The following is a 144,179-nucleotide window of genomic DNA, read 5'->3' on the forward strand; positions in this document are numbered from 1 at the left end:
AAATTGCAAGTGTCGACTTTTAGGGTGGACGGAAGAATTCGCTTGTTTATTCAACTTTTACTATACTTTAACCACTTAAGGCAAAAATTCCGGATCGTTATTTTCTCAGCACAAATTTCCATTGTTATATTTCCTGTGAATATCAAAGCTCCATGTGCCCGCGGCTTACAGACATGTGAGATGTGGAAACACTCCGATATAAAATTAATGACTTGATTCTGATCGATCTATCTATCTATCTATCTATCTATCTATCTATCTATCTACTATCTATCTATCTATCTACTATCTATCTATCTATCTATCTATCTATCACCTATCTATTATCTATCTATCTATCTATCTATCTATCTACTATCTATCTATCACCTATCTATTATCTATCTATCTATCTATCTATCTATCTATCTATCTATCTATCTATCTCCTATCTATCTATCTATCTATCTATCTATCTATCTATCTATCTATCACCTATCTATTATCTATCTATCTATCTATCTATCTATCTACTATCTATCTATCACCTATCTATTATCTATCTATCTATCTATCTATCTATCTATCTATCTATCTATCTATCTCCTATCTATCTATCTATCTATCTATCTATCTATCTATCACCTATTATCTATCTATCTACTATCTATCTATCTATCTATCTATTATCTATCTATCTATCATCTATCTATCTATCTATCTATCTATCTATCTATCTATCAATCAACTATCTATTATCTATCTATCTATCTATCTATCTATCACCTATCTATCTATCTATCTATCTATCTATCATCTATCTATCTATCTATCTATCTATCTATCTATCACCTATCTATCTATCTATCTATCTATCTATCAACTATATATTATCTATCTATCTATCTATCTATCTATCTATCTATCTATCTATCTATGTAGCTATCTCCTATCTATCTATCTATCTATCTATCTATCTATCACCTATCTATTATCTATCTATCTATCTATCTATCTATCTATCTATCTATCTACTATCTATCACCTATCTATTATCTATCTATCTATCTATCTATCTACTATCTATCTATCTATCTATCTATCACCTATCTATTATCTATCTATCTATCTATCTATCTATCTATCTATCTATCTACTATCTATCTATCACCTATCTATTATCTATCTATCTATCTATCTATCTATCTATCTATCTATCTATCTATCTCCTATCTATCTATCTATCTATCTATCTATCTATCTATCTATCACCTATCTATTATCTATCTATCTATCTACTATCTACTATCTATCTATCTATCTATCTATCTATCTATCTATCTATCTATTATCTATCTATCTATCTATCTATCTATCACCTATCTATCTATCTATCTATCTATCTATCTATCAACTATCTATTATCTATCTATCTATCTATCTATCATCTATCTATCTATCTATCTATCTATCTATCTATCTATCATCTATCTATCTATCTATCTATCTATCTATCTATCTATCACCTATCTATCTATCTATCTATCTATCTATTATCTATCTATCTATCTATCAACTATCTATTATCTATCTATCTATCTATCTATCTATCTATCTATGTAGCTATCTCCTATCTATCTATCTATCTATCTATCTATCTATCTATCTATCTATCTATCTCCTATCTATCTGTCTATCTATCTATCTATTATCTATCTATCTATTTATCTATTATCTATCTGTCTATCTATGTATCTATCATAAATTTTATTGTTCCATATGAGGGGTTATTTTCTGTAGGACAAGTTTTAGTTCATAATGACGTCATTTAAAGGGATTTTATCATATGAAAATCACGTTTTTAAGTAATGCCACGTTGGAGTAGTGTTTATAAAGGCCATTCTACTCATACCTTCCTTCCTCTTGAGCCCCCCGCCATTTCTGTGAAAAAACACTTACTTTCATATGCAAATTCTGCTCAGAGAGCACAGGTGTTCCCCTTGTGCTCCGAGCACATCTGCGATATTGCCGCTCACCGCCCCTTTTTGGATGTTCACTTCCCCTGTATCTTCTCCTTTGCATAGCATCCGCTGTTCTGTTTGGTATTGAAACCCGAGCATGCTCAGTCGGCTCTGCAACATCGGGGTTGGGCAGAGCTGACTGCACATGCTCCGTTGGCCATTTTGCGGTGGTCTCACCTTTATTGAGGCATGTGATTATTAGTAAATTTAGCATATCTTTTGATATTGTAGATGATAAAGGAGATCTACTCTTCTATTCTTCCCAATAAGACCAAAATATAAGTATTTGTGGTCAGAATATTTTATACATTTTCTATTACACATTTAATGTTTTTTTTTTTTTTTTTTGATAACTCGAACACATTCATTAATGTGATACAGGAGATAATATCCCATGTCTAGATAGATATTATGACTATAAGTCCCAGTGTGCCTGGCCAACCATCTGTATGGAAAGCCATGGGTTGCCAAAATCTTCTTTAATGATCTGACTGTAAACATACTCTGTGTGAACTTTCCAATCCTTCTTGATAATTTACATAAGTCCGCTGTGATCTGGATCTATGAAACAGATATGCCACTTACTCAAGAAAAACTGAATAAGAAGCTTAAATGGAACATCGAAACATCAAACAAAATACATTAAAGTTTTAGGTATCAAAAAATAAATATTTTAGTGGAGTCAATAAATTGTTCTTTTAAGTCTGAACATATGTGTATAAATAGCAGCTGTCTCTTTGTAAGAAAAGGGTTTTAAAGGGGCATGGAAAAACTTGGGTTTCCATCAATGATAATAGCTCAAATATTTAAATTTGTAGAAAATTAAAAAATGAACATTTTCTTTTTAAATATCAACAACTAAAAATTTTGCAGAACCTTAAAGATTTTCTCCAACCATCTTAGTGGTGACAGTCATTTGTCTCGATCAGTTGTCAATGGTCTGCCAATTGTGAGAAACCCACTTATGGTTTCCTCATTGTGACCATTTTATGTATGAGAAGATAAACTGACCACAATAAGGAAATCATGGCTAGATATCAGGCAGGGAAGCTACATGTATGAGAAGATAACCCGACCACTATAAGGACATCATGGCTGGTTATCAGGAGGACACTACATGTATGAGAAGATAACCTGACCACAATAAGGACATCATGGCCGGTTATCAGGAGGGGACACTACATGTATGAGAAGATAACCTGACTACAATAAGGACATCATGGCTGGTTATCAGGAGGACACTACATGTATGAGAAGGTAACCTGACCATAATAAGGACATCATGGCTGGAGAACAGGAGAACACTACATGTATGAGATGATAACCTGACCACAATAAGGACATCATGGCCGGTTATCAGGAGGACACTACATGCATGAGAAGATAACCTGACCATAATAAGGACATCATGGCTGGAGAACAGGAGAACACTACATGTATGAGATGATAACCTGACCACAATAAGGACATCATGGCCGGTTATCAGGAGGACACTACATGCATGAGAAGATAACCTGACCACAATAAGGACATCATGGCCGGTTATCAGGAGGGGACACTACATGTATGAGAAGATAACCTGACCACAATAAGGACATCATGGCTGGTTATCAGGAGGACACTACATGTATGAGAATATAACCTGACCACAATAAGGACATCATGGCTGGTTATCAGGAGGACACTACATGTATGAGATGATAACCTGACCACAATAAGGACATCATGGCTGGAGAACAGGAGAACACTACATGTATGAGATGATAACCTGACCACAATAAGGACATCATGGCCGGTTATCAGGAGGACACTACATGCATGAGAAGATAACCTGACCACAATAAGGACATCATGGCCGGTTATCAGGAGGGGACACTACATGTATGAGAAGATAACCTGACCACAATAAGGACATCATGGCTGGTTATCAGGAGGACACTACATGTATGAGAAGATAACCTGACCACAATAAGGACATCATGGCTGGTTATCAGGAGGACACTACATGTATGAGATGATAACCTGACCACAATAAGGACATTATGGCTGGAGAACAGGAGAACACTACATGTATGAGAAGATAACCTGACCACAATAAATAAATCATGGCTGGTTATCAGGAGGACACTACATGCATGAGAAGATAACCTGACCACAATAAGGACATCATGGCTGGTTATCAGGAGGGGACACTACATGTATGAGAAGATAACCTGACTACAATAAGGACATCATGGCTGGTTATCAGGAGGACACTACATGTATGAGATGATAACCTGACCACAATAAGGACATCATGGCTGGAGAACAGGAGAACACTACATGTATGAGAAGATAACCTGACCACAATAAATAAATCATGGCTGGTTATCAGGAGGACACTACATGTATGAGATGATAACCTGACCACAATAAGGACATCATGGCTGGAGAACAGGAGAACACTACATGTATGAGAAGATAACCTGACCACAATAAATAAATCATGGCTGGTTATCAGGAGGACACTACATGTATGAGAAGATAACTGATCACAATAAGAAAATTAAGGTGGTATTTATGACTTTAGAATTGCATTTATGGTTGTATCTATTGCCAACTGATCCAGACAATAGATTGCCCCTGCTAAGATGGTTAGAGAAAAATCTGTAAAACTCTACAAATTTAAACAAAAGTACATTCAAGGGAAACCCCATTAAGAACACAAGAGCCATGACTGGATTGAATATAGAACCCATCAGTGAATAAAGAACGCAGAATGTTTTCTTTGTAGCCACAAGATTCACCATTGATAATGGCGCTGACCCGACAAGATATCTTAGCACAATTTAGCTCAAAATTTTTAAATGGCCTCAAGAGGCCGAATATTTTGGGTGCACTCATACCTTTAAAGTGGGTGACTGGTGGAAAACATTTGCTATCATGTGCAGTGTATCTACAGGATAGGTGATAAATATATCATATTTAGGAGTCTCACCATTGGAAACCATAATATAATAAGGGTTGTGTATCGCCAATGTGAATGGGGCACGGTCAAGCAGGCATACTACCTTTATATTCAATATCTAAGGGGCTGATGTATCTCAGTTCCATGCACCTTTAAAGGAGGAAAAGGTTCCCCATTCTCATGATTAGTCAGGGAGCCAGAGGTCAGACTCCCACGCGCAATACATGTATCACCTAACCTGTGTATAAGTGACACATGTTGTTGAGGGGTGAACACTTATGTATAGCATGGTGTTTCAGAATATAAAGCAGAATTAAAAATCCTTATAAAAAAGCTTCTTGTACTCCGGAGAAAGAAAAATGGGAAGTCCAGGAGCAAAGTATTTCTGCCAGATGGAGGGTCACACTGGAGGACAGAACACCTCAGTCATGATCTCCTTTGTTTGAAGTCAGTTTTCTGTAGCAGCTGCAGGAGTAAAATTACCAAGAAGATTGTTTCTGTACCACAGACAGCTCTGACTGATAGAGACCTTTAGTGCATGCTAATGAGCAGGTGGAAGAACTCCGCAAGTCAACAGTCTCTGAAGTTTTAACCATGTAAGGAACAGGTGCAGAAAAGCCTTAGGAAAGATGGAGTCTCCTGCTGAATTTATTCATTAGGGTTTCCTTAAAGGGGTTGTCCAGCAAGAAAAATGTCTAAAACAGCTTAGAACCTAGTGTACAAAAATGTAATAGAACCTTCTGCACACGACCATAGAGGATTACAGGCTGCAAATACTGATCCATAATCTGCAAAAAAAAAACACGCAGTAAATTTGAGTCTTCAAAATTTTTTTCAAAAAATAAAAAGTTGCAATTTTGGGCCCCAAACCCAATTACCCAATGCAATTTTTCCCCATTTTGCCATGCTTATGTGTATAATCCTATGCTAGAAAGACAAGTAAGTGGTGGGATGAGCTGGAAAACAGTATTATGTTAATGGAATCCCAGAATCTGATTATCAAATGTTAAAACCAAACAAAAGATATATTAGAAAATCTCCCAACTCCTCGTAGGATTCTTCTTCATTGACTTTACTTCTTAAAGGATAGACATTAATCTGGTATTAAGAGCACAAACTTTGAGCCTGTGTATTCAGCCTGTGTGGGATGAACAGTCGGGGAGGTAAACAATGAATCAATTACCGTCCTTTGTATTAATGTTGTTAATGTGTGAAATCCAAAGCGTCTTTATAATGAAGTCAGAGCTTCCTTATGGGTTGGAGCCATGTGCTTTGAAGACTCCCGAAGGAAGTTGTTGCATTTAGCAGCATTAATGGATTATTATTTGCTTCTGAATAGAGCGCACACCGTATAACAAGCACTTGATGAGTTCCAAATCTCTTATACAATATGTTCGCAAAAGGGTAACTTTCTCTGTGACTCACAAAACAATAACTACGTGGAGAAATGTGCAATGAAAAGACGTAAATATCAAGACATATGGTAAAGCAGGAGACGAACAAACATGACAAGAGAGATGGTCAATGGGTTTCAACATTGGCCCATGGCCAACATTAGGATAATGCATAAAATCTGTTCTTAGTTTTAGAAGACGGGCTGTAAATGTTTGTGATGTGGGTGTCATTTTTAAGGTATATCATAAGGACTAATTCATTTAGAACAATAGTAATAGAACTTTGCTGTTCAGATGGATACAAAGTCTCCACACATGCTCTATTGGTGGCAACCTTCTTCCTCTACCCCAAGTTCCTCCACATATTGGTTGCTCTGAGAGGACGAATCTAGGCCCCAAACTGCCAGCACTCTCTATAGTTGACATAAAACCATCTAGAAACCATATAACAAACTCACAACCCAACTCCATCCAACCTGTATACAATACAGTGCCAAATATTATTTGGCCGCTTTCACCTTCAAAGCAACATCAGTTTTTCTTGGTACTTGCAGATAGTTTTTGAAGGAAGTCAGCAGGGAGATTGATCCAGACATCTTGGAGAACTAAGCTCAGATCTTCTGTGGATGTAGGTTACTCCAAACCTTCAACCTCTTCATGTTATCCCAGACAGACTGGACATTGTTGAGTCAGGGCTCTGCGATAGCCATATTATCATGTCCAGGACTCTCCTCCAAAGTCCAGTGGACAGGGAAAAAGGAGGCTGGTCCAAACGTATATCCTTTATTCAATACACAACGCATTTCAGGCTAAACACTCTTTCTCATAGGACAAAGGACAAGTTCCTCCATCTCTATATATTAAAACTTCTATTTTTGGAGGCTTTCTTACTTACAGTTCCAATGTAGCTCCTTTTGGTGGCTCACTGTCTATTCTGTAGCTCATCCCCTGCACTTGTCTTGGAACCACTAAGGGCATTGCAACCTGCTGTCTGGACAACATGCAAAAAGAAATGCAAAAATAACATATACTATATACACTATATACAGTTACAGCCATGCACAATGCAAACTAAACTACTGAGTAGTAGAATCAATCAGCCTAAATAAGGAAACAGGTAGCTATAAGGAAAGATATGTTTCGTGTCCATATGCTACAAAATCATGATTGCATAGTTCTCCCCGACCCCACCTTACTCAAAGCTAATGTCACAAATCTATTACCAGATCCATTTCCTAAGTCAACTGTTTAATGCACTTAGCCCGATATGGTCATATCTACCTACAAGTAAATGAATGTGATTGTTTGACTATAACTTCTATAGACATACTGAAACAAAGGTTGGCTTTCTGCACCTCTCTAAGTACGCCTTGACCTTATCGCTTGCTATTTATCGTATTTATGGCGGTACTTTGCAGCCTCACTAACCATCTCCCTTATCGCTGTGCATTTAAAACAAGTAACAATAGGAAGTGCTGAGATTGCAATCGTACTGTATTACATGGCAAAGTGTAAGAACGAGAGTACATTATCTCTCAAATTGCCAGTGTATGCAAATAACGTGGTGAGACCTTCATTTACATATCAGTGTGACTTCCTGCTCCTTAGATGGGGTATATGTATATATACAGAGGTGCTTGAAAGTTTGGGAATACTTCAGAATTTTCTATATTTCGGCACAATTTATTCCTAAAGTTGCATAGGATTTTCACCGAAGACCTAAAAATGGATAAACAAAAGCAAATCAAACAAATGAGTCAAAAATATAAGATTTATGTATAGAAAAAAAATGATCCAACATCAAATATCTGGGATAGGAAAAAGTATGTGAACCTTTGCTTTCAGTACCTGGTTGGTTATTTAGTCCTGCACGTTGGAGTATAGGAACATTAGTCCATTCCTCCATATAAAACAGCTTCTACTCTGTTATATTGGTGGGTTTCCTCCCATGAACAATTCACTGCAGGTTCCTTCACAACATTTCTTTTACATTAAGATCTGGACTTTGACTCGGCCATTGCAAAACTTTAACTTTATTTTTCTTCGATCATTCATCGTTGGAATGGCTTGTGTGCTTGGGGTCATTGTGTTGCTTCATGACCCACAGGCTCTTGAGATTCAGCTCACTGATAGATGCCTTGACATTTTCCTTTGCTGCGACTATTCAGTATTCATAGTTCCATCAATGGCAAGCCGTCCTGACCCAGGTGCAGCAAAGCATGTCCATACCTTGATACTACCCCCACCATGTTTCAAAGATAGTATGAGGTTTTTCCAGTAGTTCGTTCTCAAAACATAATGCTTCTCACTTAAACCAAAAGTCATCCATCCCCAAAACATGGTTCCAATGTAACTCTGGCTTTTCCAGGTGATCTTTAACATATCGCAGGCAGGTAGCAATGTTATTTTTTGAAGGCATCATGCACTAAGCATGATCTTTGTTGGTTGACCACTCCTCTGGAGGATAATAATGGTCTCCAATTTCTACCGATTGTACAAAATCTGTCGGACTGTGGTTTGGTGGCGTCAGAGATTGTTTTGTTACCTTTCTGAGCCTGATGAGCATCAACAACTCTTCTTCTGAGGTCCTCAGACATCTCCTTTTTTTCTGCCATGAGACACATTCACAAACATATGTTGGGAAGATCAAACCTAAATAGATTTCTCAAAAACTGGTCACCCACTCACACCTGATGATCATCTCATTGATTGAAAACACCCAACTCTATTTTTGCCTACAAATGATATGCAAATCCTAAAGCTTCACATACAGTCCTATGAAAAAGTTTGGGCACCCCTATTAATCTTAATCATTTTTAGTTCTAAATATTTTGGTGTTTGCAACAGCCATTTCAGTTTGATATATCTAATAACTGATGGACACAGTAATATTTCAGGATTGAAATGAGGTTTATTGTACTAACAGAAAATGCGCAATATGCATTAAACCAAAATTTGACCGGTGCAAAAATATGGGCACCTCAACAGAAAAGTGCCAGTAATATTTAGTACATCCTCCTTTTGCAAAGATAACAGCCTCTAGTCGCTTCCTGTAGCTTTTAATCAGTTCCTGGATCCTGGATGAAGGTATTTTGGACCATTTCTTTCTACAAAACAATTCAAGTTCAGTTAAGTTTGATGGTCGCCAAACATGGACAGCCCGCTCTCAAATGATCTGAAAACAAAGATTGTTCAACATAGTTGTTCAGGGGAAGGATACAAAACGTTGTCTCAGAGATTTAACCTGTCAGTTTCCACTGTGAGGAACATAGTAAGGAAATGGAAGACCACAGGGACAGTTCTTGTTAAGCCCAGAAGTGGCAGGCCAAGAAAAATATCAGAAAGGCAGAGAAGAAGAATGGTGAGAACAGTCAAGGACAATCCACAGACCACCTCCAAAGAGCTGCAGCATCATCTTGCTGCAGATGGTGTCACAGTGCATCGGTCAACTATACAGCGCACTTTGCACAAATAGAAGCTGTATGGGAGAGTGATGAGAAAGAAGCCGTTTCTGCACGTACGCCACAAATAGAGTTGCCTGAGGTATGAAAAAGCACATTTGGACAAGGCAGCTTCATTTTGGAAACAAAAATTGAGTTGTTTGGTTATAAAAAAAGGCGTTATGCATGGCGTCCAAAAAGAAACAGCATTCCAAGAAAAACACATGCTACCCACTGTAAAATTTGGTGGAGGTTCCATCATGCTTTGGGGCTGTGTGGCCAATGCCGGCATCGGGAATCTTGTTAAAGTTGAGGGTCGCATGGATTCCACTCAGTATCAGCAGATTCTTGAGAATAATGTTCAAGAATCAGTGACGAAGTTGAAGTTACGCCGGGGATGGATATTTCAGCAAGACAATGATCCAAAACACCGCTCCAAATCCTCAGGCATTCATGCAGAGGAACAATGACAATGTTCTGGAATGGCCATCCCAGTCCCCAGACCTGAATATCATTGAACATCTGTGGGATGATTTGAAGCGGGCTGTCCATGCTCGGTGACCATCAGACTTAACTGAACTTGAATTGTTTGTCCAAAATACCTTTATCCAGAATCCAGGAACTGATTAAAAGCTACAGGAAGCGACTAGAGGCTGTTATCTTTGCAAAAGGAGGATGTACTAAATATTAATGTCACTTTTCTGTTGAGGTGCCCATACTTTTGCACCGGTCAAATTTTGGTTTAATGCATATTGCGCATTTTCTGTTAGTACAATAAACCTCATTTCAATCCTGAAATATTACTGTGTCCATCAGTTATTAGATATATCAAACTGAAATGGCTGTTGCAAATACCAAAATATTTAGAACTAAAAATGATTAAGATTAATAGGGGTGCCCAAACTTTTTCATAGGACTGTACTTTAGTCACTCCTAGATATGTGATAATTAGAGATGAGCAAACAGTGAAATATTCGAGATTCGAGATTCGTTTTGAGTAGAGCCTCAATATTCGACTACTCAATCGAATATTGAATCCCATTATAGTCTATGGGAAAAAATGCTCGTTTCAGGGGAAACCACTATTCGACTAAAGGAGAGTCACCAAGTCCATGAGTAGCAGGAGCAGAGTGTTTAGGAGGAGCGCTGTGCAGTTAAAGCACATGGACCCCATTATAGTTTATGGGGACCGTGCGCGTTAACTGCACAGCGCTTGCAGTTGCGCTGATAAAAAGTCATCTCCCTCATAACAGCAAGCTGACAGCTCTCCTGACTAGCAAGGACGAACCTGCTGCAGAACCAGTGTTGATTTGACGCAGGCTCGTCCTTGCTAGTCAGGAGAGCTGGCAGCTTGCTGTTATGAGGGAGCTTACTTTTTTGTCATAGGAGTGAATAGACCAGCGTTGACTGGCCAGTGTACAGCATTCGGCCAATAAACGGAGTCTAAAATCAGGCCACAATGGAGACTGTTGTGGTCCGATCTTAGACCCTGCCTCCTCACAGACGAGCCTCCAACAGAACCAGCGTTGATTGGCTGAATGCTGTACACTGGCCAATCAACGCTGGTCTATTCATTCCTATGAGAAAAGGTAAGCTCCCTCATAACAGCAAGCTGCCAGCTCTCCTGACTAGCAAGGACGAGCCTGCTGCAGAACCAGCGTTGATTTACCAAATGCTATACACTGTATAGCATTCGGCCAATCAACGCAGGCTCTGAATTGAATATTTACTGCGAATAGCTAGTAGTATTCGATCGAGTGCGAATATTTCGAATACCATCAGAGACAGCCTCACCCTACTCCCCCGACAACCCCTCTACCAAACTACTTGCTGCTCCCCATCCCTGACCTGTTTCTCCTCCATCACTGATGAAAAACTCTCCTCCCTAATCTCCAAATCCCACCTCACCTCCTGCGTGCTCAACCCGATTCAGTCACATCTCATCCCCAAGCTCACTGAAGTTATTACTCCAGCCCTAATCCATCTCTTCAATCTATCCCTAACCAGTGGATCCTTCCCCTCTGCCTTCAAACACGCCACTGTCACTCCTATACTTAAGAAACCGTCCCTCGACCCATCCTCTCCTGCCAGCTATCGTCCCATCTCACTTCTCCCGTACGCCTCAAAACTTCTTGAGCAACACGTCCACTCAGAACTCTCTTCCTATCTCTCGTCCAACCTGCTCTCTGACAGACTACAGTCAGGCTTCAGACCCCGGCACTCCACTGAAACTGCCTGTATCTCAGACTTGGCCCTTTCTTGGATCTCCTCATACCTCACCGACCGCACATTCAGCGTCTCCCACTTGCACACCACCTCCTCTCCTCGCCCTCTCGCTGTAGGTGTCCCCCAAGGCTCCGTCCTAGGACCCCTCCTGTTCTCCATCTACACCCTTGGCCTGGGCCAACTAATAGGATCTCATGGTTTCCAGTACCACTGCTATGCCGACGACACCCAAATATACATCTCTGGACCTGACATTACCTCCCTGCTGGCCAGAGTTCCAGATTGCTTAGCGGCTGTAACCTCCTTCCTCTCCTCCCGCTTTCTCAAACTCAACATGAAAAAAACAGAGTTTATCATCTTCAGCCCTTCCTGTATGGCCCCTCCACCCGACCCATCTATCAAAGTTAATGGAACCCCTCTTACCCCTGTCCCACAGGCCCGATGCCTTGGGGTAACCCTGGACTCTGACTTATCCTTCAAGCCATATATTCAAACCCTCAACACCTCCTGCCGCCTCCAGCTCAAGAACATCCACCGAATCCGCTCCTTCCTCACCCCGGAAACTACCAAGATGCTCGTCCAGGCCCTCATAATCTCCCGCCTAGACTACTGCAACACCCTTCTGCATGGACTCCCAGCTAACACCCTCGCCCCCCTCCAGTCCACCTTAAACTGCGCTGCTCGCTTAATCTACCTCACCCCCGATCCTCATCGGCTGCTCCCCTCTGCCAGTCCCTCCACTGGCTACCTATAGCCCATAGAATCGAGTTCAAGCTACTAACGCTAACATACAAAGCCATCCACAACCTGTCCCCTCCATATATCTCTGACCTAATCTCACGCTACCCGCCCACACGTAACCTCAGATCCTCCAATGACCTCCTACTCCGCTCTGCCCACATCCGCTCCTCACACAATCGTCTCCAAGATTTCTCCCGTGCATCCCCCATACTCTGGAACTCCTTACCACGACACATAAGACTGACCCCCACAATCAGAGGCTTCAAGAAGGCCCTGAAGACTCACCTATTCAGGAAGGCCTACAACCTCCAATAACACTATCACCGCACTGCCATCTGTACAGTCTCCCCCTCTCCTTCTGTCTCTACCCCCCTTCCCTCATAGATTGTAAGCCCTCGTGGGCAGGGCCCTCTACCCCACTGTGCCAGCCGATCACTGTCAGTATTATATCTACCTGTATATTCTGTGTATTGTATGTATCCCCCAAATGTAAAGCACCATGGAATTAATGGTGCTATATAAATAAATAAATAAATAAATAAATAATAATAATAATAATAATAATAATAATAATAATACCTACTCGATCGAATACTACTCGCTCATCTCTAGTGATAATGGATCAGTTTCTTCTATAAATTACCTTTCCAAGATAACCATCTATAGAGGAATTCTATTGTTAGCAAATGAAAGGCAGGAAATATGGTTATGGGAAGGTAATGAGAACTGTAATGCTGATGGCACATGGACACTAGCATCCTGCTGCTCCTGGCAGTCATGGCCTCCAGCTAATTACTAACCTCAGTGTTCAGCTCCTTCTCCTTCCCACTGCCACAAGTATCTCTTTGCTTCCTTTTTCTGCACTGCTGTGTCAGACCAGAGGGTAGTGTGCAGCTCCTTCAACCATTTTTATAAGGTCTAGAGAAAACACTTGTCAACTGTCCCTGTCCAATCCCCTAAAATCAGTAGTTATAAAATTCAACTTTGCCCACAGGAACCTGCCTGAGCAATGTAGGTTCCTAGCTCGTTAGTTCCTGCAAAAGTGTGCTTTTTAGACTGTTTTGTTTCAGAGCATTGGGGGTCCCTCCACATGAGTTAGTTAAAAATGTTGTTTGGGGTTAAGCTGTTTACGGCCTATCCATTCTTCTATGGGGGTTCTTAGGCTGTAATCTCTGACAGCGCCTGCAGCCCCCTAGGAGACACTGGAGTGTCAGTGTGCTTGTGTCATAAGAAGGCTCTAGGGGACTTTTGGCCTTGAGTCTTTCTGATCACTGGGGACCCAGAAATCAGGTCCCCAGCCATCGGACACTTATCCTCTGTCTTGTCAATAGATGATAAGTGTCCATAATGGCACAACCCCTTTAACTGCTCCCACTGAATTGGCAGTTTTGGCTGACTTAGTGTGTTTAGAGGCCATTAAAGGAGTTTACCAGGTTCAGTATATTGCTAATATATCCTTGGGTATCACCTCAGCATCCCCACCATTCATCTGTTTGAGGGCTCTGTAATACTTGTGCGAGCATTTTGTTCTCTTCATTGTTTATATGCACACCTTATATATGTGGGGAGTTACATTTTTTTCCCATTAACTTCAGTGGTACAAAAGTTATAATTCTCCTCAGTCACTACTATGTAAATGCCACGGCTGTAAATCATAAAGAGGACATAGTATTTGTGGCTAGCTGATCAGCGGGGGTGCCGAGAGTCAGAGCTCCACAAATTGCCATTGATGACCTATGTTGAGGATAGTTCATCAATATTCTGAACCTGGAAATATCTGTTGTTATAAACAAGCTTAAGCAGCTTCCAGACACCGCAGACACCAAGGTCACCTCTTATCTCAGAATATAAGAATAGACTTGAACTGATTGAAATCTAAACTGCTGAATTCTTATTTCCTGTAAAACAAAATATAGTCGAGATATTGTGATGCTGCCATTAACATTAACTGTTCAGTAGATTTTAGCCAATGTGGAAAGATCCACAAAAAATAAATGCATTGTCTATGGCCAACTAAAGAAGTAGATGGTCATAGACTAAGATGACCACAGAGTAACATGATAAATATAAACAAGCATACTGTGGGGGAGGTAGCAGCAGTGGTGTAGACCCAACCAGTCAAAGACAGAGACACGAAATATGCAGGAAACAGGTTTATTTAGAAAAATACAGAACAATGAATAAACCTTGACTTCAGGCACAAAATGGGAAAAATAAAATACAGCCTTAACTTCAGGCAAGACAAAATAAAATCCTGCTCATCTGAGCAACTAACTAAAGAGTAATCCTAACTAACTATACGTGTGACTTACTAACAGACACAAAAACAAACCAATAAGCACAATACAGTCTCACCAGACTCAGGGTAACAGGACAGAACCAAACACCTCCTTTCACTCGCAGGATCTGCAGCCTTTTATGGGCCATTTATGACCCACACCTGGGCTGAAGCCTACTCCAGATCCGCCCTGGACCATGCCTAAGTCAGAAACCTGGGGTTCATATAGTAGGACTCCAGCACTTTGCCTGTCACCTTTTCACAATACATATGTCTGTAACATACACATGGAGTTTGTACGTCCTGTCCATCTTTGTACGGGGTTCTTCCTACACGGCAATAATATGCTAATAGGTTAAAGGCATTTCCCATCGAAGCAAGGTATCCTCTATCCATAGAATAGGTCACTATTTGCAGATAGATGAGGGTCAATCACTCAGGCCCTCACTGGTTAGGAAAACAGGAGACTTTTGTCTGAACGGACCAGTGGTTAAGTAGTGCATGCACTCGTCTATTCATTTCAGTCGGAACGCCAGAGATAGTCTAATTGGTGGGGTCTAAATCCCCACCGATCTGCAACGTCATATTACCTGACATGATGGGAAAACCCCTACAAAATTGGACCCAATCCATGACCATACAATCCATATGGTATGGTGTATTGTTTTGCAGACAGTGTTCCTTAGCCATATGGTAGACAGCTGTCATGAAGGGATACTCTTGGTTGACTACAATGTTTAGCTAAGTCCTACTGTCCATCCATATGTATCAGAGGGCTTAGGATGTGCCAAGAAAATATTCTCCCTATCAGTATGCCACCTCAACCAGCATTAACCTTATGTCTGGTACATGCACCAAACTCTTGCTCTCCTTTTGGCAACAGAAATCTGAATTCGCCTGACCAGGCAATGTTTGTGCTTTTTTACTCACTAGAGCCTTGCCTTTATGTTTCCCTTAGACAGTATCTGTCTGCTGATATAGCCCATCCACGCTACGTAATGACAAGTTTTGCATTAAGTTGGCTCACCAGTATTGTATATGGCTGAAACTTGCTATACTGTGTAACAATTCTTGACATCCTCCTCTGACCCTTTATGGAGTCCCCTTCACTGGATGTTTTTTCTTGTTCCCTCATTCTTTGCATACTCTTGACTCCATTGCATGAAAAACCCCACAAGGTTGACCATTTTTGAAATAGTGCCCCAGCTAGTCTTCCACTGAGGACCAGATTGTTCAATTTTCCCATTCTAAGGATGAGTCACACTGAAAGGGATCTACATGTCTACTCATTCACTTGTTTCTATGCTGCACTCCGGGGTCACATGTCATTTCCGTTCAGGAAAGCTCCGATTGCTAAAAGGCCGTGAAAGTGGCCATTTTTTATCAGTCAAAATTAAAAAAAAATATATATATCTTTGGAACGAATATTGAAAGAAAATTCTAGTAGCACACCAGTCAGGCAATGGTTAACAATGAGATTATCTTTTAGATATCAGGATATCGCTTCATGATGGATTAGTACTAAATATACCTTCGTTAATTTAACACAGATTTTCTGATTTATTTTTTTTTGCTTTGTTCAATCCTTTTCATCAGCTATAAGTGTAAATTAATAAATATGACTTACTGGAGTCTTTATTTATACGGCTTTGCAGATCTCTCCCGTCTGCATAGAGTCTTTCGAGGCAAATAACTAAGACTGGGAGAATAATGAGAATTTACCTACTGAAGAAATGAAGGAGCTAGAAGTTTTATTGACTGACTAACATACAGCAGATCACATAGGAATTGGATCTGTTCATCAAATAAGACTATTATATATTCTCTAGAATCTATAATATTCATTAATCGACAAATCTGATTTTGCTGAATAGGGCATGGGCAAGGTTATTTTAGTTTATTATCCAGGTATGGAAATTATTCTTCCTCGTTGCTCCTTAAACCATGAAATTAACAAAAATTTTTTTTATTATTGTTAGAAATGAGTGGATCAGTTTGTACCATTCCAAAAATTTTCTTCTTTGGCCAAACTCTAAATTTTTGGGGTTCACCACTTACAGTGCAAGTCACTATTATATTCCGGGGTGTGACGAGATATAACAAGCAGCGGCTCAGTTGAAGCATCTAAATCATACTTATTGTCCCTCACCTATTCTGGGCTCCGTTATGCTCCTTTTTGGTAGTCTTCCAGTCTCTTTTGGCCTCCTAACTGACATCATTGGCCCTAGTGGACCGCTGAAGCCTGTGGTGACATTAGGTTTTGAGTGGTGAGAGTGGTGACAGGTTCCAATATTCCCCAAAGAGGTGTGATAAATATTGTCCAAATTTGTTTAACCTATGCCCACCATTTACATGGCAGAGATTACCATAGTTCATTACTCAACCATATATCCTTTCGTACACTCAGCAATGAGAAGACCTCAGAAAAACTCCTAAATAAACAGACTTAGACCATTCCCAAAAATAAACAGACACTGCTGTACTGTGGAACTTTATAACTTCAACGACTGTCTTGAGGACCTACACAGAGATGGTCTTGGGTAGGTCCTTCATTGGTAACAGGTCCTTCATACATCTAAGATAGTTATATGGGACACTTATTCCATATCCTGTTTATAGGGCATAAGTGTTTCTGCACACAACAGAATATGGAGAGGGATTTGAGTGGGTCAGCTTCATGTTCCTCTCCAAATTCTGGTCAGCGCATCACATGGCAGAGCTTTGACTTTCTTCCATGACTTTGTTCATGGGAAAATGAAGCAGGATGCTTGAATAAAAAAAAAAATCATCTCTCACTACCTCCCATAGAAAACAATTACAGCTGAAATTTGTAGTTGATTTTGGGGCAAATTTAGTTCTGTGAACATAGCTGAGGGAGGCATACCCTAACGTACAGCATCTAATAGAGCACCATGTAGCAGTACATGGATCCCAACAGCTTTAGTTTACTGTCCTATTTAAGAGGCCAAAGCAGAGCCCCTTTAAGACCAAGGCCCCACGCGGCGTAAACAGTCACTTTGTAGTGAATGAGATTATGGCAAATTCCATCCCCATGGTGTGGAAAACTACAGAAACACTGCAATCTCCAAAACCGCCACGGTTTTGGAAATCACAGCATTTCAATTATACCTATGGAGACGTTGGTGGCTTCCCTAAAGGTATAAAGGAAGCAGAAAGTCTGCAGAGTGGGAAAAATCGGGATGTGTTGCCGCCACTGTTTTCCTGCAGCGATTTTTTGCTGCGTGAGGCCTTAGTCTAAATGTAAGCTGGATAAATATAGTAAACTATTAAGCTAGTCTATAACCAGAATGAAAGTCGAGCGATGTTCTCTGAGTATAATAATAATAATTCCTCTCATTAATCACATTAACATTACTTTGTCTTATTACTCAGTAAAAAGCTATTATATCCATCAATAGATACATAAAAATGAATTATATATCATAAAACTGCAATTCAAAGACACAGAAATAAAAGCTCCCAGAAAATGGTGATAAAAATGATATGCTGAAAATTGTGCATTATTACACATGGCTATATTGTTTGCCATGCAAATGGGCCATAAAGGTCGGCGATCGTCTTACCAATGACCGGCCTTCGAACGCTTCCAGGATTACAATGCTTGAGCCTCGTCCTATGTGTCCAATGACTCTGTAATATAAGTTTCGCCGCCACATTTAGCATTTCAATGTTATTCTTATGAATGAAGATAGTTATTATCCCCGTGAATTGAGTTTAAAATGCTACAGCTTTTTACTTGCCTGACACAAGTAACTGAAATGGCGATCTCAGGGGACGGCAGCGCACTGTATTTCCTTCTCGATAAATAAATAATTCATGAAATTGCTATTACATTCCAAAGCGTTTCATGTTTTCTAGTAACGATTATTTGTGGAAGAGATACAAGCTCTGAACAAAAACCTGCCGCACAAAAGACTTGAATAAACCCATTCATTTTTCCCTCTGCTTTCATTTCAGCATTTCAAAAGTTTTCTAAAGAATTTGTTTTATTTTCGATTCACTGTTTTCTGAATAGAAGTCAAATTTTACATTCACCGAAAGAGACGGAGCACCTTGTTTGCTCACGTTTACCTGGGCAGTCGGATTATGTTAATGTAACCTTGCAGACAGGATAGGGTAGACAGTAAATGTAAATTAAACTCTATATAAGACCCTGTCTATAGAGTGAACAGTGTGAAAAGATTTGGGTATAAAAGGGTCTCTAAAGCCAGGCCCCTCTTTGTAAAAATGGAGCGTTCTGGTTGTCGAATTTTCGTGGTGGCAAAAAATTCTGCAAAGTGGATAGCACTCTGGATAATCCCATCCACCCATTGCAGAAAAATATCCACAGCGGGAAAGTTGCGTTTTCAAAAACATCCATGTTTTTGTAAATCGTAGCATGTCAATTATACCTGCGGGAATGCGGGTTTTCGCTGTAGGTAAAATAGTCGAATAGGTTTGTACCAAGCAGGATTTGATGCAAATATTCCAAATTGTTTTTTCTTATACGGAATCAAACAAATGGAGATGTGTCCAGGCTAACTAAAATGACCAAAACATTATACTCCTCATGGCGTCCAGTGCTCTCCTGGTGACACCTGGTGCTCTTCTGTGACATCATTGGCCTGGGCTCAGCGCTGAGGGCTGTGATTGGGTCTTAGTGGTGATCTGGGCACATTGAGCATCAATAATACTGTTCACAGTTGTGGATTCGCACAGTATTAAGGTTAAATTACCATGTTGGCACTTTGTGGTAAATTTGTGGGTTTTGGGTTGCAAATTGGGTACTTGGTCTCTAAAATGTTTGTCATCACTTGTCTAGAGTATGTTCACTTCTCATTCTATCTTAACTTATTGGACCGAAAACGAATCAAGAACCCGAGCCATCTGAACCCGAACCCAAATGAATCTTGGAGGTTTGCTTATCTTTACTCATACACTGTCTACCGATAAGTATTTGGACACCTGTGGTCCAAGTGCCATAAGCGGCAATTACAGCCTCAACTTGCCTTCGTGGCATGCTTTCCACAAGTCCTTGTATGACGGCTAGTGGTATTTTATTCCATTCGGCTTGGAGAAGACAGGTAAGTTCTTTCACCGATTTTGGTTGGCTGCTACACCCCTTAGTTTGGTGATCCAACTCATCACAGAGGTGCTCGAAAGGGTTCAAGCCAGTCCTGTCAGTTAACCTGATTGTCACTGTACCAAGCCATGGTAGACCACGCTGCATGACAGCTGGCATTGTCATCCTGGAAGTAACATTGGTCCGACCCATAGAACCGCCATAATGTAGGAAGCACATTGCAATCTAAAATAGTGCAATAGGCGTCAGCGTTGAGGTTACCATGCACTGAAACCAAGGGTCCTAGTCCATACCGGGAGAAACACCCCCAGACCATAACTCCACCTCCACAGAACTTTACTGCGGGTCCAAATACCTATTGGTAGACAGTGCATGTAATTTTGTTCCTGTCCTTGGAATCTCGCTGAGGTCTCTTCATGTGAATGTGCCTGTGCAAAGAGTTGATATTAAACTGGCACATGTGGGAGAGACCAAGGTAACGCTTGTATGGTGGCCATCTATCAAAAATCAAGAACACAAAAACAAGCTAATAGAGAGAGTTTAGGCTTAATGGACACTTTCAATATTGGCTTTTTGTTTTAAATATATGAGGTCCAAATGTACGAAAAAAAAAGAATTAACCATAAATACACGAGAATGCTAAAAAAGAGGCATTTTATGGTTGTCAAACTGAGAGCAGTGACAATGGTGACATCTTATGTTTGCATTTTCAACATTGCCTCCCAGTTTATATTGAACATGATCATGAAATATATTACTACTGTATTAAGAAAAAAGCAAAAACTGAATCACAGATCTGGATATTTGTATTGAATCCATGTAGCCCGAGAACCGCAGGTCAGATTTGTATTTTCCTGGTTTTAGTTAATTCCGAAAATAGTTTCTTCATCCCGGGGCTTTTATCAGTGCTGTATCCCCCAGCGATAAATCTTGTGTTGGTATCATCAGCTGTCTTCAAAAATCTGCAAAATGCCTAGAGAGTATACATTGCTTCTCATAGCAGGGAACAGAAAAATTAGTGTTTACAGAATGGTGTCGCTTATCGGAGCCAGGGGTTAGAATAGCGCTGCCCATCCATTGTGTTCACAGCTCAACAGCTCAGATGGTCTGTCGAAATTTGCAAGAAATTCATGTTATATTTTATACAAAAATATCTCAATTTTAATTGATTTCACCTAAACAGTAGGAAGAAACAACTGCCAGGGATAAGACAAGGCATAAATAAAGAATCACCTGCTTACGGCCATTTTACGGAGTGGTAATAGTAGATCTGATTTCCGAAAGGAAAATGAGAGAAAAGCATTAAACCCTCTAAGCCTTTGCAGCTTTGGAGTTGGAGCGTGGGTAGTCTTCCCTTCAAGCAAACCAAAAAACTAACAAATATATTCATGGTAATGCAGCGGAAAAATGCAAAGTGTCATACAAGATCCAATTTCTAGAGAACTCGAAAAATATTGCACATAACACATACTTGCTCGCTCTTCCGGAATGTCTAGGAGGCTCTTTGAAGAATTGGTGACTTCCCAGTGCCCAGACGGAGCAGGAAAATCTCCCAGGTTTAGTAGAATATACTTGTCATTTTATAGCATGTAACTAGACGTGCCAACACATTTTATGTCCATGTCACAAAAAGAGGGTGTGTAGGGAGCTCAAAGGTAGTTTTGGACCACCTAATGAGGCCATGGTCCTTCTGGAAGACTGTCGCAGTACAGCCAAGAAGGTATCACAGCAGTCTGTAGGGTCACCATTCTCTGGTTTAGCCACATAACTGATTCTTTTTCTCCTGAATTCAGCGCACTGTCGGCTTTCCCGATCTGTGCCCTGGGTGAAGAGCTATTGGTACCGGTACCATAGCGCTTCATCGTCAGAAGGGCGTTTCTGACACTCTGTCAGGAACGTCCTTCTTAACAGCAGCGCCTATAGCGCTGTACAGTGTGAGCGGGGAGCAATGCCCCCTTCCCCTCCTGATAATACTTGCCTATGGATGAGTACAGTGAAGTCCGGCAGGACCCCCCTCGACTGTGTCCGGCCCTGGAGTGGGATTGGGGTGCATGTGGAGTGTGCTCGGCCTAGCAGGTGGCACAGCCAGTGTCACTACTACTCCCATCCTCCGGTCTCCTCCACTAGCATGGTACTGTCAGGGGGGCGTTCAACGATGATATTAGGCTGAAAGGTCCGCCCTTTGGAAAATGGATGGATATGTCTGCAACTGGGTCACATCCCTGCAGCTTTGAAGTGATATATAGTACCGCCAATGTCAGAGGACATGGCAGGTCCATTTTAAGCCTCTTAATGAATTACAAATAGAAGTTTGGACACAATTTAATAGGATTTTAAAGATTTCACAGCTTAAGACCTCATGTTTAGAGATGATTTTGATGAGAGAACTATCCGTGTGTGTTACCTGCCATCTTTGCTTAGTGCATTTATAATCTTCACTGCAGATCTTATTGAGGTCTGTGCTTAAAATTGAAGGCAGAGAGTAGTCAAGGAGGCTTCAATCCAAGAGTCTGCATTTCATTAACTGAAAGACAGAACGGAGAGAACCTACAGGACGTGAACCTGAAACTTTTATGCTCTGTGACTTGTCGCTTCTGATGTATTTTTCCAGACACGGCTCCTGTGAAGTCGTATAAGTGTGGTATACTTTACGGCAAATATCTAAACAGTAATACCGCCTCTAATAGATGGGATAAGCCATGTCATCTCACAATGTGAGCGGATGAAAATGTGATTTAGACAGGCACAAATGCACGGTAAACGATACAAACCTTCTTAAGCAAGTGAATTAGGGAAATTCTTAACCTGCTTACTATTGACCCATTGCACTTACACTGGAAGCAATTTCAAAAATTACATTTCAGAATTCAACCTCTGATATTTTAAGTGACTGATCTAATTGTCGCTCCTGTAAAACTCAACAAGATCAGACAGTAGAAGCTGATCCACCGGGGGAAGTCAGGATGGCCGGATTGGTATAACAAACTACATAAACCAAATCCAAAAATTCTCCCGAGATGAGAATATCTACTGTAATGTTCTACAGGTCTCAACTCAGCTCATATTCCTATCTAACACTTTAAAGGGATTCGATCATTAGAATTCCCTTTTTAAACTAAATACACGTAGGAATGGCCTTAAGAAATTCTTCTCTTACCTTTATTATTCTGATCTGCGACACCAAATTTCTTCTTTCTTCCTTATGTAACTACGTTTTCTCACAATATTGGGGGCATCCCCAATGCTGTTTCACCACCTCCGCCTCTTCTCTTGTGCTCCTCCTCTCTTGTTCCAAAACACCCTTCTAAAGGGTAAAAAGTCCGTTATGGTGCAGTGGAATGACCAGGCCGAAAGTGTTTTTCAGGCGCTAAAGGTGGCCTTGTGTGGATCTCCTGTCATATTTATGCCCAACTTCAGGAGGGAGTTTGTGGTCCAGACGGATGCATCAGATGTAGGGCTGGGAGCTGTCCTGTCTCAGGAGGTGAATGGAGAAGAACATCCAGTCACCTACCTGAGCAGGAAACTCACGACAGCAGAAAAGAACTACAGCATAGTGGAGAAGGAGTGTCTGGCCATAAAATGGGAATTAGAGGCCCTGAGGTACTATCTGCTTGGGAGTCAGTTCCACCTTGTGACTGACCACTCACCCCTTACTTGGATGAGCAGGACCAAGAACAAGAATGCCAGGGTGACTAGGTGGTTCTTGTCACTTCAGAACTTTATATTCACAGTGGAGCACAGAGCCGGGAAACTGCAAGGCAATGTGGATGCCTTGTCCCGGGCTTGTTGTTTGGTGTCTGGAGTTTGCCCCAAGGGGTCAGAACTGAGGGTATGTGAGAGAATGAAGGGTGTGGTCTGGGAAGACAGGTATGTCCCAGCCAGGCAGCTAAAGGGTGTTTGGTAAAAACCCACACCAGGGAGGTCAGCTGACTAATCAGGCCCTAATAACAGTCTGAGTGTGAAGACTAGCAGGGTGGCACCACACTGACAGAGTTGAACTGGCCAGACCGGACCTCCACAGCAGGTGCTGTGCCACCCGTAGTTATTGCCAAGTTGGGAGACTGGTAGCCAGTCTCCTGTATAGTCAGGGAGAAGTTTCCTTACGTTTAAGTTAGTTTCTCAGCCAAGAAGGGTTTTGTTTTGTTTATCCTGTGGCTTTGCAAAAGCAGTGTATGCGCTACATGTGAATAAAGCCTGAACTTGTGTGCAATCCAGTGTCTGTGTCCCTGTTTCCTGCACTGCTATAAGCATCTACCTGAGCAATTCCCCACACTATCTATCTATCTATCTATCTATCTATCTATCTATCTATCTATCTATCTATCTATCTCCTATCTATCTATCTATCTATCTATCTATCTATCTATCTATCTCCTATCTATCTACATATCTATCTATTATCTATCTATCTATCTACCTATCTATCTATTATCTATCTATCTATTATCTATCTATCTATCTATCTATCTATCTATCAATCAATCAATCATTAATTCTGATGAAACAACCCCCTTAATCTTTATAGACGTCTTCTATACTTTAGAACCATATTGCGCCTGTTTCAGGTGATACTTGTGGCCAATGCAATGACTTGACTCCTCTTGTACTTTGTACCTATGGGCCACAACTTCTTTCAGATACAGTCTCAGTAATAATGAAGGAATATGAGATTGAAGTATATGGATTTCATGGCCTCATACACTTCTATTAATCCCATGATTAAACAATTGAAGAAACTTGTGTCTTCTACTGATTGATCGTTGCTTCGGAACAGCCAAACGAGATAAAAGCCAAGGAATGCAATCATGTGGTATTGTCTCCTTACTCAAACACCGAGATAAAAGCACAAAGGAAAGTGAAAAGGTGGCTGAAGCCTATTAGAATAATGTAATGTACTACCGAAGTTCAATGTCATCGGGAGCATAGAAAGTTCTCAAATTAAAACTGCTATGTGACAAAAATATTTTGTGACATTGTACTTTACTTCCTGAGATGAGAATGCCGCAGCTTTGTGTGAAGTGCAATAGATAGTTACTTAATACTTGCGGGATAGAAGTTGCTAATGAAGACAATATTCGGGTAATTTACTGACTTATGGGACTTTTCTTTCCGCATTTTTCAGGCGGATTCTGGGACGGAAACTAAGCGCTAATGTGAACCCACTAACAAAGTGAGGCCAATTCTTAACTACTTAAGTGCTAAGCTATTTCCCCGGTATCTCCCCCAGTATTGCACCTTAAAGACAACAACACGCTACTGTCCTATCCTATAAGTAAGATGTTATTGAGTCACATACAAACTTTATATTATCTGCAATTCTCTGCAGATTTTACATTACATAAAGTAATACTCTTGGCTGGAATTTCTAATGAAAAAGTGAAGCGATTAGTTCTTAATTTACTTCTATTTTTAGCAAATTGAAATCTAAACGTATAGATTTCTATCTGGTGCACACTACCCGCTTCATACTAATTATTATGCAATGTTATTAAAAAGTAGTTTATTAACTGGAAAGTTATAGCCCTGGAGAAGAAGATGTTTTTAGTTAGGAGATATTACATCGGCCAATCCATTAGAGGGTTATTCTTCTAGAGGACGGACGTGCGGTATTCTGGCAGAGCGAGGAATCTGGATCTGACATAGGGAGCTTATATCTGTATTAGGACGCTGAAATAGAAATGCAACATTAAAATGCACCAAAATTCCATAATAAATAAATGTATAAATGCCTAATTTTCACCCCAAACCATCCTGAATGCTGTATACCACATTATTATGTGCCCAACGCACATTTTGGCGAATGTACCTTTTTCTGGGGGTGGTGCGGGACCCCATTTCTTTGTCTGTTGGTAACAATTAGAGATGAGCGAGTAGTACTTGATCGAGTAGGTATACAATCGAATACTATGGTATTCAAAATACTCGTACTCGATCAAGTACCACTCGCTGTTCGAATGGAAAAGTTCGATGCAGAACCAGCATTGATTGGCCGAATGCTATACAGTCGGCCAATCAACGCTGGTTCTTCTCCTACCTTTAGAAGTCTTCTCCGTGCAGCTTCCCCCGCGGCGTCTTCCGGCTCTTCATTCACTCTGCCAGGCATCGGGCCTGGGCAGAGCCGACTGAGCATGTCCGCTTGTAGTGCGGGCATGCGCAGTCGGCTCTGCCCAGGCCTGATGCCCTGCAGAGTGAATGAAGAGCCGGAAGATGCCGCGGGGACGCTGCACGTAGAAGACTTCTCGGAGGATCCAGCCCGACCCTCACTCGTGGACTTGGTAAGTATAATTTGATCGAACGTTGCCTACCCCTGAAATGAGCATTTTCCCCCCATAGACTATAATATGGTTCGATATTCGATTTGAGTAGTCGAATATTGAGGGGCTACTCGAAACAAATATGGAATCTCGAACATTTTACTAATGTTTAAGGCGTATGTCTGCGCCACCTTACAGATTTACCATTCAGCATCTGTCCTTTTGATCTGGCACATCGTCAACTGTCAAGATAAATATTAGACAGGATTAGAAACCTTCCCCAGTGTATTCCTCAAAGTGAATAGCTAGTCAAACTTGTAATAAACTTGGGACTTGACACTGTATAACCTCATCATTTACCTATTAATATGAAGAAATTGTTATTTCCATTCATGGAGTACTTAAGACACGATGAAGCACTTGTAACACGGCAAAGTACTTGCGGCAGAACTGAATTAGTCCTCTCTTGAGTTAGGATAAATCAGTAGACTTGCTGACAATTCTGTAAAAGTTGCAGATTAATAATGATACCTTGTCTCATTGCTCCTAATGACACTCTCTAGTCTACTACGCCGACATACGCAGCACCGCGGCGCTATTTCTGTCTACAATCTCTCAGTTATTCTCTTTGGACTATGAAAGTCTTTTTGTTCCTAAAAACTAGGTCACTGGTGCTCGGGATACAAATTATATTTCCTTGTTGGTACTTTGATGTGAACTAAACTAAATACAATGGTAAATGGAATATAATGGCGTCCAAAACCAAACACTTTCTACTTTTCGATGCTTTCCCTCACACATATAGATTCATACACCCTATATCTACTACTGTCAGACTGAACTATACTGTGTATACACTACTAGAGATGAGCGATTAGTATTTGATCGAGTAGGTATTCGATCGAATACTACGGTATTCGAAATATTCGTACTCGATCGAGTACCACTCGCTATTCGAATGTAAAAGTTCGATGCAGAACCAGCATTGATTGGCCGAATGCTATACAGTCGGCCAATCAACGCTGGTTCTTCTCCTACCTTTAGAAGTCTTCTCCGTGCAGCGTCCCCGTGGCGTCTTCCAGCTCTGAATTCACTCTGCCAGGCATCGGACCTGGGCAGAGCCGACTGTTTACCGAACACCCCCTAACACAATAGCCAAAAAAAGGAGTATTAATAGTAAGTGTGGTGTGATGTAGAAGAGTAACGTCTTCTTTCTGCTCGAAATTTTGTAATATATGAAGAGAAGTGATGGTAACAATGTCCCATTAGGCCAACTTCAGCATAAAATAGAAAGTTTAAAACAGTTGGAGATGTTGCGCCATATGCTAGTGGTAGAAATCATGCTTCCTATGTCTGGGAGAGCGAGCTCTGACACAATCATTACCCAGTTTAGTCTCTGTTAAGCTTTATTATGAAACCATCTGTGTTTTGAGAAATGTACAAGTCAGTTCTGAACATATGTTATCATAAAAAGTCAACAGAAAGACATTTTCGAGTAACTATTTTCTGGGATCGGAGTCTGTTACTGAACAATTCAGTTTGGAGTCACAGCTGTAACCCATTGCTTCTGTGTAGTCCACTCTGATGTCCACGTTTATAATATGTAGTGATTAGAGATGAGCGAGTAGTATTCGATTGAGTAAGTATTCGAACGAATATTATGGTATTCGAAATACTCATACTTGTTCGAATACTACTCCGATTCGCAGTAAAGATTTGATTCAGAACCAGCATTGATTGGCCGAATGCTATACAGTATATAGCATTTGGCAAATCAACGCTGGTTCTGCAGCAGGCTTGTCTTTGCTAGTTGGGAGAGCTGGCAGCTTGCGGTTACAGGGGAGCTGACTTTTTTTTCATAGGAATGCATTGACCAGCGTTGATTAGCCGAATGATATACAGTGTACAGCATTCGGCCAATCAATGCTGCTTCTGCTGGAGGCTCGTCTGTCAGAAGGCGGAATCTAAGATCGGACCACAATGGAGACTGCTGTGGTCCGATCTTAGACTCCGCCTCCTCACAGACGAGCCTCCGGTAGAACCAGCGTTGATTGGCCAAATGCTGTACACTGGCCAATCAATGCTGGTCAATGCATTCCTATGAGAAAAAGTCAGCTCCTGCATAAACACAAGCTGCCAGCTCTCCCGACTTGCAAAGATGAGCCTGCTGCAGAACCAGCATTGATTTGCTGAATGCTATACACTGTATAGCATTCGGCCAATCAATACTGGTTCTGCAGGACGTGTAAGGGCCTGTTCACATTAGCTCTTGCCTCCCATCTGGTAGGAGTCCACAGGAGGACCCCCCGGAACGGAATATCAGCGCTGTGCAGTTAAAGCGCACGAATCCCATAGACTATAATGGGGTCCGTGCACTTTAACTGCACAGCGCTTCTCCTAAACACTCTCCTCCTGCTACTTGTGGACTTGGTAACTCTCCTTTAGTTGAACAGTGGTTTCCCCTGAAATGAGCATTTTTTCCCATAGACTATAATGGGATTCGATATTTGATCGCTCATCTCTAGTAGTGATGAGGGATGGTCGAACCTCGTGATATTGTCCACCAAGATTGACAAGGTTTGTCTGGCTTTTTTGTTACCTCCACTCTCCTGGGGTGTTACATAAATATACACACAAACCAGTGAAAACTTTTTTGAGATGACCACCGAAATTCCATGAAAAAATGCTCTTCTAGAGAGGAGGTCTTCTCAAAAAAAATAACCAAAGTGCTTTAGTTGGAAAGTCTTCATCGTTGGCCTGGCTGTGAGGCAGGTGGTCACTTCATGTAAGAGTCTTCATGTCATAGGTTGTTTTGTTTCAGGCAAAACCAAAAATTTTATTATTAAACTTAAAATAAAAATGCTAACTATTACAAAATTAGAAAAGCCTGACTACCATCTTTCAAACAGTGCTCCACCTCTATACAGGTTATATAAAGTATTGCAGATTCACTTTATGGGGTTGGCCTGCAATACCAAACACCACCAATAGACAGCAGTGGCGCTGTTCCTGGAAGAAAGTCGTTCTATTTCTCTAATCCTGTATATATAAATAAATGACATAATAGATCATCGTATCTTAGACTTTTTTCCCCCAGTAACGTAATTGTCGCATAAATATCTTGCACAATAAATCCCAGGTATTAACAGAAGGGATTTACTTGATTTACTGTCAATTTTCTCGGACACCGTAAATTAAACTCTACCTCAATAAATATTACCGCAAAGTAATTAGACGCTTGTTTAATTTTCTGAAGAATTACCAGCGCGGGATGTAGAGAACAAACAAACGGATTGATTTCTTTCATGGTTTTCCTTTAATCTCATCCAAGTTATTGTAAATGTTATTACATAAGAAGTGAATGTGTCATTTCTCATTTTTTAAACAAATGTCTATGTTTTCGGTCTAAGAAATTGTAATATTTTTATTTATTTATTATACAGCAGAATTTTACATAATTTAAAGGGATCCTATCACTCAGACATGATTTTTTTCTAATTACCATGTCGGAATAGCCTTAAGAAAGGCTATTCGTCTCCTACCTTTCGTCATCATCTCTGCGCCACCGTTCGCCTACAATCCCGGTTCTTGTCGGTATGTTAATGAGCTCTCTCACAGCACTGGGGGCGGGCCCCAACACTCAGACAGCACTGGGGGTGTCCCCAATGCCGCGAGAGAACTCTTTCCAGTGCTGCCTCCTCTTCTTCAGCAGCGTCACCTTCAGCCTCTTCTTCCGGCGGTGGCTTATAACTTCTAAGGCCTCGGGCCTTGGGCAGAGCAGACTGCGCATGCCCATAGGCCACGGAAAAATGGCCGCTTCCAATATTGGGCAAGCGGCCATTTTCTCGTGGCCTGTGGGCATGCGCAGTCTGCTTTGCCCAAGGCCTTAGAAGTTACAAGCCACCACCGGAAGAATAGGCTGAAGGTGACGCTGCCTTAGCATACTGACAAGAAACGGGATTGTAGGCGAACGGCGGTGCTGAGAAGACAACGACTGGTAGGAGATGAATAGACTTTCTTAAGGCTATTCCGACGTGGTACTTAGAAAAAATAATTTTTCCTATTAGCAATGACACAAGGTTTATGTTGGATCCTCTGGGTCACAACATGGGGAGGTCAGCGACTCTGGTCAAGACTCGTAGTGGCAGATGTGAGTAGAAACCATTACCTAGTAACAAACTCACAGAATTTGGAGTCGGTCAGGCAGAAGACAGAACAGGTAGAGTCAATGCAATGTGATATTCTGACCAGGAAGGGTAAAAAGCAAGCGGCAGAAGCTTGTACTCAGAGATAATCCAAGTCAATTCAAGGTAACCACAGAAAATTGACTTGGAAGAACAATTCAGAAACTAACAAACTTGTAGCTCAAGGAAAAAGCTGTGACAGAAGAGTCCTTAGGGTAAGTTCACACTGAGTTTTTTGGCGAGGATTTTGGCGCTGAAAATCCACGTGGAAAAAAAAGCCTCCCGTTGACTTCATTGGGTTATTTTTTCCGCTAGTGACTCACTAGTAGAGATTAATTTTGTAATACCTGTCCATGGTGACGGACCCCACTGTGTACCCCTTATGCATAAAACAGCAGTTGAGCGTATAGCCAAGTTCAGTGCTTGAGTTTTGTTATTGGTCCTATTAACTTTGAGCACAACCATGACAGTCCCTCCGTTCTAATGTGGAGCCGAGGCTTTGTGATAATTGGGTGTCTTATCAGTCGGAGCCCCAGAATGCAGACATTCATCATCTATCCCGTGGTAACCTCATTATTTGTCATTGTGGGATTTCACACATATACATACACAGTAATGGCCAGTGTCATAACTAAAGTCTTGTGGGCCCCGATGCAATCTTTTGTCCGGGGCCCCCTACCTCATCCCCACAGTGAATTCTTGATAGTGATGGTTACGGGTACTAAGGAGTTAAATCTGTCTTAGTGTGATTAGGGTAATCTGTGGGTTTATAGGCCAGATGAAAGCTGCAAAATCAATACTGATGCCCCTAAGGCTCCTGGGCCCTCTGCACCCCCTCAAGTTATTCCCCTAATACTGGCATGTGAAATGAAGAGGTTTATCTGTCCTCACTCAGTCCTTCCACTCAGGCTTCAAATTGAGAATAAATCCCACCACAATAGGGTACAGGGTTAAGCAAACTATACAAGGCTCAGGGTTGTATGGGTATATAGGTCACTTCGCTTGCATCACTGTGCCCAGGTTCCTTACCATAATGCTGTGTGTTGCTATGGAAGGAGTGTAAATGATATAATGGTCAGTTGTTCCTACTGTCTCTTTCCATGTTATGGACAGGAGCACCATCTATACAACCCAGGGAGCCAGTAGTATGGGTGTATTATAGACACTTTTCACCTTTAGTTGTATGGGATATAACTAGAGATGAGCGAACACTAAAATGTCCGAGGTTCGAAATCCGATTCGAACAGCCGCTCACTGTTCGAGTGTTCGAACGGATTTCGAACCCCATTATAGTCTATGGGGAAATGCTCGTTTCAGGGGTATGCAAAATTCGATAACATTATACTTACCAAGTCCACAAGTGACGGTCGGGCTGGATTCTCCTTGAAGTCTTCTCCCGGCACAGCGCCCCCGCGGCGTCTTCTGGCTGGAATTCACTCTGCCTAGGCAAAGACATACTGATAGGGAAAAATGTAGATTGTGAGCCCTACATGGGGGTCATACACAGTCAGCAAAACTGCAGTCATTCCTTACAGTAAATCAGACGAGCGGTTTTGCAGCATACAATATTGTCCTTACTATGGTCTGCACTTGTAATGAAAGCCAGAAAGAAGATAGAAAGTGACAGCTCTAGACATCACTAAAGATCCTCCATAAAATAAAAATGATTTCACGGAAGATCATCTCTTCTATAGATCCCGAGACCTCAGGTGATGCGTTTAATGTATAGTAAAAGTAACACATTTATCATACCATAGGTGTCATGTTAAATCTAGCTCAATTTCTGCCATTTTGGCTCGAAATTGAGGCAACCAATGACAGCATTGATAAAGCTTCTCCAATGTATGAGAAAAAAATTGCACGGATGATAAGAACATAAATCCAAATGATTGTAGCAAAGGACAGAAGGCAACAACCTGGAAGGAAGCAGCAGGAATAACACAGGGAATAACACAGGGTTTACTTGTCTTGTCTTTCTTAGCTTTGACTTTATGTCGAAGTTGGTTTGGTTTATCTTTGTAAAATGTTGTGTTGATGCGATTTGGTATCTGCACATCTGTGAATTAGGCTGTATGGACAGCTTATTGGTTCATATGGGCATCTTGTAATTCTTTATTCATCCTGTGGTGGCGCTGCATGTCTCCATTGTGGTCTAATCTTAGACTCCGCCTCCTCACAGACTAGCCTCCGGCAGAACTAGCATTGATTGGCCGAATGCTGTACACTGTATAGCATTCGGCCAATCAATGCTGGTCAATGCATTCCTATGAGAAAAGTCAGCTCCTGCATAAGACGACCCTGTTGCAAAACCAGCGTTGATTTGCCGATTGCTATACACTGTATAGCATTCGGCCAATCAACGCTGGTTTTGAATCAAATCTTTACTGCGAATAGTGAGTAGTAGTCGAACAAGTATGAGTATTTCGAATACCGTAGTATACTATCGAATACCTACTCGATCGAATACTACTCGCTCATCTCTAGACCTGACCCAAACAACGGTGCAAACCGGGATGGAAAACAGTGAACCAGCGCTTGTCAAATCAGACAGATGTAGATAGGAATAATTTTTGTTTATTATTTAAAGCCAATAAAACACCACGCGTTTCGGAGGCTGTGCTCCTTTTTCAAGTGTGCAAAATTGGATTGGATATATCCTGCTGTCTTGTAGATGGGCAGAACTATCTATATTCTCTAGGAGTCTTTCATACTATTCTTGGAGTCCTTCATAATGAGCATAATGTCCGTCCTGAGGGGGGAAGTATCCCTTTAAAAGGAAATTTTATTCTGGGGAGTACCATTAGTCTAGTGTGGGGTTTTGATGCATGCTTTTTGGCCACTTATCTGTGATGTCAGTGAGTGAACCCCTGAAAACGGTTATCTGAAAGCTAGCAGAGTCAGATTGAAGTAATATGACCTATGTGACCTGGGCTACCTCCATGCAACCTGAAACGCGTGAGTTACGGGCCCTATTCACTTGCCAATCCTGGCTGGTCCGGGATCGGCAAGTGACACTGCGGGCCTCACAAATACTATCGTGATACTCAGGGGTCTTTGCAGACCCCCGAGTATAATGATCGGAGGTCCGGGAGAGTTAAGGGAACGTAACAAACACTGTTACTTACCTCTCCACGATCCTGCCAGGCCTCCTTCCTAACGTCCTTTCTGACGTCTCTGACGTCACATGAACCCGGCCTGCGTCCCGGGTCATGTGACATCTGACTTCATTTCAGAAGAACGGCAGCGGAGAAGACAGCGTAGGAGCCAGGGACAGGTAAGAAACAGTAATTTTTTATGCTTTTATTCCCCCGAGTCTCCGATTATTATACTCTGGGGTCTGAAAAGACCCCAGAGTATAATAATTGTTTATGGGTGTCCACTATGGGGGATAATACTGTGAGCAGAGGCCACTATGGGGGATAATACTGTGTGCAGGGGCCACTATGGGGCATAATACTGTGTGCAGGAGCCACTATGGGCATAATACTGTGTGCAGGGGCCACTATGGGGCATAATACTGTGTGCAGGGGCCACTATGGGGGATAATACTGTGTGCAGGGGCCACTATGGGGGATAATACTGTGTGCAGGGGCCACTATGGGGCATAATACTGTGTGCAGGGGCCACTATGGGGCATAATACTGTGTGCAGGGGCCACTAAGGGACATAATAGGAGGGGACCGGCCGAGGTCTTCAACATCGATGTCGGTTGAGGGGGGGGGGGGGGGGCGCCATGTCAAAAGTTTGCCACGGGGCCCTGCCATTCCTAGTTACGCCACTGCTTGTACCTGTAATTGTTACAGAACCTGCATCATTGAAGATATAAGATAAAAACCCATTAAAGCCATTCTATCCATTTACTAAAAACAACAGACAAAAGGATGAATAAAGTTCAATATCTAAAGTTAGTTGTGATTCAAGGTGTGGGAGTCTTCTGGCTGTGAGTGTGGGAAAATGTTTGCAAGTAATAGAAAGACCTTAAACCCTTTATAATAATAGCAAGAAAAGAAATGCCGATTGCTATAAGAAGTGATTTATCCTCAAGCAAGTCGCCTGAATTCCTGGCTGGTTTCTAATTTTATGTTTAACGCATTCAAACAACAGATGGTGTAGAACCAACAAGAGCCGGGAGAAGCTACAAGCAACACTCACAGCAGTGTGTGGGAGGTTTGATCAGCGACAATGCCTAATATTATCAGTTACAAGAAGCAACATACAGCAGGTAAGATGCATATAAGGACCTTCAACACGAGTCTACGATCAGCAGATCAAAGGTTTGTAGGAACGCTTGTCCGCAGTCAATGGCCTCTAACTTCCAAAATTGGAAAACCTCTGATCCTGGGCATTTAAAGCTTCAGAGGAAGGGAACATTCAGGAACTGGCATCATCCCTATATGTGATCGCAAGGTACCAATGCCCTGATCTGCTTTCAGTATATCCCTATTAGGTAGCGACAAAGTCATGGCCTACCCTGTTTCCCCGAAAATAAGACATGTTCTTATAATTAATTATCTAACGAAATATATGACCTTTCTTATTTTCGGGGGATGTTTTATGCAGCGGCTGGAGCGGGGAACAATCGGCAAACAAAGCGGGGAACAATTAGCGGAGTGCCGGCATGACTGCCTGTTGTATGTGATCCAGAAGGTGAAGGGGGGGGGGGTGTCTTATTTTCAGGGAAACAGGGTAGTGCTCCGGTCTCTGTCGTTCAGGACCCAAAAGACACAGACCCGATCCACTTAAAAAGTGGTTACCCGCAGAAACCCTATAGGCTATAATGGGAAACTGTCAGTCCCCGTCCCACTTATGGCTTTCAGTCTAAATTCCTTACTAGTATGTCTTTGGAAGGTAGGAGGACACTGGAGTACTTGAGGAAACCGATGCAAACATGGGGGGGGGGAACATAAAAACATTAGGTTTTCGTGCAAGAACTAAAAAAGTTCTCATACATTTGCATTGGCAGCCATAAAGTTACGGGTCTTGGAAAACGACAATGCTAATTTAATTATTTATTTTTTTAAACTATAAAAAATTGGTGTTAATTGATTAAAACCCAAAACTGGGCAGACTGTAAGGGGATATTTATTCCCTTCAGGGTCTGTCAATCATATTCAATTTACCAACAGTACAACAGATTTTGTCAAACATGAGTTGGGAAGTATTAGTCATGATGGGTTTGTTTCAGTGGTGTAACGCTCATGGTCGTAAGGAGTGCAACCGCGACCAGACCCAGCGAGGTATGGGGTCTACGGCGAGCTGGCGTTGGGATCACTATAAGAGTGGTCCAGGAAAGCATGGTTCCCTAACCGCTATACATATTGTAAGTGAAAAAGGGCCTCAGCATGTTGTCGGGACCCTTTTCAATAGAAGCTAACCCAGGGGAGGTGACTTAAAATAATAAACAGTTATACTCACCTCTCCTGGGTTCAGCATCCCTTATGGCACTCTTCCGTCATGTAACTGAGAGCTGTGATTAGGTCCCAGCGGTCACATGGGGCGCAGCGGCATAATGAAGTCAGCTCGCCCCCACGTGACCGCTGAGGACCAATCACAGGTCTCATCAGGAACATCGAGAATATGACTGAAGATTCCCAGGAAAGGTGTGGCAATATATATAACTAGCTGGTACCCGCGACTTCGTCTGCGGTGATTGTAGCAGTGGGTATATACAGGCGCGGGTAAGGTTTTCGTAGTCTGTATAAGGTCTGGGATATGAAATGTAACTTTGTATCTTGTTTTTGCTGTAATTCAGAGAATACGTGAGACTTTTGTGTTAATTTGTATTTGAGCTGCTATATATATACGGTGTTGTGAGAAACTTTACATAGTGACTTTGGGACAGAAGTATTTGAAGTTAACCCTTTCCCGTCGATGGCATTTTTTGATTTTCGTTTTTCATTTTTGACTCCCCTCCTTCTAAACCCCATAATTTTTTTATTTCTCCACTCCCAGAGCCATATGAGGTCTTAATTTTTGCGGGACAAATGTATCTTCATCTACCTCCATTATTTATTCTATGTAATGTACTGGGAAGCAGGGAAAAAATTCAGAATGGGGTGGATTTGAAGAAAAAATGCATTTCTGCGACTTTCTTACGGGCTTTGGTTTTATGGCGTTCACTGTGCAACCAAAATGACATGTCCCCTGTATTCTGTGTTTCGTTGCGATTCCGGCGATACCAAATTTATATCATTTTATTTACATTTTGACCCCTTAAAAAAAATCCAAAACTGTGCTAAAAAATTATTTTTTGAAAAGTCGCCATATTCCGACAGCCGTAACTTTTTTATACGTGCGTGTACGGGGATGTATAGGGCGTCTTTTTTTTGCGGGACCGGGTGTACTACCATGTTTCTACCATTTTCGGGAAATGTTATTGCTTTGATCACTTTTTATTCAAATTTTTATCAGAATCAAAACAGTGAAAAAATGGCGGTTTGGCACTTTTGACCATTTTTCCTGCTACGGCGTTTACCGAACAGGACAAATATTTGTATAACTTTGTAGAGCCGGCGATTTCGGACGCGGGGATACCTAACATGTATGTGTTTCACAGTTTTTAACTACTTTTATATGTGTTCTAGGGAAAGGGGGGTGATTTTAATTTTTAATCCTTTTTATTTATTTTTTTATATTTTTTTACTTTTTTTAAACTTTTTTTTTTGCATTTATTAGACCGCCTAGGGGTATTGACATGGGTGGGCGGTGTCGCGGATTGTCAGAGCGGTGGCGGTCGGCAAAGATGGCTGCTCCGGAGCGTTAAAGAGAGCCTCCTGGAGTATCATTAAGGTGAAGGGCAAAGTGGTAAAGTATATGTATATGAGATTGTGTGGGGTTAGGGGCTAGGCTGCAGAGGGCAATATGAATTTTGTGGCTTGCTATGGTCCAAAGTGTGTGAGATTGCAGAGATGGTGGTGTGAGTTTGGGTTTTGTGGGGGTCCTGGCACAAACGTATGTGCGCTATTGTGACGAAAAGTAGCCTATTGTTTAATCGAGTGTAATGACTATGTTTGTGGAAAATTTCAGCCAAATCGGTGGAGCGGTTTTTCCGTGATTGAGGAACAAACATCCGAACACACAAACCCACAAACTCACAAACTTTCACATTTATAATATTAATAGGATACTGTGTGGGGGGCATTGCTGGGCATATAATGTGTGTGTGGGGAACATTGCTGGGCATGTAATACTGTATGGGGGGCATTGCTGGGCATATAATGTGTGTGTGTGGGGGGCACTGCTGGGAATAAAATACTGTGTGGGAGGGACACTACTGGGGATATAATACTGTGTGTGTGTGTGTGTGTGTGTGGGGGGGGACACTGCTGGGCATATAATGTTGTGTGGGGGGCACTGCTGGGCATATAATACTGTGTGTGTGTGGGGGACACACTACTGAGCATGTAATACTGTGTGGGGGCACTGCTGGGCACATAATGTTGTGTGGGGGCATTGCTGGGCATATAATACTGTCCATGTGGAAGGGCACTGGTGGGCATATAATACTGTGTGGAGGGGGCATTGCTGGGCATGTAATACTGTGTGTGGGGCACTGCTGGGCATATAATACTGTGTGGGGGGTTCATTTGCTTTTACTACTAGAGTAGATATTTTTTGGAGCACCACCTAAGCCGTATAACCTATCCACTGTCACATCACAGACACACAATGTTTACACACATCATTACAATGTGACAATAGACTTCACGGATACAATTTACTGAAAATAATTTCCAAAATTTTTTCCAAAACTTGTTTAGCGAGATAATAGTTGAGGGACACATAAGCCACTTGAGGAGCGGTACAGGTCTTCTTCTAATTCGAGGAAGTACATCCCATCAAAGAAGTAATTTGGGAACTTGCAAGAGAACTTAATATTATCATCTGGCAACAAGACAGAAGTCTAATCCCAATTTCTCACAGCCTGCAGCATAACCCTCTTCTTATTATCCTATGGGAAACTGCTATTTCACACCTAGTTATGTTGTTACCTTGTTACAGAAAAAAGGTTACATCACGTTACAAGATAAAATTAAAGAACTTTGGGATTTCACCCCGAAAAGTAAATGTCTGAACCACATGTATGCTTTATAATTAATTTATTCTTTCTTTGGAGCCATCTGAGAAGTTGTATTGATTTTTTTTTTTCTTCCCGAAAGTGTATGATGTTAAATTCAATGGCAGGTGCGTGTCTAGTTCCTTGGCATATTTTATAGATTACAGCAAGGATATGCTTCAGTTCATTTCGGATTGATGTAGTATTAGTCTTTTTAAACAGACAGGAAACCTTTGCTGTTTTCTAAGAGATGCATATCCCTACTTTTACCTTCTGTTGGAAAACAACCTTTTATAAAACCATTTACATCTGCTCACCCTTCGCTTTCATCTTCAAGTCCTTACACTAGTGTATTCTTGTACAAGAGATATGTCAGCAAGTTCTATGTTATTTAAGGTATTGGGGTCAGTGGGGAGTGTGACTTGTGTCGAAGCTCTTCTGGTTCTCAGCGAAAACGTTTTCGGTGGTGTGAAAGGGAATTATGACATATAGAAAATGATAAAACACAGAGAAATAGACGAAAGAAATGTATTTTTAAGACTATAGGGAGCAACATTGGACCAAAAAGAGAGCAGCGCAGCCCAACTACTGGAGGCATCATAGGGAATGAGGAATGACAAGCTGCAAACATGAAGATCTGAAAGGAACCTTGGGTACCATGGAATAATTTCTATGTATATATGTAATATCCAAATCTGTCTTCCGTGATGTAATTAGGAAGTCAGCTGCTGCCTCAGTCTTGCAAACCAATAGAGGGCGCTATTGGTTTGCAACACTGAGCGGGCAGCTGACTTCCTAATTACATCATGGAAGACAGATTTGCATATTCTTCCCATGGTCCCTTGCGAAGTGGAGTGCTAAAGGCTTAATAAGTCTCCACACACCTATATGGTGGTCTCTCTCCAAGGAGTGACAATATCCCCTTATATGTAATATGTAATATATGTAATATATATTATACTAGAAGGAGGACTCGGCTTCGCAGACCCCTGAGTATAATGATCGGAGGCCCGGGAGAGATAAGAAACATAAAAAACACTGTTACTTACCTCTCCACGATCCGGGCAAGCCTCAGCTCATGCCTACTTGTCTGTCGTCTCTGACGTCCCTGGTCATGTCACGTCCGACGTCATTGAAGAAGGCCGACAGCGGATGCCGACAGCATAGGAGACAGAGGGCAAGTAAGAAACAGTAGTTTTTTATGTTTTTATTCCCCCGGGTCTCCGATTATTATACTCTGGGGTCTGAAAAGACCCCAGTGCATAATAATTATTTATGGGTGTCCACAGGGGTATAATACTGGGGGGGCATGTCAAAAGTTTTTCACGGGGCCCCGCCAGTCCTAGTTACACCACTGTATGGAAACTTTGGGTAAAGCTCTGATGTGTGATGAGCTGTGTATGTAATCCTCTGATGTGTAATGGTGTGTACTGAGCTGTGTATCTAATCCTCTGACATGTGATACTGTGTGGTGAGCTTTGTATTTAATCCTCCAATGTGTGATACTTTGTGCTGACCTGTGTCTCTAATCATCTGATGCATGATACTGTGTGCTGATCTGTGTATCTAATCTTCCGACTTGTGTTACTATATGCTGAGCTGTTTATCTAATCCTCCGATTAGAGGAGTTGTCCAATTCACTGAGAGGAGTAATACACTAAAACATAACTTTTGCTAATATATTCAGATAAAAATAGAGCTCAGTTCACACTTTAAATGAAAGAAGTTCTCCAGCTGAAACAAAATTATTGTTTCTATAATAATGTTCCTCAATGCGTTTCACCGTAGCTCATCAGGAGGATAATATATGAGGGCGAACGTAATGCATAAATGTACTCATTTTGCCATAACTCATTAGAAAGATGATACATGAGTAGCAGCGTAATGTGTAAATGCACTTATTAGACCTCGGATCGATCACTTAGTGTTAGTTTCACACTGCAAATGGCTACTGCCTGGGCTAATATTTCGGGGGATCGGATCCTAGTGCATATACCTGGAATAAAATCCACCATTCTTAGTTATTCAGACATTTATATTCTCCATGTCAGATAATTGTAGCCTCATACTACTCCATATGTAAAAACTATTTTGTTTTTAAAGTGCATATGGTACAAATCCTCCTTTCTGATTAGATACAGGCAGGATTTCGGGTGAGTTTTTTAAAGCTGGATAGCTAGAAAATCATTTGCTACTAGTGGCCACAGTGAATGGACAGCAAGAGTAGCATACCATCCCCCATCTAAGGGGGAGTTCACACGGAGTTACGTGCCGCGTGATGTGGCACGTAGACGCCGTGGGACCCTTTGCGGGCCATACACGCTCCCATTGATTTCAATGGGAGTGGGGATCGTATGCGCCGCACTAGTTTGCGGCCGTGCATTTATTCACACGGTGGCTCAGTGGTTAGCACTGAAGCCTTGCAGCGCTGGAGTCCTGGTGTTCAAATCCCACCAAGGGCAAAAAACCATCTGCAAGGAGTTTGTATGTTCTCCCCGTGTTTGCATGGATTTCCATCCCATATTCCAAAAAGACATACTGATAGGGAAAAAAATTGTACATTGTGATCTCTATGTGGAGCTCACAATCTACATTTAAAAAAAAAAAAAAAGAAATCAATGGGAGCATGTACGGCCCGCAAAGGGTCCCGCGGCATCTACGTGCCACATCACGTGGCACGTAACTCCGTGTGAACTCCCCCTAATGCTGTAATGCAAATGGCAACTGGGCAGCAGCCTCACAGTTCACAAGTTTACTTACGTCCTACTCTGGAGATTACTGCTTCCATGAATGAACAACCCTCTTCCACTATAGCATCAAAAGTTATTACTTGTGACTTTTTAAAAAGTCACAAAATATTTTGCACAGCTCCTGGCGTAGGCTATTCCATAGATTCACAGTCCTTACAGTATAGAACCAACTCCTGGTGTAGGTTATTCCATAGATTCACAGTCCTTACAGTACAGAACCAGCTCCTGGGGTAGGCTATTCCATAGATTCACAGTCCTTACAGTACAGAACCTGCTCCTGGGGTAGGCTATTCCATAGATTCACAGTCCTTACAGTATAGAACCAGCTCCTGGGGTAGGTTGTTCCACAGATTCACAGTCCTTACAGTATAGAACCAGCTCTTGGGTAGGCTATTCATAGCTTCACAGTTCTTGCAGTATAGAACCAGCTCCTGGGGTAGGCTTTTCCATAGATTCACAGTCCTTACAGTACAGAACCAGCTCCTGGGGTAGGTTATTCCACAGATTCACAGTCCTTACAGTATAGAACCAGCTCTTGGGTAGGCTGTTCCATAGATTCACAGTTCTTGCAGTATAGAACCAGCTCCTGGGGTAGGCTATTTCATAGATTCACAGTCCTTACAGTATAGAACCAGTTCTTGGGTAGGCTATTCCATAGATTCACAGTCCTTACAGTATAGAACCAGCTCTTGGGGTAGGTTATTTCATAGATTCACAGTCCTTACAGTATAGAACCAGCTCCTGGGGTAGGCTATTCCATAGATTCACAGTCCTTACAGTATAGAACCAGTTCTTGGGTAGGCTATTCCATAGATTCACAGTCCTTACAGTATAGAACCAGCTCTTGGGGTAGGTTATTTCATAGATTCACAGTCCTTACAGTATAGAACCAGCTCCTGGGGTAGGCTATTCCATAGATTCACAGTCCTTACAGTATAGAACCAGCTCCTGGGGTAGGTTGTTCCACAGATTCACAGTCCTTACAGTATAGAACCAGCTCTTGGGTAGGCTATTCATAGCTTCACAGTTCTTGCAGTATAGAACCAGCTCCTGGGGTAGGCTTTTCCATAGATTCACAGTCCTTACAGTACAGAACCAGCTCCTGGGGTAGGTTATTCCACAGATTCACAGTCCTTACAGTATAGAACCAGCTCTTGGGTAGGCTGTTCCATAGATTCACAGTTCTTGCAGTATAGAACCAGCTCCTGGGGTAGGCTATTTCATAGATTCACAGTCCTTACAGTATAGAACCTGCTCCTGGGGTAGGTTATTCCATAGATTCACAGTCCTTACAGTATAGAACCAGTTCTTGGGTAGGCTATTCCATAGATTCACAGTCCTTACAGTATAGAACCAGCTCTTGGGGTAGGTTATTTCATAGATTCACAGTCCTTACAGTATAGAACCAGCTCCTGGGGTAGGCTATTCCATAGATTCACAGTCCTAACAGTATAGAATCAGCTTGTTAGGGAATTGATAGGACAGCAATTCCCCAAGAGACAGTGAGCCCTAAGCTGAAGCCCCCAACTGACCCTTCCTATTGCCAGGCCCTATCCTATGCAATAGGCGGCAACCACGAAGACGGTCCCTTCCTGGATATGTGAGACACAAAACGCAGACAAGACTGACCACAACAAAGAGAGGTCAGCTAGCCAAGGGTCAGTAACAGTCGAGCGATGCAGTGCCAAATCGGAGTCCAAAGAATAGTCAGTGAGGAAAGCCAAAGGTCAAGGATAAGAATGCAAGCAAAATGGTGACAGTAAGGAGCATGTATGCACAAGGCAATAGCAAGCATTGGTGTGAATGAGAGTCAAGATTAAATAAGGGAGGTAGAACCCGCCCCTGGAGTTGACAGGAAGGCAGGCTGCCAATCACACAAATTAACACGTAATGATCAGAGGCAAATAAGGGCAGAAGACAGGTGTGGTGCAAATACAATCACAGAACTAGAGCCATGTTTAAACAGTGCGACCAAAAACTTTAAGCCAAAAAACCAAACTACACCCGCCTCCGGCACCGCCGCAAGTGAGGGTGGTGCAGAGACCTGAACACGCAGAGATGTTACACAGATTCTGAGGTAGGCTATTCCACAGATTTGCAGTCCTTACAGTGAAGAAGCCCTTACACCTCTTGAAATTATTATTTTTTCTCCAAGCAGAGGGAGTGCTCCTTGTCTTTTGAGGGGATTTTATACGGAACAGTTTTTCTCCCTATTTCTTGTATGAGCCATTTATATAGTTATACAGGTTTATCATACCTCCTCTTCTGAAGACAAAGCAACTTATAACTGAGGTCTCTATGCTTCTTATCAATTTTGTGGCCCTCCATTGAATCCTTTTCCATCCCTAGGACATCCTTTCTATGAATAGTGCCCAAAACTGAACTGTATCACCCAGATGTGGCCGTACCAATGCTTTATAAATTGGTAATATGACACCCCTGTCCCCTGAGGCCATACCCTTTTAATACATGACAATATCCTGCTGGCTTTAGAAGCAGCTGACTGACATTACATGCTGTAATCTATGTTCTACAAGTTCACCCAGGTCCTTCTCCACCAGTGACTCTCCCAGCTTTGCTCCCCCTAGGACATATGTTGCATGTGGATTACTTTTACCGAGGTGCATAACTTTACATTTATCCACATTGAACCTCTTTGAAAGTCAAAAACATTTCCATTTTCTATTGGCTCTCTATGTGCCGTCAGCTAAACACCAGCACCACGCGTTTTAATCCTTCAGTGCTATGTCACTAGCTGTGTGCTGGCTAATCTTACTACGTGATTGACACCCGGATTCATTGCCTGCCATGTACTAAACCTTGCTCAGTAAATTATGACATGCAGAAGTCAGAATGCACTAAATGTAGGTTTGGTAAGATATATGACTATTCCTATCTGAAACCAGTTGTGTAAAATCATAATTACTCATTTTTTAACCCTATTCCAACAATTTCTTGGAAACAAAAATTTGTACATGGCAGTCCTTTTCAGAATTTCTTCAAAAAGCTCTACGCCCAATTTGTTAAAGGGTCAACTGAGGATAAACTGAACAAAGGACGTCCTCAGGACCCTCAACGACAAGGTTCAAATTGGATGGGTTTTTGCAAGTCGTGCACCCTTTTGGGATGGGATTGCTCACCAAATTTCTAGACTGTCCCAGCAAATTTGGAAGAGTTGTCCACTATGCAGAAACATAAAACAGAATGTTTTTGGAAAGCTATAGAACTTCGTTTTGCAATATGCAATCAGATTTGTTCCCAAATCCCTTGCCATCTATGTTTCATTGATGTCACATAGCAGGCCTATTTTTAACTAACATGAATGAAAGCGCCTGAGGCACAAATGGTAATTCAGGGAATGCAGAAGGTTTTCTCACGCATTGTTGAGATCTGATAGAAAATGGACATTTTGTAATCTCGGAAAAACACAGACTGAAATAGGAACTTGATCTCGCTGTTGCTCAGACGGGAAACTTATACAATTACTAATATGCGGATTGGAGATAGGGCTCGTCTTCATTTTTTGAATGGGACTTGCTGAGTTGGATACTGATGTCATAGAATGGCCTTTTCTGCTATGTCAATGTCAGACTCATTTCTAAATCTTTGAAAGATTAATATAGAAATGGATCATCGGAATTGCTCAAATACGGTTGTCTTGGATGCTGAATTATCTCTGGCATATCTGAGTGAAGGAAATGGCAAATGTGCGCTGTGCAGAATGTGATGAAGGTCATTGTCGGCAAATATCGAAGGTAGGTACAGTACTATGCAAACGTATTAGACACGGAAATAGAAGGGTTAATAGTTTATGTTGTGTCAATTAACAAAATGCAGTGAATGAAGAAAAGAGACATCAAAATCCCATCAATATTTGGTGCGACCTTTACTCTTTGGAGGAGGAGTCCTGGAAGTGATAATACAGCCCCCGCAGAGCCCTGATCTCATCATCATGCAGTCTGTCTTGGATTACATGAAGAGAGATGTATTGAAGCAAGCCTACATCCACAGAAGATCTGGGCTTAGTTCTCTAAGATGTCAGGAACAAGCTCCTGGTCAAGTTCTTTCACAAACTGTCTAAAAGTGCACCGAGAAGAATAGATGGAAGTCAAAGGGCAAAGGTCCCACCAGATATTGATGAAACGTACACAGCTATAACATATACTAAACATAAGACAAGGAGAAAAATTATAAATTCTTGTCTCGCTGGTACCGTTGCCCGACCCTCTTGCGTCGCATTTTTCCCTCTGTGTCAGACGTATGCTGGTGCTGTGGGTCCGCTGTGGGATCCCTCCTCCATATTTGGTGGGACTGCGGAAAGATTCAGGAGTTTTGGTCGTCTGTCTTCTCTCTGTACTCACAGGTTAGTGGTTGCTCTGTGTCCCCCTCCCCCCAACTGGCCCTCCTCTCCCTTATCCCGGGGAAGATTTCTAGGGTCAAGGGTGACTTGCTACGTCACTTTCTCACGGACCGCCAGAACGGTCATCCTACGCCATTAACGTAGCCCGGTGGTTCCCTCCTTGATGCAGTGGCTCCAGGAACTTCTCCTCATTAGGAGGATGGAGGCTATAGTCGCAGAGGACCTTGTAGACTCGTTAAATTTGAGACCCTCTGGCGGCCGTGGATCATGTTTCAGGATTTGGCTGAGTTTTCTTCCCTTTTCCCCTAACTTTTTTCAGACGGTCCCCTCTTTAGGGTTTGTGGGCGCTTTTGTCCCTTTTCTCACTTCCATGTTAGTTGTTGTTTTCCTCCTCTCCTATTGTTTCCTGTCCTCGCGGTGTGTTGTCCTCCCTCAGTTCTGTGTCGTTTTGGTCCCGCTCTCTGGGCCGTGCTGTGTCTGCAGAATGCTCCTTCTGTGTTGTTTAGCATTGAATGCTCCTGGCACATGCACCTCTTGTTTCGCTCACTTTGGGCGTTGTTTTGTTGTTTTCAGGATATTTGAACTGTTCTTGATTTGTTTTCATTTTGCATTATTGTATTGTCCTTTGGTCTTATCTATTTTTTGAAAATTTCAATAAAATTCAGCTTACATCTAAACATAAGGCATATTTTATTTCTCTTAAGGGATTTCATAAATGACCCAAATTCTGGGTTGATTTTGTCTAATTCTCTTTAGCTGACAATTATTTCTCCCAAACAGCCCATACACATGTACTCTTGGCTTGGATGTGTTCTGACTAGTTAGATGGGAATACGTCACTGACTTATGAAAAGAAAAGGACTAGACATGTTGAAATCCAAAAGTTTGATCCTTTATTCCCTGAACCTGCCAGCTGGGGTAAGTCAGGATATGGCCATACACATAAGATGGTTGGCTTACATGAATTCAATGAGTATGGCCGCCTTAAGGCTATCTTCACAAGACACTGGGTGTGCTTGCACCTATTTACTCCAGGATCATACAGTATACTTAGCAGTCAAATTTTAATACAACTTCTTCGGCGTCTTACTCGCCTGCTGTGCTTTCCAGATATTGGGTCGCTGTAATAGATTTATACTGTGTGGTACAAATTTTATTTAACATGGGAGCCTATGATCGGATTTATCCATGATCTCTTGAGGTGCATTACTTACACCCATATGTAAGTGGGCACCACTGTTGAATTTATTTTAAAAAGGGGTTGTCTTGGTGAGACTACCTTATAGGCCTGACACAAAATCCAAAAAATGGCCTTGACTAAAGATCTTCAAATATATATATATTTTTCCACCTTCCCCTATCTTGGAGTTTCGTATCTTCCCTTGTCTTTGGAGTGTGGGAGGAAACCCACGCAAACACAGGGAGAACATACAAATTCCAAGCAGATGTTGCCTTAGGCAGGATTCGAACCCAGGACTCCAGCACTGCAAGGATTCAGTCTGCAAGGATGTAGTCTGATCCGGCACTTATACTCACTACTAATTTTTTCTATTCTTTCTGAGCTGTATCTACTGTATATTAGGGATATTTTACTAAACACATGTAAGAAACCATCGTCTTTGTACTATTTCTCTGCCATTCCTGAAAATATAATATTAATCTAGCACAATCTTACTTTATTCCTCAGAAGAGTAAAATAAGTCTCCATTCACACCTCAGTACAGACATATGATAAGGCTTGAAAGTATCTCTACATGAAATCAATAAAACTTCTGTTCGGTTTCCATTGTTGCCTGATGAATACGACAAATTCACAAGTCGAAACCAAATGATTCTTCCTCCTGAAGGATTGATACTGAGCCCCTGTAATAATAGGAGAATAATATTTTTGTCTGTTTTCATTCTTTTTGATCAGACATTTTGTGTTAATGTTCGTCTGCGATGCCTGAGAAATATTATGTTATACGGGCCGATCTTTGAATAGTTCATTTTTAGCCAGAAGGGTCACCCAAAAATCAGACATATTGTTCCAAAGTCTATCGTGATATTGATATCTTTCTGCAGCATCACAGAAAACAACAAAAGTAATTGAACAGTCATTGAAAGAATCAAGTTCACGGTATAATTAAAGGGATTGTCCAGGATAAACTAAGAACTAACCCCTAAACTAAACCCCCTCCCCAGTCTAACTTCTAATTTACTTCAATTTAAAAAAAATCTATAATTCCTCCTATCCTAGGGGCAGTCATGTGACCGACCCAGGGACACTTTCTGAAAATCCAGTGACGTTCCGTTTCACCACTTCCGAAGAAGAATGTTACTATTATTCTGCCCCCCATCCCCATCAAAACTTACCAGCCTCGCTCTGTCCGGGAACAGCTGCTCCCCTCTTCCTCTCTGCTTGGAGATCCCATCCTAGTCCTTTCTGGATCATCTCTGCTAATAGTGGGAGGAATAGCTTAGCTAGGGGACAGGGGCTAGTAGTGAGCAGAATAGCTTAGCTAGGGGAGGAGCTAGTAGTAGGCAGGATAGCTTAGCTAGGGGAGGAGCTAGTAGTCAGCGCTGCACCTCCCATGAGGCAACCTGAAGCGACCGCTTCAGGCGGCGCTATGCCAGGGCCCCAAGGAGGGCGGCATTTTTGCTTACCTAAGCCAGTCCAGGACAAGCTATCCTGGACTGGCTTAGCACCGAGGGGTGGATTGGGGAGGCCGCTGGAGCAGTGCTGCTCCAGCAGCCTCCCCTCACGCTCAGGCAGAGAGCAGTTCCTCTCCCTGCCTGCTCTCTGCCTGCGAACGCCACTAAGCCCCGCCCCCTTCGCTTTGCCCCAACACGCCCCTCCGCTCCACCCCCTCCTCCCAGGGGGAGAGGGGGCGGCTTTCTGTCGTCCGCCTCGGGCGGCAAAAAGGGCAGATTCACCCCTGCTAGTAGTAGGCAGGATAGCTTAGCTAGGGGACAGGGGCTAGTTGTGAGCACAATAGCTTAGCTAGGGGACATGGGCTAGTAGTGAGCACAATAGCTTAGCTAGAGGACAGGGGTTAGTAGTGGGCAGGATAGCTTAGCTAGGGGACAGGGGCTAGTAGTGAGCACAATAGCTTAGCTAGGGGACACGGCTATTAGTGGGCAGCATAGCTTAGCTAGGGGGACAGGGGACGAGCTAGAGGTGAGCAGGATAGCTTAGGTAGGGAAACTTGGGGAGAGTGGGGGGGCTAGTACTGGGTGGGATAGATTATCTAGTGAGACAGGGGGAGGGGGGCCTAGTAGCTTAGCTAGGCAGACAGGGAGGGGGGTGTAACGGAGTGAGAGAGGAGGGGGGCTGAATGAGAGGGAACTAGTGTGGAAGGTACATGGGAAGTTGCACACCAGGAAGTTACACCAAGTAAACAAAGGCAGAGGCTGCAGCAGCAACCAGAGACACCCAGAAATAACTCCAAACACTGCTAAAGGTATAAAAAATGGCAGGTATAACAAATGTGTTAGTTAGAAAAAAAGGGATTCTAATGATAGGATCCCTTTAAGGCTAAAGCCCCACATAGCGAGCCACATTATACAGCAGCATTATTTAGGAACTGAATTGTTTTATTATATGGGTACTCTGTAGCAGGTTTTTGTTTTTTTTTTTACCTGGTGCATTCTTAACTCTGCAAGGAAGTATATACGAGTACATATATATATATATATATATATATATATATATATATATATATATATATGTGATTCTAATCTATCTAGCTTGGGGACTAAGTCGATATGCTGAGCTCTGGGGACACATTCCCTTTAAGTTCCTATTGTATTATTTAGAACTACATTCACGCAACTCCAAAGTGTCTTTTTCTGCCTTGTCCAAATACCAATTTATTTTTCTTAAAAAACATCCTCTTATTGTGTGGAAATGTTACATTCTGTATCAGCCAAATAATGACCTGAGATTGTTAGCAAATGACATCCTCCATCAGCAAATGTGTAATTCTAATATCATAAAATCCATCTTTCATAATTAGATTAAAATTATAAAACACATTTTTCTACATTGCGAAAACACGGCAGAGTAATGCTCGCTGTCACTGCCCTGACCTGAATGAATAATTCCGTCCTCTAAATGTATTGGACATTGTGATATTCGCATCTAGTGCAATGGAACTTTCTTAGCTGGTTCCTTCTAATGTGTTTACCATTGGATTTCGCCTCGTAATGGGCATGCAGAGAAATATTAAAATGACAAGATTGAGCCAGATAGTACACAAGGTAAAAATTTTTTCCTTGCCTAATTTTTTCTTTTACTACATGTAAAAGAAAAATACTACAATACTACATGTTGTCTAAATATGGGCTCAAGATAATAAAGGTTTAGGATTAGAGATGAGTGAGTAGTATTCGATCGAGTAGGTATTCGATCGAATACTACGGTATTAGAAATACTCGTACTTGATCGAGTACCACTCGCTGTTCGAATGGAAAAGTTTGATGCAGAACCAGCATTGATTGGCTGAATGCTATACAGTCGGCCAATCTACACTGGTTCTTCTCCTACCTTTAGAAGTCTTCTCCATGCAGCTTCCCCGCGGCGTCTTCCAGCTCTGAATTCACTCTGCCAGGCATCGGGCCTGGGCAGAGCCGACTGCGCATGCCCGCTCATAGTGCGGACATGCGCAGTCGGCTCTGCCCAGGCCCGATGCCTGGCAGAGTGAATTCAGAGCCGGAAGATGCCGCAGGGACGCTACACAGAGAAGACTTCTCGGAGGATCTAGCCCGACCCTCACTCGTGGACTTGGTAAGTGTAATTTGATCGAATGTTGCCTACCCCTGAAACCAGCATTCCCCCCCCCCCATAGAGTATAATAGGGTTCGATATTCGATTCGAGTAGTCGAATATTGAGGGGCTACTCGAAACGAATATCGAATCTCAAACATTTTACTGTTCGCTCATCTGTATTTAGGATCACTATATAGTGCAGTATATTTATAGTATTGGGATAATCTAAACGCCTATACTGCATATACTGGAGCCTTGTACATATTTTTTTTGCTGTTGTTGTTATTTTTGACCATCATATTGGATATCAAATTTTTATTTCGACTCTCAGTGCAGGTTCCTAGTGTGACTGCACCCTCGAGTTACGCCTCTGTACAGAAGAGTTTCCATACCTTTCCCCAACACAAGGATTAAGAGCAAGGCCGGGGCCCCACGGGTCAGAAACGCTGCGATTTTCCCGTGGCAGAAACGCTGCGAGAAAAATCGTTGCATTTTACAGCACTTCATGTGAATCCCATCCCCACTTTGCGGAGAAAATTGCACAACGGACACGCAGCGATTTCCAAAACCGTTGTGGTTTTGAAAATTGCAGCATGTCAATTATATCTATAGAAACGCCGGCGGCTTCCCCGTAGATATAATAGTAAGAGAAAGTCTGCGGAGGAAAACTCTGTGAACTTTCTCTTCAAAGCGCTGCGGAAAGAACCACAATGCGTTCACGCTTTAGTGCTGCCTTTATGGCCCGTGAGCCCTTATCCTAAGAGAGGTTTTAGCCCAAGTGGATGAATTTACCCTAAATATAGACTTGGATTCATAGAGATATGACTTTATTATTCTTATTTTCAATAGGGTCACCCAGTGGCGTAACTAGGAATGGCGGGGCCCCGTGGCGAACTTTTGACATGGGGCCCCCCCTCCCCAAACCGATGCCGAAGACCTCGACTGACCCCCTCCTCCGCACTCTATTATGTCCCTTAGTAAGCCCTGCACACAGTATTATCCCCAATATTGTCCCCTGCACACACAGTATTAACCCCTATAGTGTCCAATGCACACAGTATTAACCCCTATAGTGTCCCCTGCACACACAGTATTAACCCCTATAGTGTCCCCTGCACACACAGTATTAACCCCTATAGTGTCCCCTGCACACACAGTATTAACCCCTATAGTGTCCCCTGCACACACAGTATTAACCCCTATAGTGTCCAATGCACACACAGTATTAACCCCTATAGTGTCCAATGCACACACAGTATTAACCCCTATAGTGTCCAATGCACACACAGTATTAACCCCTATAGTGTCCAATGCACACAGTATTATCCCCCATAGTGTCCCCTGCACACACAGTATTTACCCCTATAGTGTCCCCTGCACACACAGTATTATTAACCCCTATAGTTTCCAATGCACACACAGTATTAACCCCTATAGTGTCCCCTACACACAGTATTAACCCCTATAGTGTCCAATGCACACACAGTATTAACCCCTATAGTGTCCAATGCACACAGTATTATCCCCCATAGTGTCCCCTGCACACACAGTATTATTAACCCCTATAGTGTCCAATGCACACACAGTATTAACCCCTATAGTGTCCAATGCACACACAGTATTATTAACCCCTATAGTGCCCCTGCACACACAGTATTATCCCCCATAGTGTCCCTATATGTCCCACTGTGGACACCTATAAACATTTATTATACTCTGGGGTCTGAAAAGACCCCAGAGTATAATAATCGGAGACCCGGGGGATTAAAACCATTAAAAGAACAGAGACAGTTGCTTACCTGTTCCTGTCGGCTGTCCTGTCCGCTCTTGTCCAGCTTTAATGACGTCAGACGTCACATGACCCGGGAAGCTGGCCTGGGTCATGTGACGTCAGAGACGTCAGACACAAATGACGGAGGCCTGGCAGGATCGCGGAGAGGTAAGTAACACTGTTTTTTATGTTACCTTACCCCTCCCGATGCGCCGATCATTATACTCGGGGGTCTGCAAAGACCCCCGAGTATAATGATAGCCTCTGTGGGCCCCACGGTGTCACTTGCCGATCCCGGCCCAACCAGGATCGGCAAGTGAATGGGGCCCGTAACGGACTTTAAAAAAAAAAAAAAAAAAATCGCAGCGGTAGCGGCTGTCACCGGGCCCCCTAATGGCCCGGGCCCTGTGGCAGCTGCTACTGCTGCTACCACGGTAGTTACGCCCCTGGGGTCACCCCACCTTACATATTTACGGCATATATACACCATACAATATACCATAAAAATCCAATAGATGCAGGTCCAATCCATGGGTGCTATGGATATAGATGCAAGGCCACAATAAAAGCCATAGCAGGAGATTGGCTGATTGGCTCATTGCAAGCAGTAGAGACAGCTATTTAAAACTAGCATCCTTCTGTAAGCCAAGACAGACCCACAGATGCCTTCACCAGAGCTCACCGCGAGGCGATTTAGACTCGCACTGAATCTGGGAATCTGAATTGTCACCAAACAGATAGATGTACCAATAATAAATTCACCGCTGCAGAAATTAAAACAAGATCCATTATAACTTACAGTGCTGGAGACAAGAGATATTGTACAGGCACAGGTCAATATCAGAAAGGACAAAAGAGACAAAATCAGAAGACAAGATGAAATCCATGAAACAGGCCATGGGTCAAAAATCCAAAAGGTCATGAAAAAGCAAAATCAGGAGGCAAATAGGGTATCCAGGGAGCAAGCCAAAGGTCAGTAAGCAAAAGGTATACACACAAAATGGAGAGCCAAACTAGGAAGATTGTAAGCCCTCGCGGGCAGGGCCCTCTACCCCACTGTGCCAGCCGATCACTGTTAGTATGATATGTACCTATATTTTGTGAATTGTATGTAACCCCCAAATGTAAAGCACCATGGAATTAATGGTGCTATATAAATAAACAATAATAATAATAATAGGAAGAGTAGACTAAATAGTTGGCGCTTGTGTCAAGAGGGGAAGGTCTATCCTCAGCTGCTAACTGCCAGGAAGCCTGTGAAGCTACAAAAGCTTCCCAGGTTGGGATGGTAAATTTAAAGGTGCAGCAGCTGGATAGACAATTGTGACAATGGGACTCACACTTATAGTAACTCCACAATAGGCTACCTGACTGTCCCCCTCCCCACCCCATTCCAACTGTTCCTGCCAGCTTTACAAATGGGAAAGTGAATGTACATGAAAGGCTATCTCCATTTACTTAAATAGGAATTCTGAAAACGGAAATAAATTCTGTATTTACTTCCGGTTACGTGATGTCATCATAATGCCTTTTTCTGGATCAACAACCCATTGAACTAACAGGTTGAGTTCATGGACGTAGGCTTCTTTTCATTCTCCCTAGATTTCTGTGTCAGTAGAGTATAGCAGAAAAAACTGAGCATCATGATATATTTAGCAGAACATTTAGGTTGTGACAGCAGGAATAAAAAGACAAAAGTGAAAAGGCGAAAACCAGGATTTTCTTCACCTATTCCTGGCTGGTTGATTTAGAGTGACAGAAAATCCTTACCTCCTGAAAGCTATTTAGTAATCGGTATGAACAGAGCTTTCTTCAGTGATCCGCATACAAATATACATATGGGCGATTTATAGTTAAGGTCTGCACCGGCACATACCTGGAACAGGGCCAAGCCCTTGTAAACTGGTGCAGTGAGGGACAATTACAGCATATTTATCGCCTATAGTATTGCACTGACGTGTCTTAGTTCTCCATCTGTGCCCTTATTGAATATCTTTCCTTCCAGACAATGCAAGCAAATAAAATAAAGATGACATTTTTCCTATTTATGTTTCTAGAATTGGAATTTTAAGGGAGTTGTTCAGTTTTTATTAATATATTAGTTTATAGAACAGGAATTCATACAATTTTCTAAAGTTCATGTATTTAAAGGGATTCTACCATTAAAAATATTTTTTCTCTGGCTAACACGTCGGAATAGCCTTTAGAAAGGCTATTCGTCTCTTACCTTTAGATGGGATCTCCGCTGCGCCGTTCCTTAGTAATACCGGTTTTTACTGGTATGTAAATTAGTTCTCTGGCAGCGATGGGGGCGGGCCCCAGCGCTGAAAATGCGATGAGGGCGTCCCCACCACTGCCCAAGAACAGGATCCTGCGCCCCCTCTATCTTCTGCTGGATCCTCCCCTTCTTTCTTCGGCTTTCTTCTGACGCCTGCGCAGTTGGCTCTGCCACTGAGACACTAGTAGAGCCGACTGCGCATGCGCGCAATTCCGGCCTCGGAACTATGGCCGCGCATGCGCGGTCGGCTCTACTAGTGTCAGAGCCGACAGAGCTGAAGCCGCCGAAGAAAGCCGAAGAAAGAAGGGGAGGATCCAGCAGAAGATGGAGGCGGCGCAGGGTCCTGTTCTCGGGCAGCGGTGGGGACGCCCTCATTGCATTTTCAGCGCTGGGGCCCACCCCCATCACTGCCAGAGAACTAATTTACATACCGGTAAAAAACGGTATTACTAAGGAACGGCGCGGCGTAGATCCCATCTAAAGGTAAGAGACGAATAGCCTTTCTAAAGGCTATTCCGACGTGTTAGCCACAGAAAAAAGGGTTTTAATGGTAGAAACCCTTTAAAGGGAGTCTCGCAACCAGAACTGTCCATATTGGAGTCCATGGAGATGAAGCATAGAAATTCAACATATCGGAAGATGTTGTTACATAATTAATTAAATAGTAATTTTTTAAAAAGTCAATTATTATTATTAGTTGTATATCATTTAGTCCTATAAGTATATAAGATCGCACTTACTGAACATAAGCCCTACGTACATGACTGGGTCACTGGCAGAAAGCTTAGATAGTCTATAACTATATTATTAAGTGTCCTGTACCATGCATGTTATTACATGGCAATGGACGGGGATGGTACGATATACAATTAGTAGTCAAAAACACATCAGTAGTACCATTAAAATGCGAAAGGCAACCATATGGATCCACAGCTGTTCATCATCGATGAGCTATTATTATTGATCAATCAGTTTGTTAATGTTGAACAGCCAATACTATCGACTGGTTGGTAACAATGACTAATATGTTACTCAATACCTATCAGCTATTCAACCAATCTGCAGTCAAAACGTGACAAATGAAGCCGCAGTCTCCCACGTGAACCATCACTGATAACCAAAGTGGTCCATACAGCTTAGTTTTATGCTACTGTTTGCATGTTCCTTGCACTTTTGGAAAAATTTACAGTAGACTATCATAACAAAACCAAAAAGACCACCAGTAGTGATGCAAAAAACCCAAAACAAAACGCATAGTCTGTGTTTTTCAATATTCTGTTTGTTACTACCGCCAACTACTACACTCTTACCCATAGCCATATATGTTGCTGTCACTTTGGCATTAAAAAACTAGAAGCGGGTTAGACAGATTCCTATCACCCATCAAAATAAATTAGGCAAACCCTCCACTAGCACAGGAGCGATCAAAACTGGAATAGCAAACCTTGATCTTGATAAATCCCCCCATTGTCTTCTTTTTCACACATGATATTGTCCATCGGAGAGTCATGGTGTCAGTCACATGACACAACAAGGACCAGATGGCTGTTGGTAGCTCAAAAATACATTCACCATTAATAAAATTAGAAAATATATTGTATAGATAACTACTAGAGATAAGCGAACAGTAAAATGTTCGAGGTTCGATATTCGTTTCGAGTAGCCTCTCAGTATTCGACTACTCGAATCGAATATCGAACCCTATTATAGTCTATGGGGGGAAAATGCTTGTTTCAGGGGTAGGCAACGTTCGATCAAATCATTCTTACCAAGTCCACGAGTGAGGGTCGGGCTGGATCCTCAGTGCAGTCTTCTCCGTGCAGCATCCCCGCGGCATCTTCTGGCTCTTCATTCACCCTGCCAGGCATTGGGCCTGCGCAGAGCCGACTGCGCATGCGCACTACAAGCGGACATGCGCAGTCGGCTCTGCCCAGGCCCGATGCCTGGCAGAGTGAATTCAGAGCCGGACGACCCCGCAGGGAAGCTGCACGGAGAAGACTTCTAAAGGTAGGAGAAGAACCAGCGTTGATTGGCCGACTGTATAGCATTCGGCCAATCAATGCTGGTCCTGCATCGAACTTTTCCATTCGAATAGCGAGTGGTACTCGATCGAGTACGAGTATTTCGAATACCGTAGTATTCGATCGAATACCTACTCGATCGAATACTACTCGCTCATCTCTAATTATAATGATATATTCAGTCAACTAGTGGTGAATATCGGGAGGAGGAGGAATTAGAGATGAGCGAACACTAAAATGTTCGAGGTTCGAAATTCGATTCGAACAGCCGCTCACTGTTCGAGTGTTCGAATGGGTTTCGAACCCCATTATAGTCTATGGGGAACATAAACTCGTTAAGGGGGAAACCCAAATTCGTGTCTGGAGGGTCACCAAGTCCACTATGACACCCCAGGAAATGATACCAACACCCTGGAATGACACTGGGACAGCAGGGGAAGCATGTCTGGGGGCATAAAAGTCACTTTATTTCATGGAAATCCCTGTCAGTTTGCGATTTTCGCAAGCTAACTTTTCCCCATAGAAATGCATTGGCCAGTGCTGATTGGCCAGAGTACGGAACTCGACCAATCAGCGCTGGCTCTGCTGGAGGAGGCGGAGTCTAAGATCGCTCCACACCAGTCTCCATTCAGGTCCGACCTTAGACTCCGCCTCCTCCGGCAGAGCCAGCGCTGATTGGCCGAAGGCTGGCCAATGCATTCCTATGCGAATGCAGAGACTTAGCAGTGCTGAGTCAGTTTTGCTCAACTACACATCTGATGCACACTCGGCACTGCTACATCAGATGTAGCAATCTGATGTAGCAGAGCCGAGGGTGCACTAGAACCCCTGTGCAAACTCAGTTCACGCTAATAGAATGCATTGGCCAGCGCTGATTGGCCAATGCATTCTATTAGCCCGATGAAGTAGAGCTGAATGTGTGTGCTAAGCACACTCATTCAGCACTGCTTCATCACGCTAATACAATGCATTAGCCAGTGCTGATTGGCCAGAGTACGGAATTCGGCCAATCAGCGCTGGCCAATGCATTCTATTAGCCCGATGAAGTAGAGCTGAATGTGTGTGCTAAGCACACACATTCAGCACTGCTTCATCACGCCAATTCAATGCATTAGCCAGTGCTGATTGGCCAGAGTACGGAATTCGGCCAATCAGCGCTGGCCAATGCATTCTATTAGCCCGATGAAGTAGAGCTGAATGTGTGTGCTAAGCACACACATTCAGCACTGCTTCATCACGCCAATACAATGCATTAGCCAGTGCTGATTGGCCAGAGTACGGAATTCGGCCAATCAGCGCTGGCTCTGCTGGAGGAGGCGGAGTCTAAGGTCGGACCTGAATGGAGACTGGTGTGGAGCGATCTTAGACTCCGCCTCCTCCAGCAGAGCCAGCGCTGATTGGCCGAATTCCGTACTCTGGCCAATCAGCGCTGGCCAATGCATTCTATTAGCCCGATGAAGTAGAGCTGAATGTGTGTGCTAAGCACACACATTCAGCACTGCTTCATCACGCCAATACAATGCATTAGCCAGTGCTGATTGGCCAGAGTACGGAATTCGGCCAATCAGCGCTGGCCAATGCATTCTATTAGCCCGATGAAGCAGAGCTGAATGTGTGTGCTAAGCACACACATTCAGCACTGCTTCATCACGCCAATACAGTGCTGATTGGCCAGAGTACGGAATTCGGCCAATCAGCGCTGGCCAATGCATTCTATTAGCCCGATGAAGTAGAGCTGAATGTGTGTGCTAAGCACACACATTCAGCACTGCTTCATCACGCCAATACAATGCATTAGCCAGTGCTGATTGGCCAGAGTACGGAATTCGGCCAATCAGCGCTGGCTCTGCTGGAGGAGGCGGAGTCTAAGATCGCTCCACACCAGTCTCCATTCAGGTCCGACCTTAGACTCCGCCTCCTCCAGCAGAGCCAGCGCTGATTGGCCGAATTCCGTACTCTGGCCAATCAGCACTGGCTAATGCATTGTATTGGCGTGATGAAGCAGTGCTGAATGTGTGTGCTTAGCACACACATTCAGCTCTACTTCATCGGGCTAATAGAATGCATTGGCCAGCGCTGATTGGCCAGAGTACGGAATTCGGCCAATCAGCGCTGGCTCTGCTGGAGGAGGCGGAGTCTAAGATCGCTCCACACCAGTCTCCATTCAGGTCCGACCTTAGACTCCGCCTCCTCCAGCAGAGCCAGCGCTGATTGGCCAGAGTACGGAATTCGGCCAATCAGCACTGGCTAATGCATTGTATTGGCGTGATGAAGCAGTGCTGAATGTGTGTGCTTAGCACACACATTCAGCTCTACTTCATCGGGCTAATAGAATGCATTGGCCAGCGCTGATTGGCCGAATTCCGTACTCTGGCCAATCAGCACTGGCTAATGCATTGTATTGGCGTGATGAAGCAGTGCTGAATGTGTGTGCTTAGCACACACATTCAGCTCTACTTCATCGGGCTAATAGAATGCATTGGCCAGCGCTGATTGGCCGAATTCCGTACTCTGGCCAATCAGCACTGGCTAATGCATTGTATTGGCGTGATGAAGCAGTGCTGAATGAGTGTGCTTAGCACACACATTCAGCTCTACTTCATCGGGCTAATAGAATGCATTGGCCAATCAGCGCTGGCCAATGCATTCTATTAGCGTGAACTGAGTTTGCACAGGGGTTCTAGTGCACCCTCGGCTCTGCTACATCAGATTGCTACATCTGATGTAGCAGTGCCGAGTGTGCATCAGATGTGTAGTTGAGCAAAACTGACTCAGCACTGCTAAGTCTCTGCATTCGCATAGGAATGCATTGGCCAGCCTTCGGCCAATCAGCGCTGGCTCTGCCGGAGGAGGCGGAGTCTAAGGTCGGACCTGAATGGAGACTGGTGAGGAGCGATCTTAGACTCCGCCTCCTCCAGCAGAGCCAGCGCTGATTGGTCGAGTTCCGTACTCTGGCCAATCAGCGCTGGCCAATGCATTCTATTAGCCCGATGAAGTAGAGCTGAATGTGTGTGCTTAGCACACACATTCAGCTCTACTTCATCAGGCTAATAGAATACATTGGCCAATCAGCGCTGGCCAATGCATTCTATTAGCTTGATGAAGCAGAGTGTGCACAAGGGTTCAAGCGCACCCTCGGCTCTGATGTAGCAGAGCTGAGGGTGCACAAGGGTTCAAGTGCACCCTCGGCTCTCCTACATCAGAGCCGAGGGTGCGCTTGAACCCTTGTGCAGCCTCGGCTCTGCTACATCAGAGCCGAGGGTGCGCTTGAACCCTTGTGCACACTCTGCTTCATCAAGCTAATAGAATGCATTGGCCAGCACTGATTGGCCAGAGTACGGAATTCGGCCAATCAGCGCTGGCCAATGCATCCCTATGGGAAAAAGTTTATCTCACAAAAATCACAATTACACACCCGATAGAGCCCCAAAAAGTTATTTTTAATAACATTCCCCCCTAAATAAAGGTTATCCCTAGCTATCCCTGCCTGTACAGCTATCCCTGTCTCATAGTCACAAAGTTCACATTCTCATATGACCCGGATTTGAAATCCACTATTCGTCTAAAATGGAGGTCACCTGATTTCGGCAGCCAATGACTTTTTCCAATTTTTTTCAATGCCCCCGGTGTCGTAGTTCCTGTCCCACCTCCCCTGCGCTGTTATTGGTGCAAAAAAGGCGCCAGGGAAGGTGGGAGGGGAATCGAATTTTGGCGCACTTTACCACGCGGTGCTCGATTCGATTCGAACATAGCGAACACCCTGATATCCGATCGAACATGTGTTCGATAGAACACTGTTCGCTCATCTCTAGGAGGAATGACTTGGGGCCGGGTGCTGGTTCCGATCACACGATTCAAGGTCGAACCGACTTGGAACCCCTGAGTTCATCTCATACAAAACCCTAGAAGAAGTAAGAGATGAAAGAATTCCTGGAGAACCCCTTTAAGCATCAGAGTTTACTAAATTTTTTATGAAGTCAGGTTTAGACCTCTAAAAATCCAGTAGCTCTTCAAGTGTCTGGACGCGATAATGAGCTCTAAATAATATGCAAAAGACAACCTCATTAAAACCTGCTCATTTTCTGCTTAGGTCAATTCTTGCAGAGTTGAATCCCAAACAGCCTATTAGAATGTATTATTGATACACATATTCTATGAATATATATATATATATATATATATATATATATATATATATATATATATAGGCTCCGAAGAATAAATCTAGTCTATAATGGATGCTAAAAATTCACGTATATGCGTCTTTTCTATATAAGGTCTCCAGAACCTTTTACTTGCTGACTCCAAAATACTCCGATCCATCACTGTATGAAGTGTTTGTTACTCAATATAGCAAGGCTACCTGAGAGTTAAGCTTTTCATCCAACATTTGTTACTCGTGAAAGAGATCAAGAAGTCGGAAACAGCCAAATAAAATATTAAAGGGCTTCCCAAGAGAGAACCAGTCAGGAACCGTCCATTCTGTAGAGAAATGCTCTTTCACTGTATCTACAGGCTCGTATACACAGTACTAATACTAGAATTTAGAAGAATGCTCGAGCTTTGTTTGTTTGAGTGGACAGAGTCACAATGGTGCTCTTGGTGCCAACATAATATCTGTGTAGACCGAGCATTGACTAACAGTTCGATAATGTTTATAACCTAGAATATTATTCATTTTCATTAAGATGGAACATGGAATTGATTAGATCTGCCCAGTTGACTTTTACAAGCCCAGCACTAGAATCACAAAGTAGTTATGGATAGGACACAAATTAATACAGATAAGGATCAATGCAAGTCCGGGGATGAGGATGTGCATTAAATAAATCACAGTTACTGCTTCGGGTCTAAGGTCACACCGAATGTGTAGTCTACAGAATCATTTTCTTCCATTAATCCAAGTGAATCCAGTCCTGTTTGACTCATAAATGTAAAGTGGCCCAAATCAATTTCACGTATTGCAAAACAGATAATAACATAGAATGTAATGGTGACAAATTCCAATTAAAACAAAAAAAAAAAAAAAAAAAGAGAATCTAGCAAACAGAAAATCAATTGGAAAAATAAGAGCAAACTGGACGAGAATGTAAACGGCTTGTGTCAAAAAATACAATCTGCAGCCACGGAGGATTTCTGATATTAATGTTATATTAATATGATATTAGTTTATCGATCAATCAACAATGGAAATGGAACATTTTAAGCAAAGACCAGTTTATTCGTATCCTAGTTCAGCTTTCTTAAGGTTAGTATTAGAATTCATCATATAAACAGGAACTTATAAGGAATTGGACTAAAAGATTTAGAGTGTTGTCATATGACTAGAGACGCATGAACTCTCAAGCTTCGTTTCATGCTCGGGTACCTGGTTTGTTTTGGGACAAACCAATTTGATACAAAAAACTTTAAATTGGCTTAAAACAGAGTAGAATACTATTAGAGCTCCTAGGAACCTATCTATAAAACATAGTGTAGAACACTGTCAGGGCTCCTAGGAACCTATCTATAAAACATAGTGTATGACACTGTCAGGGCTCCTAGGAACCTATTTATAAAACATAGTGTATGACACTGTCAGGGCTCCTAGGAACCTATCTATAAAACATAGTGTATGACACTGTCAGGGCTCCTAGGAACCTATTTATAAAACATAGTGTATGACACTGTCAGGGCTCCTAGGAACCTATTTATAAAACATAGTGTATGACACTGGCAGGGCTCCTAGGAACCTATCTATAATACATAGTGTATAACACTGTCAGGACTCCTAGAAACCTATCTATAAAACATAGTGTAGAACACTGTCAGGGATCCTAGGAACCTATCTATAAAACATAGTGTATAACACTGGCAGGGCTCCTAGGAACCTATCTATAATACATAGTGTATAACACTGTCAGGACTCCTAGAAACCTATCTATAAAACATAGTGTAGAACACTGTCAGGGATCCTAGGAACCTATCTATAAAACATAGTGTATAACACTGTCAGGGCTCCTAGGAACCTATCTATAATACATAGTGTATAACACTGTCAGGACTCCTAGAAACCTATCTATAAAACATAGTGTATAACACTGTCAGGGCTCCTAGGAACCTATCTATAAAACATAGTGTAGAACACTGTCAGGGCTCCTAGGAACCTATCTATAAAACATAGTGTATGACACTGTCAGGGCTCCTAGGAACCTATTTATAAAACATAGTGTATGACACTGTCAGGGCTCCTAGGAACCTATCTATAAAACATAGTGTATGACACTGTCAGGGCTCCTAGGAACCTATTTATAAAACATAGTGTATGACACTGTCAGTGCTCCTAGGAACCTATTTATAAAACATAGTGTATGACACTGGCAGGGCTCCTAGGAACCTATCTATAATACATAGTGTATAACACTGTCAGGACTCCTAGAAACCTATCTATAAAACATAGTGTAGAACACTGTCAGGGATCCTAGGAACCTATCTATAAAACATAGTGTATAACACTGTCAGGGCTCCTAGGAACCTATCTATAATACATAGTGTATAACACTGTCAGGGCTCCTAGGAACCTATCTATAAAACATAGTGTATGACACTGTCAGTGCTCCTAGGAACCTATTTATAAAACATAGTGTAGAACACTGTCAGGGCTCCTAGGAACCTATCTATAAAACATAGTGTATAACACTGTCAGGGCTCCTAGGAACCTATCTATAATAAATAGTGTATAACACTGTCAGGACTCCTAGAAACCTATCTATAAAACATAGTGTAGAACACTGTCAGGGATCCTAGGAACCTATCTATAAAACATAGTGTATAACACTGTCAGGGATCCTAGGAACCTATCTATAAAACATAGTGTATAACACTGTCAGGGCTCCTAGGAACCTATCTATAATACATAGTGTATAACACTGTCAGGGCTCCTAGGAACCTATCTATAAAACATGGTGTAGAATAATATTAGGGCTCCTAGGGCTCTCTTAGGCTCTTCAGACCCCAAAGTATAATAAGGGGAGGCCCAGAGCAGGTGTAAAAAATAAATTTAAAAAATTATACTCATCTTCCGTTACCTCTTTGGTCCTCCTCGCAGCATCTGGTGCACTCCTGATGACATCCATCACTCTTCTATGATGTCAGCTGAGGGTGATGTCTGTGGCTATGATTTGGCCAACAGCAGTCATGTGGGCATGCCAAGCGTCATGACATAATGATGCTTGGTATGCACAGGTCACCGCTAAGGTCCAAATCCCAGGCATCAGTGCTGAGCATCACAGAAGAACCATAGACCTCACCAGCATCGGACACCACGAGTAGGCCCAACAGAAGTAACAGAAGATGAGTAAGAATTTTTTTTTAAAATTATTTTCACCTCCTCTGGGCCTCCAACTATTGGTATATCCTGAGGACTGAAGAGTCCCCAGAGTATAATGCGGAATCCAATTTAATGTTAACCCAAGTTGAACCTCCATTTGTTCGGTTTCGTAAAATAACAACAATTTGGAATACATAAGTCAAACCTGGCTCAGTAAGAACTGATTTGTCCCGTTTCTACATACAACCAATCATAGCACCGGACTTACATATAACAGAAATTCCTGATACCTCAAAGGATGGCCATTAATAAAGCCACACCCTTTAGTTACTTACACCCCAAATAATATTCACTATTTGCCCATTTTCTTTCTTTTTTTTTTAATGGAACCCCCATTTTCATGATTTTGTAGAGTTCCCAGTGATTAGATATGTATGACTTATCTTGTGTATAAGTATTGACCTAAGAATAAGTGTTGACCTTGGGACAACCCCTTTAAAGATTCATAAGTACCTCCATAACAGGGGCACGTGGAAAAGATTCATTATAAAGCCTTGAGAAAAACATCTGTTCTTTTCCATATGAAATTGGGGGCACAAGGAGGTATAGATTTCCATGGGTGCTGGGTTCTGGATCTGTACATCTGTAAACATCATATTTAAGAAGTGCAGAATTAAATTGATTGCAATTTATTTTTTGAGATGTGTGGGAGGAAGTGAAAGCATTCCGAGGAAGCCCATGCCAACCAGACCGATTATATAATTAAGCATGATTGCTACATTGTATCGCTTACAGATTGCTTAGGGCAAGGGTTACAAATGGATAACAGTAATCTCGGAGTTGCATTATTATTACTTCATCCAAGTACAATATATGAAGAGCTCTTATAATGCCGGAGCTAACAAACCCCGCCTGCTGCAGCTGCTTACATACACACAACACTCATTACTACAAATGTGTTGCAAGTACTTAATAAAGATTTTCATCTATTATATTTTTTTGGAAGAAAGATAACAGGGCTGGCGAGCAACACAATATAATGACAAGTATTATTACATGATCCTCTTTCCTTTTTTGAACCTTTGGCGGGATTTTGATATTGATCTGACTAATATCACATTGATGGAAGCACACCTTCCCCCAAACAGTAAGATAAGATAGAATAAGATAATCCTCTAATAGTCCAACCATGGGGAAATTCAGTGTGTTACAGCAACATGGATAATACAGTGATATATTACAAGAAAGAACACAGGCTCAGAATAGCAAACAGAAAAGATACTAGGAGTCCTAGCAACTAAAAAGAAAAGAAGGCTTCAGGATCATTTAGTTCTCTGTGCGGAGTGATCTTCGCTCAGCCTGATATTGATTATATAGCCTGACCTTGTTTTGGAGGAAGGTTCTCCTATAGCTCTTTCCCACACTTGGGGTGTAGCAGTCAGTCACTGACAGTATTGCCCAGTTGCTATTGGCAGGCTTGTTGGGGAAAGATAGCTGCCAGCTCATTTGACAACTGTCTAAAGGGTATGGCCAGCCTTATAACAGAAAGGCTGAGTTCACACTTGTACTCAGTTTCCATTTAGGGTTTCTGTCCATCATTCCACCTGAAAAATACTTAGAGAAAAGTCCTGCAAGTAGGAATTTTTGCTCCGCATTTTTTGGGTGGAAACCCAGGGGACTACATTATATTTCATGGGGTCTATTGGCTTTTTAAGCGGATTGGGTTTTCTATTTTTTGGGAAAGAATGGAAGCCCGAGCACAAGTGTGAACCCAGTGTCATATAGTTAAGATAATTGTCAGTCAACAGCTGTCTAGAGCGTATGGCCAGCCTTATATCAGCCATATACTTTAGATAGCTGACAACTATCTCCCCCATATGCTTGGCCTTGCTGAGTGTTCCATGTGTACTAGACTGGGAGAGGAGAGAGCTGCCTCCAGACTTCCCAAAAATGCTGGGACAGTTGAAATCCAACAGGAAGTGTCTCCCATCATAAGAGAATCAGAAGCTCTTCACATTGGATTTTCCACCAAAACTGCTGAAATTGTCAGATTACATCTAAGAGATGTGGATATATTTAGTTCTAAAACTAATTTATGTGATCACTGAGAACGGAAATGATAGAATTTGATGGACAGATGCAGTCGGAACAGAGAAGGGCATGACATGTCAGCAACTTGACATTAAACAAGGCTTTAAGAGATGTGAAACGAAGGGGAAGAATATGTAAGGGCCCCTTCATATGGCGTAAGCGCTTGGCTCATTCCGAGCCGTACACACGAGCGCTTCTAAACACTTCCCATTCACTTCAATGGGAGCGCGCGTAAAGCCGGCTTTACACGCGCTCCCATTGAAGTGAATGGGAAGTGTTTAGAAGAGCTCGCGTCTACGGCTCGGAATGAGCCAAGCGCTTACGCCGTGTGAAGGGGCCCTCAATATGTTTTCATTGTTGGAAAAAGGAAATTTGTACCTCTAGTGCCACCTTAGTAGTTACCTATGCCTAATTTTCAGGAAGTCTTGTGACATGACTTGTTAAATGAAATTGAGTCAAATGAAATTAAGTAAAATTCACTGTAGCCAGTTGTAATCCTTATAGAAATAGTGTTAGTTATTTATATTTCTTACTGAGTCCAGCCTAATTTTTGTTTTAAATGTTTCCCTTAAATAGCCGTGACCTTTCACATCAATATAACTGAGCTTCCATTTCATTGTCATAGAAAGTCATACAGGCGAACTGTAAGCATTCTGACTATCCTAAGGCACTATTGCTAAATGCAGTCTCACCGAGCATTGTGCTTCTGAATGCAATCTCGCCAAGCCTTGTATTTCTTAATACAGTCTCACTGTAGTCTCAGCCATGTTCAAAAAGGGCACGACTGGCACATTGAGAAGAGTAACACACGTGCAAAAAAAGGGTTAAGTCGCAAGAACACTTTTTACTTCTCTTTAAAAAGGACTTTCATGTCCTTGGGCACATTGGTTTTATATACCGCTAGAAAGCCGACAGTGCGCTGAATTCAATGTAATGTCAGCTTTACCGTTATGTGCCCCAGGAGAAGAGATATCAGTGCCGTTACTAATGGCTCTTCACTGTCAAAAGGGCATTCTTGACTAATAACTGGGAACGTCCCTCCTGACAGTACTATGTGTAGTGCTATACTCTAAAGGGGTGTTCCTTACCGCCTAGCCATGATGCTGAGTGGTGAGGAATGGCCGCTCAATACTAGTCTAAGGATGAGTACTGTCAGGAGGGGGGGGCGTGTTCCTCACAGCTTAGCGTCATTGCTGGGTGGTAAGGAACGCCCCCTCTGACAGTAAAGTGCTACACACAGTACTGTCAGAAGGGGCGTTCCCAGTTAGACTGTCAGGAATGCCCTTCTGACAGTGAAGAGCCATTGATAAGGGCACTGATATCTCTTCCACCAGGGCACATAACGTGAAAGCCGACATCACTTCGACTTTGAATTCACCCACAGACTCTATTCCATTATGATTGCGTCATCCAGGGCTACATTTGGTGTCCATCACTTTCATGGGAAGAATAGTGCTGCATACTGTGCTATTCTTTCCATCATATCTAACATAACTTCTGATGGAGGTTCCAAATGGATCCTTATTTAGTCAACATTTATAACCAGCCACTACTTTGGGAGGATACTTGTTTGGACTAGGGGCACTCTACTCTATCGTGTGTATGATCTTGCTTCTTTAAAGGGTCAGTATCAATACTGTTATGCTTAAGTCAATGCCATCTGGTTCCCGTACTGTGCTAAGGTACCGGCTTGTGTTCTGCAAAAAGCAGCCAAATTGCCCAAACTCTGCCAACATGACTAGATATCCCGTTGCTACCTCCTGGTCTATCCAGGTGGTGTAACATCAGATATTACTAACAAAGACTACTACTGCGGTAGAAACATGGTGATTCTCTATAGTGAAGTCCAAATTCATTTACTGGAGTTAAAGGGCGGCCAACTCCTTTAGACCTTGTTGAAATAGTATTATATTTTTTTTTACTTTAGTTTTTTTCCCTAGCTTCTCCATAAATAACTATCTATGACCTTTAACATCATTATAGCTGAGTCTCCAACTCACTGTCATAGAAAGTCTTCAGAGCAAACTGTAAGCAATTTACACAAAAACTTTGCGTAAATTTGCCTTAGGCACTATTTCTAAATGCAGCCTTGCCGAGCATTGTATTGGCGCTGTCTGTTTTAATATCCTTGTGTTTACAGGAATATCATTAATTCCTGATATGAAAATTGCAAAGTACGTCCCACAGCAGATAGAAAGGCAAATTAGTAGAAATTGAGTAGATAAAAAGTGACTATATTACCTGCTAACTTTTAATGAAATACGATTGGGGTAATTACTGGTTGCTTTAGATGTTAAAATCTGTTATCAACCAAATGTACTCCATTACAAAAAAAAAAAAAAAAAAATTAGATAAAGAATTTGTAGAAAAAAGAAAATTAATTTTTTTTTTTTAGTCTTTAGTTTTGATTATTATTTAGTCAGAATAATATCTACCTGACAGGATAATTACTAAAGTACGGCATGTCTGCTGCATACTACATAACTAAGAGTAAGGCTTAAAGGAGTTTTATATCCTCGAATAGACTTCCCTTGAAAAAATGTGTTCTTGAATCTCTTGCTTCCTCCTACAATGACATAATATAAGAACAAAAAATAAACAAAATTATATTCTTTTTATGTTCATTGAATCCTGCTTTTACTTGGAACGTGTACTAATGGGCATCGGTATCCTACTGATATTTAAAAGATATTTTTGCCTTGTATTTCTAAACAATAACCAATTTTTTTACAACACTCTAAACATTTTATTTAATGTTAAACAGAAGAAAAGAAAAAAAAAAACTTTATGGTTACTCTCATTTTATAGGAGGCAAAAGTATCACTTTGTTTGTCCAGTATACGTGCCAGACTGAAAATAAGTAAAGTTTAGAAGCTCAGGTCCCTGAATTATTTCAGGTTGAACAAGTTCAGAACGAACTACAACTTAATTTGGCTTGAAACTTAGTGTAGAACACTGTCAGGGCTCCCAGGCACCTATCTATAAATCATAGTGTATAACACTGTCAGGGCTCCTAGGAGCAGTGGCGTAACTAGGAATGGCGGGGCCCCGTGGCGAACTTTTGACATGGGGCCCCCCCGACACCGAAGATCTCGACCGAGTCCCTCCTACGCATTCCTGCGCGCTCTATTATGTTCCATAGTGGCCCCTGCACACAGTATTATACCCAATAGTGGCCCCTGCACACAGTATTATACCCAATAGTGGCCACTGCACACAGTATTATGTCCCTTAGTGACCCCTGCACACAGTATTATGTCCCTTAGTGGCCCCTACAGGACTAAATACTGTCACGTCACCACTATACAGGACAAATTGTGGATAAAAAATCTGGTCATGTGCATTACAATGTAGTAACTCCATGTGCCTCATATTAATAGCAGTTAACCCCATCATCTCCCTCACATTAACCCCTGTGTGCCTCACCATAAGAGTTACTGATATGTGAGAGACATGGAGGTAATAATAAAGTATCTTCACTACTATTACCCCCATATGTCTCACATATCAGTAACTCTTATGGTGAGGCACACAGGGGTTAATGTGAGGGAGATGATGGGGTTAACTGCTATTAATATGAGGCACATGGAGTTACTAAAACACAAGTAATCACCCCAAATGCCTGATATTAATAAGTAACCCCAGTACGTACCTGTGTATCTTTAGTTTCATTTTAGTTTCATTTTCCTTCTTCCTCTTCAGTGCAGGACGGCAGGGATAAGCCCCGCCTCCTCCTCTCATTGGTGAGCAGAGGACAGCAGAGAAAGGGAGGGGGGAGAGAGGGGGAGCGTCCTGCAGTGCTGACAGGAGCCAGACCTGCAGCTCCTGTGTCTCAGCCGTTGTTGCAGCTTCGGGGCCCCCTGTTGGTGGAAAGTATTCCACCAACAGGGGGCCCCGATCATTATACTCGGGGGTCCGAAAAGACCTCAGAGAATAATGATAGCAGCGGTAGCAGCTGTCACCGGGCCCCTGATATCCCAGGCCCTGTGGCATCTGCTACCGCTGCTATGGTGGTAGTTACGCCACTGCCTAGGAACCTATCTATAAAACATAGTGTATAACACTGTCAGGGCTCCTAGGATCCTATCTATAAAACATAGTGTCGAATACTGTCAGCGCTCCTAGGAACCTATCTATAAAACATAGTGTATGACACTGTCAGGGCTCCTAGGAACCTATCTATAAAACATAGTGTAGAACACTGTCAGGGCTCCTAGGAACCTATCTAGAAAACATAGTGTATGACACTGTCAGGGCTCCTAGGAAACTATCTATAAAACATGGTGTAGAACACTGTCAGGGCTCCTAGGAACCTATCTATCTATCTATCTATCTATCTATCTATCGCTAGATATAATTTTTCTATAATATTTAGCCTCCATATAATGATATCAAGGTCAAGCTTTCTTCACCGCATTTCTTCAAGCCAATATAAGGCTTACATGACAATCCTATAGAGTTATAGATGTGTTCACTAGGGTTGAGCTGATCTTGAAATTTCAGGATCGTTTTTAAAATCTGATTTCTGATCATTTTCCATTCGAACCCGATCCCAATTCCGATCCCAATGGGATTTTTTTTTTAATAATCGAAGATCGGATTTTAAAAACAATCCTATTCACTACACAGCATGGAGTCCAAAAATAGTTTAAATTTTTGGATTTCACACTGTGTAGTGATTAAAAAAAAATTCCCCGGCCACTTCGCCCCCCTGGTGTCTGCTTACCTGCACAGATCTGCTTCCGCTGCCGCTCCCCGTTCCTCTCGGTACGGTCCTCTCTCATTTACATGCCTTTAGAGCGCCGTGCGCGCCCCCACCTCCCTAGGCTAATGTTAGAGATGATGGGAGTAGGCGGGGCTTGTTGTGGCTTAGGAGCGTGTGGGCGGGGAGATGTGAGTGCATCACTCATGTCTCCCCTCCATGTACCCGCCCACAGTCTCTTAAACCACAAGCCCCGCCTTCTCCCAGGATCTCTAACACTAGTCTAAGGAGGCGGGGGAGCGCAGGGCGCTCTGAAGGCATGTCAATGAGAGAGAAGAGGAGCGAGAAGAATGGGCAGTGGCAGCGGATCTGTGCAGGTAAGTTGAGTGAAGTTAGATAGATACTATCTACTCTTTTGTTTCCTCCCTGCTGTGCCATATACTGGACTCTGCTACATCTCCATAACTGTACATTGACTTGTCTATCTACTCTTCTGCTTCGTCCCTGCTTTACTGTATACTATATACATCTGAAATGTAGTAGAGCTGAGTATATGGTAAAACAGGGACAAAGCTGAAGAGTGGAAGGCTGCGGTAAATCCATAGGAATGAATGGACGCAGCCGGCACGCAGGGGGTTAAGCGGCCGGACGCCAACAAAGTTGGCATGCCGGCTGCTTCCATTCATTCCTATGGGTGCGTGCTATTCGAAACAGGAGTTTTGAATAGTACTCGCTCATCTGATACTATAGCTTTTCCCACAATGATTGGCCAGTAGCCAAGCATTGTTGGAAATAACCTTGGACCTCGATCCCACCAGAAAAGATTGGGATCGGGAGATTGGAATTCCGATCGCGATCGTGAAATTTACTTGATCGCCGATCGGAATCTGAACATTTCCAATCCCGATCGCTCAACCCTAGTTTTCACCTTTTACTTTGAATTTGGATAAGGATTCCCATTTCTTAACAAAACAATTCAATTCAATATCATGACTTGCTAACAAAAACCTTGAAAGACTGGAATTTTTAATGACTTATAGGACATCACTTTGTGACACTTTGTACTATATGGGCATGTTCATACTGCAATAAAATCTAAATTGAGGATTGACATTACAATAAAACAATCTAAATAGCAAATCAGTAAAAAAACAAAAAAACAAATCTGTTCTCCATGCATTCTCCGAAACGCAAATCACTCAGCTTTCGTTATTTAGTGGCTGATTATATGGAATATCCATCCTATAACTACTAATGACTTTTACATATACAGTATATTTAGCGTTTTTTACAGCTTGAAGATTTAGAACTTTTCCCATGTGGAATTTTTTTAATTGCATTTGTCCAAACAGTAAATTCTGAAACTGCCTGTCAGAGGTCAGGATAGAGTTCTGGAGGTAGCCGCGTACCTGAATTATTTCATGTCACTATTGCATTGTGATTATCAGCCACTTTGACCTTTGTGCAGCAGAAGGGAGTCCTCCAAATCTCAAAGGACCCAGCTAAATGACCATTCCATTTAACACTTTCATTGCTAGCACATGGTGCCTTGCAGCCTGAAGGATTTTTTTTTTTTTACCTGTAAGATAGTGCATCGTATATCTAAGACTTGCATGCAGAAACACAATATTCAGTATCAACATAATAAGAATAAGAAAATAAGATATTTATCAGGACAATTTTATTAATAAAATGACTTAAAACTAAAAAAAAAAATGCTGGATAAAAGTTAAGAAGGAACAAAAATTTACATTTTGCTACTCATTCAGGGAAAAATTATTTTTCAGAAATCCTGTAAGGGAATTGCTAGTTGTGTAATGCCCTAGTGCTGTTGTTGAAACAAGGAAGGACGATAGACATAGACTGTGAGTCCTAAATTATTATTATTTTTTTTAAATGTAGATTGTGAACCCCACAATGTACATCCCCCCCCCTCCCTATCAGTATGACTTTTTTGGAATATGGGATGGAAGTCCATGCAAACACGGGGAGAACATACAAACTCCTTGCAGATGTTTTTTTTGCCCTTGGTGGGATTTGAACACCAGGACCCAATGCTGCAATGCTAACCACTGAGCCACCGTGTGGCTCCTTAGTGAGTCCTAAACTTGACCGAGCCCCTGTCCCTACCTACTTGCCAGACCTGCCCTAGGTGACAGATGGCAACTTGGCGATGGTCCCTTCTCTGAATAAGTGTATATAGACCTAGACAAGATGAACAACACAGAAGAGGAGTCATCAAGCCAAGGGTCACAGCCAGAGAGACAAAACAGTACAAAATCATAATCCAAAAGAGTAGTCACGAGGGAAGCCAAAGGTCAGAGGTCAGTAATACAATAGTAAGAGAAGTAGGAAGGTAGTGAGGACTAAGTCACAGGACAGAGTCAAAATAGCCAGAAAACATATGTGGACTGATGACCTGTATATAGGTATCTTCCCCAGACTTGATAGGTAGAAAGACAGTCATTCAAAGGGAAACAAGGTGCAGGAGTTGGATGTGGTGGAAATTCAGTTACAGAGGATAGGTAATAGGATAGTATTCAGACAGGGCAACAAGAAACTCAAACTGAACATGCCTCCTGCACTGCAGGATTGCCCAGAGACCCGAACAGGCAGAGATGTTGCAAAATCCTCTCTATAACACCTGGTATAAACAGATAAACAGCAAAAGATAACCTTAAAAAACAAACAAAAAAAACCAAACATGACATTGGGATACCCCGTTGAGAACCATATATGTTGCATTGTCTATGTGCGGTCACCCAATGGTTATGATGTGGATTGCCATGTGCCAAGGATTTAGCTAAGCATGTCATGATATTACATAGAATTTGTATTGTGAGAAAGTGGAGTGTTTAACAAAAGTTGCAAAAAGTTATACAGGAACCTTTCTTCATGTTACATCCATTTCAAGAGATATCTTCAAAGAAGTGAGAAGATGAGCAGTTGAAGGTCTAAATATGTCTACAAGATTTTGAGCCAAAATGTATCAAAATTGGTGCATAGTAAGCCAAAATTCTTACCTGAGAATTTTTAGTGAGATTCTTCAGTTTTAACGAAAATTTTAAAAAAGTGCAATGAAGTAGGACACTGTAAAAATCTAAATTAAAAATGTAGAATTTTTTTTAGAAATTATGCAGAAATTTAAATTGAAAAATCAAGAAAAAAACCTCTTGAGTTATTTATCTTGTATGTATTAGGTGATATTGATGGGATTGAGACTACGAAGAAAACAGATATGGTCTTTAAGGTTTAAGGATTGACCTTTATGGACCTTGGCCTCTCTTCATCCTTGTTTAGCTAAGTGTCCCAATTCTGCTTGTCCGAGTCCCATAACTTACCTTGTGTGTAACATTAACACTCGCCATTCTGCTTTCTGCTCAGGTCCCCTTTTATTAGTCTTTCATTATGGCAGACATATACCTGTAATTGATCTTCAATAAATTAACTAATGGTTAGCAACCAAGACACTTGAGTTTACTTAGATAATTCTCCTATACATTTTGTCACATTAATTTGAACTGGAGCTTTGTATGTGAAGAATAATAATTTTATAGCTTTGGAATTTACTAGTGAAGGTTGGAAAAGAAAATGCATTATACTAAAGAAAGCGTATAGGTCGATGAGCGCAGTCAGGTTTATGTGTATAGTTACATAAAGTAGGAACAGAACCTTTTATTTTAGCTACTTAGAGCGCTGCCATGGAATGAAATGGGAAATATATCACTTCTAGACATAACCAATCGAAGTCCAGATCCATTTACAGGTTTTAAAGGTTAAATCCTTTACGGGGATATTCATATGACCGATATTTGTGGACCTCAAAAGTAGGTCATGCTCTATTTTTGTCTGTTTTTATACTGTAATGTAATTATTGCTATAAGAGTGGCTGGCGTTACATAGTAACTTAGTATATGAGGTTGGATGAAGACACCAGTCAATCAAGTCTCCTACAGCATTGATCCAGAGGAAGGCAAAAAAAACATGAGGCTCATGCCAATTGACCCATTTCAGGGAAAAAATTCCTTCGAGAAAGGCATCCAGGTCCTCTTTGAACTTGTTCAATGAATCCAATCACCACTTCTTGGGGCAGAAAGTTCCTTAGCCTTGTTGTTCTTACTGTAAAGAATCCCCTTCTATGTTCCAGACGTAGGATGTCCCCTTGTCACTGGCCTAGGAGTAAAAAGATCATTAGAAAGTTCTTTGTTCTGTCCCTTCATGTATTAGTGCATCTCAATAAATTAGAATATCATCAAAAAGTTCTGGACTGTTGTTCAGTGGTCAAAGGTGTTTTCAGATGAAAGTAAATTTTGAATTTCATTTGGAAGGTCCTAGAGTCTGGAGGAAGGGTTGAGAGACCGCTATACACAATCCAAGCTGTTTGAGGTCTAGTGTGAACTTCCCACAATCGGTGATGTTTTAGGGAGCCAAGTCATCTGCTGGTGTAGGTCCACTCTGTTTTATCAAGACCAAAGTCAGCGCAGCCATCTTCCTGGAAATTCTAGAGCACTTCATGCTTTCCTCCGACCAGAAGATTTTTGGAGGTGGAATTTTCATTTTTCAACAGGGCTTGGCCCCTGTCCAAACTGCCAAAAAGTACCAAGACCTGGTTTAATAACCACAGTATCACTGTGCTTGATTGGCCACCAAACTCTCCTTCCCTTTACGCCGTAGAGAATCTATGGGATATTGTCAAGAGGAAGATGCGAGAACCCCAGACCCAACAATGCAGATGAGCTGAAGGCTGCTATCATACAACCTGGGCTTCCATAACACCTCTGCATTGCCACAGGCTGATCCCTCCATGCCACATTGCTGCATTGACACTGTCATTCATGCAAAAGGATCCCCGACTAAGTTTTTATTGTTCTCTTACCTTTTCTTCTGCTTTGGGCTTAGACTGCCATAATGACTTCTCCTGATCAATGTCTTGCAAAAATATCTCTGGTCTTTCTATTCTGTAGCTAGCCTCTATGCACAAAATCAGGTACCAAAATAAATACAAGCTTTCTAAATAACACCCATAAACAAATTCAGACCCTAAACACTCTAAGCTATTACAGCTACCAGACCAGATCCCCATAATTCAGATTCCAAAACAGACCACTAACCAGACACCCTACATAGATTCCAACCCTAGATGCCTAGACACTGACCCAGAACAGAACCTATAACCAAATCCAGATCCAAACCCCTAAATAAAGACTTTAAACCAGACCCCCTAAATTAGTATAAACCCCAGACCTCATACACTTATACAGCATGTCACACTCCGTTGCTTCCTTGCTACTCTTCCTTCAGTCTTTACTATGATATGTTAATGTAACCATATCTGTGTAGGTTTTTCAGAAGCAGCAGGACCTGCACATACATTGTCATGTGACCTTATGTAGGTCCTGCACATCATTGTACAAAGTAACTTTGTTGCACTTTTTACTCCATTTCACGCATGTACATACCTCCCAACCGTCCCAATTTCCGCGGGACATTCACGATTTGGGTCCCGGTTGGAGGGAGGTATGTCCCGATTTCAACTCAGATCTGCGTCCAGTGGACGCAGATCTGAGTTGAACATATACCCGGCTAAAGCAAGGAGCTGTCACAGTTCAGCTCCTTGCTTCGTCATTGCTACTGGCTGTGTAGACTCGATGTGATGATGTCACATCGCATCTACAACTGTGTGCGAGTGAGAGAGAGAGACGTGCAGAGAGCAGCGGGGGAACGAGGAGAAGGTAAGTGTAATGTGTACACTGAGGTGGAACGTGAAACTGGGGGCAGATGAAGGAGAGGATGGCATGACACTGGGGGCAGAGATGGAGGGGACATGAATCTGGGGGCAGAGACGGAGGGGACATGAATCTGGGGGCAGAGATGGAGGGGACATGAATCTGGGGGCAGAGATGTGGAGACATGAATCTGGGGGCAGAGATGGGGGACATGAATCTGGGGACAGAGATGGAGGGTCATGAATCTGGGGGCAGAGATGGGGGGGACATGAATCTGGGGGAGAGATGGGGGGACATGAATCTGGGGGAGAGATGGGGGGACATGAATCTGGGGGCAGAGATGTGGAGACATGAATTTGGGGGAATAGATGGGGGGACATGAATCTGGGGGAAGAGATGTGGAGACATGAATTTGGGGGCAGAGATGGAGGGGACATGAATCTGGGGGCAGAGATGGAGGGGACATGAAACTGGGGGCAGAGATGGAGGGGGGACATGAAACTGGGGGCAGATAAAGAGTGTATATGAAACTGGGGGAGAGATAGAGGGGGAACATATAATTTACGGGTGACTGTAGGAGGATTATACTGTGTGCGGGCACATGAAAAATTTTAATGAGAATGGGTGAAGTCAACACAAAAGTGGGCGGGGCTAAATTTGTCCCTCTTTCGGTTCTTCAAAAGTTGGGAGGTATGCATGTACATGAACTGGAGCACATTGGGTGCTACTAGTGCCTTGAAAGCCTATCCATGTTATAGTCTGTCGTAAATATATTATTTCTATTCCCAGCATTATAATACACTGATACTGAAATCACCAGCCAGATACATCAGAATACAGCGCCTCGGGATCATGAATACATTTGATGTACTTTTATTCTTCTACTGCATCAATTTCTCTCTTGTCTGATGAATAATGAATCATTTTCGCTTCTATCTACCTAATCATCGGCATATTGTTTATTCTTGTTAGCAGGCGATCAAAATTTTCATTAAATAAATATTAAATCCAATCACGAATATTGTTTGTTTTCTTTGCAATGCAAAAGGAATAACTTATCAATCAGACTTGCAGCTAAACAATTTTTCTTGCCCATAGAAAGTCTTGCCTTCATTACAGAGACTTGTCTTATCAGACTGAGTCTGGCGCTATACACTTAATTCATTGGTTTACTAATAAGACGTTTGTCATCAGCATTGGGGCGGTATAATTTATTTTCTGCATTGAGACACATAAGGAAAATGAAAGGGGAAGGGAACAGCACATCAGTGATGGGTGAAGTAGTTTGGTTCAGGTCCAATGATGACGCCACTGATGGAAATTGTTTGGGGGATCAAAAACTGTTCATCGAAAGGAATAAACACATGTACAAACATGATAGATCAATATATATATATATATATTATATGGTTAATACAAAATACATGATAGATCAATATATATATATATATATATATATATATATATATATATGGTTAATACAAAATACATCATGTAATAAACATAAAGAGAAAAAGTGGCGGAAATAGGATCTACAGTATTGTGCAAAAGTTTTAAGCAGGCGTGGAAAAATTTCTGCAAGTAGGACATTTCTCTCTGCATTTTTTGGGTGCAAACTGGGAAGAAACCCGGCAGATGCCATTATAGTCTATGGGCAGGGGCAGGGGTGCAGAGGGTGCAGTCACACCAGGACCCAGGTGCCTTAAGGGGCCCATAAGCACTGGTATGTATCAATATTGAGATCGCAGCTTCCATCTGGCCCATAAACCAAGGAAACCCAAAGATTACCCTAACCACACTAAGGGTGAACAAATTCCTTAGTACCCGTAACCATTACTATCAAGAATTCACTGTAGGGATGAGATAGGGGGGCCCGGACAAAAGATTTCTCCAGGGCCCACAAGACTTTAGTTACGCCACTGTCTATGGGGTCCAAGGGTTTACGCAGGTAACCACTTTTAAAGCAAATTAGGTTTACGTTTTTTGGGTCCCCAAGCAAACCCCAAAAAAGTAAACCCAAGTGCAAATGTGAACCTAGCCTTAATAAAATGAAAGGAAAGAAGAAAAGGGAAATCTAATCCCATCAACATTTGGTGTGAACTAGTGGCATAACTACCGGGGTAGCAGGGGTAGCGGCTGCCAAAGGCCCTGGACATTAGGGGCCCGGCGACAGCTGCTGCCGCTGTGTTTTTTTTTTCTTAATAGGCCATTACCGACTGGATTTACTCCAGCTGGTAACGGGCCCTATTTGCTTACCAATCCTGACAGGGGGCTGGGATCGGTAAGTGATGCCGCGGGCCCCACAAGCACTATTGTTATACTCGGGGGTCTGAAAACACCCCTGAGTATAATGATGGGAGGCCCCGGAAAGGTAAAGGAACATGATAAACGTGTTACTTACCTTTCCACGCTCCTGGTAGGCTTCTGGTCTAGTTGTGTGTCGTCCCTGACGTCACATGACCGGGGCCTGCGTCCCGGGTCATGTGATGTCAGTACGTCATTAAAGATGGCCGACACCACCGAAGCCTGCAGCGGAGTGGGAGATAGGTAGGTAACAGTGATTTTTATGTTTGTATCCCCCCAGGTCTCCAATTATTATATTCTGGGGTCTGAAAAGTCCCCAGAGTATAATAATTGTTCATGGGTGTTCATTATAGGACGTAATACCATGTGCAGGGGCCACTATGGGGCATAATAGTATGTGCAGGGGCCACTATGGGGCATAATACTGTGTGCAGGGGCCACTATGGGGCATAATACTGTGTGCAGGGGCCACTATGGGGCATAATACTGTGTGCAGGGGCCACTATGGGGCATAATACTGTGTGCAGGGGCCACTATGGGGCATAATACTGTGTGCAGGGGCCACTATGGGGCATAATACTGTGTGCAGGGGCCACTATGGGGCATAATACTGTGTGCAGGGGCCACTATGGGGCATAATACTGTGTGCAGGGGCCACTATGGGGGATAATACTGTGTGCAGGAGCCACTATGGGGTATAATACCGTGTGCAGGGGCCACTATGGGGCATAATACCGTGTGCAGGGGCCACTATGGGGCATAATACTGTGTGCAGGGGCCACTATGGGATATAATACTGTGTGCAGGAGCCACTATGGGGGATAATACTGTGTGTAGGGGCTACTATGGGGCATAATACTGTGTGCAGGGGCCACTATGAGGCATAATACTGTGTGCAGGGGCCACTATGAGGCATAATACTGTGTGCAGGGGCCACTATGGGGTATAATACCATGTGCAGGGGCCACTATAGGGCATAATACTGTGTAGGTGCCACTATGGGGCATAATACTGTGTGCAGGGGCCACTATGGGGAATAATACTGTGTGCAGGGGCCACTATGGGGAATAATACTGTGTGCAGGGGCCACTATGGGATATATTACTGTGTGCAGGGGCCACTATGGGATATATTACTGTGTGCAGGGGCCACTATGGGATATATTACTGTGTGCAGGGGCCACTATGGGGGATAATACTGTGTGCAGGGGCCACTATGGGGAATAATAGAGTGCGCAGGAATGCGGGGGTTGCCCGGTCGAGGTCTTTGATGTTGGTCATTTGAAACTGATGGGAGGCAATTTTTATTTTATTTTTTAGCTTTTTGGGAACATTTTAAAAAGAAATGCACCAATTTCTCGCTTCCAAAATTTGCTTCAAACTATCGAATCAGATTTTTACTACTTGACCAAGTTCAGGATATTGTGGCACACCCTAGGCATCAAAAGCTCAGACTGGATACATAGACTAGATTGGACTATCCTTAGCAGCCATTATCATAGCCACTATATGGCCTGTCATCGGTCACTGACTATCTTAGTCTAAAACAATGATGGAGAAGACTGTACTTTAGGTAATTGAAGAAAACCAATCAACAAAGGGAAACAACACTGACCGCTCAACAGTGTACAGATGTAGCAGAGTTTAACTTGACATGGATATTGATGCACCAAGATATCTTATCATGTAACATGAAATTCATTAAAAGAGTCAAGTTAAAGATCTATGCTACAGTATAGGTAATGTGATAAAGAGGACTTGTCACCAAATCTGAAAATCCTAGTAAAAGTGTCAAGTTCAATTTTGTTGCATCTGTACATCTATGAGTAACAGAAATCCCTGATCTTTTGGTTATCTGGAAGGTAGACAAATCTGCGGGAACCTCTCTTATACCTGATTATACTAGGGTGGGGAAGCTCTAATTTTGTGCTAATTGGCTAATCTTTTAATAACATTTTTGCCTAGGATAATTGAGGAGATTAACAGTAATTATGCTAAAGCTCCACTCAGACATTTGCAATGCAGCTGCAATTTAGTGTCCCTGTAACAGAAGCAAACCCACATCGGCCGCAGGTCTAATAAACTAAACTAATAGAACCAACAGAATGATGTCTAGATGCCCTGATGGGTTTCCCATAGTCTGTTTCAGGATATTCTTTTGCCTAGATTCCTGGCCCTGTGCAACCTCCTCTTGTCAGGAGTAGGGTTGAGCGATTGGGATCGGAAAAGATCGGATCCCGATCTGCGATCGAGCAAATTTCATGATCGGGATCGGCTAGAAAATGATCTGAAATCGTATTTTGAAATTTCAAGATTGGCTCAACCCAAAAAGTGAATTTCTCATAGAGAAGCATTGACTAGGGTTGAGCGATTGAGATTGGAAAAGATCAGATCCCGATGCCTTGGTAATGAGTTCTAGAGTATGGGGGATGCACGGGAGAAATCTTGGAGACGGTTGTGTGAAGAGTGGATGAGAGCGGAGTAGGAGGTCATTGGAGGATCTGAGGTTACGTGCGGGCAGATAGCAGGAGATTAGGTCAGAGATATATGGAGGGGACAGGTTGTGGATGGTTTTGTATGTCAGTGTTAGTATTTTGAACTCTATTCGATGGGCAACAGGTAACCAGTGAAGTGATTGGCAAAAGGGAGTGGCTGATGAAGAACGGGGAGAGAGGTGTATTAAGCCAGCATGTACAGTTTAAGGTGGACTGGAAGGGGGGGGGCAGAGTTTTTGCAGGGAGGCCATAGAGAAGGGTGCTAAAGTAATCTAAGTAGGAGATTATGAGGGCATGGACTAGCTTCTTTGTGGTTTGAGGGGTGAGGAAGGAGCGGATTTCATGGATGTTCTTGAGTTGGAGGCGGCAGAAGGTGTTGAGGGTTTGTATGTGCGATTTGAAGGATAGATCAGAGTCCAGGGTTATTCCAAGACAGTGGACCCGTAGGACAGGGGTAAAGGTGGTTCTATCAACTTAGATCGATAGGTCAGGTAGAGGGGTCGTACGAGGTGGGGATAAGATGATCAACTCTGTTTTCTCCAAGTTGAGTTTGAGAAAGCGGGAGGAGAGAAAGGAGGCTACGGTCACTAGACACTTTGAAACTCTGCCTGACAGAGAGGTAACGTCTGGTCCAGAGAGATATATAGTATCTGAAGGTTAGTGTAAAGAATCTCGAATGTGTCTGAGAATTGGAACCCAGAGGAGCTGAATGGGATTCTCTATGAGATCTCGGCAATTACTGTGTGTTAACTTGGTTGCCGAATGTTTAGAGAATTTACTGCCAAGTTGAGGTGCTGTAGTTGATCCTCGCTACACCTGAGCAACTGCTGTTAACATCAAGTTTAGCCTAGTTTGACCAAGTTAGGCAAGTTAATCACTAGTGACAATGGACTCTGTGGTCCAAATTTCTTGGAAATGCTCAAGCATTGGAGATCCAGCTAGTCTGTGTTTGGGTAGGTTGAAGTGTAAGGGGTTTAAATGGCTTTGTATAACCTGGTATCATAGTCGGTTAGGGGGCCACAACCCCTTACAGGACACCCCCTTTAACTCATACATCCAAAGTTGCTCACGACTAGATATTAACCCAGCACAACAAGAACATAATTACCATGCTACATATATGACTTGAGCCATCAAGTATATTTTACCGTATTAATGCATCACCCAAAATAAACTGTGTGAATTTCGCTTTATGACTCCGCTGCAAAAAAAATGTGTTTATAATAGCAGTAATAGTGTTATGCTGCGAAAACTGACTATTACTTTAAAAATCAGATAGGTTAAAAGAAATTTTAGTTAAGCTCTAGTAATTTGCAAGTTATGATCATTTTTCAGCAATGTGACCTTTTAAAGAAAAGCAAATGGATCCGTTCCAAGATTCATGTTCTAGAAAATTTCCCACTTAAAGCAAAATTCATAGCCCATTGACTAATTAAGAATTATGAATCTCATCACAGAAAGTCTATAGCAGTTGTGGGGCTGGATGTCTGCTCCAGAGAAAGCCATATCCTCCATCATAAGCAAATTATAAAGGTAAGGTGGAATCAGGCACTGGGAATGGAGCTGCACCTCTGAAATCCATAATTCATTAAATGTGTTAATAACTTAATTCGTACAAGTAATTAAGAGGCGACTCTAACCGCGGGCAATGATTAATAGCTCCCTCTACAATTTCTGTAAATGTAGCATATCTGTGTGCAAAAGAGCAACATTCTACAGATACATGGCCGTATGTTAACTCCTTCTGGGATCTTGACATAATGGTGTCTCAAGACCATGGAGTGGACATTGACCAATGAATTGGCATAATTATCAGCAAAAAGATGACTGTAAGGGCTAGTTCACACGGGGCATGAGGGGGCAGATTATGGCGCATAATCCGTCCCCTCACAGTGGAGGTCTATGTAGACCGACAGGCTACTTTTTTCCATGAGCAACAAAAAAAGAATCGGCATGCCCTTTCTTCAGGCGGACTCCATGGCTGATTCTGCTGTTGTGTCCGCCTCGCGACACCCCCCTCTGGAGTAGGCTCATTCATTTGAGCCTACACCGCACTGCACCGGCATCCCATCGTAGCAGCCGGAATATGCGCACGCGTATTTGTGTGTTTACTTAGCCTAATACATTGGAATGCATGGTCAACAAAGGTAACGCCACTAATTAGATGGCCCAGGAACTGACAGAGGCCACTAAGGTTGTCTCTTCCAAGGCTACAGTCATGATTGTATTCGGTGACTGATAGCGGATTAAGTCCCCTATTCCACTTGAAAAATGTAGAGAGAAAAGTCCTGCAAGCAGGGTAACCACTTTTTAAAAAGATTGGGTTCCCATTTTTCAATCCCAAAGCAACCGAAGAACGGAAACCCCAATGCAGGTGTGAACCTAGTGTATTCTTGTTTGTACATACCAGAAAGATTTCTCCTTCTGGCCAAAATTCGATTAACTCTGCTACATCTGTATGTCCTGTGTGGACATACCCCTAGATAGGACTGTGGAGTTGGAGCCTGAACCGTGGAGTTGGGATCGCTTTTTGGTGGAGTTGGAAAAAAACGTTATCAGCTTCAAAATCAAATGATGATGTATTTTACATCATATTATACAATTATTAATACTGTATGATTGGATTCATAGTTTGTTGTATATTGACTTTTATAGGAATCAATCAATAGCTTTTTAATGGATTAGAGGATCTTTAGGGCTTTTGGCTGACTATAACTGTCAGCGTGTTAGGGATACAGATGCAGCACCGAGCAAATAGCGAGTTACAGCACCAGACACTGAGTGCTCCCTGTCACTTCACAGGGAAGCTGCCTCTGCAGCACAGAGCAACTGTAAATGAATACTATAGTCTTGCAGTTACACCACTGCAAGACAAACAAACTATGATCTTGTGCTCCCAGTGAGTCAGTAACAGGAGAGCAGAGCGGTACAATAACAGGTTCAAGGAGCTGTGGCCTAAAATCAAGCTGAGGTCATCAACAGGAGAGGGCACAGTACAAAATCAGGAGGCAGAAGCAGAGTCAAGAAAGCAAAACAAGTGATCAAGGCAGAGGCACCCGGGACACAGGCAGAGAGAAAGCTAACTTCCAGAATAAACTGTATAGCCAGTGGTACGCCGGAGCGAGAGCCCATCTGCTCAGGTCCCATAAGTGTGCAGTCCAGCTGAGGAGGGGAACCGATAACGCTCTCACACCACCACGGAGGTTCTTCCCCCTGCGACCTGGAAGAAGAGGGCCAGGAGGAGCCAATAGGAGGGTGCCGGCAACCTCCGCACACTGTCGCTGAGGCTCTGGCCCAACTCCTATCACAGCCATTTATGAAGGGGTTGGAATTGGTACAGGAGTTGATGCATTAATGGTTGGTGGTTTGGCCTATATGCTCCACAACCCTGCCCCTTTGCTCTGTTAGGAGAATCCGTTTCAGAATCCGTTATAATTGAATATGAAAAGGTCCTGCATGCAGGACTTTTTCATCAGAAAAAAATTACAGGGCAGAAGCTTTATAGACTCCAAATTAGTCCTTTGGATTCTGTTCTGTTGGCATCCATCACTTATATCTACCACTTCTGTTATTTTGCTCCTGTGGTGGAGCAGATCAATACAAATGAATGCTAGTGTGAAAGGAGCCTTACACTACTTAACATGTAGCAAACATACAATACCTCACGGTGAACAACCACTATCCAGACTACTGTGCCACAAATCCTTTCAACTGAATGGAGTCCTGCTGTAGTTGACCTCGCAGTAGTTATCCATGGGGCTACAGTACAGAACATAAACATTTAGAGAGCATTAAACCAGCCCTAGGGCGTAGATGTAGTTGCATCCATGCCGTTGGATGGCCAGCAACCCAACCATTAGAAAATAATTGCATTTGCCATCACTTTCTATGATGAACAAAACTCCTGCAAGTGTAAAAAATATCCATTATATTTATATATTCTGATGTAACACCAGTTCCTTGACCGACACAGTATGATACACTATTAACACAGCACCCTATTCTGTACACTACTAATATAGTAATAAAACGCTGTGCTACATTAATAATGTTGCTGCACTGTGACACACCAGTAATAGCTTAGCAGCATGGCATGGTGTTTTTTATATATATATATATATATATATATATATATATATATATATATATATATATTATATGCATATATATATATATATATATATATATATATATATATATATATATGGAACAGGAACTGTGGGGATGCAGCAGGCAATGACAAAGTCTTATTCTTATTCTTATTCTTATTCTTATGGTAGAGTTGGAAGGGACCTCAAGGGCCATCGGGTCCAACCCCCTGCGAGTGCAGGTTTTCCTAAATCATCCCAGCTATATGTTTATCCAGATTCCGCTTGAAGATTTCCATTGATGGAGCGCCCACCACCTCCCGTGGCAGCCTATTCCACTCTCTCACTACCCTCACTGTCAGAAAGTTTTTCCTAATGTCTAATCTGTATCTCTTTCCCTTTAGTTTCATCCCATTGCTTCTTGTACTTCCTTGTGCTAATGAGAATAGGGTAGATCCCTCTGCACTGTGACTACCTTTCAGATATTTGTAGACTGCTATTAAATCTCCCCTCAGCCTTCTCTTCTGCAAACTAAACAATCCCAGTTCTTTTAGCCGCTCCTCATAGGACATGGTTTGCAGACCTTCCACCATTTTGGTTGCTCTTCTCTGGACTTGTCTCCTGTTCACAGTACAATTTGATCTTTATTTAGTCCAAGAGACACAGTGGCAACAAAGACATTCAGTCACTTTCAAACAAGAATTGCAAATACAATAAAGACCTCCCCGTCGGGACGCTAACTAAACATATCCATATATGTGTGTATATACATGTATGAGTTCTCTTACCTATACATATATTTATTGAATCTGACTCTAATAGGTCAGGGTGTTCACACCAAACACAGAATGGTTTTTCTCTTCATGACCCCGTCTGGCAGCCCACACCTTATATTTCTGAGTCACTAAAGTGGCTGCTATTCCATAGGAATCCAGGTCCAACAAAAAATCTTAAAAAATATCTTCAGCAAAATCTATGTATCTAGAGTCCAATGCCATCAAGAGCTGCACCATGTATAGACTCTTTCCCGGGAGGGTGCAAAGCCATATTGACCGTGGATAGGGTCCCCGAATAGTCAAGTGTATAAGGAACATGCAGCACTCCAAATTGATGAATAAAAAGTGATATGTGAATTTATATCAACTGCAATGTTTCAGTTCTGTGTGTATAGAACCGAAAGATTACAAATGGAATAAATTCATACTTCACTTGTGCTTCATCAACTTAGGGTTCTGCTTTTTCCTTGCTATTGGCCATAGGTCGAGCATCCACCCCTGGCTTATCTGGTGCTGCTTTTTTCTTTATTCCATAGATATTTTATATATTTATACGTTGCCAAATTATTTCACAGTACTTTACAGACACTATCACTCACTGTCCCTAGTAGGGCTCACATAAAGGCCCTATCAGTAAAGTGTTTAAATGTTAGAGGAAAATTACACATGCATCCTTGCAGATGTCCCAGTTCTTGACTTAATTTGAGCCTAAGACTCCAGCATTGTAAGGCCACCATTCTACCACATAAATACACATTAAAGGGGACCTTTCATGTCATCTGACACCCCTGATATTCTATATCATTAGATAGCTGACAGTCAGTTTTCATGATGTGCGCCCGGGAGCAGGGGATATCGGTGCCGTTGGTTTTGGCACCGATATCTCTCCACTGTTAGAAGGGTGGACCTTACTGCCTAGTGTCATCACTGGGCAATAAGAAACACCTCCGACAGTACTCTTCCATAGTATTGTACTGTTAGAGGGAGTGTTCCTTAATAGAGATGAGTGAGTAGTGTTCGATCGAGTAGGTGTTCGATCGAATACTACAATATTCGAAATACTCGTACTCGATCGAACACTACTAGCTGTTCGAAGTTTAAGGTTCAATGCAGAACCAGCATTGATTGGCAGAATGCTATACATTCTGCCAATCAACGCTGGTTCTTCTCTTACCTTTAGATGTCTTCTCCGTGCAGCGTCCCCGCTGCATCTTCCCGCTGGAATTCACTCTGCCTAGGCATCCGGCCTAGGCAGAGCCGACTGCGCATGCGCAGGCATGCCCTCGCATGCGCAGTCGGCTCTGCTCAGGCGTCAGGCCGGGCAGAGCCGACCGCGCATGCGCAGTGGGCTCTGCCTAGGCCCCGATGCCTAGGCAGAGTGAATTCCAGCCGGAAGACGCCACAGGGGCGCTGCACCGGGAGAAGACTTCAAGGAGAATCCAGCCTGACCATCACTCGTGGACTTGGTAAGTATAATTTTATGGAATTTTGCATACCCCTGAAATGAGCATTTCCCCCCATAGACTATAATGGGGTTCGAAATCCGTTCGAACAGTCGAACAGTGTGCGGCTGTTCAAATCAGATTTCGAACCTCGGACATTTTAGTGTTCGCTCATCTCTATTCCTTAACACTCAGCAATAACTCTGAGCATTAAGGCCCGCCGCTGACGGTGAAGGGATATCAGTCTCGAAACTAACGGCACTGATATCTCCAGTACCAGGGCGCGTATCGTCAAAGCTGACAGTGTGCTCAATTCAGCTTTCCAGCAGAATATAAAATGGTGTGTGCCAGATCACGTGAGAGGTCCTCTTTAAATAACTGGTTTACCCAGTAAACAAGAGGCAGACAGTCAGACACACTCGGTAGTTCTGGCTACTTTACTAGGACAGAAAGACATAACATCTTAATGTGTTAGCATCAGCAGTAACTGGAGGAGTTCTGGGCAGTGTCAATATGTTATAGCCTTTATTTTATCGGCTCGTGCTGCAGCTGCCTGGCACACATACAGATAACTGATTTGTGTGCGGGGATGTTAAGTCTGCAGGGCAAAGTCCTAACCTAGAGAAGTCAGATAATGTCCCCTTCCCTGGATATGTCCTGCTCATCTCTGCCCTCGCACCCCACCTATGCCCCTAATCCTGACTCTAGGACACACCAAAGTTTTAGACAACAGTAAAAAAGATAGGTACATACTGTAGATGCAAGAGTTTATTCCGTTGAGACAATCATTGCATAAATTTCAGGATCCTGTCCCGGCTGAGTACAATGATTATTATAAATTAAATCTTATTTCCTAAAATAATTACTGAAAATAAAACTTATATTGTGCGCTGGCACATCCTTATTATAAGGTCTATAACCCAGTCTCATCGTCACCTTACAAATCAAGCTGTCTGACTGAAGAGACACAATGTCATTGTAATAGAGAAGAATACGAGATCTGACAGACTGCTATAAATAACAGAACTGTCATATCTTAAAGCCAGATTACCATATCATCATGTGATTGGGTTGCATCTATGATTTAATTCCAAACAGAGAGGTAACTTGGGCCCAAGCTGTAATACCCTGCACTGCTGCTACTAAGTATATATTGTGTAGGTAGATGGACTGATTTTTATTTATTTTTTTCAATTACAAAAATCCTGCAATTTTAACTCTGATCCCTAAACTAAATAATATGCACACAATTCCTTTTCTGTAGGTGTTTTATTTTTAAAGCAAAAAAAAAGGTTATTTTAAAGCTTAACTTCTCCCCTCTCTACACAATGACCTCTACCTTCGTGACTTATAAAGCATGCCGGGAAAATTCTCCAATCCAAGTCAATAGGATCTTCTTCAGACCTTCTGATGTTCATGGTAAGAGATTATTGTAATCTCAGTGGCAAGCGTTGCAAGATTTTTAGCATTTTTAAAATATAGATTGTAAAAAAAATTCTTTAAAAATATGTTTGACATAAAATATCTGGCAATATCTGGCGACGCTTTCCATTTAAGAACAAGAGTGAATTTTCAAAAGAAAACAAGAACAGCATGGAAATAAACTACCAGTCTCTAATGGCACGGGAGAGCAACAACAATTCGCAGACATTTGCAGACTCCCTGTTGGCGATGACTTATGGGTATTGCAATAACTTTGAATGTCTTATCCAAAATTAAGCCAGAACAGAAGGGTATAATTTACAATATGAGTATAGAAAATGTTCTCCTAAACTGAGTTGCAATGCATTATCCGTACTTATTTACACTCTCCGGTTACAGACTTCTTAAGAAGTTTCTCGGAGAAGCAATTTATCTGCTTAGCACTCCACCAGACAAGTTATTATGTGTTCGTGAGGATCATATTATAAAGTGCTGCTGTTCTGACATGGCGATAGATTCGTGAAATAACTCTATTGTCTAGGTTATCTTTTTGTAAATTCTAAACCTCCGCGCACCCAGGTAAGACGCATTGTGTTCCTAAAATGAGATGTTTATTCCGCATCAGAAGACAGAAGTTACTTCTCAAGTGCTCACAACATTTTGCATTCATATTTTGTAGCTCTTTTATGGGGGTTACATAGATAATTCTTACCCTCTTACAAACTACTAATACATTGTATCAGAAGGTACTCTACCCATAGGATTGAGTGCCTGAATCGGGTAAGTGGACCATTTTAAAGGAATATCACTATTTACTATGGAATTTTTCCAGTGAATTTTTAAAGAGATGTAGTTACTACCGTGTTTCCCCGAAAATAAGACAGTGTCTTATATTGAATTGTCGCTCTAAATATAGGACCTGTCTTATTTTTGGGGGGTGCCTTATTACAACCGACAGTCATGCCGGCACTTCCTTAGTGGAGCGTCAGCATGACTGCCGGTTGTAGGTAGTGTAGTGTAGGGGAGGGGGGAAGGTATCATACTTACCTTTCCCTTCTTCCTAGCAGCGCTGGTGCTGCTATTCGTTCTGGAAGTGGTGAGCGGGGCTTAGCTAGGCTTCGGGGGGCGGGGCTTAGCGAGGCTTCAGGGGTGGGGCTTAGCGGAGATTTGCAGGCTCCACTTCACTGACACAGCTCTGTGCTCCATGTGCACAGGAAAGCCGGTTGCTGCCTCTTCTGTTTGGCAGCTGCTGTCTCTGCCTCTGGGATGAGCTGGGAGAGCTCATCCTACAACAGCAGAGGCAGCAGCCGGCTTTGCTGTGCACACGGAGCACAGAGCATGGCTGCTGTGTCAGTAAAGTGGAGCTAGCTAAGCCCCACCCACGAAAGCTCCGCTAAGCCCCGCCCCCCGAAACCCCGCACACCACTGCCGGGCATGCCTTTTTTTCGGGGGATGCCTTATATTAGGCAATTCAACAGAAACCCCCGCATGCCTTACTTTCAGGGGGTGTCATACTTTCGGGGAAACACGGTAGTAAAGATGAACGAACTTCAGAAGATTTGTTTCATCCTGTGTTCAGAAAAAGCAATCACCTAGTTCGGTCCCAACGTGTTTGGATGGAACCAGAAGGGAAATTATTATAGTTTAGGGTCTCCTCAGACCCCAGAATATAATAGCTGTAGACAGGTGACAAAACTGAGAAAACATTTATACTCACCTTCCATTACCTCTTCCAGGCTTCCACACAATGTTAGGCACTCTGTGACTTCCTTCTCGTGGCATCTGGAGCTCTTCTTTGACACCATGACACTTGTCTTGCCCATATCACTTCTGAGGCTCAATCACAGGACTCAGTGGTGACCCTGGGCACATGACAGAAGAGCACCAGAGCTCCCGGAAGAAGAAGAAGACAGAGATTGTCAGATGCCGCAAGGAGGTCCAGAAGAAGTGGGTGCAAATGAGTAGAAATAGTTTTTATTCTTTACACCTCCCTTGGGCTTATTCATATTATATTTCATGTATGGTTGTATCTGAACAAGTTCAGACTGGACGATCATTTGTCTGAACAGTGGACGAAACAAATCTTTAGAGGTTCACCCATCCTTAGGGTATGTTCATACGGAATCCGCCTCAAAATCCCCTGCCAGAAAAGGCTCCTGTTGATTTCAATGGGAGCTGTTCAATTATTTTTTCCACTAGTTAATAGCGGAAAAAAGAAGTGACATTCTCTTTCATGCCGGCGTCCGTGGCTTGAGACATGCTCCAGTGTAGGCCCATTCATTCAGCGAGCTACACGGAATGTTCACATGGTGGAAAAGCCAGATATGACCTACATTGGGAATATGGTAACAGATATAAATATGAATAGTATATAATAGGGTTGAGCGACTGGGAAAGATCGGATGCCGATCGGCAAATGAGCAAATTTCACGATCGGGATCAGCTGGATAATGATTGGAAAACGGATTTTAAATCGATCCTTAAATCTCAAGATCAGCTCAACCCTAGCATATAAATAAAAAGCATAACTATTATACATATAATATACTATGATAACATGAGATAAAATACAAAAAAATATGATATACAATAAAAGCCAATTGGGATGATTGGTCATATTCATTAACCCCGACAAATCCAAAATGCCTTCATTTCATATCGATCCAAAACTCTTACCATTTACAGCCAACCATTTCTATCCATAGAGATGAACGGAGCACAACTCATATACCGGACCAACCATTCCAACGGGGCAAACAAAACCCTTATTCCCATAATTGATGGGGATCACACTGGTCAGACCCTAATGAATTGCAAGTCATTCCCTATCTTGTGACCTGGAATCACCAACATAACCCTTCAAGTAGTATAAGATAGATCTTAGAACACAACCAGAAAGAGGATGGCACATGCTGTAAAAAGGATATAAATGATGTACAGTCCACACCGTAAAAAATATGTTCTCGGTTTAATTATATAACTTTTTGACAGTAATTTCTTGCCTTTGATATTTCATACACTATTAAACTATTTTCTGCCTGAAAAGCTGCAGCTATCTATCCATGCTGATCCAGCGACACCTTCATTTATCTGCCGAAACTGATGAAGTCACGCAGTAAGGCATCCGTCTGCATTGCTGTCTGCTGCCCGTCTATTCATTTATTATTATGAAATATTTGTTTATGAAATTCAAGACGTAACATAAGGGTCCGTATAATAGGAAAAGATGTTAATAATCTAAATCTGAAATGACAGAATTACGCAACATTAAATACTGCAAAAAAAAAGAAAGAAAGAGGGATCTTCGTAAGAAATAATGTGTCTGTGGTCGACGGCTCACAATGTTTTACAGATGCTTTTATTCCTTGGAAAATTACGTACTGAACTCAGATTTTACCATCAAGAACATGTTGGCGTTATAACCTACACTATAAAAGGTTTTGGAGTAATTAGATAGATGTGATGTTGAGCGGTTCTTGTCTGCATGGAGATAATAGACTCATGGAAAATGATATTTAAAGGGAGTCTATCAGCAGAAGCCAGCATATCAACCCAGCTCTGCAAATAGAGAGGTAGGGTCACCTGACTCAAACGGCATAAACTGGTGTCTCCTTGCTGAGATACCGCCATGGCTGTCCACATGTATATGAGCTATTTAGAACAACAGGGGCATTGTGGCTTTCTCCTCTTTGGAAGTAGGGCAATAACCTTGTTGCTTGAAAGGACTCATTTGCATATTGACATATTGACAAGAGTCTGATCCCAGTATTTCGGCCGTGGAATTTTTACGCTACGTTGGATCTGCTTCTATGTCATCTTGAAGGAAGTTATTAGAGATGATCGAATTGAAGCTGATGAAGTGGAATTTGATCTGAATATCAGGAACTATTTGATTCACGTCAAATCCAAGTTTCTTCATACTTTGTGGTAATGAATCACACAGCTCCGATTGGGGGTATTATTAGGGTGGATGTCTGGAAGAGGTTAACGCAATTTGACGCAAATTAATTTGGATCAAATAGTACTGGAAAATTCAACAAATTGGCCGAAAATTTTTTTTGAAAAATGTCCTCATCTCTAGAAGTTACGCTTCAACTCTCTCATGCAACCAACAGAGTCACATGGCATGCCAGAAAGGAGTGGTGAGGTGACATTGTTTTAATACAGAGGCAAGTGACCAGATCTTTAGGAGTCACAATAGTGTCTGAACCACATAGATCAGTGAAAGCCCCTGTTACACAGTCTACCAATAAGTATTTGGACACCCATGCAGATGAAGATATCTATGGACGTGATGTACGCCATGCCTTTCACCGCTAAATAGGAATCAGCATTGGCATTAGTCGCATGCAAGATGTTACGAAGTGCAGAGTTGTCCGATTTCCGGGTAATTGTGATGTACCATAGAAATGGTCGATCCTTAAGGGACATAGCATGTGAACTGAATTACCCAAAATCGACAATGGCTTATGTGATTATGAAGTGGAAGGTGAACGGTGATTTTCGGAATGCGCCCCGAGTCTGCAGTCCCCTCCAAAACTGGGAGATAGGGGCCACACGGTGGCTCAGTGGTTAGCACTGCAGCCTTGCAGCACTGGAGTCCTGGTGGTCAAATCCCACCAAGGGCATAAAACCATCTGCAAGGAGTTTGTATGTTCTCCCCGTGTTTGCATGGATTTCCATCCCATATTCCAAAAAAAGACATACTGATAGGGAAAAAATGTACATTGTGAGCTCTGTGTGGGGCTCACAATCTACATTTAAAAAAAAAACAAAAAAGAAAAAACTGGGAGATAGAGACCGAATGCTGGCCAGAGAAACCGCACCCAACCGATGGCTCACATACACCAGGAGTTAGGGGCAACGCGGTGGCTCAGTGGTTAGCGTTGCAGCCTTGTAGTGCTAGAGTCCTGGGTTCGATTCACCCCAGGAGCAACATCTGCACAGAGTTTGTATGTTCTCCCCGTGTTTGTGTGGATTTCCTCCAATTGTACAAAAAAAAGACATACTGATAGTCAAAAAAAAAAAAAGTACATTGTGATCTCTATATGGGGCCTACAATCTACATTAAGAAAAAAAAGAACATACACCAGGAGTTTCACCAGGCATCCGGGAGTATTGTGTCGATCTATACCATCCGTAAGGAAGCATCTGCTGGGGTCTACTAACTATTGAATATGAAGAAATGTTGTTTTTCTATTCTACCACAGGTGTCCCAGTACTTACTGGTAGACAGTGTGCTATGCTATAGTGTATCCCTAAAAAGACATTTAAGGGGATACAGTCTACATAGAACATTATGGTAGTGAGGTACTTAGGGACTTGGAGCTTTATGCGCAAGAGAGGACTGTGAGCTGAGGTCTCTAGGTGCAAGGCAAAGATGGGTATTCTGTATTCTGTCTGTAGTAGCAAACATGAGGGCCCCAAGAGTGTATGGCCAGGCGTAGTAGTCTCAATTGTTAAGAGACCGAAAAGAGTGCCTGGGACTGAGATGTAGGTATTGTGGAGTGGCTTTCTAATCTCGCACATCTCCTTTTCGTATTCCGAAGAAGTTTGTCTTTAGCCTCCCTGTTTTATGACTGCAGAAAGAGCCAGCAGCTACTATCTACATTAGTAGACCACATCCTTTACTAAGTACTCCCGTCATCCTCAAATAAAAGGGGTCAAGAAGACAATAACAACAATGTTCTCTACACAATTTCTACAAGACTGTTTTAGAAACATCAAGAAAATCCAGCAGACTAGAGATGAGCAACCTAGATCATAACCAGCCGGGTTCATCTGAATTTTCTAAAAATCTCAGGTTCAACCAAGCCCAAGACTTTTGGAGTTCACCACCCATGAATTACTATTATACTCCTGGGTGTCTTCAGAGTAGAATAAGTGGAGAACCAGGGGAGGTGCAGGAAAATATTACGCAAAGATCCTGACTTTCCTTCTCCAGTATTGGGATCCCTTGGGCTCCTGAGGTTTCCAGTCCTCATTGGACCTCCTCTGTGCCATCCATGGCATGTGATTTGGTTTCAGTAGTCACAGTGGTCCAACGTCATGTGTGCATGTACTGAAATTGTGGATATTCAAAAGGGAAGACACACCTCAATGAAATACCATACAGAATACAATAAGTACAATCTAGAAGAAACCAAATTCAAAAAGTTAATACGAATGGTTAAGTACATGGGTACATCTAGCGCTCCTGAGCTGTAATAGAATAACTCTCTGTTAGAGTTCCTTTTAGATGACTAAGATGTACTTAAAGGACACGCTCATTATAGTCATTTGAACAATTCTCTATTCACCATCACTTTTGTTGGCACCATTTTGCCCCGCAGAAGATGTATTTATAGAAAATGGGGATAAAAAAAAATACGGCTTTTATTTTCTTATTTCAAGTGGTTAAACATTTTCTTAGTGACTTGAATGGGTTATTTAAATTCCGATCCATTCTCTGCTGGTTAAACCAATTTAACATAATTGAGGTCATGCAGTTTGTTTATCTTTGAAGAGAGTCTACTGACTATATCTGAGAAACATAGAAAACAAATTGGTCTGCATTGTACCAAAGTAGAATTTCAATCTCCCCGTCTAGCCTGAGAACTGGGTTTGTTTCTCACACTGAGGCTGTAAATTTCCATATGTTTAGATGACCTATAGAATCTCCAAATAGCAGCATATAGCCAAATCATTCAATGTAATTATTCTTAGCATCAAGGCAATGTGGGGCAGAGGACAATTCATAGACAGATTTTTTTTAATAACAAGATATTTGTAGTCTTTGAGAAAGTTTTGCAATGATCCACAAATAAAATAGTCCTTAAAGGAACACTTCACCCGATACTAATTTCACATGTGCTTCATTATGGTGCTGTCTCTGTAGTCCGTCTCTGTAGTCCGTCTCTGTAGTCCATCTCTGTAGTCCATCTCTGTAGTCAGTCTCTCGTCTGTTCTTTTTCCTTCTGCTTGTATCTGTGTATATCACGTTAGGATAGTAGCCGTGTGAATCAGGCTCAGGTGACATATATAGTAGACAAATGTTCCAAATTTGCAAACAAAGTCTCACATTTCAAGAAACAATCCCAGCAAATTCAGTATGTCCTGATTCCAAAAGGAGGCATGTATTATAAAAATGGTCCAAAATGGGATGGTCCTAACAGTTTAGGAGCTCTTGGGGCAGGACTTAAAGGGGTATTCCCATGTCACATACTCACCAGTCTTCACTGCTGTAAAATCTTCTTTATTCCTGGTTTCTTGCGTCATTTGGTGGGCGGGGTTTCACATGCAACCTGCCATTTAGCTCTGCCTCCAAATTGGTATGTAGCTCCGCCCACCACATAGAGTGATCATATGGGGCGGCTGAAGGGCCTGTGATGTCATCAAAGGTCCTCAAAAAACACTATATGCACAATATTTGACAGGCAGGAGCAACTCCATTCTGTGTTATATACAGAGACTGCCTGTCTCTGCCATAATGAACACAATTGAATTAGCTAGCCTGATAACTGTGAGAACAGAAGACGAGTTCAGAAATGAAAGCAGCTCCTCTCCCCTATCTGAGAGTAGGAAACTAGGTCACATGGTGTAGACACAGGAATAGCTAGATACACAGGCTCGCTCCCTGCACTTAGCCCCTCCTCCCTCCCCCCCTGAGAGCAGGCAGATACATCACTGGACTCATGAGCAGCTAAGTCAGGGCTGTGGCCACAAAAAAACTGAATAAAGTAAGATAGTGGACAAACAAAGCAGTTTTGCCGAAGCAGTGTATTTAGGAAAAGTCTTACATCCACATTAACAAGCAGTATAGATAGGATCCTTGTGATGGAACAACCCCTTTAAGTCTATGGAGTCTATATCCAACCCGTACAAGCATCAAAGCTTCTGTTCTTCTAGCAGACAAAGATGGTCCTGGCTTTAGCAGCCATGTGACACTGTTCTAAGGCCTCTTATTATTGAGAATTAATGTATAAAAGCGATACAGAGCGTGAGGGGGTGGTAGTCAAGTGAGGGTTAAAGATGAGAGAAGTGGTTCACAATTAACTGGATTCGACCCAAATATTCCAAGTTTTAGGATCTTCCCGAATCCAAATCCTGCAAACAGATGTATAGCAGGTGGAGGTCCATGGGAGGTATAAAAATATAACAAACAATTATACTTACCTCCCTCAACTTTTCTAGGCCTCCTTGTGGAGTCCTTGGCTTTCCTCAGGTCCTCTTCCAGGTGATGTCATGCACCCAAGGTCACCGTTGAGGCCTGTAATTCGGCCTTAGCCATCACATAGGGTCTCCTCTGTCAACTAATACTCAACTGCCTTAGTCAATCAAGACTATCCATTGTCTATCCATTGTTCATGAAATTATCTTCCAAATATTACAAATTAAATACAAGGTCATCCATAAACTGTTCCCTCCATACAGATGTAGATTTATCAATTTACCACAGTTATCTAGCATAAAAAAATTACAAACTTTTGTGAAAGAGTTGTGGGAATTGCAGTAGATTTAATATAATTCTCACCAGTTTGCTGGCAGTTCACGGAAATCTACACCAACTACAATATGGCAGAGATTCTAGAACAGGTGCATGGATTGGTGGAGGAGTGGCCACATTTATAGAGAAGCCATCGCCTCCTTTATAAATCTGCAAGAGTCAGGATTATGAAGGGTTACCGTGTTCAATTGGTCAGTCTTCATAAATATATCCACACCTCTCTAAACCTCTCCACAAGTAATCTGTTGTCCTCATAAGACTTTCTTTATCTTCCTCATCATTATCTTCAAGATTTCTCTCATACATTCCCCATACTCTAGAACTCACTACTATAATATGTCAGGCTTTCTCCCACTATCCCAATCTTCTAAAGCAACTTGAAGGTTCAGCTCTTCAGAATATGGGAAGAATATGCAAATCTGACTTCCATGATGTAATTAGGATGCCAGTGCCTCAAGAATGCACACCAATAGAGGGCGCTGACTGAGAATGTGCAAGTCTATCTTCCATGATGTAATTAGGAAGACAGAGTCTCAGTCAAGCAAACCAATAGAGGGCGCTCCCTTTATCATCATGCCGACCTTCTCAGAGGCCTTTGTTTGCAATGATGTTGGGAATTTACCAGATACAGTCTCTCAGCCAAGGACAGCTGTTTCAATGTTATTGCATCTCGTCAGCTTTGTGCAGAGAGGACTGACCTGGCAGAGGTGAGAGGCTTAGACAGGGTTGAGGGGATATCGTCACTCCATAGGGAGTTAAAGGGAGCGCCCTCTATTGGTTTGCTTGACTGAGACTCTGTCTTCCTAATTACATCATGGAAGATAGACTTGCACATTCTCAGTCAGCGCCCTCTATTGGTGTGCATTCTTGAGGCACTGGCTTCCTAATTACATCATGGAAGTCAGATTTGAATATTCTTCCCATGTTCCTTTGCACAGTGGAGCGCTCATGGCTTAATAAGACTCCACACACCAAAATGGTGGTTCTCTCCCTATGGAGTGACGATATCCCCTCAACCTCTTCAGAATAGTCAATAACTGCTAATAATTGCCACCACCATACTACCAAACCAACATCTCTAACCCTTAAACATCTGTCTCCTTCCCATTACCCTTGTAGATTGTAAATCCTCATGGCAGAGCTTTCTCCAATGATGTATCCGATTGTTAAAGAAGCGTATGCTTATTGTAGTTGCTGTCCTGTTGTCTCATAACATATAAACTCTTTTATGTTTCTTAAATTTTGTTAAAGGGGGTATCCATGATTTTGATTGTCATGGTCTATTCTTAAGAAAAAATGAAATCCTGGTCAACTTGCTTAGATACTCCAAATTTTGCTACTTTTTTTTGTTGTTTAACATAGATAGCTATGGATTACTGATGTTCCAGAGCACATCTTCTGTATGATCAGCCCCATGGAAACTTTAAGGATGGCCTTGGTACTTAGACATCTAATAATTTCAAATGCTTCTCTTTAAATCAAATCTATAAGATGACTGTGTCAAAAACTCAAAAAAACGAAAACAATTTAGAAATTGAAATTCCATTTGTCGTTTGCTTGTACTCTTCACTTGTCTAGGGTTGCTCCTTGTTTGTCATCAAAGGCTAGTTATGATTGGAAAATCCAGATGATGGATGATATATATACGATTCACTGGGGTTTGCACGCCGTTATTTCAGAATAAACATCTTGACACGTTTCAATTATTACTATTTCTTTACGCTTGTCATCTTCTCAAAATTGGAATTTACAGGTTTATGTTATGATGTTATCATCATGTTTAAATTGACGGTTTATCACTCGCTTCGTGTGTACGTCGCTTTGCCTTCTGCTCATTTATTTATACTTTTTGCATTAATATATTGGGGCAAATTTACAAAACTGTCTAGATGAAAAACTGTCATTGCTGTCTATAGAAACCAATCGCAATGTAGCATTTATTTTTCAAAAACAGAATATGAAATAAAAGCAACAAATAGTTTTTTTCTAGATAGTTGATAGTGTTCTTAATCATTAAAAGGGAGTCTATCGGGCCCAAGATGTCGGTCACAGCCACTCACGCTCCCTGTGCTCCATACTGGGTAGAAATAAGTGAACTTGATTAGATGAAACCAGATTTTTTCCACATTTTTAAAAAGTTTCAGGCTTGACCCAACTCTCATACTTTGGGGCTTTGTCACTAATAACCCAGAGAATAATAACTAGAGGTGTGGGTCCTATCACAGGCCTCAACAGTCACCCGGGAGTTTTGTGACATCGCTAAGGAAGCTGTAAATACCTGAGGACCCCTATGGAGAGTCAGATGCTGCAAGTGGAACTGCTTTTATGTTTTCACACCTCCACTTATTATAATCTAGGGTGTGAAAATCCAAGAGTATAATAAAAGCAATTCTAGTTCATGACAAAAAATTTCAGCCATTGAAATACAGCCATCTTTGGACCAAACCACCTGAACCAAAAACAAAAGAGAGGTTTACCTATCTCTAGTTCTGGGTCTCTCATACACGACACCACCTCCTTCGTCCTACTGGAACGTACATCTACAGGGCGCATGCATGCTGGCCAGTTGTAGCCTGTCACCGCCAATCATGGTGACATGGTGAACCCTTGAACCCCTTAGCCTTAAGATACCTTTTGTGCCATGAAGGTGTCTGTATTATTCTGTCTACTTGTATCTTGATCCCAGATATGTCTCTCAACTCTGAACCTGTTCTTAGATTGCTACTTTGAACCTGTGCCACCTGCCCTGATCCTGGACTGTCTTATGACCAAGTGAAGTGGAGACTACTCCAAAAGGTGGTTACTTGGTGACTTCCCTGTCTTGAAGACTAAATCCTTGAACATGTTAAAGGGTAAAAACCAGGGGACCCCTTAGGATTAGCCCTGGCGAAGTCCATTCAGTGACACAGTGGATCCTTACTGCATGACAAACGTATGTAGGGTCAAAGGGTTATCCTACATACTATGTAACAGGTTAGCAACCTGCAAGTGTGTCTCTTCCAGCAGCCTCATCCTTTCTCCTCCCCTTGCCATAGACTTCTATGGTAGAAGTGAGTCTAACAGAAAAAGAGAAGAAAGCAGTCTGATAAATGTAGAAAGAAGCATTTTTCTTAAATACGATATATTATAAAGTTTCCTATATTCATTGTTGTATAATCGGCATGCTTTATTATTCTGTATGCGATATTTTGTGCTATTGACATTTGCCAACTCTATTATTCTATAATAGAGCTGGCAAATAAATCACGGCAGAAATGAGCAAATTTACTGACTCATCATTCAGACCCCCGCGCATAGATAATTTCATCCATTTAGTAGAGGTTTGTTTTTACAGCAAGTGCAATTATCTTAAAGTAAATGAAGTCACTAAGACCTGAATGTCACACAGCGCACAATGCAGCCGTCCTCACCACGTGGGGTTGTTGTGATGATTATAACTTATTGTGACCATACACATAAATCAAATTACCAATTCTCCGAGCTGTCACCGGAATGTAATAGACTATAGAGAATAGTAGTGAATAGTATTTTTGTGGCACTTTTGATAGCCCCTGCCCCATCATAGCTTGTGCCTAATTTATGATGGGGTGCACACCTAAATTTGGTGCATCCACCTGGATCCATTCGCCTAAACAGTAGACTATGCTAACTCCTCGCTGGCATAGATTTCTGGCATCATTTAGGCCAGTTTCCATGAGAAGCCTAATGATGCCACACTTCTACACAATTTTTGCACAATTGAACAAAATATTGCATCTTTTTTCATGCCTTGTATGGTGCACAAGTCACGATAAGTCATCCCACATGGATCTGCCAACAACTACGTGGAAGAAGACAAGATGATAGGGCCCATGATAATGTAACAAGGTGGTTGTCCCAGAATCATCTGTCCACGAGTGATAAGTGTCTGATCACAAATGTTCCATGTTTGATTGAAGTCATAGTCAGTCAGCTACTGCTCCACTCAATACCTATAGAAGATAGCAAAACCTATAGCAGATAGTACTCTGCTCATTCCCATAAGATTAACCGGGGTGACAGCGAGTATGCTTAAAGGGGTTGTCCCATCTCAAGGATCCTATCTATACTAGTAGCTTATGCAAATTGAAGCCTTTTCCTAAATATATTGCTTTAGAAATTCTGCTTTGTTTGCCTGCTAAGGGAATTTATTCCTACCATTGTTTACACAGTGTTGCTATAACCATGGACCTATAGAACAAGTGATGTCACTCACTGCTCTTGCTGGCGAGACAATTGTTCAGCTAATTGCACTTTGCTGGTAAAGCCGAGTCTATTATCTCTCTATGAAATCACACAGATAATACTGAGTCCATTCTGTACAAGCATCTGATTTGCAGAACTCTTGTGTGTCGCGTTCAGCAAGAGGAAGTAGGGGGAGAGAAATACAGTAAGTGAGAAGCAGACACTGCAGGCAGAGAGCTGAGACACTGAGATGGAAAAACCCCTTTAACCTCCACTCCAATCAAATTAGGTTTCTATGATTGGCAGGGTCCCAGCAAACCCTCCGAGCAACCAAACCAGAAAAAGCCCATAATATACTTTGGAGCAATCAAAAGAGGCTTGAAAAGGTGCAAATTTTATACCAAATTTGTCATGCACTAAAAATTGCAACCTTTCCATCATAGATTTAGCCTAATGGATGCATTCCAGTGGGCAATTTCACCTAGTAAGACAGGGACGCAGCTATAGGGGAAGTAGTAGCCCCCGATTCCTGGTGTGCGAAGGGGGCACAAAACCCTTTGAGCATGTAAAAATAACAAATGGTACATGGTAAGTTGGGGCTCGAAGACAGATTTTGCACTGAGGCCCAGGAGATTTGAGATAAGTCTGTGCCTGAGATCAATTCATTGATGCAACTAAATAACATGCGGATAAATAGTATTAAGATGACAGTTCTGTTATTTATGGCGGCCTGTCAGATCTCGTATTCTGCTCTATTACAATGACATTGTGTCTCTTCAGTCAGACAGCTTGATTTGTAAGGTGACGATGAGACTGGGTTATAGACCTTATAATAAGGATGTGCCAGCGCACAATATATGCTTCAGCTTTAGCAATTTACAGTATATCTCCAGATTAATATATTGGCTTAGCGTGCCTGTGCATTTAGGCATCCCTGTAGGAATAGATGATTTACATATAAATATCCGGCGCAGTGGATTGTCATATGTAAATGATGTGCGCTTATATGTTAATAAGGCATTCAAAGTCAGACAAGGACACGGGGAAGGCTGCAGAGGGCGCTAGATGTGGCATGCTATTTGTCCGGATTCCAATTTTTTTGTAAAATTTAAGGGACCATTTGTGGTGATAGCCCTGCATGTGAATGCTAAGACATTCAGTACAATAGCTCTAAAGGTAGAACTTTTCCAGTTACATTCTTCTGCATATCTTGCTTATACTGATAGACCCATGGGACAAAAATGATTTATTATATATTGCTATGCATCTATATAGACTAGAGATGGGCGAAATGAGATGTTCTGAAAATGATTTGACCCGAATATTCCAATTTGTTCATTTTTTTATAAAGCTGAACAATAGGAGATTTGACTCAAGCAAACACCGAGGTACGCTCTGGGGTGAATAGTAGGTGAAGGCCCAATGGAGGTGGCAAAAATAAGAAAAATTCATACTAACCTTCTGTTACAGATTTTTGGCATCCTTGTAGCAACCGACGCTCTCCTGGTGATGTCATACCCCCAGGGACACTGCTGAAGCCTGTGTTTGGGCTACTAGCAGTCAGATGGGCACACCAAGCATTGTCACAACTGAGGACCAATCACAGGCCCCAACGGTAACCCTGAGTGCATGATGTCACCAAGGAGGTGGAGAGAAAGCTCTGAATGCCACAAGGAGGCCCAAATGAGGTAACAGATGGTGAGTATGATTTTTTTTTTTTTTACACCTCCCTTGGGCCTCCATCTGTTAAATTCTGGGGTCTGAAGAGAGTATAACAATGTCACTTTCAATTTGACATAACTTATGCTGTGTTTGTTTAGAATGCTAGATATTGGATAGATAGGTTTGACACTATGTTTTTTTTTAATTCAAAGTTTATTGAACAAGAGCAAAGATAACAACAAATAATAATGAAATCAAACTGGGGGGAGGGGTGGAGGCGCAGCTCACACCAACATCCCAAGCAGCAAGTAGCAAAGGAATCTGGAGTTCAATAAACATTTATAAAAAATTTTTTTTTTTGAACAACAACAGACACATATCGACAAGGAGAAAGAGAAGAAGAGAAAAGGAGGGAGGAAAGAGACAAGAGGGAGAGACAAAAGGAAGAGGGGAGGGAAAGGAGGGAGGAAATGGAAATCGTAGCGATAAACCGAAAATTTCACATTTTACATTATACCAGACCATAAAATAATACCCCAGATTATAATAGGCGCAAACAGGAAGGATCGCCACATCTATTGCTTGTGATGTATTAACGATTTTCTAACCAGGGAGACCAAACCTTCACAAAGATCTTATGATTTCTCTTGGTCCTACTCATCATTTCCTCAAATCTCGCAATTTGATTGACTTTTGCAAGCCAGTGGGCAAAAACAGGTACCTGTGAAGATTTCCATAGTAATGGGATTTGCAGTTTTGCGGCTGAAAGTAGGTGGTCTGTGCGTGTGGCTGGAGTCGTAAATAAAATAAGCATGGAAGGAGTAAGTTCAAAGGTGTCGAATCCAAGCGACTTGATCTTCGACTCCACCGCAGACCAATACTGCCAAATGGATGGGCAAGTCCACCAGATATGCAACAAAGTTCCACTAGCCCCGCCGCACCGCCAACAGAGATCCGAGTCTATTAGGCCATGGGAGTGCAACCAGGAGGGAGAGCGATACCACCGTGAAAGCAATTTATAGTGGTTTTCTTGGATCCTAACACATGTGGAAATCCCGTGAGACCTGGCAAGAACCAACTTCACCAAGTCATCTGTAAGCGTAACACCTAAGTCCAATTCCCAGCTATTGATAAAGAAGGGTTTAGTAGTAGTCGGAGGCCTAATTATTTTGTGGAAAAAGGTAGCGACCTTAAACTGCTTAGTGCTCGCTAAAAAGTACATCTGCTCATAAGGCGTGGGGCCTCTCTTCCAGTCTGGAATTAAATCAAAGAGATGTTTGCAGGTGGCGTAATGGGAGACATGAAGAAAGGTGAGGACTTTTCGTCTGTCAGCAAAAGCAGGCGTTTGTGGGAGTTCTTCCGGAGGAGGCAAGCCTCCCTGCTCACAAAAGGACGCTAGAGGGACCTTAAGAAGCAGCATCCAAAAATCCTCCAAGGGTCGAGCAATCTCCGGAAGGCATTCAGGTATCAGTGCTGCCGGGAGACAGAGGGAAGGAGCCGGAGCAATCCTGTGTCTAAACTTTTCCCACGTCTGTAGAGCACCTCCCAGAACAGCATCACGCACAGAGACTTTTCTACTTTTCCGCTTAGAAGAAGTCGAAGACCACAAGTCTGCCAGGAAATAGGGACCATACGTAGTCGTCAAGAGTCTACCCAGAGAGGACTCAGGCGGGGTTGTAGCAAGTTCAGTCCAGAAGTGCAATTGAATGGCTTCGTAGGTGTGTTGTAAATCTGGGACATTTAAGTCTCCTTCCTGTTTGCGCCTACATAGAGCAGAATAAGATAACCGGGGTCTTTTACCTTTCCATAAGAATTTCGTAAACAAAGAGCGTAAAGTTACAAAAAAGGACGAGGGCAGTAAAATAGGCAGCATTCTGAGAACATATGAAATTTTTGGAGTAATATATGTTTGCAACAAGTTACGTCTACCCAGCCAGGATATGAGAGGGATATCATAGGACTTCAGTTGGGACTGGATATCCTGTAACAGTGCAGCAAAAGTTAAGCTATACAACTCAGATACAGAGCGAGGGATCCTCACTCCTAAATATTTAATCGAGGAGCTCGCCCACCGGAGGGGAAGAGATCTAGCCAAAAGCGCCTGTCTAGAAGAGGGTAGTGAAATATTCAAGACGTCACATTTATCTAAGTTTATTTTATAGTTCGAAAACCTGCCAAACTCCTCAATAGTGTCCAGAAGCGCCTGTAGGCCCGTGTCGGGGTTTGACACCAAAAAGAGGACGTCATCTGCAAAGGCCAAGGATTGGAGAGAGCCCCCGTTAAAGTTCACCCCTCCAATACCCGGGTGCTCCCTGACCCTCTGCAAGAAAGGTTCCAAGGATAAAATAAACAGGGAGGGGGATAATGGACACCCCTGTCTCATCCCGTTACTTATAGGGAACGACTTGGACAGTGTGCTATTCACCTTTAGCCTAGCCGATGGACCATTGTATAGAGACATAACTGCTGTAATGAAGGGCAGGGGAATGCCAAATTTCTCCAGGGAGAGACGCATAAATAGCCAACTGACCCTATCGAAAGCCTTCTCGGCATCTAGACCGAGAAGGACAAGGGGATCTGGGTAAGACTTAGACAGGTTCAGGACATGAAGAAGGCGGAGAGTGTGCAGTCTCCCCTCTCGGTTCTTAATGAAGCCAACCTGCTCATCACTAAGTAAATGTGGGAGAAGCGGCCGAAGCCGCAGGGCCAATAGTTTTGCCCAAAATTTGAGATCTAAATTTAGCAAAGATATGGGGCGATAATTAGAGCACAACTGTGGATCTCTGCCCTCCTTCGCAATTAGTGTAATATGTGCCGCCAATGCCTGGCTGGGTAAACGTGTCCCGGACAAAGCTGCATTTAGGGACTTGGTAAGAGGAGACAACAGCAAATTCAGGAAAGTCTTATAATAAATCAGAGAATATCCATCTGGGCCCGGACTCTTATGGGCAGGGAAGGAATTTACCACTGTGCGGACCTCGTCCTCAGAAATAGGATCCAGCAAAGTCTCTGCCTGTTCTTCACTTAGTCTAGGGAGATTGAGGGGCGCGAGGAAAGCAGAGATCACATCTGTCCTGTCAATCACCGGGGGCGAGTCAGGGGTCTCCAAGTTGTACAGATCTAAATAGTAGCGTGTAAAAGCTTCAGCTATATCAGGGGTGGATGTAAGAAGTGGGCCTAAGTCAGGTTTGATAGAGGTGATGTAAGTCCTGGATTGAGCCTTCTTAATCAACGAACTCATCATCCGACCACCTTTGTTTCCGTGTGCATACAAATTTTGTTTGTAATTGAGGAAATGCTTGGTAGCTTTAGCAGAAAGTAGATCTCTGAGCTCAGTTCTGAGCGCACTTAGCTTGTCCAGATCCAAAATGGACTGTGAGAGTTTATGCGCTCTCTCCAGAGTGGAAATACGGGTAAGTAGGGAGTCTATTTGCTGTCGTTGCAGCTTCTTCCACCTAGCGCCCTGGGAGATCAATATCCCACGGATATAATGCTTATGAGTTTCCCAAACAATAGTGGGACTCGTGTCAGGAGTAGTATTAATCTCAAAGAACTCTTTAATGTGCTTGGAAACGTGCTCCACCGTGTCTGGGGAGTCAAGCAAGCTCTCATTAAGTTTCCACGTGAGTTCTGGTTTAGGGATAGGGACTAGTTTAATGTCACAGGTAATCGGGGCATGATCTGAGATTGAGATCTGGCCAATACGCGACTTCCTGGAATAGTGCAAGAGATTCTTAGAAAGTAATAGGTAATCCAACCTTTGATAAGAGGATCGGGGATTAGAATAAAAGGTGAAGTCTTTGGTGGTGGGATGATGAGTTCGCCAGATATCTACCAAAGACAAATCCTGGAAGAGTTTACAGACCCTGCTCAAAGCCCTTTGCGACAGCTGAGATCTACCAGAGGACGAATCCAACAGAGGGTTTAGCGTCAAGTTAAGATCAGCCCCCAAGATAATCTCGCCTTCAGCAAACAAGTGGAGTGTTTCAAACGTCTTGACTAGCCAATCCACCTGACCCGATGTAGGGACATATAGGTTCACCAGTGTGTAGGTGTCCGATGCGATTTTCCCCTTCACAAAGAGGGCTCTACCATCTAGGTCAGTATATTGCTTAAGACACGTGAAGGGAACAGAGTGATGCACGGCTATAGACACCCCTCTCGAAGCCCCGGAGTCGCTACCATTATGAAACCATTGGGAAAAATAATTGATCGGAAGCTTAGGTATCCTACCCCTCCTGAAGTGAGTCTCCTGCAGGAAAAGAATCTTAGTCTGCAACTTCCGCAGAAGGAGCAGGACCCCGTGCCTCTTAGCCGGAGAATTCAACCCATGCGCATTAAGTGACGTGACTGTCACCTGAGCCATGACCTGGTAGGAAGACAAGCAAAAGGAGCACCGGAATACCACTACTAAGGGAGAGGGAAGGGGTAGAAGGGTGGGTTAGAGGAGGAAAACACAAGGAAGAGCCAAAAGGGAAGACAAAGATAAAGAGGAGAGGGGTAGACAGTAGACAAACACAGACAATAAGACAAGAAAACTACAAAAGTAAGCTGAAAAACTCTCTTATAATGAGCAGCTAATTGCTAAGGGTGCTCTAGCCTGAAGAGCACAGCTATGAGGAGATTACCCCCAACTCTATGGAGGTGCAGACGTTCCGGGAGGCCACTGACTTCCGGGAAAGTCTGTATAGGGAGTATGTAGAGCTTGGTGCAACCGGCACCCTGCCGGCCCACAGTAGAATAAGTATGAACAGCAATAAAGAACCAAGTGCCAACGGTCAAAAACAATCGTTGATACATATACAACAAGAATGGGGGAGAAGAGGGGAGGAAAGCTAAAGATTTCCAGCATGAGAGCACATAACAAGTGAGAATGCCGCAAGCTGGGTACAGGAAATCAACATAACATAGCATAATGTAATGTAATGCAAGCCCCCATATGACAATAACCCTCCAGCAGTTGTAAACCTAGAAGGAAAACATGAAAGAAATATACTGCAGATAGTTGTATCCGCTCCCCGGCGATAGCAGGTATCATCAATAAAAAGAAATCAAATAAGTCCTGAAAAGGAAAAATCACATGAACCAGCAATTGGCGGGTTAAACACATAGAGAGACCCAAGAATGGAGGGGGTCCAGAAAGTCCCGATACCGCCATTAGAAACATAAAATCATGGTGTCAGCAAACGAGATTGTTGAAGTGAGCGCCGGGCTTTAGGAGATTTAGCACGGTGTATTCTGGTCCCTGCCAGGCAGGAGGATAAATCAGGTAGAGATGCCAAGTCTGGCGTGGGAAGCCATGAAGGTATGTCCAGAGGAGTAATGTTAAGCTGGTTCCAGACGTTGGACAAATCAGCAGGGGTCTGAACAATAATACGTTTTCCTTTATGCTGTATGGAGAGGCCAAACGGATAAAGCCAGGAGTAGGCCACATTTAGTTCTCTAAGCGTCTCTAGCAGAGGTTTGAGTTGTCGCCGTTTAAAAAGAGTGGAAGGGGCGAGGTCCTGGTATAAGGACAAGGTGTCAGATTCATAAGTAAGGTCTTTCTTAGCCCGAGCAGCCGACAAAATATCTTGCGTGTCTAGGAAGGATAGCAAGCCGCAAATGACATCACGAGGTGGATCTCCCTCTCTAGGTTTAGGCCTCAGGGCCCTGTGCACACGCTCAATCACAACAGACGCAGCTCTATCAGGGCCCAGCAGCAAAGCAAATATGGCAGAGGCTCTATCTTTCAGGTCTCCTGGGGCACAGTCTTCACTAATCCCCTTAATCCTTATGTTTTTGCGTCTGGACCGGTTCTCCTGGTCCTCCAGGAGAATCAGTGCTCTATCTATCTGGGCTTTCTGAGACGCCAGTGTGGCCGCCACAATGGTGGCATGATCAGTTAATGCGACACAAGTGTCTTCTACCACCTCCACTCTCTGGCCCAGGGACGTCAGCTTGGCCTTAATATCAGCTAAGTCAGCCCTTACCGGTTCCAGGGCCTGCATGATGACATTCCTCAATAATCGTTCAGACACCGTGGCCGACACTCCTGCACCTCCACTATCCTCCTCCTCCCCTCCACTCTCACCTCCCCCATCAGCGTCTGGAGCGGGAATGGTCTTGTTCGCGCCTCCCAGCGCCATCTTGGAAAGCAGGCCGCGGCTATGTGGACTCCGTTTTCGGAGGAATTTCTGAAGGTCCGATTGCTGGCGGGCCAGTTTGGGGGTACTAGGCGGGTCACCCCCTCTGTCTCTCCCGATCTTCACCATTTCGGCCGTGGTTCAGCTAAGTGGGAACCGGCAAAGCACCTAAATGTAGCGGAGCTACATGCTCATGCGTCCGCTACGCTCGGCAGTCAAGCTCCGCCCCCAGGTTTGACACTCTGTTTTATGCATAGGTTCCTGGGAGCCCTGACAGTATTCTACACTATGTTTTATAGATAGGTTCCTAGGAGCCCTGACAGTGTACTACACTATGTTTTATAGATAAGTTCCTAGGAGCCCTCACAGAGTTCTACACTACGTTTTATAGATAGGTTCCTAGGAGTCCTGACAGTGTTCTACACTATGTTTTCTAGATAGGTTCCTAGGAGTCCTGACAGTGTTATACACTATGTTTTATTGATAGGTTCCTAGGAGCCCTGACAGTGTTCTACTCTATGTTTTATAGATAGGTTCCTAGGAGTCCTGACAGTGTACTACACTATGTTTTATAGATAGGTTCCTAGGAGTCCTGACAGTGTACTACACTATGTTTTATAGATAAGTTCCTAGGAGCCCTCACAGAGTTCTACACTACATTTTATAGATAGGTTCCTAGGAGCCCTGACAGTATTATACACTATGTTTTATAGATAGGTTCCTAGGAGCCCTGACAGTGTTATACACTATGTTTTATTGATAGGTTCCTAGGAGCCCTGACAGTGTTCTACACTATGTTTTATAGATAGGTGCCTAGGAGACCTGACAGTATTCTACACTATGTTTAATAGATAGGTCTGTTGTTTGGCACAGACATGGCTTCCACCAAACATTTTTACTTTTTTAAATCCCAGTTGGGGTTTCATATTTGCGCCCCAATGTGTTCCACTTACCACACTATGGATCCACTGAGCTCATCCATATTTACTAACAGATACATTACTTACCAATCTCTGATCCTGCACAGACCCGCATTCCAGGCATCTCCAGGCAAGGCCACACATCACATCACATTTTTCAGCATTCAAATTTAATATTTCATGCCAAACTGAAACCAGAAGAGGAGTTCCATAGCATGTAAATAGAGAGAATGGTCCTTGACTTTCCACAGTTACGTATGTTAGGAACCCACCCACTGCAAGCTACAACCCTGAAAAGTACATCCATCCTCTCTAAAACCAGGGGTGTTCAGCAGTAGCAGTCACTACTGGGTCCTGCACCCCAAGGGGGCCCCAAAGGTCCCTCAGCCACCAACAATATGCCACTATTCTAAATGGCAGGGGCCACCTTACATATTCTGCTTTAGGCCCCAGGACCTTCAAGTTATGACTCAAAACCATCTTCAGATAATGGCAACTACACTCAGGATAGGACAGCATATTCCAAATTACAGTTTACCCTGCGCGGTATCTGTATGGCTTCTCCATGACACTGTTTGTATAAATATGTCAGGTTCATATTAATTTTTCTAGAAATCCTGTACTTTCCAATTAAAGTTAAAAGGTTGTGTCCTTGACACTATGCATTAATTTGTAAGTGTCTGAAAATAGCTGCTCTCTGGATATTCTAATGAAGTCTCTATGAGCCGCATTCATGGGAATCAGCTGTGGATAAAATACAGCATGAAACTCAGACTTATCTTCATTTTACACAAATAAAATTAGAATATTTTCCAAAGGCTCTTCAATGATTTTCCTATGGGTGACATATTTTGTAGTTTTGTCTTAGGCTCTGTTCACATGAACACAACCAGCAGCTGTGGGATGGCCACTTTTTTTTTTTACATCAATTGATTTCAATGGGGCTATTCACATGACAATTTTATTGATGATCTGTTTTAACAGGCCGTCAAAAAATAGGATGTCTATTATCTTATATGAAGATATACTATACCTTTGAAATTTGGCACTGTCCCCATGCCATTGCTTGGAAGGACTCCCATCACACCCATTGACATGGAAGTGATGATGTGCCGTCCAGTACCATGTGGCATGGAGCATGGAAGTCAATTGCTCTGTCTACTGTCTTTATATACTGTCACTAACATTGGATGTCAAAGACAGATCCTATTCATAAATACATGTAACAAGGTTGAGCTGGAAATCCAAGTGCAGCCCAAAGACAAGACTAGAGTAGTAAATGGCACTTGACTGCCAAGACCAGTGATTGGATTTAATGGTCACTTGAACAATGAATTTGATTTCATATTACACCCTTCAATATTTATTGAAAATTCTCGGACAACCCATATATAGTGATTCTCCAATCCTGCTAATGAAAGTCAATATCCAGGTAGAAGAAGAAAATATCCCCGGTATTAGAAATTTTCAAGATTTAAGAATGCTTCCCAGTCTTCTAGTAAGATCAAGGTTTGTCTAAGTGGTCTGAAGTGGAGAAGGTACATGAAAGTTAAAGGGATCCTATCATTGGATACCCTTTTTTTCTGTCTAACACATAGGAATAGCCTTAAGAAAGGCCTTCTTCTCCTACCTTTAGATGTCTTCTCCGCACTGCCATTTGGTAGAAATCCGGGTTTTCTTCAACATGCAAATGAGTTCTCTTGAAGCACTGAGGGCGGTCCCAAGCACTCGAACAGCACTGGGGGCGTCCCCAATGCTGCGAGAGAAATCTCCAGCGATGCCTCTTTCTTCTCTGCATGCCTAGAAGATTGAAACCCAGGAAAGAGGAAGACACAGGGAGAGGGGGTTCCAAAAGAAGATAGAGGTGCCACTGGAGATTTCTCTCGCAGCATTGGGGACGCCCCTAGTTATTCCTACATGTTAGTCAGAAAAAAAGGTATCCAAAGATAGAATCCCTTTAAGCACAAGCAAGTATAGACCAGGGTATAATTTTAGGCATACTACTTGGCCAAATGGCTACCTCTAAGTAACCCAGGACCTCTGGATTGTAAACTTTAGGTTGGGTAGTTTAAGATATTCTTGAACTTCCATCCATTAGACTTGGTTGGATATGCCTGGTACCTTTTATTGTTAATATTTCATTCTATGCTTACTTTGCATGCTTGTACAGTACATCCCTTGGACTTCTCAGGCTGTGGTGGTCATATGGACATCCCTCTCGGAGCTTGTCTTCTGATGGTCTTCAGCTTGTAATAAGACTTTGTGTAGCTCCTCTTGTATTTATAACATAAGCTGTCTAGTTTACTACATGTACAAAAACCTTCTAAACTCCATCTAAACTCCAATATAATGGTGAATATTGAGTGGCCTTGATGGAATGTAATGTCTACAGAGACCAGTAGAGTGCAGAGAAAGATGTGGTTAGAGGGACAAATGATGTGTGAAATGTACAGATTGCTTCCGTCCGCTGGTGGTGGTACTTTACCAAGAAACAAGGACATGCACCCAACACACGTTGAATTCTGTCAACCACCCTCCAAAATAGAAAATCCTATCGACATTAATGCCAATACATTGCGGCCTCCATATTGAGTAAAACCTTAAATGAGCATACACCATATTCAGTTATTTATTTCATGTATTCTGGCATGTGCCTCGGTTTATACTATTAAAACACTATATACTTTTATTTTAATTGCTATTTTATTACATCTACAAGATGCAAATTATATAACTGGAAGAGCTGGGCAGATTGATGTAGAGTTGGGATTGGATCGGAATAAAGTCGGTCAAAAAATTTAGTGGCATCCCAATTTCAACCTGATACACAGACCCTATCTGAAATCCTATAGCAGGGTAAAAACATGCATTGCTTGGATAGGATCTCCAAAAGCCATCGGAACCCCAATTTCCATAAGAAATGGGGTCCAAGAGGTGAGCACTGTATAGCTATGGCCGCCAGCGAAGGACATAGAAAATACTATTAAATTTTATAGTAAACTGTTGAAATTCATCTGTTCCAAATCTCGTTTGTGCCCCTGTTCATCAATATGTAGCTTGTCATATTAATGTACAAAAAAGAGATACGTGATCGCAACAATATCGAGGGAAAGTTTCAGTAAACTTTTTAAAAACACATTAAAGAGAAAGTGTAACTTTTCTTCTCCTCTGAAACGCTGATGCCTTGACAGTTCCCATGTTGCTTGGCTGTTTGATCACCACAGGGATCTAAGACTTGACTTTCTTTGTATATTGCTGCAGGTTGGGAAGTATACTCCGATAAGGACAAGGTAAAAGTGAAGTCCGAAGTAAACAAAAAGAGTGGATCTGTCATTTGTGTTGCTGCTTGGACTTCTTGATGATGTGGAGGTTTACAAGAGACCTCACAAAGGATAAAACCTCATACACAGGCAGGATGAAGCCATAATGGGTTGCCAAGTGTTGTGTCCTTATGGAGGCATATTAAAGGAGTTAGCCACATGAGCTTAGTCTCATCCTAAGGAGCTGCAGTATCAAGCACAACCACTCTAATATATGGCGCTGTGCTTAGTTAGTAGTGAAATGGCCACTGCAGTCAGTATCATAGTCCCAGACAACCTCAGGTATATTAAAGTTATCAGCCAGTTTAAGGGCTCAAAAGTGGTACATTTTTGGAACGCGGCCATTTGCCCCCAAATTTTCCTTTGTGTTCATTTTATGACCTGCTCACCACTTTTGAAAAAAACAAACAAACATATAGTGAATGTGGACCACAGTACATGTGACTGATTGGACTATGTGGAAACTTTTTAATGATGCCAAGATTTTCTACATATATATATATATATATATATATATATATATATATATATATATACACTTAGTTGATAATTTCCCTCCATGTACCACCATTACCGCTTTCTATTTTCTGGAATTTTTTGTCCCCGGCTTACTTCCCTTCATTTGCGTGTCTATCTTTTAGTATTCTCCATGGGCTGTATTGACTGTAGCACAATCTGGCTGGGATGTAAAATCAGGCTTGTAAATGCATCAAAGTCACAGCAGCTTTTGCCACAATTGCATTGAGGGATATGATACTAAATTGGGCTACATTAAATATAGCTTGTAATGTAATTTACACATTTCACATTCCGTCAATGTTCTCATATATCATTAGTGACACACAGATAATCATATTCCTGAATCCCTCAATATTCTGAAAGATGTCACTGTCAAGATGTATAGTGCTCATTGGAGAGAGATCTTTACTGTATGTACACTGTCATATCCAGTGTTCGGTCCGCAAGGATATAAGATCAAGCTACTGTATATCTCATTCCCATAGGCAGGATATGACACTCTTGGACTCAAAGGCGAAATCTGTGCCAGGTCCTATAATATATTGTTATTGGGAACAGACATCTGGTAGGCCCCCTAAGGCTCCTGGGTCTGGGTGCAACCACACCTCCTGCACACACTCAAAAATATAAGGCACTTTAATGAAAAATGTTGCTCTTTTCTGCCTGTAAATCCTATGTAAAGTTTTGCCTCTAGTTGTCTCCCTTCTAACTCACTCTCTGTTACAAGGGAATTTATTTACATAGTCCAGAGCTCTATTCCATCTTTACACATAGTATAGAAAAAGGTTGATTCCCACATCCTCCATACATGTCTGCAAACAACTTTCTCTGTGCACTGGACTGAACATTCTGCACATCTCACAGCTTACAATGTAAGAACAATCTTCTATGTTCTTGTATTTGCTTCTGGCTGCTTGTGTTATTACAGATGTTATATTATTCACAATTAGCAGTTTTACTCACTGTGTTTATAGATTGTTATTTTCCTGTGTCAATGATCTTTTTATCTACATCTTCCTGCATGTATTTACCCTAAATTTGCAATTGAGTGTCCCTGGATCTCCTATAATATGTTCACTTTGAATTTTATAATCTATTTGTTTGCTATTGTACAGTTTCACCTGGCAGAACTACATGGAAACAAACCAGTAGTAGTAATAATGGATATTATACCTGCGCTCTTGCCTCAGAGACAAATGTAATGTTAGGATTGTTAATTCTTCTGTGACCCCTTTACAACCGCTGGGTTTGCAAGGAAAAATGCCCCTTTAAGATATTGTACTTCAATCAATGTTCCTGTCAATATCTTTATAATCCTGTCCATTTCCTTACTTTCCGCCGGCTATTAGGTTTTTCCTTAGTTTTGGCTGCTGTTCCTGCTTCCTTACTGGCTTTGAACTTTTGGCTTGTTTCCTGGACCTCAAGCTTGGATTGTGATTCTGCTACCCTGCTCCCGATCTCCGATCGTGTAGATATGGTGTCTAACTTCTAATGGTAGTGCCAACTTGAAGTACATTACTGGTGTCAATTCTAGTCAGAGGATTTTGCAAAGTCCAACTCCACCACTAGGAGCTTTGGCGAAGGCGTCAAGAAAATCACAACCAAATACAATAGTGTCTGCAGATATACAGGTTAGCGCCACCTGAATTAACCAGTGAACTCCCCTTGTGTGACCACCCACTGGCTTTGATGTGAATTGCAGCCTGTCAAGCATTTTTATAGCATGCCCTGAGAAGGTATTGAAATTAGATAATGAATAATAGGAGTCCACAATGAAACTTGTTAAAAGCCAAGGCTAACCCATCTATTCCACTATATGTAGTGGTCCAAGTTGTCCGACATCTTTGTCTTGACAAATTGAACCAACATATGAAAAAATCTGTGAATAATCAGCATTCCATACACAAAGGTGGCAGGTGTTGGCTTACCACTTAAAGGGGATTACAGGGCTAAAAAACATAGCTTTCTTCTAGAACAGGGGTGCCCAATACGTCGATCGCGATCTACCGGTCGATCGCGAAGGACGTTTGGGTCGATCGCGGGATGTAGCCAGGGATCCCCGGTGTCTGCAGGCCCCGCCTGCAAGTGTCTGGAGATGACTCTCAGCCTGCGCTGTGAACAAGCACTCTGGACACTTGCAGGCCGGGCAGCAGCAGCTCCGGGGGATGACGCGCTGCCCGCTCTTAGGGATGAAGGGAGCCAGGGTGCTGCTTGTTCACAGCGCAGGCTGAGAGTCATCTCCGGACACTGGCAGGTGGGGCTGCCGCAGCCCTGACTGCAAATGAGTGCAAGGCCCCGGCCTGCCAGTGTCCAGAGATGATTCTCAGCCTGTGCTGTGAACAAGCAGACACCGGAGAGCTGTCTCCTGCTGTCACGACCCTACCCGCCCACAGGCCCCGCCCCTGGCCCCACCCAAGCCCACCCAAGGCCCCACCAACAAGAAGTGGGTAGTAGATCTTATCCCTTGGTCAGTATATAAAGTAGCTCACATGCTGAAAAAGTGTGAGCACAAGGGGCCACATGGTGGCTCAGTGGTTAGCATTGCAGCGCTGGAGTCCTGGTGTTCAAATCTCGCCAAGGGCAAAAAAACATCTGCAAGGAGTTTGTATGTTCTCCCCGTGTTTGCATGGATTTCCATCCCATATTCCAAAGACATACTGATAGGGAAATATGTACATTGTGAGCTCAATGTGGGGCTGACAATCTACATTAAAAAAAATAAATAAAAATGTCTGAGAACCCCTGTTTTAGAAAATAGAACCTCTTCAGTCTGCCGGTTGTGTGCAGCACAATCTAATGCTACCTGCTGATATAATATGAAAAATAATATTTTTCGCTCAGGAAATACTTTCATAAAGCAACCAATAATAGCTCCGTAAGGCAATGCTGTCAAAATGCTATATATATAGTTCTATAAGCTGTATGGAGACTGTCATGTCGGTTGATAATTGTTTCAGTGTTGAATATTCGTCTATACGGGGAAGCGCTGTGCTTGTTTCTGAGCAGGTGATTTATTCTCTCTTGTATAAGGTGTCCTTTCTGACTAAATCGCATGTGACAAGCCTATTATGTGGTTACAGTAGGTTCACTGGATTGTGCCAGTCATCTGAAAAAATCCGCTCCACCCGCACCACTGGACAATCCGAAGAAGAGAAAACCTTCTTAATGCTCTTCACTTTTCAGATAACGTTTTATTTTTAAGTATTAACGAGGGATTTTATCTAATTTTATTAGCATTGTATCTGGGTTTCGTATAAAAAGGAAAACCAAATGTTATGCAGGGCGCCTGGCGAGTGAAAGATTACTGAATAAATATTCCATGAAAGAAACACCTGAAATGTTGTCTTTATTGGAAAGGTTTATGACACCTAGCGCACCCTTCATCAGGCCAAAGAAATGGTTCAATGGCAATGACGTAGAGGTGCTGGATTGACCCCCACAGTTCCCAGATCTTAACCCAATTGAATAGTTGTGGGTAGATCTTGTCACTCCCAAGTGAGTGGACCAGTATGCACCAACATTGGGAACATGTAGAAGAGACCTTGGATCAGATTTCAGTCCAGACATGCTTGAATCTCATTGACTGTGTGATGGAAGACTCAGGGGCATTATATTGTATGGGGACATTAGTGAGGCATTATACTGTGTGACCTCCACTAAGGGACATTATATTATGTGAAGGTCATTCAAGTGACATTATAATTTGTGTGGGACAATTACTTATAAGTGGTGAGGGCCTTTAATAAACCTTTGCACTGGGCCTACCAATGTGTTAAAATAACCCTGATGGCACCTAGAGGCCATAGTTTCCAAACTTCATTGCCATGTACCATCGTATGGTATGATTCCATATGACACATATTACAAAGTTAGTTTCCTCTCGAATTCCTTTTAAGGAGAATACCTTCATTATACAGAATCTAGTGGAAAATACCATGAAAATCTTAGAAATAATCTGTATGAGTCAGACAGATGAAACTCCCTATAAAGTTAGAGGCGTATAGAAGTTACGTATAAGTATGTCCTCAATGACGGCCGTGGGTGCTTTATTACAGTTCCATACAATACGGAGATTGTATGATTGCATGCACAACTTTGTCTTATGTTACTAAAGTAAACGAACATGACAAAAGATAATATGCGTCATGTAGTTTACATTAGTATCAATGGGAACGGACCCAGAATCAGTCTATGACCGTTCTCTGTGACAGTTTAATGTCCGTTGCTCTCAACCTATGATAGAGGACAGTAACGGACATTAATAACGGTAGAGTGAATGCCCCCTAGCTCAGATGATACTAGGGAAAGACAGAACACATTGGTATTGTGAATAAGCAGAACTGAATCATTTACTGAAGTGAGGATCGCCACTATAAATGGCTATTTCTTTGGTTGTATACCACCTAGAAAAATGCTCCCTATAAAATCACATTTCCAATGGTTTTTTTAATTAGCGATATCTCAGGTTCTGTTACAGTAAGTACTTCCATTTTGGCAGCATATAAAAGCTAAGGATCGCAGCTTTCTTGTCATATCAAAACCAGTTTCTACGTGGTATAAAAGTGCAGATGACCATGATGTGAATTGACCATCCCCTTTGGAAATGCTTCAACTCGGCATGCTGCACTGAGTCTTCAATGCCTATACTAGGTTTACAGTAGCATCAGCTACAAAATCATGGCCACAAAATAACGCGGCGTACATGATCCTAACTCCCATTGAAATGAATGGGAGCTTTTACGGCGCGCAAACTCTGACACGCCGTATACGTGCCAGATCACGCTGCACGTTACATCATGTGAATGCACCCTTACTGTTTAGTCCAATCTTCTGTTCTTATAGTAGATACAAAAGAGATGTGAACTAACCATTAATGTGGTGGAATCATCCCCGAGCTGATGCACATTAGAAGTGACCCTTTTAATTCCATAGAAAAGTTTTTTTAGGTGAAGCAGCAAAAACTGTAACTTTCCTTGCCTAATGTTTAGCGCATATTCTGTAAGGTAATGTCACATTCTCAAGAAATGAAATAGTACATTACCTAGTTACTCATATAAATCTACTTTGCTGGGTCTAACAATAAAAGAGAAATTATATTTCTGTAAAATTGCTAATAATGTCTTTGGGCTACAGCCAAAGTACTCCAACAATTAGCACAATAAAATTGGTGTCTAATAAATTTACTGTGCAACTGCAACTCCATTTCTTATTATGTCTTAATTATAATGCAGGAGAGATCTTCAACCTGGGGGTCTTCAACTGTTATGCAACTACAACTCCCAGCATACTCTGACAGTGACTATGGCGGTATCTACCCTTGTGCCCTTGTAATAGCAGAAATACTGTATTCTGTTCTTAGAGCTAGCTACAAATTTGGACCTACTAGGTCACTAGGAAATGTAGTTCTCAGGCTACATTCAGACGCCTGTATTGCAAAATCTCCATTTTTCAAGTCCATCTTGCACCCCATGTGCACCCATTTTCTTGGATCCCCCATACTGTGATCCCATCATATTGTGAAATACATAAACTTCTATTACAGATAGCCTTCAGTTGGCTTCTATTTGTCATAGTAACTGATCTCTACGCCTGGATCATGCTTGGAGGACAGTGATCTGAAGCAATATGGTAACATCTGTGCGCCCAACTATTTAGATACTCTGTTCAATTGACCGAGAGCAAAAGGCTGGCTATCATCTGCAACTGGGTTTCTGCGGTGTAAAACATTGGAGACAGTGTTGGACTGGGTTGCTTAGGGCCCCGGTGGAATTTATTCTGGGGACCCATTCTATAGGTAAATGTAAATATTACTTGCCTCCCTTTTTTTCAGTTACCCTGCTTTAGATAAGGGTCCCCGTAGCTCATTGAGCAATAAGAGCAATAAGAAGCAAAACACTAGCCCAAGCTGTATATATAGAGTGTCAAACAGAAATGTGCGAACCGGTTCAAAATTCTACCTGAATTTTCCAAAACCTTCAGTTTTGACCCAAAACTTTTTGGGTTTATCACTTGTGAACTGGAAGTGAAACTATTATATTTAGGGGTCTCTTCAGACCCCAGAGTATAATAAGTAAAACTTAACAAACATTTATGCTTAACTTTTCTCACCTCTACTGGATACTTCTCCATCTCTCCCTTCTGGTCCACTGAGTGTCATTGGGCCTTAGTGGTCACATGGGCCATAATGATGTCATGGTGGTGATCATAAGACTTGTGATCCTCTGAAAAGACCCTGGAGTGTATTAGTTTCACTTGAGGTTTGTATTAAACTTATAGAACCCAAAACAAATCTTTGGGTCAAAACGTCAAAACAAAATGAACCTTCATAGGTTTGTCCATTTCTAGCGCCAAACCATTTCTAATATAGAAATTCTGTAGTGTTAAAAACCTTGTGAGTATCAAGGAATAAATGTCTTTTCTCTATCAAAATTGTCAGAAGGCATTTGAATTACATTGTCATTTCTTCCACCTAGGGATGTAGAGGATGAAATTATTGAGTGACTTCTGAATACCAGTTCCCTCCTGTACAACAAGGAGTGAGTGACCAGAATAGATTGGCACTGTCCTATCTTGGTATAGTATAGTCCAGATACACTTATAATGAAAGACCTGCAGAGGCTTAATAGTTATTAGTGTTCTGTATAAATAAAGGCAGTGCTGACCCCAACCCCACATGGCCGTGATTGACAGAGTCCTGTGTATACATAGCAGGCTGTCAGTCACTGTGGATAGGGTGGTGGTATCCTCATGAATACAGAGGGATCCATAGATATCCACTGTAGTCTTTCCCTCTATGTAGAGATAACAGAATTTTCCAAAATTCAGTTTATTTCAGGTTCCCCAGTTTGGGCTGAAAACTCTGTTTCGGTCCAACCATACAGACAGTCTGATTCTAGCTTCACATCTGTGCTTGGGTTTCCATTCTTCGGGTCCGCTTGGTAAACACAAGGAAAGGCAGGGAAGAAAGCCAAATTATGTCATCACTTACAAAAAGAATGCCTTGCCTTGTGAGTGAACTGTCTGTTCTTGGACACAATATAGATTAAGCTTGAATACTTTGAGAATTGTGATTGAGATTGATTGACGTGATGTCTGTATTACAGAGACACCCAATTCATTTTATGTATGATCAAATTTTATTAAGGGTTTTTCATAAACAAGGGAGGGGTAGTCAACAATATAAAAAGAGGACACAGAAAATGAGGCACACAGGCCTCTCAAAGAAGCAGCAGGTCGAGGAGTGCCCCCACCAGAAAAACATAGGGGAAAGAAAATAAAAAAGATGAGAACAAGATAATATGAAAATACCATGGCAGGCAGCTGAAGCCATATGGTTAACGCATAGACATACAACAAAGAGGGAAAAGGGGAGAGAGAGACAAGCCAAGGGGAGACCAAACTAGACAAGGGGAGAAACAAAAAAGACAAGGAGACCAAGAAGGAAGAGGGGGAAGGATAGACTGATGAAAGGGAAAAGGAGCTCAGGAAAAGGAGATGGAAAATTTGGAGGATTCCTGGAACACCACCCAGGGCCACCAGAGAGTTTGAAACCGGGAGGGGTCTGGAGAGTCCTCAGCAACCAGGGCTTCCATCCTCTGAATAAGAAGAAACTCCTGTAGAAATTCAGGCAAAGATGGTGGGGTAGTGCTGCGCCAATGCCTAGTGATAACAGCCCTGGCGAACGTGAGGAAGTGTCCCAGGAGGTCCTTTTTAACCTCAGAAATCTTACCGGGGATGAATGAGAGAAGGGCCAACTGTGGCGAAGGAGTAACAGAACGGTCACACACCCAAGAGTACAGGGTAAAGACTGAATCCCAGAAGGGTCAAAAAACCGTACAACCCCACCAAATATGAAGCATGGTACCCCTCTCGGCACCACAGCGCCAACACCGGTCGGAGAAAGTGGGGAAGATCCTATTGAGGAGGTCAGGACACCTGTACCATCGGGTTAGAATCTTGAAACTCCTCTCCTGTGCACTACAGGGCAGAGCCAGCTTATGAGTAAACAGAAAGGCCTTGTCCCAATCAGCAGGTGATAGACTGGAGGGGAGATCAGAGTTCCATGAGTCAACATAGGAGGGGGACCCCAATGTAGCGTCGTAGAGTGTTATAAAGAGCAGAGAGTGTGCCCGGGGATGGAGCAGTCTGCGAAATGACAGGCTCCAAAACAGACAGGCGCAAGGAGAGAAGTGGTGGGAGGGTGAACCTTCTCACGAAGGATGAGAGCTGGCCATACTCCAGCCAGGAGAGATGGAGATCCGGGCACAATTGGGCAAACAGAAGGGGGGGGTGTCACCGGCAACCTGATGGAGGCAGACATCATCGCTCCTACACCAGCAAAGGAATCTATCAACCCCACAGCCCGGATGGAACATGGGGTTGGCAAAGAAGGGCATCAAAGGGCCAGGCACGTGAGCTAGCCTCAGAGAATAGGAGAGAGACCCGGCGGGTGGACACGGGAGCAAGTATGAATGCCCCCTTAGTCAATTATAGACCAAAGAATTTTGGAGGAACTGCAATACAAGGAGTTATAGCTCATGAATTGATAGCAAAATGGTCAAAAAAGAGGGAACAAAATGTCCTCAATACCATATGTACAAAAAAGTCCAAAAATGTGTCCGGTCTTACACCAGGGCATATAGCCCAGACCTGAAGTGGTTAACTAGAAATGTTCAATAAACAATCAATTTGCAACAAATTAATGGAATACTGCCTGAGTACTCATGTCCGTGTCTACCGCATCTTGATCATACTGTGTGGCCGTACCCTAAAGATATATTAAGAAATTAATCAGCGGTGAATTTCACATTATCTTAGATTAGAAGACCGAACATTAACTTTACGGGGTTACCTGCTTGAGGTCATGTATATAAAGCACCAAACATAACTGGAATGCAGAAGGAGATGGTACATGAAGAAGACCCCGGTACCCTAAGATGCTTTGGATTCAGGCGCCGCAGTCTATAAATGTCTTTATCCTCCGAGTCTTTTTCAATCAGTAGAGACAACACCTACACATTCCTGACTGTCTTGATTTAGTAAGCCGAAGACGAAATCACAGACAGCCGAAGACATATATGTAGGTGCACATCTTTACCGCAGGACGTATGAGTCCCTGTGCCGCCTTCTTACAACCCTATAAGTGATTATAAATATATCCTTGGAAAAATGATTTTTTTTTTTCCGTATGACAAATAATAACAGTGTAGATTATGAAATTCGCCCAGTCGTAGAGACTGGTAATTACGGATGGTAAGTAACAGCTGCATTTGGTTCCAGAGACAACAAAGTCTTCGGGGTAAAGCAGAAAGCGCATCACAAAGTACATCTACAGAATCACAAAAAGTGATTTGCCAACAAAGAGCAATTTTACTTTGACAGCAGATCAATAAACTTCAATTCTACGTGAAATATTTGATGGTCACCAGAAAACACAAATAAATATATTTTTCTATTTTTTTTTTTTTTATTAAGCCTGATGATCTTGGGGAGATGAAGCAGAAATTTTTATGGTTATCAGCAAAATGTTTACTTATTTTTTTTTTATTTTTTTTTTCTTCGAGGAATGGAATTGGTAAGTCGCTGTATATATCTAAAGTATCAGCGCTAAGATAAAGGTCATTGGCTTCTAAATGACTGATGTGTTTTGAGTGAAGAAAATGAAACTTGGCTAACAGGATCATTCGTTACGCTTGGCATCAGTCTGGTTTACTGATATTAGCCAAGAGGACCTAATGACCATGGCTGAATGACCATTGACCAGCAAGTCCACGCTGTAGAATTCTCAGATAATTGAAAATATGTTCTCTGAGATCTACAGAGATCTGCAGATATGAATAAAGCCAAGTTACAATACACACTGGTTTTGGTGGTTGTTGTTTTCTTGGCCCAACGTGAACCCTTCAAATGAAGAATGGCAACCAATGTTTTTAAGCAAGAAGACGCTTTGAAGACAGAGATCAACAGCTGACTGTACCCTTGTCAATCCTTATTAACTCCAACTATAACATTAAGGCTAAGGCCCCACGTAGCAAGCTGCAGTGAAAAAGTGTTGTAGGAAAACCGCAGCGGAAACGCATTATGAATTTCCCGTAGAGCTTTTCACAGAAAGTCCTTTCCATGTCAAGTGTTTGCCTTGAGGCCCAGCTATTACTAGTTACAACACCCGGCTCAACGGAGGTATGGAAAAATATTAAACACTCATAGTCACGTCTAGAGATGAGCGAACAGTAAAATGTTCGAGGTTCGATATTCGTTTCGAGTAGCCCCTCAATATTTGACTACTCGAATAGAATATTGAACCCTATTATAGTCTATGGGGGGAAAATGCTTGTTTCAGGGGTAGGCAACGTTCTATCAAATTATACTTACCAAGTCCACGAGTGAGGGTCGGGCTGGATCCTCCGAGCAGTCTTCTCCTTGCAGCGTCCCCGCGGCGTCTTCCGGTTCTGAGTTCACTCTGCCAGGCATCGGGCCTGGGCAGAGCCGACTGCGCATGCCCGTACTACAAGTGGACATGCGCAGTCGGCTCTGCCCAGGCCCGATGCCTGGCAGAGTGAATGAAGAGCCAGAAGACGCCGCGGGAAGCTGCACGGAGAAGACTTCTAAAGGTAGGAGAAGAACCAGCGTTGATTGGCTGACTGTATAGCATTCGGCCAATCAATGCTGGTTCTGCATCAAACTTTTAAATTTGAATAGCGAGTGGTACTCGATTGAGTACGAGTATTTCGAATACCATAGTATTCGATCGAATACCTACTCGATCGAGTACTACTCGCTCATCTCTAGTCACATTCCTTCACCTTTCCTGGGCATCCTTGTGGCGTCCGTCACACCCTCTTCTATCCTCATGAGTGGCATAGATCTGATTGGTACTCAAAGGTCACAAGGGGAACCTCGGCATCGTGATGTTTATGTCAAAGTATTATTAGGTCGATGCATTCATGTGACCACTTAGACCCAATCACAGGTCTGAGCAGAGACCTGGGGCCACTGATATGACTCAGGAGGCCAGATGAAAGGGCTGGAGAGATCCAAGTGTGTTATAATGGTATTTATAGATTGGAAATTCACTAATATTGAGTAATCATTTGAGAAATGGTGGGGATTCGACTCCTAGGACCCCCAATGATCAGCTGTTTGAAAAGACCCCAAGTATTTGAAGGAGCGCTTTGGTCTCTTTCCACAAAACCAAGCTCAGTGTTATACATTGCTCAGCCCCATTCTTTCAAATAGGATTGAGCCACGAATCGGCCATGTGACCAATGAGCATTAGATCACATGTGATGGCTGATCAATGGGAGCCCTATGTGTCAGACCCCCACTGATCTGGATACGTCATCAGTTGATAAGCTCAGAAAATCCCTTTAAGTTCATGACATTCAGGCTGTTGTATCCAGGCATAAGACAGATACACAGGGTTAAAGCTGGCAAAATTTCTTTCAGTCATGTATATGATTTCTGCCCGAGTTCAAAGGAAAATGAAGGAGAAAGATGCGGCGTTACAAGATTAGCTCATTATGAAACTACAAAGTCTAATGGTTTTCAAGTGTAGGATCATTGGCTTTACCACAGTGTGACATATCATTTTCCATGTGCTTTGATCTGCAATGTTCACATCATCTGAAGATATATGAAAGAATTAGAAAGGCTACTTTATACAAGTCAGAGAAAGAATGCAAAAAAAAAAAGGGATTTGGCGAATGGACTTCCAACTATGAAGTGGGCCGAAGACTTCATATCGGATGTAACTAAATATCGCAAGATTGTCATAGTGTAGTGTTTGGGTTTGGAGTTAATTTCTCGCAGTACTTAAGCCAGGCTTGTATCCAAGTTCTCAGCCGCTGTATTAAATAATCTTGACTTTCCTGATTATATTGCTGTCTTGGAGATTAGCCCAGATGTGAGCATGACCTGTGACTACAGTAACATGGTCTCTTAAATTGTTTGCAATAGAGATATTCCTTAATATCGCATGACATGAAGAGAATAGCTTAGTCGGAACGAATTCATATAATATAATGAATGGTCTCGAGCGTGGTGTAAACAAGCGGTCCTTCACCTATTGTTCTACTTGGAGTGACAAGTATTGATATAGTAATAGCTGACCCTGCACTTGTTCTAAAAACGTAAGCAGGCGCCTCATCACAGAAATAAGACCGTATAACAGTGATGAGCTCCGATTTGTACCAAACATACAGTAACGTATACACTTAATTCAGTGTATTTAAGTAACGCACCCTTTAAATTAGAGTAGTTGCTGTCTTTCGTAGCATGCCCAGGTTCACATGTACAAGGTTCGTCCTCTATTAAAAGATGCAATTCAAAGTTTGGGAGCCGAACATTTCAGAATTTGGCCGTGTTAGGACACAACATATTCATCCTATCCAGACATTGAAGTCTAGCTCTCTCATCTAATGCCAGTGATGGGTATCTGGAAGCATCTTGGTGCATCCTCATGGCCAGTTATGGTGTCTTATGTGGCCGGCATTTAATGTTGTAGGACTATAAATGAGGGCCCAAATTGGTGAGAGTAGATGTCGACTGTATTGGGAAGCCTGGAAGACTGGATCATGACCTAACTCTTTTGTACAATTTCCTAGGGGTAGCAGAGAGAAACAAGAAGAAAAGTTCAGAAATCTCCATGACGCTTGGTTCACAAGGATCCAACTGGACTTGATGGTTACAGAAGAAATTGATGTAATAAGGCAACTGGCGTATGGTTACAAATAGCCAGTGACTGACCAAAGCAGTTACTTGAGCCGCTACACTTCCGGCCCAAGCAGTCCAAGGAACACTGGGAAAGGGGGACGTGCCGCCCGAACTGAGAACTGGGGGAGGTCAGTCTATCCTGATGACTACTAGCCCATTACAAGTAACCAACTAAGCCCACCCCTCCCATCACATCATACTTACCTGTCTTCCAATCTGGGAGATGGCTCCTCCTTTCTTCTTCACTATGTGCAGACTGGAGACCAGAAGTACCTGTGAGGCCTGTGAAGTAGAGATGGAGTAGCATCTGTACTGCATATGTCTCGCAGCCTCCAGCAAGCGCTTGAAGCAGGGGAAACTCTGTTCCCAGACAGGAAGGCTGGTAAGTATTGATAGGGCTGGGGGGATAGGGAGAGTACTGGTGACGTTCTGTTTCGGAAGCAATGAAACGGAATGTCACCGGATTATCACAAAGTAGGGCGATCTAGTTTAAGGGTTAATTAATAGTTTATCCCAGACAATCCCTTTAAGTCTATGCTCTTTCTCTATGTACATTCATGCAGGGAAGATTGTCAATTCCTAAGTATATACAAAGCAGGATGCTCCTATAAATAAAATTAAAGTTATAATGGAGAATTGACCTTATGGCAAGGCTGCCTCTACTTAGGCCCTTGGGTGCCATGACTGCCCAAATTTTGCCCAAATCTCTCACCAATTTTAGCAAGTGGCCTCTGGTGGTAATAGAATTTTGCAATGTTCCTGTAAATGGATGGCTCAACTAGTCTTCCCTCCATACGCAGTGGGGCATCATCACAATGTGGGCGGTTTACCTACTTCCACCATATTGAGGGAGCCTTGTCCTCCATCTTGTACCCTGTGACCATTAAAAATAAAATGGCCTTCAGCTACACCCCTCTGATCTCAGGGTTCGGTAACATCCCAGGTGCATGTACAATATATAAGCCAAGCTAATACTGGGGACTGAGTGGGAATGAGCCTTCCTATTAATTAAAGTTAAAGGCCCTGGAAACCGGGGGCCCCATTCTTCATACAGCCCCGGGCCAATGGTAGTCTTAATTCACCCCTGGTAATACAATGTATCAATCTGTGCGTCTCCCCCTACTCTATATAAGATGCCTCCTGCAGTTTGGCCAGTATGTTCTGACTATACAATGAAGGAACCTGTTCAGACTGTGCATGGACTGCAGCAATATCTTTACTGTACAGATACATTAGCGCATTATTCTCCCGGAGAGAAATCATAATGACAGAACATTGTGTGATGGAGCTTTATGACAGTAAATAGAAAGCGCCGTATCCGAGCAAGAATTACAACTTTTCTGCAAAATCTCTTCTATCTTCCTGCATTAAACAAAAGCAATTGTGTTACAGCCGACTCTGCCTTAATGATCATCCGAGACTAAATGTATTATTCATGACATTCAGGATATGAATGACAAGAAAAGACAAACCGCATCTTCAAAAATAAGTCTATCTGGATAGTTCTGTTCATCCCCCACCCGTGAGACTTGGGAATCCCCCCTTGAAGAATGAATGGGGATGTGCAGGGAATTGACGATCCCTTTGATCGGCTCCTTACTGCTTTGTCCCCCCATTACCATGAACACTAAATGTAACGTATGAGAGCCGAAATACAGACGGGCTTCACTCAAGCAGAAAAACAAAGGGATATTCCCTGCGGGGGAGCGTTATCCTCGCATCGATCCCATATTGACATTGTTACTCTTTCACACACCTCGATAAATAAACTTTACCAGGGGATGTTATCACTAAGAAAAGCAGCCGAGAGCGCGGAAATCTAGTGTGTGCTATACATGTATTAAAAAGGTATTATGCTATATATAGTCCTAGAGGAGCGGGTGTAGACACCGGGGTCATATATAGCAGCATGTAAAGGAACCTGCCAAATGGAAACATAGCGCAATCTACGGGCTATATGTTATATGAGCCCTGATCTCAACATCAGCCAGTCTGTCTGGGATGACATGAATAGACAGACGGATTGGAACATCCTACATCCACAGAAGATCTGTGCTTAGTTCTCCAAGATGGGGTGGGGTGGGGGTTGGTTAGGTGACAACTTCCCTTCAAAAACTGTCTGCAAGCGTACCAAGAAGAACTGATGGAAGGAAAAGGGCAAATTCACTTCATTTTATCAATTGACAAAGTTAAAGTATTAGCACTTCTATTTTTGAAAGTATTCTCACTTTCCAGGATTTTTTCCACACCTGACTAAAACTTTTGCACACTACAGTTAAGGCCCCATGTAGTGGGTCGCAACGACAAAGCCCTTGCTTGCAGATTTTCAATGTGACAGGCTTAACTATTAACTAACATCCTGCAGTTATATCCTAATACTTGAGATTCTGTAGGATGTCGGACTAGTCTAAAGTTTTACATTTTGCAGAGTGAATTATTCAGTATGAACACTGTATCCTTACCTTAAAGGGATTCTACCACTAAAACACATTTTTTTCTAATTAACACGTTGGAATAGCCTTTAAAAAGGCTATTCGTCTCTTACCTTTGGAAGTGCTCTCCGCCGCGCCGTTCGTTCAAAATACCGGTTTGTACCGGTATGCTAATGAGTTCTCTCGAAGCGATGGGGGCGTCCCCATCGCAGGAGCAGCGATGGGGGCGTCCCCATTGCAGCTCGAAAACCGACCGCAGCGCCGCCTCTCTGGTCTTCTGTATCCTCCCCTTGCTTCTTCAGCGTTTCTGTCGGACGCCTGCGCAGTACGCTCTGTTCGGCGAAGATTGCCGAACGTACTGCGCATGCGCGAAATTGCGGTCCCAGCCATAGTGCGAGCACCGTAATTTCGCGCATGCGCAGTACCCCTTTCTGACATTTGGACTAATAGTACAGTGGTAATTGTGACATTAAACATGGCGCCCATTCAGGGTACAACTACGCGCTGGTCTCCATTTTCAGGTTTCCATCTTCTGACGACTGGAGACGGAATCTCGGCAGTCAGTGTCCGCCCATGAGCGCCTGTAAGCGTTTTGTGGTCTCCGCGACGAAACCGTTTTTTTTACCCAGACACAAAGTCCTGCATGTCCGACTTTGTGTCCAGTTAAAAAAAAAAATGGTGCGGAGACCAGAAGATGCTCACGGGCGGACATTTTGCAAACCCATTCAAATGCATGGGTTTGAAAAGTGACTGCTGGTTTCCGTCTTCTGTCCAATTTCTCGGGCAGAAGACGGAAACCTGAAAGCGGAGACTTGGGCGCAGGTGTGAACCCGCCCTAACTATAAACAATGCAAAAGATAAAAAGAATATTACAATTTTTGATAATAATAATTAAAAATCCTTGTAATTCAGTCATCAGGTGCTTCCACCGTGCAGAAAATGATTAGATTTAATGGCAGCGTGAAAGTGTTTCATTGCCGGAGCCGATCGTTCAGCCACAATGAAGAGCTGCTCTCATTATGCCTTCATTTGCATTTCACATACAATTAGCACCATGTTCTATACATCCAATGTAAAGAAATGACAATACAAAGATAAAAAAAACTTGCTAAAGTCGAGATGGATAATGGAATGAATGGAAATTATTACAACGCTGGAACGGATTCGTCCCCTAGCAGATCCCCCCTATTAACTCGCATTTGTCACACTGAATAGTTTCTGATCTTGAAACAAAGATTAATATATTAGATGAAGGAAATCTGAGTTTAGAGATCACACAGTTTAATTATTACTGTATATGTCAGGTTGTAGAAATAAGAAGCAGATTTATTATATCTGTCAGAGTTGCCAACAAAGGGCTATACAACTGGCCTTGGACAGAGAGAATTATTACTCGCCGGTCCCATCTTCTATGCATTTTGGTGGTCAGGACTTGCCTATTCAGAAGGACTACAGAAGATTTTTTTTAGGAAATGAGGGGTTGGAAATAAACCACACCAACACCCTTCTATCTTCAATACCAAAACCCTACACCATAATAGGAGCCCTGCTTCATATTTGCCATTGGGCACTGTTGAACAAGAAAACATAAGACCGGTTCAGTTTTGGATCTGGTCCGAATGTCCATTTTCACAACTTTTTTGTGCCGGTTTCCGATCTGTGTGTCCCTTCTTAACACCCAAGTTGCATCCATTTTTTTCTTCACATTGAACCATAGACTTCAGTGGACAGCTCAGATCATGGCGGGTTCCCACCTGCACACGGTCTCCACTTTGCAGGTTTCCGTCATCTGCACAAGAAACTGGACAGGAGATGGAAACCGGCAGTCAGTTTTCAAACCCATTTCCAAACCAGTGCCTGTCCGCAACGAAACCATTTTTTTTAAATGGACACAAAGTTGAACGTGCAGGGGCAACAATGTCACGATGCTTGGAAACTAGGTATCATGATATTGATGTTCCCAATGTGACCACTGAAGTCCATCACAGGCCTCTAAAGTGACCTGGGATCAATGATATTGGGAAAAGAGCCCAGGGAAGAAAAACAGATCCCAGAGCAGAGTTAATGACTAATTATTTTTTTCAGAAAATTTTACTTGAGGAACTGGCATCCTAATCATATCATGAAAGTCAGATTTGCATATTCTTCCCATGTTCCTTTGCAGTGGAGCGCTCATGGCTTAATAAGACTACACACACCTATATGGTGGTCTCTCCCTATGGAGTGACGATATCCCCTCAACCAGAACATTTTAGACATCCTTCCTGGCCTCTGATAATTGTATACAGTTTTTAGAAAATAATGATAGCTAAGAATGAGCAAACCAGTTTGTAATGAGCAGCGTTCATTAAAAAAAATTCCAAAAATTTTCTTATTTGTCTGAACCTGAAATTTTTTGGGTTCCGCAATCACAATAATATCTGAAGAAACCCCGGCGTATAAGAGTGTAATAGGAAGAGGCCCAGGAGAGAGGCATACACTTAAAGGGATTCTACCACTAAACCAACATTTATTTCTAATTACCATGTCAGAATAGCCTTAAGAAAGGCTATTCGTCTCTTACCTTTAGACGTAGTCTCCGCGGCGCTGTTCCTTAGAAATACCGGCCAGCGGCCATTTTTGGGAGGCCGCTCTTGCTCTTGTAGTTCAATACAGGAGCGTACTGCGCAGGTGTCAGAGGTTGTACCGAGACGGAAGACAGAAGAGGTGGGGTTGCAGCTGAAGAAGGAGGCGTCGCTGGAGTGAGCTCTCGGGCAGCAGTGGGGAAGCCGTTTGAGCGCTGGGGCCCACCCTCATTGCTGCGGAGAACTCATTTGCATACCAGTTAAAACCAGTATTTCTAAGGAACGGTGCCGCAGACACCACGTCTAAAGGTAAGAGACGAATAGCCTTTCTTAAGGCTATTCCGATGTGGTAATGAGAAAAAATGTTGGTTTAATGGTAGAATCCCTTTAAATGCTCACTACAGATAATGTAGTCTGAAAAAAAATCTTGTTTTCTATTTAAAAATCTTCTCCAAAGTACTTGCCACAAGGTTTCTTCATTCTAGTTAGTTTGTTATTCACTATTTAGTTACTTGGTGTCTAGGAAGAATTTTCAGTGAGTGGAGGGGAATGGTCTGTTCTCTATTCACACACTGAATGCAGAGGGGATGGGCTGTCTTCCTTACAGCCTGAACACATCTACAGCAGCTTCCCTACCTGTACACTGGACTGAGGTTATTCTGCAAGTTCTTATAGATTACAATGAAAGAAAAGTCTAATATGCCTTTGTATCTACTTCTGGCTGTTTGTGTTATTGTTAGTCACAAATTATAAGCAGCTTTCCTTATTGTGCTCAGGTTTCTCTTTAACTGTATCATATTTGCAGTTCGGTGCTCCTGGATTTCCTATATTATGGGTCACTTGGACTTTTGACGGCTATTTGCTTGCTATTTTACAGATTTATAGAAATCAGTAGTAGTAGTAGTAATGGACAGGCAAGGGGGCAGACTGCTCCTTATTGTACATTCCCACAGCCTGACAGACAAATGTAAAATGTGGTGCAGCCATAATGGGACTACGAGCAGTAGAAAAACAGATGAATGATGCTTATTCAGCCCAAAACTGATTGCCTAGCAAAACTATGCCCATATTTCAGCTTTTCATGTAAATTCAGGTACTTTTTATCAAACTGTCTGACTCCTTGTTCACATCTGCATTGGTGATCCGTTCGGGGTAGTCCAGATGGGCACCTTTCTGAACGGACTACTGAACACATTGGCAAGCAGTGTGCAGTAAAAGCACATGGACCCCATAGACTATAATGGAGTCCATGTGCCTTCCATATGGTTTCCGCAAAGAACATGTGAACAGAAAAGTAGTTCATGATCTACTTTCCTGTCCTCATGACTCGTGCGGAGACCATACAGAAAGCAAACGGACCCCATTATAGTCTATGGGGTCCATGCGCTTTCACTGTACACCGCTTGCCAATTGGTTCAGTAGTCCATTGGGGGGGGGGGGTCCCCATGTGGACTCCCCCAAACGGATTACTGACGCAGATGTGAACGAAGCCTTACTCAGCTTTCTTTGGCTTATTTATGGCTTACGGTATGAAACGAATCCTGCGAAGTTTGCCCAACTCTATTAATAGAACTAATAGAACAAGTTTGGTCTGGAACATTCTTCCCGGTGAACCTCGTGAATCCTTGTGAATGAAATCTCGTTCGCCCATCACTATACCTTACCAGTCCTTATTTTTGTCCTACAAGTCTATGACTATATCCATGTGAATGAAGCTTGAGTATGAGACCTATAAATTGCCCCTGGGAGGAAACTATAACACAAAAGACTTCTAGTCCGCTGCTCTTGCTTTATAAATAAGCTTTCCAATCCATTCTCATTATAAAATTGTAAGATTAGAACCTAAACCCAACCTACCTGTATAAAACCGTCATAAAAGGCGAAGAAATGTACTAATGAGAGAATAGAAGATTTCTTTATGTAGCTAAATAGTCAATTGAAAAACACTTTGATTCATTTGCTCTTGACTCCTTTCTCTGTACATAATCTCAGCTCCCCGTGTTGTAATTGATCAAGTGATTGAACCGCAGCTTGGCAGAGGAACAGTTTTCGAAATCTTGCCTCTTATGCCTGCCAATATAACACATACAAAAGGTAGAGGATGGGATTGTGCGCACGGCATTTGTGTTTTCGAGATAAACATCTGGCATCAGCATTACAAAAATGTATTATCCTGGAGCTACTCCACCACTTCTTGTATTTTGACCAGGATTGCTTGATATTGATTGTATGGCACACGATGAAATATTAACACAGCAATGGTTGCAGGAAAGATTTGTTTCAAGCACTGCATAGAGATGGCAATGGAATGCAAATGAATTACAACAGTAAGCAATAACTTTAGAGCAGGATATACGTGATAGACGGGCAGTATGTTACTTGGCAGAAGAAGACTCATCATGACGTGCGGTAAACACTTGACTTGGGAGCGGTTTTAGGAAGAATGGCTGGTATACAATACAAAGAGGAGCCATAGAGTGCTATAAACCTTGATATGAATTACAGGGATTGTCCAAGATTTAGAGCAAACTCAGGGTCAGCCAGGGTTGGTATAAAACAAACATGGCCACCTATTCCCAGCACGCCATTGTCCATACTGGAAACAGAGAGGCCAAGACCAAATCAAGGCCATCACATGAAGGCCATGACCAAATCAGTGGTCCTGTAGGCCTTTCCACTTTCAGGTAGTCGAGTCCTGGCTTGAGAGGGAAAAAGGACCAGGATTGGACAAATCAATCAATTTTTTTTTTTTTTTTACACCTAACCTCAGCTTGACAAAGCCTTTAACTATGTAGTTAGAGATTATGGGAATATTGTCGCTCCTCAGGGAGAGACCACCTTGTCAGGTGTGTGGAGTCTTACAAAGCCATTTTCGCTCCACTGTGGGGGGATCATGGGAAGAATATGCAAATATGTTTCCCAAGATGTAAATAGGGAAACAGTGCCCTCTAGGGGAAGCTCCCTTGAACTGTTTCCCTATTTACATCTTGGGAAACTTATTTGCATATTCTTCTTATGTAGTTACATGCATAGATATAAAGCAAAATGCAATAAAAAAACACAACTACTCTAATTCATTTCTCTATGCCTAGCGTAGGCCCTTAGGGACCACACCATGACACCGAGATTCAAAGGACACCAAAGTCAAACACCTTCTTCTTAGGCTCTGCCCCCGCAGGCTCTGCACTGTGTATAACACAATCAATGTATCAATATAGCCCGGGGTGTTCCTTTAATAGAAAGACACTACGAAACACAAGGAAGTGACTTGTAAATTTCTTCTTCAAGAACGATCACAGTAGGATATTTCCCTTACAGAAACCAAGGAACACATTTGAATTTATATAGGAAGAGCTGGAAAGGCCAGAAGGTTTCTTAGGAGATGCTGGTTTATTGGGTGTGATGCAATAAACAGTTTGTATTGTGCCGCAATTGTCTGCTTTGTTTTGATCCAAGGACTATGTTGTGTGCTTGGATCAATATCCTACTAATATTATAAATGTGAAAGTTTGGATGTTTGGATGTTTGTGAGTTTGGATGTTTGTTCCTCAATCACGCTAAAACGCCTGGACGGATTTGCGTGCAATTTTCCACAAACATAGTTTTCCCTTAGGATTGAGTCACAGGCTACTTTTGGTGCCACTAAACAACATGGCTTCCTAGCAGGAGACTCACAAAAGCAGGACTGCTAGCCCCAGCTATAGACTCCCACACACTGCCTGGCATTTCCTGCCTCAACCTGCCTGCACACTCCTTACTGTCACCTCAGGAGTAGCCCTCACTCTACTCACTCACATTTACATATAGCTTTGCACTATACATACACAATACAACACATCACATTGTAATTACATGTATCTCCTATCACTGCTATATACAGTACCTGATACATATATACTCCTGTACACAGGCTGTATATACTATATAATTACATGTATCTCCTATCACTGCTATATACAGTACCTGATACATATATACTCCTGTACACAGACTGTATATACTATATAATTACATGTATCTCCTATCACGGCTATATACAGTACCTGATATATATATACTCCTGTACACAGGCTGTATAACACATCACATTGTCTGTATCACAACATACACAATATAACACATCAAATCACATTTGCTAGCCCACCAAACTTTTTAAAGCACTTTTACAGTTTCACACGTCTGTTTCCGCCCAATACTCAACTCACCGCAGACGAAGTCGCAGGCAAAAGCTAGTAGTTAATAAGGCTTAAAAGGCACAAGTAGCTCAACCCACAGAATATTACTATAGCATTGGTCCAAATTATGCCAAAATAAGATAATACAACTCTGTAGATATTTTTATCCAGTGCTATGGACATATTGGAAATATACTTGGGAAAATGAGTTATTTTTAAAGGGGATATTTCAATGGAGTAAGGTTATTCATTTTGTAGGCAGTATGTTATACAGCAGGAGTTGAACATATGGATATATAGTTTGGTGTGAAAATATTCTGTGTAACTTGTCAATGATCCATTGATATCTGTGTTCTGTTTTGCTTCTTTCTAAGTTGGTACGTTATCAGTGATTGGTGGTCTCCACTCTATAACATATTTAGGAGATAGAAATGGCTGTCATTGACTGATGTGACTTTTTATACATGAAGACCAACCTTTACAGTTAGTAACCTTTGGTGGATGACCATTGTTGGCCCCGCCCAAGACAGGTTACCAACCTATGAAGTTCTTTATTGTACCTTGGTTACGTACTGTGTTGGTTGATGTCTTTTTTGATGAGTATAAGTGGAGAGGAGGATCTGCGGTGGAGCTTCAGTATTTCATCATGTGGAGGGTTATTTAGGGCGTCCTGTGGTATGACTCCATATTTTTATGTTGCGTAGGTAAAGGAGGGAATGTGTTCTATTTGACCTCATAAAACCTGGAGGGCCTTGCATTCTGTAGAGGTTAGGAGTTGGGTTTAAAGGGGCTCTATCACTGGATTTTCACTATTTTAGATAAACATATGCCTATTCAAGTCCTGCTAATCGTTTGTTAAAAGAACCTCCCATTTTAATGAATTACCTTTTAAACGTATATGTAAATGAGCCCTTCCATGCACCGTGGGCATTCCCGTGCACCCCTCCACACCATACTCTGTTCATGCCCTCCTCCTTGGTTCTTTTATGTAAGTCCCTCCTCCTGCTTCCGATTCATTGCCTCTAACTGTCTCTTTCCTGCTTCTGGGAAAGAACCTGTGATGATGCCACTACTATTCTGTGATTGGCTTGTCCCTGTGATGACGTCACTATAAGGTCCTTTGTTGTCTTCTACTTGTGTCTATCATAGCATAGATCTACTGTGCACATGGAGATATATGCCAGATACAGGGAGCTGTAGCCTCTGATCTGCATAGATCACTACTTAGAAGACAACAAAGGATCTTGTAGTGACATCATCACATGGACAAGCCAATCACAGAGCAGTAGTGATGTCATCACATGTCCTGTTCCACTCGTCCAGGAAGAGACAGTTGGAGGCTGTGAATGGAAAGCAGGAGGAGCGACTTACATAGAAGAACCACAGAGGAGGGCGTGAACAGAGTATGACATGAGGAGTGCACGGGAACGCCCACAGTGCACGGAAGGGCTCATTTACATATATGTGTAAAATGTAATTCATTAAAGGGGGGGGGGTATTTTACCAAACGATTAACAGGACTCAAATAGCCTTCTTCAAGGCTATTCAGGCACATGTTTATCTAAAATAACGAAAATCCCGAGATGGAGCCCCTTTAAGAAGTTGGACCTACCTGTCCAAGGTAGCTGAAGGAATTTTAGGGATCTGAGTTGGGAGATAACTAAAACTAAAAATGGAGCATAATTAAAATTTTACAGTTGGGAGGGGTCTTAATATGTAAGGATGCAATATGATGCTCAGGTCATACAAAGGGTAATTCTGCCATAAGTTGGGTTAAAGTGCTAGCCGGAGCTATGGAAATGTGTAAAGGTTTGGATTTATTTTAAAATTTGAAACAAGGCCAAAATCTTGAAATATGTTAATAATAATGGGAAATAAATGGGAGGGGTTTGATGTTAAAATCAGAAGATCCTCTGCAAATGCGGTGGTCTTGTAAGTAAAGCTTACGACTGTAATACCTTGAATGTATAGATTCTGATAGATTTTGTTGTTCAAGGGTTTCCATGACAAATATGAACAGGGATTGTAAAAGAGGGCAACCCTGTCTTGTCCCATTCGCAACAGAAAAGATCCAGACAGGATAGCATTTAATCCAATTTTGCCATTTGGAGTTGTGTACAGAGATTGTATAGCAGCAATGAACACAAGGGGAATGCCAAATTTTCAAAGGGTGGCAAATACAAAGGGCTAGATCAGGGGTCCTCAAACTGCGGCCCGTGGGCCACATGCGGCCCACCAAGCACTTCTGTCTGGCCCCGCCGACAACGCCAGCAGGCGTGCATTTATAATGAAGCTCCTGGGGAGCTCGGGCCAGGCCATGGAGCGCACTTCACTTTACCTATTGGAGGGCACCGCTCCCGATGTCTATGCGACCTGCTCTGCCTCTGGCCCACTGTTTAAAAAGTTTGAGGACCCCTGGGCTAGATCAATCTGTCATATGCCTTTTTGGCATCAGTGCCAAGAAGGGTAAGAAGGGTGTTGGAATGAATAGTGTATTGAATCAGGCAGATAATGCTACATTGAATATCCCATTCATGATGTTTCTTCACAAAACCAGTCTGCCCTCTTCCTACTTTGGCCACTACTTATTATCTACATTAGGGTGCATTCACACTACGTAAACGGCAGCTTATTCTGAACGTAAAACACATTCAGAATAAGCAGCATATAAAGCAGCTCCATTCATTTCTATGGGAGCCGGCGTACGAGCGCTCCCCATAGAAATGAATGGGCTGCTTTTTTCACTACGAGCAGTCCCATTGAAGTGAATGGGAAGTGCCCGCGTGTATGGCAAGCTCTGCTCATGCTGAGCCGTACACTCAGCGCTTCCCATTCACTTCAATGGGACTGCTCGTAGTGAAAAAAGCAGCCCATTCATTTCTATGGGGAGTGCTTGTACGCCGGCTCCCATAGAAATGAATGGAACTGCTTTATTCGCCGCTTATTCTGAACGTGTTTTACGTTCAGAATAAGCTGCCGTTTACGTAGTGTGAATGCACCCTTAAGTAGAAAAATAAGTCTATAATTTTATAACAATTTAGGGTCTTTCCCATCATTCGGAAGAATTCTGTGCCCTTAAGGATAGGGGGCAGAAGAGAGTCCTTATCAGAATGTCATTGCATACCATAGTGAAGTATGGGAGTAGGGAATCTTTAACATGTTGTAATAGTTAACAGTAAATCCACCAGGGTTGGGACTTTCCCCAGAGGGAATGGAACTCAATATTTTGCCCAATTCTCCGGAATGAACGGTTTGGAAAGAGATTCTTGTACTGATCGAGATATGCAGTTTAGAGATGAGCGAGTAGTATTCGATCGAGTAGGTATTCTATCGAATACTACGGTATTCAAAATACTCAAACTCGATCAAGCACCACTTGCTATTCGATGTAAAAGTTCGATGCAGAACCAGCATTGATTGGCCGAATGCTATACAGTCGGCCAATCAACGCTGGTTCTTCTCCTACCTTTAGAAGTTTTCTCCGTGCAGCTTCCCCGCGGCTTGTAGTGCGGGCATGCGCAGTTGGCTCTGCCCAGGCCCGATGCCTGGCAGAGTGAATTCAGAGCCGGAAGATGCCGCGGGGATGCTGCAAGGAGAAGACTTCTCGGAGGATCCAGCCCGACCCTCACTCGTGGACTTGGTAAGTAGAATTTGATCAAATGTTGCCTACCCCTGAAACGAGCATTTTCCCCCATAGAGTATAATAGGATTCGATGTTCGATTCGAGTAGTCGAATATTGAGGGGCTACTCAAAACGAATATCGAACCTCGAACATTTTACTGTTCGCTCACCTCTAATGCAGTTCAGTGTAATAGAGCTGAGTAACAAGGAGATTCTAGTTTGTAATGTTGCAAAGGGAAACAGGTTTGGGTTGTCTTGTTGGAAATTGTATAATTTGGCATAAAATGAAAGAAACACTTTGGCTATCCCTTTAGTATCAGAAATAGAAGTGTTATTATATGAATAGATTTCAGGGATGAAGGATTTCATCCGTTGCGTCTTAACAAGGGCAGGCATAATCTTATTGCCTTTCTCTCCGTGTGCATAGTGTTTATATCTAGCGTATAAGAGGGCCTTAGCAGATTTGATGTTCAGAATGTTCTTAACGTTGTCTCTAAGAGCGTACAGCTGAGAGCTCACTGAGATTGCCATAGATTTCTTACGGATAGATTCTAAGGAAGAAATTTGAGTAAATAATGAGTGAAGTTCAGCTGAGCGCTGTTTTTTAACAAAAGTACATAATGAGATGAGTTTCCCCCTTAGGACGGCTTTATGTGCTTCCCACACTATGAGTTCCTACTTGGCAATTCAGAAGTATGATTTAGTTGAAAGTTAGAGGAGTATGTGGGATCATTCAAAATGGTCTCAGAAATTATCCAATTCCATTTTCCTTTCAGAACATCATGGATGGGGAAATATGGGCCTGGTCCAAAAGGAGAATGGAGCCAATTCTAGCATTGAAGATGTAGGGTGTATAAAGTTGGGAAGGAAACAGAGTGTAAAAATTACTAAAACAGCAATTTCCCAGTAGCTGCTGGTGAACCCTGGGGAGAGGAGCACAAAAGACAGTGAGCCCTAACCCACCGATGTCCCTTTCTGCTTCTGGTCCTTTCCTAAGCAATAGGTGACAACTGGTCGACGGGCCGCCCTTCCTATATAAGTGACAACACAGAACAAAGACAAGACAAACAAAAACAACTGGAGGTCAGCTAGCCAAGGGTTTGGTAAGAGTCAAGCAACACAGTATCAAAATCCAAAAGAATAGTCAGAAGGGTAAGCCAGAGGTCAGAGGTAAGTAATAATAAAAGCAGAAGAGGAGCTTATCAGGGACAAAGTCACAGGACAGAGTCTCAATAGTCAGCCAGGCTGTGTGGGCTAATGGCCTGAATATAGGATGCCAAAGACCCACCCTAGGTTGGATTGGCAGACAGTCTGTCAATCACACAGGCAAGACTAGAATTAACCACTTCATGAACAGAGGGAAACAAGGTGCAGGAGATAGGTGTGGTGGAAATTCAATTACTGAGATAGAGCAATGTTCACACAGTGCAACGAAAAGCACTAAGCAAGGAATCAAACTGAACACACCTCCTGCACCGCAGCCTGCGAGTGGTGCAGAGACCAGAACAGGCAGAGACGTTACACTGATAATCCAAGCGATTATATGATTTTAGAGAAATAAAATTTTTTAGCATTAGTATGGAGAAGACGCCAGGTATCTCTATATCTGCTAGGGCAGTGACGATCCTGGATAAGGATTTGTAAGAATTGTGGAAACTGCTGGAAGAGTCTAAGGGCGGGTCTACTGGGACATTGAGATCCCTGCCAATGAAGTACCATCAGCAAATGCTTTGAATTAGTAAAGGGTTTGTACAATCCACTATGCTTGGTGATTTCTGGGGTCGAAGCTAATATCTATCTTGTTAATCAAGATGCTAACACATCTTCTAGAGCGAGTGTGAATGCTATGGAACGCCACAGAAAAGCATTTTTTTTGGGGGGGGGGCGGGGGGAAGTAACTTTGCTATGTTTAAAATGAGTGTCTCAAAGTGTGGCTACAGATGCCTTGGCTGTCTTAAACTGGTAGATAATTTAGCTCTGCTATTGTTCAGTTTATCGCAGTAGAGAAGAACTTGGTTTGTCTCCTGGACATCCACATTTGTTCCATTTGTTCCAATATTGTGAATATGAATAATGAATCCCCTGGAGACCGGATCACAACTGGAGTCCTTTTCTGTGTACAAGGAACAGGTGGAACTATCAGCTTCGGAGTCACCCTCTGCTGCATAGTTGCCAATTACCTCAGGCACCATCTTAGATTTATGGGTTTGGGAAACTGCCAGTTTTTTTTATACAAGAACTTTTCAAGGTCTGACTGTGTCTTTCCCAACTTGGGTGTCCCATCGAGTCCCTGGAGTTTTCTTCAGCTGATTTCTATTTTAAGCATTAGGAATGATGAAAAGCATGATCAAGACAGATCATCTACGCCGAGCTCAGGCCTTATGCATGGATCGCATACAGCGGAGAAACTTCTTTACTTTCTTCTGCTGTAGATTTGCTGGTGTGCTTGGGATCATTGTCCTGTTGCATGATCGATTCTCTGCCAACGATTGGTTGTTAGATAGACGACCTCATATGAGACTGATTACCTTTAGTTTAATTTGTATAGGGATGAGCGACAACTTTCTGTATTAGAAATACTCCTCCCTGGTCTGTCTGTAATGAGCATTTTTCCTAAAATGGCCGCCACACATGTTAGAACATGGGGCAAGGAACTCTGTTAACGCGGGATCACCCACAATGCCATGTGTGCAGCCAATCAGCAGCCAGCCTTGTGATGTCACAACCCTAATTATACAGAGTATTGAAGCAGAGCAGCGGTTCTAAGAGCGATGCCTGTGATGTGCATGTCATACTGACTCACAATATTGTTTCACTACCACACTAGACTCCCTATGTATGTTACTGCATGGCACAGTGTTCTGCACCACCAAAGGCTCTCTGAAGCCAGGAAATAGCTGTTTTTTAATAATACTTTAGATCAAATTGTTTAGGAAAATTCGGCAAAGCGGCCAAATCAAAAATTCACTCATCTCTAGTGATTATGGTATTATTTACTTGCCGATTACTATAGCATCATAAATTTGGAATTCTATTGCGGTGTTGTCTTGGCATGTTATAGAGGGATTCAGTGAACTGAGTTTCAATCAAAAGTTGAAATATCTGTAAGGTTTTTCTGAGCAATCTATTCTTCAACTGTATAAGCCTTCATAGATAGTATCCTATCAGTTTTTCTGCTGCCAATAGCCTCATTATGGAAGAAGCACATTTTGCTATTCTTTCTGAGACAGGGGGCGTGTACAGTGAAGAGCAGTTTGTTCACCTCTGCATCCATTATTACTTCTACTTGTTTTTTGACATGTGAGAGTGCATTCACATGGAGTACGGCGTGCAAAGTCTCACACGCCGTATACGTGCCAGATCACGCGGAACACGTGATCTGGCACGTATACGGCGTGTGAGACTTTGCGCACCGTAAAAGCTCCCATTGATTTAAATGGGAGCCTGGATCGTATACGCCGTGTTATTTTGCGGCCGTGAGTTTGTGTCCGCAAAATCACGGCCACAAAATAACGCGGCGTATACGAGACTAACTCCCATTGAAATCACCGTGTGAATGCTCCCTAATTCTGAGGTAAAATAACAAACAAATAGCCCAAGTGAAGATCCAGGGACACTGAACTGCAAATCCAGATTACATGCAGCTAAAAAGATCCCTGACACACAAAAATAAAAATAAATGGACAATAAGGAAAGCTGCTTACTGTCTATAAATAACATCCTAACAGCAATAACATAAACAACTAATTGCAAGTATATACAGTCTATGTATGTATACTTTCTTGTAGAGTCACTCTCAGAAGCTGTAGACTCATCTATGTGCAGTATGGCTAAAAAAATTGTGCGTAGACATACAGGATCTCTGAAGAGAGACCTTCACCTCAACTGTCAATTTCTAAAGACATAACTTCCCTAGCTACAGGGAGTAACCAGCAAATTAACAAGGAGGGAGATATCTAAATAAAAAAAGGAGGGAGATACCTCGTCGCAGGGTCTTTAGAGAGGTTTTTGAGGCAGAAAACAGCAACATCCTTAAATAAAGCGATTTACATTTTAGTCCAGAATCATATACTGCGTTAATGACAATGCAAAAGATGATCCAAGTATAAATGCAAAATGTACGAAGAGATGACTTATTTGGTAGCCTGGAATGTCCGGAACTCATAATGTTACTGCAATGTTGTATATATTGTGTAATGCAATAAATACAGTGTTATTGGGACTTCCATTAAAGTTTTTGCAGTTTACTGTATGATGTTGGCACACAGAGGTAAAGCTTGAGCCCAATGTACTCTAGGGGTACCATCATACTATATGATCAGAGCCACACAGATATATAATATAGATGTGTTCCTAAAGCCTTATACTAAGATCTTATCACTGATGGAAGACCTCTGTCCTTGTGGTGCCCATATGATATCAAGCTGGCCAAGATACCTTTATATCCTCCTGCAATTAGATTGCAGACCCTTTGGGACCGCAGTGACTGTTACTGTGGTTACCTTGTAAAAATTTAAATGTATCACTGAAGATAAAAGAAAATATCCTACCTCC

Source organism: Leptodactylus fuscus, chromosome 11 (genome assembly GCF_031893055.1).
Source record: "Leptodactylus fuscus isolate aLepFus1 chromosome 11, aLepFus1.hap2, whole genome shotgun sequence".
Classification (NCBI taxonomy): Eukaryota; Metazoa; Chordata; class Amphibia; order Anura; family Leptodactylidae; genus Leptodactylus; species Leptodactylus fuscus.